The sequence below is a fragment of the Excalfactoria chinensis genome, chromosome 2 (assembly GCF_039878825.1).
Source record: "Excalfactoria chinensis isolate bCotChi1 chromosome 2, bCotChi1.hap2, whole genome shotgun sequence".
Taxonomy (NCBI): Eukaryota; Metazoa; Chordata; class Aves; order Galliformes; family Phasianidae; genus Excalfactoria; species Excalfactoria chinensis.
In genome coordinates this window covers 69,097,653-69,241,831 of record NC_092826.1, presented here as the reverse complement: position 1 = coordinate 69,241,831, position 144,179 = coordinate 69,097,653, and the positions used below count along the sequence as shown (strand labels likewise).

The window sequence follows — 144,179 nt, the reverse complement described above, 5'->3', positions numbered from 1 at the left end:
TTTAATTTACAAGTAAACCTGATGGGCATTTTAAGAACTACTAACTCTCTCTTGTATCAACTTTCAAAATTCTTCTGGGCTTTCTTGCTCTACCTGTATCTTGAGCTTGCGTATAGGAAGGACTTACATCCCTTACCTCCATATTGCCATGCTTTCCCTCTATGTTGTTTCTTTTTTTCCCTTACACACTTTGTATTGTTCAGTTGATTTGCTGAACAGCTAAGTGCTTTGAAGACATGTACATTGCATTGAAGTATGCTTTTCCATCACCTAATTGCACTGGTCACTCCATGTATGGTGCCAACTCTTGGATTATGGCTTGCATTTAAATAAAAATCAATTCAAGACAATAGCTGAAGAACCTCCATTATTTTTAGATGGCTTACTTCATTTTTATGTAGATTTTTCTGAGTTTGAGTATGAATGAAATGTGTGATAATGAAGAAAATGACACCGATTTACTCAAACCTTTCAGAGCAGTGAATAATTACAGCTTAAATAGTGTTTCTCTTCAACTTGGTGTGCATACACACAGGCTTGACCTAAGGATATATGTTCCATATGGAGATAATTTGTGAAACTCCTCGTTGTTTTTTTGCAGGACATTTGGGATTATATTTTAAAAGACACAAGATAAATTAATGCTCCTTGTACAAAAAAAGAAAAAGGGCTAGTTCCTTTATTTGGCAGATTTTCATACCATCCAGAAAAACAGGGGCTGCGCGGCATTTGAGCGTTAGGCCTTTGTTTCGCAGAATCCAATGTGCCTCTAGGACAAGAAGAGAGCCTGTGCAACAGGTTTCTTCGCCCTGGCAGACCTGTTCAGACAAATTAACTTGTTCTGACCAGTTTTGCTCTGTCTGACTGAGGGGAGGCAGAGGGGTGTGGAGTGTCATGACGCTGCCTTTACTGGGTGAATGTTGCTGATTTGTAGCTACTTAATGAATTTTATCTTGCATTTGTGATGCTCCCTCTCCAATTGCTGCAGCTGCAGAGGCCTCCTGCATCGTAAGCCTTGTTTTTGGGGTAGGTGCAGGCACAAATGACTGATGCTTTCATATTCCTCATAAAGAATCAGGTTGGTCTCACTAACACTGGATGTGTATCTGTGGTCTCCTGGCTGTCAGGTGGTGTGGTGCCCATTCATGGCCTTGCCATGAGCACTCATTGCAGAAATGGTACACAGAAGCTGTGGTCTTATGGCAGGCACTCCCTACAGCGTGGCTAATAGTGCCTGGTGTGCAGGAAACAACACCTGGGGCTATGAGTAGCACCGTATGTTTATTTCAAGTATATATGCTACATGGATACATGTCGTGGGATATGTGGATACAGGAGACACGACTCAAAATATTTGTACCTGGAAGCAGGAAATTAGGCTCTGAAGTCTGTTTGTCTGTATATATATATATATACACACACAGATGTCTACATCTTGTTTTTCAAAGACAGAGTACACTGCAGTTCCCTGTGTAGACGTAGATATTCACTCAGAATGTCTGAAAATCAAACCACTTGAAAACGTGGACTAAAAAGACCGCTGGCAGGCACGGCGATCGTTTTGCATGCGGCTTTCATTTAGATTCACATTTCTGTAAATCTTGGTTATTTCTGATCCCACCCAGGGTGAGACTGTGCCACCTGGAAGTGAAGCACAGAACAAACAAGCTCAGCCTCTTGCACGCACAGCTTAGGCAAGACATGGAGGTGTACGGAGAAGCTGACATTTACATGCAGCTGTGGGCAGCACTGCCTCTAGCTTACCTCTCCACCAGCGAGCAGGCAGATTTGTGCTGTCTGTTTCCACCGACGGACTGTGGACCTGCAGCAAACTTACCTTTCAGAGCCTTGTTTGCAAGGTTCCTCTCTGCATGCTCAGTGTGAGGTCTGCCGGCTTCTTGCCCTGTGTGAGGGTGGGTTAACGCTCTCTGAAATGTGGGCTCAGTGATCACAGTGTTCTGGCAGCAGAGCAGCAGGAGGCCTTGCTTGCGTCCACAAAGGTATCTTTGTAGGGCCTGTGGCCGTGGGCGTACAGCAGCTCAGGAATACACAGCTTGTCATTAGTAATTATCCAGGTGTTGTAACCCAAGATCTGCCACAACACCTACAGTCCCAAAAAGCAGCGTGCTTCTGTTGTGCAGCTCATTCTCATCTATTCATTACTACACTGAGTGTCCTTTGCAACAGTCCAGCTAATTAGAGGTTCTACACACACCGCTACGTATAACAGACATACAAAGTTCCCTAAATGTTATTTAGATGCTGGAAGGATATGAAAGAGCAACAGAATAAATGAAAAACAATCAAACATATCCAATGTATTCATGGTTAGACCTGTGGGGAACCGTTTACATTCCCTGTTGTTTAAGGAATCTTTTTTGAATCACAGAGAGACCCATTTAGAGTCTCAGAGCTCTTTACAGGCCACTTCTGAATAGAGAGTGCAGAACAGCCACTGGTACTATTTTCAGTTTTTTCTCTTTTTCAGCAGTTGTTTAAAAGAAGAGATTTATTCATTTATTCAGTTAAATTCACCGGGGCCGGCTGTGCTGGAGAAGGGACTGAAAGCTCCAATTCACTTTAATTTGTCTGTTTGCTTACACTCTGTGCTGGAATGCAGCAGCAAACAGCCAGAAGTTTTTTATCCATGAATGCACTTTTCAAACAAGGACATCTGAAAATAGACATTTAGTTCTGTAACCACGAATGTAAGTTTTTGATTCCAGCAAAAACTGAAGCAATGAACAACACTTAGTTAAGTTCTCTGTGGGACTTGGTGTGGCAGAAAATGGAAATGTAAAGTCCTGTAGCCCATGCCACTGAGTTAGTGGCTCCCCTTTCACACCGGGGATCTACTTAGAGCTTGCTGTTGAGCTAAACTATCAAAATGGGCCTAACACTAAGCAAGTACCAAATCTCACTGAACTTGTGCAGGGCTGGTGCTTAAATGTCATGTTGGTTCAGGACATGAGAGAATGGGTAAGCCAAATAAACAAACAAGAGCAATAAAAGAACAGGTGAGATCAAACACTCAGCGCAAAGATCCAGTAGTTAATACACCTAATGACACTGGCTCTGACTGTAGGCAGGGTTGATGGAAATACTTCCCTGATTCAGCAAGGCAAAACTTTATGCACAAACACAATGCATAAACAAAACCCAGATAAACTCCACAGTCCAGCTCATAGGTCTGGGATACCACCAGTCCTCTCCACATAAAAGTCCCCAAATGGTCCTGGCAACACATTGGGTGTTGTCTGTCTTTGAGAGGCTCAAGGTGCTGTAGCTGCCATACAAAACTTCTCAGCTCTGGCCTGGCCCTAAAATCAAGGCTTTGCTGTGTGGCGGGCCACTTACTGCAGCTCTAGGGCAAAATTGCTCATCCCCAGGTGAGTCAGTTCCTGCAGTGTTCAGAGCATAGCAAACTAGATAAGCCCTATATGGTGGGTGTTCAGGGGGCTCCTTCTGGCCCCAAAAAACAATGATCACAAATTGCCCCAGATGCATACAGAGTTGCATAAGTTCATGGAATAAACATCATAATTGCATGATTCTCCCTCTCTCTCTCCCCCTGCACCCCCCCCCATTCTTTCCCCCGAAATGCACGATATACAAAACAATAACAACTTACACAAGGGATTTAAGAACGTGTAAGAATGTGGCTTTTTTAGTCGGCATATGTCATATGATAGATCTCTGGTTTTATCGATGTGTCTGTCTGTCTCTCTATTTAACCATTTACCTATTGTAATGTTCTAGTTCTGTTTTGTTCCCTTTTTGTGAGCAGAGAAAATGAGTGATATTTGCTATATGCCGTACAAGTATGCAATCATCATATTTGATATATCATTCTCTGAATAATGGCATAAGATACTGTTAAAACCAGTAATTAAGAACTGAAGCATAATTACAAAACAAGATACCTGTTAAAGTAAATGCATGCTGTTGCAATTACATTTTTGTTTCATTTCCATGTTCTCCTTCAGCCTAGGAAGCTTTTCAGAAATTAAAACTTATTTCTATGTAAAGCCACTTCCCCAGTTTTCCTTTCTTTTCCCCCTCAAACTACTTCGCATGACAGATACGATGTGATGCTTGTCTGTCTAATTTAACAGTTCAAAGAAATAAGAGTTTTCTTAGTTGCGCTTAACCGTGCTAATAATATTCTGTTGTCTGTGGAATTACTGTCCCACAGGAATTTTTCTCTGGATGTTCAAGTAAAAGCCTTCTTGTACATATATGAAATCTCTGTAGTTGTATAAGGGCATAATCATTTCCTAAGCATGCAAATTAAATAACCACTTTAGCCTCAGCTAATGTATAGGGAAGATGGGACATAAAGTGCCTTTGTAACCATGCATCCCCCCTGATGTGACAGAATCTCTGTACAGCATTGCTACTAGTAAAAAGAATCTGCTGTGTTTCTCTGCATCCTGGAAGCCAGCAAAGCCAAATGAATGAGCTACATCATTCTGAAAGCCACTCTTTCTCAGACACATCTCCTGTATTTTTGAGCATGTGAATAAACTACAAGGGTTTAACCACTAATTCAAACTTTTTTGAGTAAAATGTGTTGGGTTTTTTTTTTTTCCTTATATTTCCATGGGTATTCACAACAGATATTCTTGTTCCATTACTATTGAGATGACCTTAACATGTCTAAGTCTATGTAGTGAGGGCATTTATTCTGAGCTGTTTTTTTCCCTCAGCACCAGTGAGGGCTTACAGCCCACAGCCACCACTTCTGCTCCCAACTCTGCTCCCAGGATGTGCCAGCCTTCAGTGGAGCCATGTGCTACACTGAATGAATGCATTTTTTCATGCTACAAGCATCCTTGTTCACACTTACGTGGTCCACAGGAGCAAACAGAGAGAACAGTGGAGGCATAGACTTTGGAAACAAGTTCCAGAAAACAACAGCCATCTCAGTATATCTATATTTTTCACTCATTTTTCATATTTTTTCCAAATTCTTGACCAGTTGTAGCACAGTATTTGTTACTGCATTAATATTTTTGTATCATGTAATTATAAGAAGTTCAGGGCTTTATTCTACAGAATCATATAGAATCATAGAATGGCATGGTTGGAAGAGATCTCAAAGATCGTCGAGCTCCAACCCTGTACCATGGGCAGGGCTGCCAGACACCAGCTCTGCTGCCCAGGGCCCCATCCAACTTGGCCTTGGGTGCCTCCAGTGATAGGAGAACACAGCTTTTCTGGGCAGCTGTGCCAGGTCCTCATCAGTTGAGTGCCTCACTCATTTACTGTCTTATCTCTTAACAACTGTGGTAATTTTGCCCTTATATAAAACTAGGTTCCAAACATAAAATGAGTATAGAATCCTAATTCAACAAAACAAAACTATAACCTATAACTCATACATTCAGTAATTAAATCCTCCTATCATTAAAACGCTGTTGTTATCCGCTCAGAAATCGTCTTTTTGTCTTAGTGTCAATTTGAGAGGTCACTATCTGCAAGATGCCCAGTAGTGTAATTTGAAAATGCAACTTTTTCTGAATGCCTGCTTCCAAGCCTATGAAGAATCACAAAAGGATGAGAGCAAGTTACTCAGCCACTCACAGACTGACATACCTCATGATTTGCCACAGGCCAGACTGAGTTAATTACATCTATGGGAAGGTGTACTACTCCTGATATATGAGGGTAGAACACATACATTTATATCATGATTAATACAGGTGCAAAAGCAGCATTTCTTGAAGGCAGAGTGTGACCAAGCAGATGGTATGAATTCCTTCAGAATTAGCTTATTCACCTTCATTTGATGATACTCTGAATTTTAACAGAATAAATTATTGAGGATTGCTATATTGTCATACAGGCATGAAAGATACTTGAAGACAGCAGAAGACAGAAAACATGGCACAGAAAATCACAGTTCTCTCATTTTTATCCAACCTTAGTAATTGAGTGAGAAGTAAGCACAGTAAAATGTCTATTCTTTTGCACAGTGGGATAACACGTTTGGTGGTAAAAAAGGGTAATCAGTTATGTCACTGACATAAATGAATTAAAGAATTCATCATCAAGTGTAAAGATTGTAATTTATGACTACTCGGAATTCTGTAGTGCTGTTAAATAGGTAACAGCAGGTACTGGCAGACAGACAGCATCAGAGGGGGCAAAGAAGATGACTGCAAGTGGGAAGGGAGGTGTGGCTGTCCAGAAGTCTTAAATAAAAGCAGCTTGCCAGGAAAAGTGAAAATGGAGGTGACTTTCATATTTTATGGTCTTTAGTGAAAAGAGCTGAAGTATGGCAGTTCCTTGGTACAGCCAGGAGTATTTTAACTTTGACAAAAATGCTGAAAGATGAAATACTTCATGCAGGTGGGATTCTCCTTTTTTACTGTTGTTTTTAAGAATATATCATACAAGTTGCTTAAGCTACTGTTGTGATACAACAGATAAGGATGTGACTGAGCTCTGAAGATAATACAGCTCCTTTTCTTCAGAAATGTGGAGTTTCCTGGGACATCCCACTTGAGTTCAGGAAGGTCATAATACTGACCACAGCCTCAGAGTGTCTGAAGCAGCCTAAGTTGACAAAAGTCAGTCTCTCAGTGTGAATCACTGGCCTTTAGATGAGTCACTTAAAATATGAGGCTTAAAAAAGCCCACTGGAAAGAAATGTAACTTCCAGGGCCTAGGCCACTGTGTTTTCTAAGTTTTATTTTGCTACTTCTACTACTATCCATTGGTAGCTTAAATTGTCTTGCACATCAGCCTGAGACAAAGTTCATGGTCCAATATTCTTGCTAGGTAAATGTTTCCAAAGAAGTAGTAAGTGCTGATGTGAATGGTACGTGTGGTTTCCTCAGTATTTCACTTGACCGCTTTTCTCTCTGGACTAGAAATACATGTATTTTTCTGTTCCTTTTGAATGTATTTCTTCTCAGTGATCAGTGATCAGAAAATGCAGATTGACTGAAAGAAAATATAACTACAGATATTTCAGACAACTTTCTTTTTCCTTACTTTGTCCTACCCTTAGTCTTCTTCCAAAGAAATCAGTCTACTGCCAGGGCATGTATCTGGAATCAAAGTGACCACTCACTCTGTTTTTGTGGCACCTTATATACTTCAAAACTAGCATTGAAAATAGCCTTTTTTTTTTTTTTTCTTTCATTGTGAAGGAATTTCTTTCTGTTAGTAATTTCCTGCCATGAAAGATTTCATGCAGATAATGGTTTTCAAAGAATGCAATCACTTGCGCAATTTGAGACAATAGCTTAGTACTTTTGTTTCCTGTCTAAGCCAAGGAAAAATAAGGAAAGCTCAACAGAAGCCTAGCAAATTTTGGACCGCTTTGTCCTTCTGCTTCTATGTAACAGAAACAATCAGATATGCTAAAATATAAATCATATGGATACTGTCAAAGTAACATTATTATTTACTGAGCTACTCAATCTATCATGCTGCAGATTTTCATAATTTAAGTAGAAGCTCAGAAGATGTGAGAACACAGGATGAGGCTTTATTAAATGGTAGGATTTGTGAGAATAGTGCTTCTGGTCAGATTAACACACAGAACTACACTACAGGCTTCAGAATAATGCTGTTTTGTTGTATTTTTCTGTATGTTACAAACACGAAAATCAGGTTTGTAATTGTACTGTCAAAGTAAGTATTGCCAGCTTAATAAACATACTATGTAACATTATGAAAACAGCAAAATTTTCATATGTTATACAATGAAATATAACATTAAAAATGATTTTATGTATGAAAGTACAGCAATATTTATAAGTCCAAGGTGGTTTTGAATTCAAAGCCCATGTTACCCTCACTTCAAGATTTTGCTGCCCAGTGAATAATTTTGTCTGTGTACTGAGAGGGCAGATGTATACCTGGTAAATCAAAGAGAATTATGAAATGTGATTGTCCATGGAATTCCAGTTCTGCATCAGTGTTTCATGTGAGTTGATTGTCAATTCTGTAGCCTTCAACAATCCGACCGTATTCAAGAACTTTAGGCAACAAACTGTGACCTGTAAACACCTTGTATAAAATGTTAATATAATTAAACATCTGCAGTTTACACTATGGTTCTGTCCTGTGAACATTAAAGACAGTGCGTTTAATTGAGTGAAGTGTTTTATTGTGATGATAGTCATTTACTAAATTTATGCTGACATCATGAATGTGTATATGTATTCCAGACAAAAAATAGGATTTTAGTTGGTTAAAAATAAGGAACAAACATGATACTACCAAGACTCATTTTGACTTGAAATTCATTACAATCAAATATACTGTCCTACCACTTGGGACAAACCCAAGCCAGGAGAGGGGCTGGGCAGAGAATGGACTGAAAGTAGCCCTGAGAAGGACACTGAGAGTGTTGATTGATGGAAATGAAATTAGTTCTACATGGGACATCAGTGTGCACTTGCAGTCCAGAAAGGCAACCTTACCACAGAATTTCAGGTTTTCTATTTCCTCCCCAGCTGACTTAGTTTTGTATCCCACAAAACATTTTCCACAAAATTCCCTTTCTCACTGGACACATATTGGAGGATCTGCTGTCACTGGACTACCAGCTCTTTCTTTCTCCATCCAGGACTTTCCACTGTTGTCTCTCTGTGTTCACAAAGCTGTGAAAAGAAAGCACAGGAATTTTTTAGTCCCTGTAGCCCTGGAGGAGCCAGAAGGCCAGGTGGGACTGAGCGCATGGCCAGGCAGCAATGCTTTCTGTCTGAGCCCTGAAATCCTGTATCTCAGGGGAGAAGACAGCAGGAAGCTTGTACTGTTTGTTGAGGTACAAAGACACCATAATACAGGAAACAGCTGTGTTTGTCTGACTTTCCAGAGGATGCAGGAGAAATAAGGGAGGAGCCAACAGTAAGTTTGAGTACTGATTTATTAAAGAGTCTAAAAATTCAATTTTATGAGACTGTCCCTGTGAACCTGACCTAATTGTATCCTAGGTTTGTTCTAGTAGCCATCACTAGTGTGTGCCATGATTTTGAACGTAGGTAGGCACGAAGGATGCATTCATGTACAAACACTACTGTATTTGTATTCATACTAGCAATCATTTCCCAAGAATCAGCCCAGCATTTCTATTTGGAAAGGCAGTAGTACATGGTACTTTTTATAGGGGAAAAGCTAATTAGTAATCTCAGTATGTTACAGGATTCAGTGACTATAAATTGAATTTGCAAATAGCATTAGAAGCATTAGAAGAATTTCTACTTTAAAACTCTCTGTTTCCTAAAGTCTCAGTCTTTCAAAGCATTTATCTGTGAGACTGTCCATGCTTCCCAAAGAAAGCTGTGGGGTTAGATCCTTACTCTTTGACTTGACTCTGCTACAGCAAGGGATTCAGCCATCTGTCCAAATTGGCGGCACTAAGTGAAGCTCTCAGAAGGCTCTCTTCTGCTTCCTTCCCTACCAATTGTATAGGCTGGATGTGGACAGCGTAGCTTGGCTGAAGAAACTCTACTACAGCTGCTCTGATCTCCTGAGAGGTTGGGCAGGACACCTGAATCAGGAGACACAGACAAACATATCTTAGCATGGAGGTATTTTCTACCATCATAGGCAGAAAAGAGAAAGTTCACAGGCCAAACCAGCTTGTGTTGCACACAAAAAAATACTGCAGACATTGGTGCAGATTAGACTCTATTAACTTCACAAAGTGCTAATCAAAAATGTGCTCATCCCAATTGTGATTCCCAGTCTGTGAAGGCAAGTGTTAAATTTAAATGCCATAGTCAGAGGTGGAGATGGGAGTAGTAGGAAAGGTTTACAGACAGAACAAATTATACATCAATTTTCATATTAGTATTACATAATTGTATGGAAGTGTCTCTGTTCTCTCTACTCTATGCAGTCTCTCTAGGAAGGGATCTTGAGAAACAGCTTCTCAGTGACTTGAACCTTCCATTCCAAGGCTGTCAGCCTTTCCTCAACTCTTCTGTTGGTCTCTAAATCTTTTGGTGACCAGGGAAGTCACTCTGGCCCCCTTCCCAAAACCTGTTTGGTGGAGGCGATCTGCATGCCTTTCACTGCCATCAGAGGCAGGGCAACATTCCTCTGCTTGCAACCTGCACCCATCTGTCCCCCATCAGCTGGTGGATACTAAAATAAATCGGGAGTGGGCTGATGTAGAAGCAGTGCTACAGAGGGCATGTTCTCCACAGGAAATGTGTAAACAAATATTTGGATGGTCTAAAAATATGAACAAAGAAGCCTCTGTGGCACAACAATGAACTTTGTGGCACATGTTCTACATACTCTTGTTAAATAGCAAAATGAAATTACTAAGGAGTTTTAAACAGTCAAAGCCATAGACTCTTGTGCATAGAGGTAGTGTTGGACTCCTACATCATGTTTTCTTTTTGTCATATAAAAAAAAAACAAACAGGCTTATATCCATAAAATTTTTCAAAAATTCTCTATCTATTCTGATGCTGATAGTATGTCTGGACTTGTGCCCAGCTCTAAACTCCTGAGAATTTCCAACCTTAGCACCAGCACCAGTGCTGCCTCACTGTATTTGGTTGTCAAAAAGTTTGGGAGAAGTGTAGTTTAGAGGCAGTGCTATGATGTTTTTACTCTTCCAGTCTTCATTGTCACCATTTCTCTCAGTTAAAGTGCAGAAGTATCTCATATCCTGTTGCTCCAGGTCTGCCCAAGACTTTCTGATGTTTATTACTCTTTTCCCTTGTGTTGAATCTCTGCCCAGTTATGTGTCATGAGCGGATTTCACTCCCTTATGTCCATATTCCTTCACCCTGGCCAAAGATGTGTATGTGAGGAATGAAGTCACTCCCAGTCATTACTGGTCTCTGTGGCACACAGTTATTCATACTTCTCCTGCTCAAATTCTTATTTTACACTATTGCTCTCTGCCTTTGCTATTCATGCTAACTCTTTTTCTGTGCTTACTAACCCTTATTAATTGTAATGAGGCTGTGACAAGCTCTTTAAAGAGGTTGCATGGGAAAAATGCTGTAAAAGACCAGATAAATTAGAATCACAGTTATTCAGTTTTGTTTTTCAAAAACAGTCTGATTTGTCAAAGATAAGCTCCTTCCTGTTATTTTACATGTATTATCCCCAGTTAAATACTAACTTTCTGTGAGTTCCTTGGCTTTCACACTAACAAGTGTTTTGTCCTCTTCTCTTTGTAGACTCAGTATTCTTCTCTAGTATGATTTTCCTTGGCAGTGAAGGGCTGAATGTTAGAAGTAGGATTAATTTGTTTGGTTGCAGCCATGTAGACATCTATATATTCTCTACTTTGTTCAAATGTCATATATTTAAGGTTTTGTTGTTGTTGCTGTTTTTTCTTTTAGAGGCTTACTTTAGCAGCTGGAAAGCAATCACATACAGACTCTCATATCCTCCCATCACATCAGTTATAGCTACTGTAACAACAAGCATTCCCACTACCAGATAGTTTTCCTAATGAAAAGGTTCTCAACCCCTCAGGAACAACACTAATTAATTTAGAGCTTCCTCTCATTTTTCTCAGCATGAATACTTTTGGGTCAGTTCTACAAGCACTGCTCTGCTGCTCTCATTGCTCTGCCTTATCTCTCTGCTCTGCCTGTTGGGCCTTCCTTTTTAGAGAACCCGTAAGGAGGGATAGAAGAGCACTCCTTCACAGCGCATCTCTATGTTACTCTCAGTGTGGTTCTACTATGTATCAGATTCATGATTCCAACTATGGGGTACTTTCCCATTCTCTTGTTATTCATCTCTCTGTAAGCCCAAACATTCTTCATAAAAACAACATCTGGTCTGCTTCTGAGATGGACTATAACATCAGTGACATTTTCTAGTTACCAATTCTTGACCTTTCAAATCACAATTGCAATTTCTCATTATGTTTTCTTCTTAGACCTCCTGTCTTGATATATCTATTATGTCCATATATATTTTTCCTCGTCTGATAGTAAGCTAATTTTTGCTATATGACAATCATGTCCAAGAGACATGTAAATTACCAGTTTATCTTTACAGAGAAAAGTTCCAGTTGTTTACGTCATCCATTCAAAAAACCATGAATAAATAATAAAAAAATCAGCTTGTTCCTTCTGGTCACTTCTTGGATGCCAATGGACAAAATGTTCTTTCTTTTCTTTACTAAGATTATGATCATAATTGTGGTGGATTTAAGTCTCTGCAGGCCTGCCATTCCTGTGCCTTGATTGATGGAGGAACAAATGAGACTAGGGAACTCCTGGAATGCCCAGAATGGCATGTGGATGGACTCTGCTAGAGTACTTCTTCCTTGATATTGTTTGACAGATTGCCTTTCAGGAACTGTAACGAGGTACAGTTCTACATCAGTCTCATTAATTTGCCCAATAAATTATAATAAAATATAAAGTAATTCCTCATGTAGCCAAATGTGACCATGGATGTGTGAAGATTTTATCATAGTTCTATTCTGTTTGATTAATTTTATTGGCATCAGAGAGATGGATAATTGCTATGTACCTCTTCTATTGAGAACCATTAGTTTTAATTGCTTTCGGATACAATACAAGCCTGTCTTACCTTGAATACTGTGGTCTAGCAACTGCTGTAGATCCACCCTAATCTGGCTAACAGAGGTAGAGTTAACATCACCGTTATCATTAAGATATCACTAGATTCTTTTTTTTTTTTTTTTTTTTTTTTTTTTCCATGGCCACAGTACATGGACAGAAAAGCAACTGTTGTAACTGAACACTTGTACTGTAAAGGAAAGAGTAGATTTTGCACTTGTGGTCATGGTGACAGAGACAGAAAACAAATTAGGATTTAGAGCCTCTTCGATCTAGAATTAGATGTATTCGAGTGTCTGGGACTATCTCTCCCTCTAGTGGTCAGTTTATATAAAAACATGAAAACTACGATTATTCTCATTTAATTCATTTATTTATTTTTATTTTGTTCACGACTTCAGATAGAGGCAAGCAAATTGATTTTTTTATTCCGCTGGATTCAAGTAAAAGGGTAATGAAAAACAGGATAAGATTTGAATGTTGTGAGTATCATAAAAGCTTGATAGATTTAAATGTCAAAGGCATCTTGAGTTTGCTTAGACACACGAGCAAGAGTGTAATGTCTGAACAATCCTTTCATTCAACCCAGAGTTAGTTAAGCAACATCTGGAACGTTGTGGGTTTTTTTTTTTCTATAAATTAAAATTGGAACAAAAAATATTTATATGCTTAAACCTTTTCTGTAGGTAATAGCTGTCAAACATGTGCAACAAACTTCAGTTATAGAAATGTGTGATAGTAATTATCTCAGTGAAATAGAGTTCTGTTTTTGAAAGCATCAACACTGTGCATAGATAAACAGCCTGACATCCATTTACAAGGATGTCAATAGTTCACTGGATGAGAAAAGAGCAGTGGTTGTTGTTTATCTTGATTCTACTGTCCAACTTTGGTTATGGGACTATCTCCTCTAAGACATTCACAAATTAATAAAGTATGGGCTAGAGAAATTCAAACTGAGATGGACAGGAAAATGGTAGAGTTGCCAAGCTCAGCTTGTTGTGGTCAGCAGCACAAAATCCAAGTGAAAAACTGTCAAAAGTGGTATACTCCAGGAGTCACATATAATTTAACCTCTTCATCAATGGTCTAAATGATGAGGCCCTCAGAGAATGTGTGGATGATACAAATCTGGAAGGGACAAGGTGTCTGTGCCATCCTTTAAGGGGCCCTCAACAGGTTGGAGGTAGGGCACAACAGGAATTTCCTAAAGTTCAACAAAAGGATATATGAAATTCTGCACCTGGGGAGAAATAATGTCACACACAATTCAGGGACTGACCAACTCTAAAGCAACTTTGAAGATACGGACTTGTTGTTCTTGGTGGACTATGGGCCAGAAGTGTGCTCTTGAAGTAAAAAAAATCACCAGCTGCATCACAGTCTGCATTAGGAATAACACTGCCTGCAAGTCAAGGGACATGATCCTTCCTTTTGATTCACACATAGTGAGGCTACATCTGGAATATCATGTCCATTTCTTGGCTCCCTAGTGCAAGAGACACATGAACTTATTGGAATAAGAGAAGCAATGCCCACAAAGATGATTAATGGACTGGAGCACCTGTCATATGAGGAGAGGCTAGGAAAGTTGGGACTGCTCAGACTGGTGAAGGGAAGGTTCAGAGGGATCCTATCAGTGTGTATAAACACCTGAAAGGAGAGCCAAAAAATGTACTATGAAGGTGGCAAAGCAGTGTAACAGGTTGCTAAGATATTTTAAATCTCCACCAATAGAGATATTAAAACCTCAACATAGTCCTGGGCAATCTGTTTCTTGTTGACCTGCTTTGAGCTGTGGTTTGGAATAGACAGACTCCATAGGTCCCCTCTGTTTCAGTACTTCTGTGATTCTGCATTACAGTGGAACCTTCGGTACCATTACTGATACTACAGTCTCAATGAAGAGATGATATGTTTGTCCCAAGAGTTACAAAAAATTATAGAGAAAACATTAGTGATAAGGAGGAGTGTGAAATATTGAAATGTTTATAATGAACAAACCAAGGAGAGAGGAAACAAAAAAGGAGTGACGCAGAATGAGCAAAGTATATAGCAACAATTAGTGGCTTAGGGAACACCACAATATTTAGTGCTTTTTTCTTTGGCCTTTATAAATTGCTATAGCTGACATGTCTGTAATAAAAAGATGTACGAATACAGCCAGAATAGCCAAGGATCACATTCAAGAAATATTGTGAAATATTTACATAATTGAGAGCTATTACAAAATATCAACTTCCGTCCAAAACAAACAAACAAATAAGCAAACAAATAAACAAAAACCCTGTCTCACAAAAAGATCACACACGTGCACACTGAAGCAAAGAAACAAAACAATCTGGGAAATGAAATATGCTTTTGACTGAGAACAGTCTCCAAACTGAGATCAGGTATTTATTGATTTTTGAGAACTATCTGTAATGAATGGTAGAATCTCAGGGACTTGAAGAATTGTATGTGAAATCCTTTGGCTATCAAAAAGAATACAGAATCAATCAAAAAAGGAGTAGATACTGTCTGCTTGTGATTTAAAATGCTAAATTTGAACCATTAGCAAGAAGCTGTTCCTTCTTCTCTATGGCTTCTAGGAACATCCTTCACATGTCATGTTTCATACACACTCATACACAACAGAATCAAGGAATTCCAAAGAAATGCTGAAATCATTTGCTCTTGGTGAAATCAATCAGCTTCTTTCCAGGAGAAAACAAATGTAGGGAGCAAACAACATTTTCCATGGGAGAGAAGTGAGAGGACAGCTGTGTGGGGCTTAGCTATCCTCTCAGGGATAACTCACAACAAACACACTAAAAATTACGATTAGGAAGGTGTATTTTTTCTGTCTAGTCACTGAAGAAAAGATGACAAAATGTCTACTCTGAAGGAATAATTGATGTTAGTAACGAACTAATGAAATGGACAAAATGAGATCTGGTTCAGGCTCTCTGGGTGGTTTCTGTAGTCTCTACCTTCCAGATTTATTTTTTTAAGAGCAAGCTGGAAATTCCTGTTAGAGATTGTTAAGGAATGGCTGGGCCAAGACATTGAGTATCTGCAGGTCTGCTGCAGCCCTGTGTGTGCACATTTCCACTGAAAGATGATCAGGAGGCTCCTGACTCCTCAGGTGCATCAAAAGGAGTGGGAGAGATGGCGAAATATCAGCCTCTGGTTTGGGTTTCTTACCAATTTCACAAAGAACCTCAGGTTTGTTTTTTTTTTTTTTTGCTCCTGAATCTATTGTCTGCTTTTCACTCTTAGTTTTCAGCTGTTGTGTGGACATAGAATCCAGGTGAGCAAAAGCTGCTAATGCCTCAGTGTCAGGTTGCACATAATTAGTCTGCTGTTCATGTATATTTAATCTTAGATAGCTTTCTGTACTGTTGTGCATTTCCTGTAGTGTACCACCCTAATTTCTTCCTCCTGTCAAGAAGTTGAAGGGAAGGAGATCTCCTCATCCACCCCTTTGTTTACAAACACGTTTGGTTTATAGACAGGCAATTAACAGATTGCTCTGTGTAACCAGGTGTCAGAGATCTTTATTTTCACTTGCAGGTTATGGGAGAGAAACAGCAGCACAGCCTGGAAGGCCGGGCCACCACACAGCGATGACGGCCTCAAGCCCGCCCACCGCGGAGCTGCGGCCCTCTGGGGTCGACAGGGGGCGGCGGTGGCGGCCGCAGAGCCCCTCGTCATAGCAACGGCGGCAGGCGATGGCGGCGGAGGGGCAGCAGCAGCGGCGGCGACGGCTGGGTACGGTCACCTCACCCTCGGACCGGCGCCTTCCCGGGGTGCAGACCCCAGTGGGGTCGGTCTGCCGCCACGAGGCTCCCGGCTTGGCCACGACGCCGCTGGAGAGCGGCAAGGAGGTGCAGGTGCGGGGCGGGGGAGGAAAACAAACGGGGTCCCGTGGGCGGCCCCGGGGCACAGTGTGTAGAGGAGGTCGTGCTGGTGAGGGACTCATGTCAGCGTCTGAAGCGGAAGATAAAGTTTGCGTCCCGCTAGGACTGTTCACATGGCGTGTATTCTGCTCTCCCGTGCTCGTTCCGTAGAGCTTAGCAGCTACTAGGTACCTGCTTGTGTTTCCCGAGATAGCTGTGGTTTGATAAAAGAAGGTCAGAGGAGGTGACTTCCGTGGTGCCATCTCTCTGAGAAGCTATCTCTGTAATAGAATTCACATACTGTTACAAACCAGACAAAATTATCTCCTGGGCAGCTGTTGGCAATAGTTGGTGATGAGACTTCAGGCATAAGATCTAAGCTGTAGCTCTCACAGGAAGAGGGAAAGGGGATGCTTTAGGGGGCTACTGGGAAAAGAGAATACGATGTGGAGCACCTCTCCTATGGGGAAAGCTTGAGAGAGTTGGTCTTGTTTAGCTTGGAGAACAGAAGGTTCTGGGGAGACCTCACTGATGCCTTCCAGAACTCGAAGTACTTGCATGTAGTTCCCAGTGTTGAGGGACGGTTGGATTCCCTTCGATTCCCGTAATATTACAGCAATACAAATACACCTAACTTAACTTTTAAAGTAATTCCAGGATGAATCCAAACACCAACTGGCTAATGTTTCTGTACAGCTGCAAAAATCACAAGAGAAACTATTAAAAAGTTACACTTTGATCATAGCATTATTCAGCTGAAAATCTGACTGCCTCATTTTCTTTTTGCTTTCATGGATATCTAGCTGTGGGACTATATAGTCATTTTTTATTTTGAATTCAGTGTACAGTCTGATTATATCTAATATTTAATGCCTTCGTGGGCTGGAGATTTTTGTTCAGACGTGTTTCAGCAGTCATACCATAGCATGTCTTTCCTAAGAATAATCCCGTATTCAGCAATGTACACCAAAACTGAATAGGGAAGAAAGCTGCATGATTTGTGACTTTCTAAGGACACTTGCAAAGACACAATGAGAGATGGTTTCAGCTACAGAAAGTGAAAAGAAAAAAATGTGTGCAAAGACAGACCATATCTTTAAATATGCAATGAAAATAAATAATTTTATTTATCTATTTATTTGACTTATCTCTCTGTTTGTGGGAGGTGATTCTATCTCTCTAATCTCATATGACCCCACCTGGAGTACTGTGTCCAGTTCTGGGGCCCACAATGAAAGGACATGGAGCTGCTGGAGTGGGTCCAGAGGAGGACCACAAAGATGATCAGAGGGCTGGAGCACCTCCTGTATAGGGATAGGCTGAGAGAGCTGGAACTCTTCTGCCTGGAGAAGAGAAGGCTCTGGGGGACCTCACAGGAGCGGCCTTCCTGTGCCTGAAGGAGGCCTACAGGAAAGCTGGGGAGAGACTTTTAATAAGAGCACATCGCAACAGGATGAGGGGAAATGGCTTTAAACTGGGAGAGGGTAGATTTAGATTAGATATCAGGAAGAAATTCTGTGCTGTAAGGGTGGTGAGACACTGGAACAGGTTGCCCAGTGAGGTTGTGGATGCCCCATCCCTGGAAGCGTTCAAGGCCAGGCTGGATGGGACTTTGAAAACCTGGTCTAGAGGGAGGTGTCCCTGCCTATAGCAGGGAGTTGGAACTAGCTGATCTTAGATGTCCCTTCCAACCCAAACCATTCTATGATTCTATACTGTGATTCTCTGATTGTTACATGGTCTGCTTTGCCTAATGTGAGCAAACATGTTATATGCTTAGCTAGCATCCAGGTCTCCAGCATAAGATCTTACATGAGTTGCATAGTTGTCAGTAGTAGCAAAAATATCAGACAAATTTTCACTTTTACAAAATGTGTCTGTAAGTATCATATGTGTTTGTTAGGCTTGATGCCACCTTAGACTTAAAAGGGAGAGAAATGATAACACATGATCCGATGTTAAGTCTTGGAGACCCATACTTAGAGCCATGAAGAGTGGCTAACTCTTAGATTGTGAGATGCTTAAGTAGTTATAGAGCAGAGATGCAATTCAAAACACAGCCATACCAGTTCTTCAGCTCTTGGATGTACAGATGATGTGCTGTCTCTCTGTTGCCTTGAAAGTGGAAAAGCAAAAGCAACGTTTCTGTAAGACACAATTGTTCACATTGATATGGCCTGTTGAAAGCCCACTGGAGAGAATGTTATCTCCAAACATGAAGCAGATAGAACAGAAATGCTACTTGGCTTAACACTACATGCTACACAAATAATTAGCAGTTCTTTACAGTAAAAATAGTCTTTTTTTTTTTTTTTTTTTTTTTTTTTTTTTTTTTTCCTTTTCTTGAAGTTAAATACTTTGTTTAAAATACTTATATTCTGCAAATCATGGAAACGAAATGTTTCATGGCTTTCTAGAAAATATACACGAACAGCACTTCTTAGCATCAAATTGTTGACCCCACATGGCATAAATACAAAGCAATCTATGGGAATACAGCACTACAGCTTCTGTTTTACTGATCAAGAAGTTGAAATTTCAGCTCTAGGAAGGATCAGGATATACTTACTATGTTTCTGGTAATGTACTGACTTGTTTGCATATCATAGAGTGAGACAATCAATTCTTACAGAGAAATGATGATAAAAAGCACATCTCGAGATTCCTGCAGAAAGAAAGTATGCTTAGATTGGATTAGGAATGGATACATATTTTCACTGCTATGTAGTGTAGCAATATGTTACTGCGAGGTAGAGGGATGAAGAAGCTAGCATGAACAAATGCCTGTGGAATAGAGATGGAACACGGTTCTAATCTGCATAAATCTGAAGAAGCATGATATAGAGCAAACAAAGCCTGAAGGAAAAGCTTTTAAAGGAACTGAGTACTTGTGAGTTGATAGTATAACTCAAAGACTTTGCAAAATAACCTCAAGCTAAAGGAATTTTTACAATACAACTTTGACTGATGACATTTCCATAGTATTCTAGTTGGAAGCTAGTGAGCATATATATATTAGAAATTTGTTTTGGAAGTCTACAACTCAAATTTGTTAATTTGTGTAATAATGAAATCTGATAGAGTTGTTGGTAACCATCATTGTAATACAGTAATTTTCAACATAATTTTTGTCATCATGGACCAACTAGTATAGTACTTTCTGCTGTGTAGGGTACAGATATGTTCATTCAGAGTTCAAGTGTTTTTCTTATTCTGGAACTCTTTTCACAGTAGTTAAAGTAAACCTTCCTCCAGCAGGAGCCCTCAAGGATTGTAAAGTAGCTGCATACTTTGAGAGCTCAACTGAAAGATTGAGCTGACTGTACTGAAACCAACAAAGGAGCACACAAATTCAGTGTCTGAGTTTCATCACTGTCGTTCCTGCTTAGACTTGTTAGAAGGTCATAATCTTGCATATTAATGTTACATCTATGCCTGTGAATGGAGAACAAGAAGAATGTTCATAACAAATTGGGAATTATCTTCTTAAAATTCCTCATGACTTGGAAGTATCTGTTGTGATGCTTTGAAGTATTGCTGTTGTAGTAGTGAAATTATATTTTTATATAAAAATGTAGAAAGAATGGATGGCTGTACTGCAGAACATGTCATCTGATGCGAGATAATATATCATAAGCACTGCATTTGTAGTGAACTAAGTGGGCAGATTGCACCTTGCCCCATCAAGAGGGATAAGCAAGCTTCTGTAAAGTATCTGTGACAGCTCTGTATCTAACAAAAATGGCCAAAGTCTGGGGACTGGAGGTGCAAATAAGAGCATATGAGATGCTATAAAATGTTCATCTGCATTTGCAGCTTTTTTACAGCTAACTACTGGAGATGAATTTATTGAAAGCACTCTTTTGTTGACCTTGAAATACAAATGAATAGGTGCGTCTTCCCTTTCTGTGGAAGGGAAATGCCTTGCAGAACAATGAAGACAGGAACTGCATCCCCCACATTCACAATATTGTCCATTCCAGAACTCATGACATGACCTCTGTTTTGATTGCTGGCAAGTTTCTTAGAAACATGTCAAAGAAATAGTGTCATAATCTCAGATATTGCTGCCATGTTGCAGAATTTTGGTGTAGAAGCTTCTAGTAGCTGCATAGATATCACATAGTTGGTCAGAATTAGATGCTTTGTTGTTTCAGTATTTTTTTCTTCCTTTAGTAGTTTCAATATTGTTTTTTTTTTTTTTTATTTCCTCCTCTGGTGAGTTTTACCGTGACCCACTGACATGTAAATCAATATGTGAATGGAACCCTGAATGGGTTGAACAGGTTAGCTGATCATGGTTGTAGAGAGGTAGGCCAGAGCACAACTCAGACTTATTATAGAACCACATATTTGGTGGCTGACACACTTTTAGTGTTGCTCTTTGAATCTGCTGTTCTGGTAGTGCTAGTTACCCATCAGTGTGGGCATAACTGCTTATACTAAAATTAGATGTAATTTAGACCTTTTAAAATGAACAAGGAAAGCTCCTTCTTAGAGGTCAACAGGAGTGTTGACAACATTTTTATTCTGCTCTGCAGGCAGCCTCTGCTCTGTCATATGCTTTGAGGATGCAGGGCTCCTGGCATTTTATCAAGTGAATATATTGATTGAAACTGCATGCTTTTCAATGGCTACTAGCTTTTCTTCAGGCTGCTTTTAAAAACTCCCCTCTTGTCCTCTTTTTCAAGGGTCAGATATTTCTAAACATGCTTTTTTCACAGCTGTTCAATTTTAGCTCTGTCTCCAGCTTCCAATGACTCTGGACCTTGTTTCTCTCTCAGTCTTAAATTACATGTTGAGGATTTATCCTTCTCATTAGACAGTGCTACCTGAGGTAGCAAGGATGTTTTAGGGGTGCTTGAAGAACATGATGGCCACAATATCCAAGAATAACTGATAGTAGGAAAGGGCAGAGAGGGTGAGAGATTCTGTAGCTCTAATGGAAAATATATTACTTGCCTGGTTACTTGAACTGAAATCTGTCTGTCCCTCAGAATGCTTTATTTATGAAATATCCCTGCTGTAGTGGCTGCCAATCTGATAGTTTGAATTAGTAATTATTTGGTAGGACCCAAACATCCTATCTATTCCTGTAATAGATTGGATGTTTGTAATAGAAGGGTAATTAATTTATTTTAGGTGTTGATATGCTTCTGTCTATTTAAATATTCAGTATTTTTTACAGCATTTTAAATTGAATTTTATTTTCTTAGCAGTGCAGGAAATAGGCAAACAGAGCCTGGAGAACTAATGTCTCGCATAAAACAAAACAGGGAATTACACTCATTCTTCCTACATGATAGTAAAATTCTGCCTGTTCAGAAGCAAGATGACATTATTTACCTTAGCCATATCTTTTATCTAATCAAACAAGTAGGTTGAAGAGATATTCTGATTCAGTAGAAATAGTATTTTTCAGCAATGATTGATTGAATACGTTGAAGCTTTGGTTTTGTTTAACAAAGCAGCTTTAAAAATCCTTGTCTCAGTTAAAGATATTGAAACCTCAGCTTGTTTGACTTTTAAGGAAGCTCAAGTGCATTAAGAAAGTCTACCTTGAGCTTTGATTGCTTTCATTGCAGTTATATTAAAATAGTACAGCAGAGAGTGATAGGCTTTTCTTTAAGTTCTGCCACTTTTATTTAGTGTGGATAATTATCTGTGATCTATAAGTGATCATGTCCATAAAAGACAACTTTGTATTTCACTTTTCAAATATTACCACAGCTCTGTTTCATGGTCTTTGAAAAACAGCATAAATATAATGTGCACTTAAGGCTCTCAACCACGAGATGGCAGCTAATTACCCATAATGAAAGAAAACTCACTGCTGGAGCTCTGCATTATAACGCCATCAAAAAAATCTTAGCATGGTGAAATGAACTTTCATAATCTAGCAGCTAATACAAGAACTTAATGTTCTGAAAGACATGTAATGGCACATGGAGAACCAAAACAATGACTGCCAACCACCAAAAAAGATTTCTTAGTGTCACATCTTGTGCGACCAACCTGATTATTTTCTATGACAAGATTATTACTGTATGAAGAAAGGGAAGGCAATAGTTATTCTTTGTCCTAACTCTAGCAAGGTGTCTGATTTTTTTTTTTTTTTTTTTTTTGAGAAGAAAAACCCCAATGTTCATTGCTGAAGAAAAACAGTTTCATTAAGCACCCAATTTACAACTGAAAAATAACTGAGACTGAGTTTGCTTGTATAAAAACTATAAATAAAAACGTGATAGTTTAGTAGTCTGTAGGTAATAGCTATTTGAAAACTGCTTGACTGCTGTTGCTATATATTTAAACAGTCACCTGTGACAAGGAAACAAAGATGTCTGTTGACATGAGGATTACTTAAGAAGGCTAAACACAAATCAGATATTGACTTTTGCAAATGGTTATGTTGCCCTTGAGCATGATGAATTGTATTGAGTGGTGTTTATATATAAACAATATCACCTTAACAACACTGAGGTTGGTAGCAGTGGTTTTCAACTGCAGAACCACAGGCAGTATATTCTCTAGTTTCTAAGTTCAGTCTTCAAGTAACTTAAATGCATATTAGGACTGAATTAAGGAGGAAGAAAAAATGATGCAGAGCTAAGCTTAGTAATTGTTAACTTTTTAGGTCTTTACCGTATTTTCTAGTTTTTGGTTTTTCTTTTGGTATTCCTACAGAACAGGAATGAAACAAATGTGAACAAACAGCTGGGGGGAGAGTGCAAACTGATGAATGAAGAATCTTATATCATAGTTTAAGGCTTATATGGAAAATGTTTGTATTAAATAGTAAAATGTTTAGAGCTGGAAGAAAGCAACTTTGGAAGCAGAGCATTGGCAGAGTTATAAAGGTAAGGAAAACAGAACTGTGGATTAAGTCCAGACTAGTAATGATGTAGCTTGAGTAAATGCTTGAACTGGGGTGGAGGGTCTGTTTTAACATATGTTTTAAAATACTATAAGTGAATGGTATTTCATAAAACACTCTAATTACACATTGTTTTTGAAAGCAAAATACAGCATTTGGGATAGGTGTATGTCAGAGGCAGGTGTTCTTTTGTTCATCTAGTCTTGTAAATGGATCAACCAGTCTGATAAGTTAATTGGTAGGATATCAACCAAGGCTTAGTTGCACAATTTGTTTGGAAAGGCAAGTTTGTACTCAGAGGTATTCATACATGATTTGCTCAAAAATACCTGCTGTTTATTTCCTTGGAAACTAAAACAGGTACAGAGAACACAATAACACTCTTTGATAGAGCAAATTCTTAGCTACAAAACACTATTTTTCAACACAGTCACCACAATTAGCTATGCTTTTTCATCAATCATGAACAGGAACCTGTATGCCACACTTGTAAAAATCTGTACCAGGGGAAGTGATCCACTGTTGCTGTTGCTACAATAGAAGACCCTTGTACTTAATCTTGGAAACTGGCTATTTTAACAAATTCTTCTTGTGCTAATAAAATGTTTTAACAAGTGTTGGAAGCTCTGCTTGATATTTGTCATCTAAGAGCCAGTTGAGGAGACTACTTTGATTCTGTAGGGTGCATGTTTTTTGGAGATGAGAAAATGAGTAGTTGTATCCCTGCTGAAAAGTCAGAGTACTCAAAAATTGTAAGAAAATTGTTTGCAGTTCACTTCTTCTACAGTGAAATCCATGAGCAATATAAAGCATCTTAACATGTTGAGGGAGATACAGAGGATTATAATGTTGGTTAAATACATTCCAGATAAGATAGTAGATTGACAATAGAACTCTCGTGTTTTGACTCTTTTACTATTGAACTTGAATTGTTTTAAAAATTTTAACTTGCTACTCATTTGTTGCTTCAGACTGAGGATGTTATGTTTATGGGTTTAAACAAGTATCAAAATGGACTTAAGAATCGTTTATTTATTCTGTTTGAGGAGTAGATGCCTACTGAAATCTGTTTCCTGTGCTGAAGCATTGGTATCTAGCTATTAGAAATTTAAAAGTTTGTATAAAGTAGATTCACCGAATCATTAAGGTTGAAAAAGACTGCTAAAGATCACCTAGTCTAACCATCCACCCCATCCATCACCACTGTACCCACTAACCCATGTACCACAGTGCCACATCTAAACTTTTCTTGAAAAACTCCAGGTTAAAGCAAGTTAGTAATTACAGCTGGACTAATGATCCAGAGGACCTTTTAATTATTTTAACTGCAGAACACAGTCTGTATAATATAGATTTTATTACTTTCTTAGGTAAGGGCAAGGAGATGGAGGAGAGAGAAGACCCTACAAATGAAAAGTGGCTGTGTTGCTGTTCTTTAAATGAAGAACTAATGTTAAGATGTACTATATAAAAACATGGTCAATCCTTCAAGATATCTGAGTGAGAAAGGATTAATCTCTTGGTAATGGAAATCTCACTTCCCCCAGGCAGCTAAACGTTATGAATAGGCTTTGTTGTATGACCTTGATCAGCTGATACTCTTTGGGGTTTGCTTCTACAGGTTACTATGCATACCAACAATTTCTCACTTAAATGTACAAACAGTAGTATATGTGTGTGAGCAGTGAGCACCTTCAAACCTCGCTCTTTCAGCGTTCTCTTAGATTGTGTTCATCTGAAGTATGTAAACTTGCTTATTTGTTAGAGAACACCTTAACTGAGGAAGAGAAAATATTTTTAGAAGTAGTAGATTATCAAGATATGGAAGCATGACAGACTGTGCGTGTTCTTGAGCTGTTTTGCAGAGAACTATCAGGGAAAAATTACCAGAGAAAAATTTAACAGGGAAAAAAAACACATGTAACTGACATTAATTAGGGAGATATCCACCAGAACAATGCAAATGCCTTACAAAAGTGACACATGATGAACGCAAGTGAATGTCTTAGCTTTTTGAGAACTGTAGCTTTTCTATCTTGCTAATTGTCTGTGTTCTCTAGGGATGGTTAATTGATCTTTTAGAGATTTATGATGTACTAACAAATGCTTAGACATCAAATATTGCTCAATTCTATGTGAACTTCTATACACAACAGTTAAAAGGTATGCTATAGGACTTGGGAGACTGCAATTATCGGATTGAATTAGAAAACATTAGCAGAAGTGAAATTAACATTGAGACATGATTGTGTAGTTTGAGAAAGTACTCATGATTTCAGCCTAAATAAACAGCAGCTTGGGGGATAAGTGGAGGCTGTGAGCACACGAAGGGTTTATAGGTATGGGTGGAGTATATGAGAGAAATGATAACCTGTGTAAGATGAATTTTGTTTGCTGCAATGTATCTGGAACTCTGTGCTGAAAACATTGCAGAGTACAAAAATTAATCTGACTGTGTTTTGAGCAAAATAAAAATATTTTTTTGGTAAATTAAAGAGAAACTAATTGGCTTAGTGCTTATATTTTTCTGTGCTCAAGATGCACAGCCAGTTGTGCTAAAGCTGTTGAAATAGTTCTTGTGTGAGCAGATTTGGCCAAGAAATGGTTGCTTTTTCTATTTAATTAGCAGAAAAAATTAATCCCTTCTTTGAGATATAGGCAAGACCTACATCTAAAACATAGCTAAAACAGCATAAAATATGTACACAAACTAATGTACTATGCACTCTTCAGGCATGTCTGTGTAAGAAATGCTATTTGTATATTTGTCTTTAATCTGGAAAAGCATTTCCAGTACATTCAGCATTTATGCAGATACCCTAGCAATTATGAGTTTACCAAATATCTGAAAATTCCTTCAGGAAGTAGCAAAGAAATGTACATAATGGTATAAAGAGTATTATGCAGGTCCTATTAGCTCTACAGAAGCCTGCAGATAAATCACTTGTGCATACTTCTTACACTTATTAGATTTTTGACAGTCACCAAGGAAATAAAGATTGAACTTAATACCAATAATTCTAAATTTCTTTTGAATATGAAATTATATCAAGTCTTGTAATCCAAAAGCACAATAGTAGCAGTAACTACTTCAGTAGGCTATTTTGTCTACAATATAATGAGGTGTCTTAGATATGGGAATTCAATTTAATTAGAAGAGTAGGCGTACTGCTAGAAGTATGGTATAATAGCAATAGTTAAGCACATTTATAAACACTTGAGTACCTTGAGGCTTGTTGCTGGCTCTACTTCTCATTATATTAAGACATAATGCATGAAATCTCAGCTTCCTCCAGCAGCATTTATCTTTGTTAGTAAACACTTATAATATCTTCCACAAGGAACAAAGAGGGTTCACAATCCCATGTTGATTTGGTGGTGCTATGTGAATAGACTGAAAAACCAAAACTAATAGCTTGAAGTGTATTGAAGATGACTGACAGGATAATGGAGCTGTACCTATAAAATACCTTTTTTTAAAAAAAAAATTATTATTATTTTTAATTTTCCCTAGAGAGACTTTCAACAAATGAGAAACAATGTATAAAAGGCTGGTGATATGGATTTTATGATAAATATGATAATAGAACAGAATTTATGTGCCTAAAATTTTCAACCACAAGTAAGGAAGGCTGCAGTAGTGTTCATTTTTAAAATGAATTCCAAGATTTTCATTATGTTTGTCTTCAAAATTGTGATTTTTGAGTAACTCAAAGCACTTTGTGTTTTACAACAGCAAAAGCTGAAGGAGGAAAGGGAGGCTAAACGTGCTCGGCTGGATGACAGGCACGATTACCTACTGGATATTGTTGCCACCTGTGTGAATCTTGACAAAGCAGAAATAGAAGAAGCTATTCTTGATGGTAACCAGGTAACCTGATTAATTTGCTAAATGAAACTCAGAAGGTGCTTTAAAATTGATGCTACCATCAAATACTTAGTGAGATAGTTGTCAGACTTTGTGGTTTCAGAGATGCAGGAGAGTGCTTTCTGTTCTAGTCTACATATTAATGTTGTTTCCACTAGACTGCTACCAGCATTTTTGAGACTATATTGTGAGCTAGTTTAGGAAGTTAAATCAGCTGAAAGCTACTTGACAAAATAGACTGGCTAGTGATCCCATCAAATACATAAGTGTTTGTGCTGTTACTAGATAAGTGTTACGTGCATTGGAGATGTATTTTGTGATTGTACGGGGCGGCTGCCCCCTGTCACGGGCACAGGTAAATCTAGATAACCCGTGACAGTGATTTGAAAATAAATCACTTTTTATTTTAAACTTAAGTTTTAAAATGTAGGTATTCTCATTTCAGTATGGATATATTGGAAAGATCTGGTGGAAGTCTACAAAGATGGTCAGGAACATAAAGCATGTGAAGTACGAGAAAAGCAAGAACAAGTGATTGAAGGGTTGTCAAGCAGTTACCTGGAATTGCTTGAAGAGTAGTTATAGATGGAGCTAAACTGTTCTCAGCAGACGCAGATCATGTAACTAGGGGCAATAGCCACAAGTTGCAGATTAAGCACTAGGAGATCCTTTTTCCAGGAATGTAAAGTGGCATGGTAATAGGTTGCCAAGTAGGTTGTGGAGTTTCTATCCTTGGAGGCTTTTGAGGCTCAGCTTGGACAAGCATTTGGATGAGCAGAGCTATTATTGGCAAAAAGTGAGGTTAGCCTAACAATCTCGCAAGGCCTTATACAACAATTCTGTGATTCTGTATGAGGCAGGACAATGTGCTGTGCTGAACACTGTCAATGCAAGTTAAAGCACAGAACTTGTTTCAACCTTTTAGCATTTTATCTCTGTCTTGGTTTCCTGAAAAATTATATTGCCTGAGAATAATTTTTAGATGAAGAAAATATTTCCAGCTGTTATACTTGGAAAATACTCTTGAGTAAAATGTTATTACACTTTATTTACCAATTTTATTAGTTGTTTTGACCCTTCTGGAGAGCTCAGCCAAAATTTCCTAAACATACAGCAATTAACTTTCTTCCAACTCCTGTGTAGCCTATACATGAGATCCCTGGGCTGCACAACCAATGCATAGTTCAAGGAAGACTGATGACAGCCTGAAGTGGATGGAGAACTGCAAAATTGGCATGATACTTAAAGTACAAATAAATATAGGCTTTCCCTGTTGCTATGGTATGGAATGTATGCTTTCTGTTTTCAGCTAGTTAGCTGAATGATGGCAAGAATAACATGGGGGAAGGACTTCAGTGAGGTGCTGCTGTACTTTGGCAAATGAAGAAATGCCCTCTGTTTGAGAGATGGTGTGCAGCATATGCATAACTGGTTTCAATAAATAGGAACATGGCCTGACTATGTTCAACTACGTTCAGCAAGGAAAAAAAAGAATTGAATGATTCAATTAAGTAGTGTGTGCTGCTACAGGAAAAAGCCTTTTAAGAAGGCAGTAACTAATTCTGGTGCAATGTTAGTACTAGACATTGGTAACATGATATGTATTTATAAGCACTTTTTGTTAAAAATTTGGGCACATAAAATTTTTGTAGTGGATATGCCAGGGATAAATACTTTCACATCATCTCAAACAGATAGAGCGCATTGACAAATTCTTGGACCCAGGAGGTCTGCGACATCTGATGTTCTACTATCAAGATGTGGAGGCAGCTGATACAGGTAAAGCTACATAGGGTTTACTGCAACATGTTATGTTTCTTCTGAGTAGGTTTGCAAACAAAAGAAAATTGCTGATGTTTTTATTAACTGGGGCTTAAAGCAGGTCAAGTTTCGTCACCCAGGAATACCTGTCCTTGCTCATTAAATTAGGACTGATTAATTACTGAAGCTTATTAGTGCACTTCTACATATTGCTACTGTGCAACAGTGAGGTATTGTTTTTTGATATTAAAAGGGCAACTTTCACATAAAGTGAACAGTGACAAGTGCTCTTCTCCCTCCCTCCCAGTCAAATCATCAGCTTATCTTGGAAGCCCTCCCCATTTCTTGGCACATGACCATCTACTCACATGATCATGTCACATGACAAACTGCTTCGGAATGCCCCTGTTTAGGGTCAGAAGGACTCTTCTTTCACTTCTGCTCTCATCCCCTGCCCCTGAACTTCCCATTTTGCCATAGTTCCTGGGGAGGCCTCCTTATCCCTTACCCTGGAAGCATCTTGTGACTCTTGTAACGAGGACATCCTCCCTTTGCCCATGGCTTCTGTCACAGAGCCTCCAGTGCTATTCCCACTGGAACCAGTCAGGGGCCCCATGGGACTTAAGAGCCTCACTTATTTACCCTGGATGTACAAGAAAAACATAACTGTCAACGTGCATGCTTTAAACTTTCTGGCCCACCCATTCAACTGTCCTAGTGTTGGTTTATTGCCAGTCTTTGACATATCTCAAATGTTATCCGGCTGCTGCCTAAATTTCTTTCAGAAACACTGACACATAGGTAGTACCCACTTTACAGGTCCTTGTTGCTGTGGGGCTCATCAGACTGAATTAGGAAGGAGGAGTGTCACTGTAATATTTTGCCTTGATTGGATGTTGTACTTTAATTAAAGATACCAACAACTATTTATAAAAATCCTATTACAGTGATTCACTGAAAAATAAGTGTATGTATGTGCACATGTGAATTTTTCTCTCAGGCAGTGCTGAAAAACTATTAACAAAAAAATTAACGTAAAAACCCAGACAGTTTATGATAAGACCTTGCTACTTCTTGGTGACTCTTTACAAATGTTTCCAACAGCATAAACCTGTGAGCAGCATATTCATGTTTGGGGAAGAAGAAAGGGCAGGAAAGCCCTTTGTAGCTCCCTCATTTATTTTTCCCCGAGAATCTTTCATGGCATGACATTCCTTGTTTCCAGAAATGTTTCTATTTTTTTCTGTCTTAGACTTAGGTCTGCAGTTTCTTAATGAAAGGCTGTTGGTAACAGCTTATTTGAGGTAAACTACATTTGCTGATTTTTATTTATTTATTTATTTTTTTAAGCAATAGAGCATTATCTGCAACTACACAATGGAGAGGGATTGCTATGGGAGAGCACCTTGACCCTGAAATTTTCATTAGAATGAGCAGAAAACAAATAAATGAATAGAAATAAAAGGCTTTTGATATGAAAATGGCAAAATGAGATGAAATAATTCTAATGGTGCTCTGAGGACTCTCGTTGCTGTGTACATCCATTGGGAAGTCATGTGGTGAATCACCAAGGGATCAGGACTCATAGATACACAATTTAGGAAGTTTTTCTTTGAATAAATAATAATTGTTTATAAAATATTTGTTTTATTTCTACAGAGCATTTTAGCTTTCCAGGAATTAACGCTCACTTGACAAAGAAGAGGAAACCTAAAATATTTGTGACAGAGGGGAAGGAAGTTGCTCTTACTGGTATATGTGTTTTCTTCATTAGATCTAGTGCTCTAAAAGCCATCACAGTTGAGAATATCTATCAGGTGAGAGTTAGTAACTACTGTTCTTTGTGCGTAATCTTGTTGAAAATTGTTTTTTATCTTAGCATATAACTTGACAGTCTTTTACATGGTGAAATGAGCAAATTACAGTTGGTCTACATTAAATGCAGAGAAAAAATGGAGGGGAATGGAAGAACTAAGAGTGTGCAGTGGCAGCAACTTTAAGTGTATCATTGTGAAGAAATAATGCTATGACAATTTGTGATCATCCAAGATGACAAAAAATAACTGGTCAACACCTAAGTATCAGGATTTTTAAGCTTCTACACTAAACAAACAAAAATGCTTTTATTTTTATGAATGTATAAACAAGGTATACACAAACAACTTTTTACTGGTGAAATGCTCATTAAATCTATGCCAGTCCAATATGAATAAAGCTGAATCAAGTGCAGTACAAGTTATCCTAGCAGTAGGGAGCACAGATTAAAATGTAGAGGATCCTATACTTGTAGAGGAACTAACCAGAGTGCTAAAATAAGAATGATGAGTTAAATGAGAATTTAATGTTCTGCTAAACTTTATACATGCTTCTAAATGGAAACTTTCAAGTACAACTGCTAAGCCAGCAAGTTTTAACTTTCCCCATCTTTTAGGAAAATCTTTTTATGTTATTTTTACCCGAGTAGGCAAAAACTGTAAGAGCAAAGGCTGGATAAGTTGGCTGTTATCATTGTTGATCTGACTTGGGTTTTTACTCAATCATATACTTTCTAACATTTAAAGATTTTTGCTTTAATAATGCTTCCAAGTTGATAATTGCATCTAAACTCTGCAGCAGAGTTCTTCACAATTAATTATATAGCCCTTAATGATAATAAATAATACCTTAAAACTAGGGAAGACAAATTGAACAGTAAAAAAGATAAGTCTGAAGAAACATCTAATATATGACACTTTAATAGAGTTTGTTTCATGTTAAATTATGTTGCTGAAAAATTCCTGTGCTACCTTCTGATAAAGAGAAAATAGTTGGCAGATTAATGTAGTTTACCTTAGAAATCTTCAGAGTCTTCTTCAGAATGTCTAAAAAACAAATATTTGGTGAACTGTTCTCTCTCCAGCTGGGTACATGTATTCTTCCTAGACCATAACCTTTGGGCAACTGGAAAACAGAAGCAACTGTAGTTTTTAATTCTTTTGGTATCTGTAATATATTTGTTATATATTTCTATATATATGTACATACATATATGTATAGATATATTGTTCAAAAATATAACCTGGATAGCTTTACATGAGGTAGGCTGCAGTCCTCTTGCTCCTCCATGTAGCCTGAACTATATTAACAGAGGACTCATATTTTGGAAGTTTCTTCAGTTTTTATGACAAAATATGACCCTCTGCAAATCTTGCAGGGCATTCTAGGAAGAATTCTTGTTGTTACTGCATGAAATGGTAGCAAACTTACACATACTTGTAATTTTTGAGATGCTTAAGCAGTAGAACTGGGAAAAAAGAACAACAACAAAAAAACCACCAAACAAAAACAAACTCATGCAGACAAAATGTTATTTTTTATTTTAATATTTATTTCATGTCTTTTACAGGAAGTAAATTTTAACATGATGGATGTAGGCCGAGATGGCTTACTAAAAAGTGTTGAGCAGCTGATACTAGAAATCTTCATTCCAGCCTTACAAATTACGGATTATGGCTGGGTTGGACATGGTGAACATCAACAAAATGACAGTATTAAGAAACAGTTCCTCATTTCCCTTCAATCTTTTGTTAATGTGCTCTCAGGAACTCAGCAAAGTCTGCTGGAGAAGGTAATATATTCAAGCAGCAGCTAGGAAACAAGCTAGCCGTGAGATGTCTTGGTCTGGAGTTCTTGAATTTACTGTTTTTGTAATTGCTTTTGTTAAACTGGTGAAAAGAAACAATGTTTCTAAATATTGTTTGTTGTCAATAACTTGATATAGGTGGATCCCTGGCTTTAACATCTGTGGAAGTTTATGGCTTTAACAATTCTGCAGCTGCTTCTGTTTTTTTTTTTTTTTTTTCATTCTGGTGCCAGTTCTTTTGAGATTTTCTGTTCTTTAGTGGCCTTTCTTATATCATGACAATTAACATAAATCAAACAGTTACTTCAACTGTTAAGTCCTTGTGAAGGAAATGACAAGAAAGCACAGCTGCCGGGTTGTTGAGTTGATCAGATTCTGAGTTCAGTTCTAGGCCCAACACAGTTTACTTTAAATTGAAGTGAGAAGGTTAAGTGAGATACCCCAAGAAAGAAAACCAATCACTGTGTAAAGTTCCTGAGTTATTTGTCACAAATATTTCAGCATTTAGGAGTTCCTTAACTTGTGTTGTAGATCAGTCTGAAGAAATGTGAAACTTATGATCTGAAAAGTCTGAAAGGGCCTGCAGATTATCTGATGGTTGCCAACAGCACAGAAGATCTTGAGAGAATAGAAGCCTGCATGAAAGGATGGACCAAACAGATTCAACAGGTAATACACTGGACAGAAGTGAAATATAACTATATATGCATATTAGCAGATGTTGAAGTTAATCCTGTTGGCATATAGCTATCTATCTTTCTATAAAGATAAATGTGATTAATCCCTATGTCATAATTAATTGCCTGTATGTTTTGTGTGCTTTCTTTTCTAACTTACAATATTAGAAAGAGCATCTATTTTTATATGGAAAATTCAGGTTTTTTTGGAGGCTTAGTTCCCCGTTATTGCTAATTGCCTCATCCATGCATTGATGAAACCTCTTCACATGGTTAAAAGTATTGTAAGGTCAGTGTACTTTTTAGAAGTGCCAGTAAAATTAAAAAGTAGATTTCTTTGTGTGTGTATATATATATACACACATATATATATATAAGCGTTAGTTATTTTCTGCTTCTTGAGGGAAAGGAAAGCCTTTTCTACAATGAGACACGAGCAAGCAGAGCATCACCTATATTTAAGCTTATAATAACTTATTAATATAGACTTTTTCCCACATTGTCTTGTCTTCCAAGGGACTTGAATATACATTTCCTCTTATGAGCATGGCTTCATCATTTATGAACAAATTATTGTTAAGAACCACTATTACTTTTATAAACCAATGCCATCTCTCTGGAAACGGGAAAAAGTTGATGCTGGAGAAGTTAAGATTACCACAATGGAAAGATAATATATAATAAATGGGAAATGCTCACTGATGTTGAGGGCTCACAGTAAACTCCACAAAAGAGTGATCTTCAGAGAAAGAGATCCTTCCTCAATGGCAGTCAGCCCTTAAATGGGATCTAGGAGGAGTGGAACCTGGCTTCTGGTAGCACAACTGAATTACCTTCACCTGTGCTCCTGCAGCTGACTCATTGCTTGCCTCAGGTGGTCAATGAGAGGTTTGGGCTGTGATCAGCAGTTTCCCATACAATTCACATTAGCCAAGAAATCGAAGTAGAAAAGAATTTTTTGATTCCTAGTGGATTTAATGGTCAAAATCATACTATGAAATCAGCTATGTAGATTATTGGCAGAAAATTTCTGTAACAGCATTCTTGAGATACTTCAAACTCAAAAAAACTCAAGCCAAAAGAAGGGCAGACAAAATTAAAGGGCTGAGTATATTAGAAGGTGGCTAGGCTAGGTAATTTATCACAGGAGTTAATACTGGGAATTAAATTATGAATTAAATCACGCTATCCATACATATAGCATCTATCTATACATATAAAAGTATTAGTATCAATCACTAATATTATTGTATGATAAAAGATTCTTGCAGAAAATGACCAGTTGAGGAAGGAAGCTGACAACCTTGGACCGCGAGCAGAGCTTGATTACTGGAAAAAAAGATTGTCTAAATTCGCCTACCTTATGGACCAGCTGAAGAGCCCAGATGTGAAAGCAGTGCTTGGAGTACTCATTGCTGCTAAATCCAAGCTGCTGAAGGTTTCTGTTTTGCACTGTGACTGATGTAAAGACTAGAAATGTTCTGTGTAACCGACTTCAATTTGGAAATATATATAATATTGCTGGTGGACAAAATACTGAAGTATCTTTGACTTTTATTTTCCTCTGCCTTCTATGTTCACCAATTGTAATATACAAAGTTCAAATCTAGTTTAATTTCTTGGAAATAACTGGGAACCCCCTTTCTCTGAAGTACAAGATCTGTGCTTTCAAATTAATTTAAAGATTAATGACAAAATAATCTCAAAATTGTATGGTCAAAATAGTATTTCTGAAATATGTTATTTAAAATTATTATTCTTCAAACTTTCTATTCTTAGAATTGGAGAGCACTGGACATTCGTATCACAGATGCAGTAAATGAAGCTAAAGATAATGTGAGCTATCTCTATTCCCTGGAAAAACATTGTGACCCATTGTACAACACTGACCCTGTAAGCAAAACGTTTAAAATCTTTTCATTAATCTCTGGAGACAACTGAAATGAACACAGTTTGTCATTTATAGAATCAGTCTAGAAATTGCATAGATAGCAGTTTATTTATGCATATTCAGTTTGAGGCTGTTCAGATAGGTTAAAGTTGACTAATGAGCTGATTATAAAAGATTTCAGTCTAATGAAGAAACTGGATTCTGTGCTGTGGGATAAAGTAAAATATTTGAAAATTAAAAAGAAAATCAACAAACACAACAAAACACTGTAGAAGATGATGGTTGTGTTTTCCTCTTTGTATTGGTGGACAGGTTATGCTTAGGCTTACACTTTTATATAATGCTTATATACATTATGCAAGCATAATATTGTAAATATAGAGTACAAGATAGGAGGAAGGATTTTCATGATTGTATTAATCACTGTAGTAGGTGGCAAGTGGTTGCTTTTATTAAAGTTAGTTATGTAACTATGTACATCTTGCTAGTCAGAAAAATATGATGGGAAGCCCTGAAGATTCAATGCTATGACTGCCCATCTTTTTTTTTTTCCTAAGTGAAATTACCTCTGAACCGTATTCTTGGGCAACCCTCATGTGACTCATGATGTAGTCTGTTTATTTCCATTCTGGCATGATGATAAAACTATTTTGCATTTTTGATTCCAAGTCCAGTATTAGAGGTTCGCTAAAAAAAGACTGGTGTGCTAAAGATACAGAACAAAGCCGAAGTAGACATGCTTGCTACTGGCACTGAGCAGGGCTTGTTGAATTTTACCTGCTTTGTGCTCACCATTGCAGATTTTGTTATAAAAAGCAGTACTGTGAGAAAATTGTTCAGTCCTTGAGAGACCATGAGGCTTAATGCAATGTTCATTAATTTGGAATAGGCCTTTGTCACTATTATATTTATATTATTATATTATTTATATTATATTTGTCTCATTGACTGGAGTTCTTCCAGCCAGCTGATGACAGAATTATTTTCCCCAAATTGAACTTGTAGAGGTGGTGAGGGTAGGACAGGATTCACTGCAGGAGAGGCCCAGGGAAACAGTCTGACACATTAGGAATACAATGTTTATAACTATCCTGGATTCTCTAAACAGATGTTGAGCTAATGCATAGTAACAGATATATTTTGCTAAGTTCGGATGCTGCGTGATTCTTTGCAGGTGTCCATGGTGGATGCTATTCCAGGGCTTATACATGCAATTAAAATGATTCAGAGTGTCTCCCTGTATTACAATACCTCTGAAAAGATCTCCTCGTTGTTTGTGAAGGTAGGTGCAGACAGTGTGAATGAGAGGGAATACAAAGGGAAAAAGCAATTAAAGAGCTAGTCTGTTGGTCAGCATAATGCTATTTTTTGAATGCAGAGAGATTTGGAAATAATGATATACCTTTGAAGTTAGAACCTAGTTCAGTAGGAATGATTTAGAATTGTAAGAATTCTCATGCTACTTGAAAATCAGGGCTAATCTCAACCCTGACATGGGTAGATTTGAGGAACTTTTTAATGAAAATAATTTTTCCTACAATAAACTATGCTTTGCAAAAGTGCTTATGTTAACATAGCCTTTATACTCCCATGTCCTTTGCACTGCTTGAAGAAAGAACTAGAGTTGGAGGGACAACTTCTTTTATTATCACGGTCTCATGGACCCTTGGTTTATCTTTTCTTTCAGAAGTGCCAAAATCTTACGAAGTTTTAGTCTAAGTGCCATTTCAATGTTATTACAAGGTGTTTGGGTTTAGGATGGGTGTAGCTAACCAATGACACCGTGGAAGTGTAGTAATCTGCAGTCTGGGTACGGCAAGAAAGGCATCTGATCTGTGTTACTGGTGTTTGGTATTGCTAATTTGTGGGTCTTAGGCCAATGGAGAAAGAGGTATGGAAAGACACTGAAAGAAGGGTAAGAAGTGCTTTGTCTTGAAGTGATTTTTCACAAGGTTAAAACTGCTTTTAGGTGACCACTCAGATGATCACAGCATGTAAATCTTATATCACAAACAATGATAGTGCCACTATCTGGGATCAACCTCCGGACAGAGTTATGGAAAAACTACATGCGGCCATTCGGCTTAAACAGGTAGGTAGAAAGGTCAGGAGAAAAACAGAACATAAAGTGAGATTTAAGTGAACATGATTTGCAAGACTATTAATTGCATACAAGGAAGGAATGTTATCATGAAGGAAAATCAAGCAATATCCTTTGACACTGGATTGTTTTTGTTAGAGGTAATGGAAAATTTAGTCCAGTGTCTGATGATCTTCTGGAAACAGGATTTCCATACTTAAACTAACTTAACTATGTGTCTGAGTTTCTTTAGAAAGCCTGTTCTCATCTGTGTGTGATAGAAATGGAAATGGAGAGCCTCATAGAGCTAAATGTATTCTGGAGACAAATGGACAAGCTATATCTTTAGAAAGGATGATGTAACAATAGAAAAAATTGGCTGTTTGCATTGCCTAGACTTGTTAGGAATATAGGCTGCTTTTTTTTTTTTTTTTAAACAATTCCATTTTTTAAAATTTTTTTACCCTTTAGAATTTAGATAATTCTGGTTGGAAGGGTCCTCTGCAGTTTTCTAATCTGATCTCTTACTCAAAGCCAAGGCAGAAGCAAGTGTGAGTTCAAATATGGCTGTCCAGGGCTTTCTTCAGTCCTGCCTTTGGAATTCTCTGAGGCTGGAGACTGCATAGCCTTTCTGGGCAACATCTTCCACTGCTTAACTCTCCTTTGGGTGAATGATTTTCTCCTTAACAACCAGTCAGGACACCTTTTCTGTTACAGTTAGTGCACTGTCTCATGGCCACTGTCTGTATTCCACTCTAAAGAGACTAGCTTTGTCTTTTCAGTAACCTCCATATAGGTATCAGAAGGCACACAATAGGTTTTCTCTGTTATTACCTTTTCATTTCATAATAATAACATGCGTTTACAAGTATAGAATTTTATCCTGATACTTTCTGATGCAACAGGTCTTTCATAGTTATTGCACAAATTAATGTAAATTTATAACTTCTTACCATCAGAACAAACTGTAAAAGTGTGTATTTCTGTAAAGATGTAACAAATTTTTCATCTGCAGCACAAAAATATGTTGAAGGATTAGGTTTTGATAATTAGCAAGTCCAAAAGCTTTCATAAAATCAATATAGGAAAATCTGAGCCCTTTGTGTTAATACCTATCAGTTATGATTATTGATATGTATATGTGATAGAAAATAATGAAGCTCGTATTTTAAGTACTACTCTTGAAAGAACCATTTCCAGCAAGATTGTTGCCTATTTAATTTGACTTTGAGAATAATTTTATTTTAACAAGTTTGGAGTTAAGTTTGTGTCCAGCTAACAAAACAGAATGGAAAATTTAAGTTACAGTGGAACAGCATTTTAGTTTCAGAAGAGTTTTATTCTGAGAAGTAATGTTAGAAATACAGTTACTTAGTAAAAATACTCAGTACACAATCATTAGTTTCAGTCTCTGAAAACTGAAATATGGATTGTCTTGTAGATGGTCAGTAGACCCATGTCCTGTTTTAATAGGAAAAGAATATGACACTGCATAAGGATGGAATATACAAAAAAATCTATGTGCAATTTATTCATTTGATGAAATGTGTGACCCCAAAATCATACTGTTGCAATGATTGTTTAGTGATCAAAATTCTACTTATTATTGAATTAGAGGGGATCGTATCTGTCTGCATAAGTTTTATTCTACCTGATAGCAATATTGTCTGTTCCATGCTTGAAATTCTTCTTTGAACTTCTTTATTTTTAGGAGTATCAAAATTGCTTTCACAACATGAAAAAGAATCTGGAGCAAAATCCAGATGAAAGACAGTTTGATTTTAGTGAGGTGTATATCTTTGGAAAATTTGAAACTTTTAATCGACGCCTGGTGAAGATAATAGATGTTTTCAATACTGTGAAAACCTACTCGGTTCTAAAAGAGTCCAAGATAGAAGGTTTGGAAGAAATGATTGCAAAATACGAGGTACGCAGTAACTTTTGGATATCCTGTCAGTCTGAATTGAAATTGAAATGATAAATAATTATGGAAACCAGCATTTATTAAGAGAAAAAATAATTCTGTAAGCTGTGCTAAAATTACCAGGAAATAGTTAATACTGTAATGTGCGATCACTGGGATATGAAAAAGGGCAGGTGGCCACATGAAGGAACTGTGTTAAAATCAAGATTGATTGAAAAATCAACAAAATAAGAGGAATTTATAAGAAGAGTAATTGATGCCATAGTTTTGTCTTATGGTCAGGCAAAAAAGTGAGATGTGCGACATTTTTCTCTTTAACAGTGTTTTGCTGGCTATGAAACTGTACTGTGACTGCTTCATCTCTGGCCTATTCCTCTTGGGGCACCTGGTCAGTGTCTGTCATGGAGACAAGTTCTGTTGTTTTGGTGGCTTTTCCTGCAGTCAAATTTTCCTTACAGCTTGGAGTGAAATCAAATCCCTGTCCAGTTTCAATGATGCATAACTTAAAACAAATTTTGGTTTCTTGAAATAGTCATTCTTAGCAAAGAGAGAACAACTTGGATTCTCAGACTTACTACATTTCATTAAAGAAATAGCTTTATTCCAGCAAAGCGGATTATTAAATTTATGTAAAATTTATACTCATCTAGGGTACTATCGACAGCTTTGTGTTTCATGGAAGAAACAAAGCCTTAAGTCACAGATTTTTATTTTTATTATTATTATTATTTTTTTAATTTTTTTTGTCAACGGTTTATGGGCTGGTTTGGCCTGGTTTGGTGATTAGTGAGATGGAGGGATTCATGAATCCATGCCTCTGGAAAAAGGAAACGGGACCCCCAGAAAATTAAAAGCAGTGGCAATGATCTGAGGAGAAACAAACCAATTCACTAAGTATGGTATTGGAATGCAAGATAATACACTATAATGCAATGTAATTAGAGCTGAAACTCAGAATTGAAACTTAGAGTTAAAACATTAAGATTGTTTTGCCTCAGTCTTCACTGGTGGTTGGGCTTCTCATGTCTGCCAGGACCATGAGTCTCTAGCTGAGGGTGTGGGGATCTCACTGTAACAGTGGAACAAATCTGAGTCCTCATGAAATTGGATGTGTATAAGTTCATGGGGCTGGATGATATCCATCCTAGGGTTCTGAAAGAGATGGCTGATGTGGTTGCTGAGCTACTCTCCATCTTATTTGAAAAATCATGGCTGTCTTGTGAAGTCCCCAGTTACTGTAAAAAGGGAAACATTACTCCCATTTTTAAGAAAGGGAGAAAGGAAGACCTGGGGAACTACAAGCCAGTGAGCCTCACCTCTGTGCCTGGGAAGATCATGGAGTAGATCCTCCTAGAAGCTTTGTTAAGGCATGTGTGAGATAAAGAAGTCATTCAAGACAGCCAGCATAGCTTCACCAAGGGCAGATCTTGCCTGACCAATCTATTGGCCTTCTATGATGGAGTGACGGCTTTGGTAGATGGGGGAAGGGCGATGGATGTCATCTGCCTGGACTTCTGCAAAACCTTTGACATGGTCCCTCACAACATCCTTCTCTCTAAATTGGAGAGGTGTGGATCTGAAGACTGGACAGCTTGACAGTTTAGGAATTGGTTGGCTGGACACAGCCAAAAGGTTGTGATCAATGGTTCTGTGTCAGGGTGGAGGCCACTCACAAACAATGTCCTTCAGGGGTTGGTTGGGACTGGTGCTCTTCAGCATCTTCATCAGTGACACAGATGATGGCATTGAGTGCACCCTCAGCAAGTTTGCAGATGACACCAAGCTGACTGGTGCAGTCGATACATTGGAAGGAAGGGAAGCCATCCAGAAGGACCTGGGCAGCCTGGAGAAGTGGGCCCATGAAAATCTAATGAAGTTCAATAAAACCAAATGTAGGGTGCTGCACTTGGATCGGTGCTATCCCAGGTATTTATACAGACTGGGAAAGAACTCTGAGAGAGCAGCCCTGTGGAGAAGGACTTTGAGGTCCTGGTGGATGAGAAGTTGGACATGAGCCAGCAGTGTGCAGCCAGCAGGGAGGGGAAGGTGATTGTCCCCCTCTGCTCAGCTCTTGTGAGGTCCCATCTAGAGTACAGTGGCCAGGTCTGGGGCGTTCAGTACAGGAAGGATGTGGAGCTCTTACAGGGGTACAGAGGAGGGTTGCTAAGATGATCAGAGGGCTGGAACACCTCATCTATGAAGAAAGGGAACTAGGCTTGTTTAGCTTGGAGAAGAGAGGGCTCTGGGGAGACCTCATTGCAGCCTTCCAATACTTGAAGGGAGAATATAAACAGGAAGGGGAACAGCTGTTTACGAGGATGGATGGTGATAAGACAAGGTGGAATGGTTTTAAACTGAGACAGGAGAGATTTAGGTTAGATATTAGGAAGAATTTTTTCACTCAGAGGGTGGTGCCGCACTGGAACAGGTTGCCCAAGGAGGTTGTGGATGTCCCATCCCTGGAGGCATTCAAATCCAGGATAGATGTGGCTCTGGGCTGCCTGGTCTGGTGGTTGGCAACCTTGCACATAGCAAGGGAGTTGAAACTGGATGAATCATTGTGGTTCTTTCCAAACCAGGCCATTCTGTGATTCTATGATTCTAATAAATCAAATATAATGAGAGAGTATCTGAATGCTGAAGGCCTTATACTAATGCTGAGGTGATGTGTGCAGTCGGGATGAGCAACAGGGAGGAAAGCTGAAAAAAGGCAAATCTAGTGATCTACAAAAGCTTATATCCCCTCTTTGAATGCAAAGCCCCCTGGGGTATGTAGTTATTCTCTTTGCGACAGGTGTCTGGAACTGGAGCATTAACTCTTTAACTCCCAGTGCACTACATGATGTTATGATGTGGAATAACAATAACCAGAAATCATAAATCCACGACATATTTTTTTACTTCTTTCCTTCCTGAGATACTTCTTTACAGCAAAATAATAAAATTGAACCTCAGTTGGCTTATGGTAAATTGGTAGAAGTCTGCTGTGCTGAACAAGTGTTGAACTTTATAGTTGCTAGTAAACTATTAAAACCTGAACAGTGATTCATCATCAGAAATCTTTAAATGTGTGTACAGCTCATGGGAGATGCTGATTAAGATGTACTTTCATTAGAGTGGACAGCAGCTGTATAATGGAAGGAATAATAAGATCTGGGCTGGTAGCATGCTGCACCTTACTGTGATTTTTAAATAGTCTGTTTTTCTATTAAATCAGTTAAAGACATGGAAAATACTATCATGGAAATAAACTATGTTAATTTTTAAATAAAGCTAATGAATCTCTGCATGAGAAAATGTTTAATGGGTAGCAGTGTGTAACAAATGCCTTTTATGGAATGCAAGTCTGAATATTCTGCCAATTCTAATTGACTTAAAGCAAAAGTAAATTTAAAAAATGAAATTCATATGTCTATTGCACTAAATTGTTTCTTGTAAATATGTCATTTCTGTGTCTTGCTTATATTGCTCATCAAATAATGATAACTAATGACTAAGTTGAAATGTGAGTGTGCACAATTTGTTATGCTAAATATTTTGATGTGTTAAGATTTTCTTGGGACAATTTTATTGTGATAATGTTGATTTCCTGTAAAACTATTTAGAGTATTGTTGGCACCATGAAGAAAAAGGATTACGATTTCTTGGATCAACGGAAGGCTGATTTTGACCAAGACTATGAAGAGTTTTGCAAAGAGATAAATCATCTGCATGTAGGTTTTATCAGTCAAGAAAGAATTAAATTTACTAATAATTTCTGTAAAAAATATATATATAAAAAAATAGTACCTCTGTGTTACCACAAAAAAAAAAAAAAAAAAAAAAGAAATCTCAAGATTTCTATTCTGAAATTGAGAAATAACTTGAATGCCATTTATTATCTGACATTTAAACCATGAAATAGGCAAGGGTATCTTGTTATTCTATTTGAATGTGGTAGTGGGAAGGCTGACATAATAATGCTTCATTTTGTTGGCTGAATGGAAATACACAGTACAAATGGCAATTAACTTTCCCTTTGTTCTGATATCACAAAGTGATAGAAGGAATGTGTAGGGAAAATTTAAATTGAACAGTTAACTGGCTTTGTCTGCCAAAGCGTTAAGCCAGCATTCTTTTAGGGCCCCAGTATGGTGGAATCTTTGACGGTTCAAAAGCCTTTTCAGGTTGCATGGCCACAGAGGGGGAATGGTGTAAGGAATGCCTTGAAAGATGACTGTATTTTGTTTGAAATGGATGGGAAAGTGTGAAAATTCATACTGGGTAACTTTCACACAAACTTTGTCCTAATATAATACATTATAAATCGTGCAAAAACACACCTGGTATATTTGAGGTATGTACCTTATGTCAACTGTAGAATTATTTGCTCTCCTTCAGGATCAGTTAAAGACTTTTATGGACAACACCTTTGAAAATATTCTGAACACTGAAAGAGCACTGTGTATGTTGAAGAAATTTGAAAGGTACTATGTCCTATTTAGTCTGTTGGAATTCTGACAGAAAATGGAAATGGTGATTTGAGTATGGTGAGAAAGCAGGAGATAGAACAAGTATCTCCTTAAATACAAAGAAAAATCAATTTAATCTTCACTCCCTCAACTGCTCAGCTCTGATAAGGGATGTCTACTCAGTTATGTAGATCAATATAAGAACCCATATTTTTATGTATCAGAAAATATAAAATATGAATGGACTTCATCTTTCAAAACTAGCATATGTATGGGAAATTTTTGTTCTGCCTGTTCACATATTTGCCTTAGTTTTCTTCTTGAACAACGAAATGAATCTGTTGCTAGAATGCTTATATAAGGAAATGTTGAAATTTGTCTTGAAAAATTCAGATAATTTCAAAGCAGCCTCAATTTTTTTTTGCAACAATTTATTTATTTATTTATTTATTTATGTATTGCAATATTCTGCTTCATAGAATAGACAGGTAGTGACTGATTGGTTACAGTTTGCACAGAATTTTAATTTGGTGTTTGAAAACAGTGACAAAACAGAAAATGTGTAGACTTATTTGGGAATTTCTATCACCTGGCCTAAATCTCAGTTGCTTGGAGTCAGGTTGTGGCAGTATTTGTTCAAGCTTTAGTGGAAAATCTGCTACTAAATTAATTATTTTCAAAGGAATACAAGGGTTGCTGAGAAAAAGTTCCAACAATGCATTAGAAGAATTTCAAAAAATTTTCAACAGATTTTTCTAATTATTATTTTTCTAATCAGATTACAAATCCCCAATCTTGGCATTAATGAAAAGTATCAGAAAATCCTTCAAAACTATGGATATGACATAGAAGCAGTCTGTAAACTCTACACTAAGCAGAAGCAAGATCCTCCGCTGGCTCGTAATCTACCTCCAATAGCTGGTAAGATCTTGTGGGCACGTCACCTATTCCATAGGATCCAGCAGCCCATGGATTCTTTCCAGCAGCATCCAGCTGTTCTACAAACTCCGGATGGCAAGCGTATAATCCACAACTACAACAAAGTAGCAAGAGTTCTTATGGAGTTTGAGGTGATCTATCACAGGGCATGGATTCAGCAGGTAAAATAGTGATTAGAGTATTTCTTTTAAAAAATATGCTAGGTTTTTGTTGGTGGTAAATCAGTCCAATCTAGCTTTGCAGAGCAGAGTGGATTCTAACTGTGCTAGGCATCACTGAAACACTGGGTAGCAGCAGTTCGAAGAAATCTCTGATTAATAGTCAAGTATGCTGAATTGACCTGAATAATATGAATCTTATGTTTTAAAGTGATAATCCACATGTGCCCTCAGTGTGGGTATGCGTATAAAAAGCATCCCATCTCAACTAATAGAGCATCTCATAGAATTCAGAAGATATTAAGTGCGCAAATGTACCAGTTTGCTTCCTATCAAATATCTGTTAAAGTAGAACACTGTAGTATAATATTCTTCAGAAAACACAGTTTAACTTCTAAATCTCATTTGACCAATTTTGATTTCTTTGTTTTTGTATATAGAACCTCTGACTGCCTTCATATTATTAGGTGGCTTCTTCAGGCACTACTTTCTAGCTTTGAAATTTCTGCAAGTTTCTACTGTTCTATTAACTTGTTTTCCTCCTGCAGTTTCTCTGTTGCCTTGGCAAAAATCACGTTTTAGAAGAATTGGCCTCAGACTCTTAAATCAAAAGAAATGAGTCAAAGTATCCAGATAACTCTTTTGAAGGTTCTGGCTCAGTTATCAATGCAGCTTCTTCTTGTTCTTGGAGCTCAACTCATCTTCTGTAAAATATGAAGAACTCTGAGGCTGATAAATATCACTTTTCTCAAAACTAGTCTTAGACAAGATCTGAGACCAGAAGCTTTTGCTGTCCCTTGTCCAATCTAACACCAGTGCATGGATCTTTCTCCTGAAGTGGTGCCTGCCTATTAAGTAGTCTCTTCTTGAGGCGTTGAAGTGCAGACTGATGTAGACATAAATATCAGAGAGCACAAGGTGGAGCTCATGCTCTGCTCCTGAACAAAAGGAAAACAGAGATGGGCAAGTGTCATGAGCGGAATACAAATGCAACAGGAATAGGGCTGTGGCATACTAATTGTCATCCCTCTATTCAGTAGAAATAGTTAATTCTTTTAGTGGCTTTTTCTTTTTTTTCATTTCCTCCCCAACCCTTTTTTTCTGTTTGTTCCTGAATACCAACCGCTGTGTTTACCCACTTCTTTTAACTGTGTGAGTTTTAAAGCCATAATTTTCATACTATACATAGTGCAACTCGGACATATTGAAAGAATAGAAGGTGTGAAATTTGCTACAGTACTATGACAGTGTAAGATTTATTTGCATTTAACATACCACCGATTTCTGTTAACAGTGTGTAACATCATAGTAATGAGAACTGCCTGACAAAAAAAAAAAAAACCAAAAAAAAAAACAAACAAAAAAACGCAAACATAAATGGGTGAGGAAGAAAATGAAAGTAAGACTAATGAGTTTCTGAAGCCCACAGAAGAGTCCAGTAAATCTGGTGGTGAACATTTTGAGGAAAAAGTCAGTTGCTTTTTAAGGCAGTTGTACAGAGTGACGGACTGTTAGTGAGTAGAGCACAACAACTTTGTTTACAACATTTGATGTTAACTTAAAAATTGTTGTGTAAAATTTCATTGTAACGTATGAAACTGTTGAAGCAAGCATTATTGTCAACCATATTTTAGTCACTGAAAGAGGATGCAAAGTTTTAGGAATTACATAGAGAGGGATGAAGAATATGGAAAAAAAAAACACAATGGGTTCTGAAACTGTTCCTTAATAACAATTTCAAGTGACACATGACATTTGAGAAGTGAATGATGAACTGAAGTTATGTGAGCAAAAGGACAACTGGAAAACAGGAATAGCAGGAAGACATGACTAATGCCAGCCAGATTTTCCATGAGCGATCTTCCTAAGAATCCTAAGATCTTCCTAAGCATTTCATTGTTAGGTTTTTGAATGCATGCAGGTTGCACCAACAAAGTTTTATTTTTGGTTCACCATATCAATCTTGACTGCCAGCAGTACCTGATTTTATTGTCTCTTTGTAGCAAACTGATATTTACCTCCAGATCAAAGTGTTTTGTTGTATCGGCTTGTCTCATCAGGAGTGATGACTTTGTTTCCTGCAGGTTGAAGTAACTAAAACAAGACTTCAGGCAAGTCTCTTGGTAAAATCTCCAGAAACAGGAGAATTATTTGTGAATTTTGATCCTCAAATATTAACATTAATTAGAGAAACAGATTGCATGGCTCACATGTGCCTTGATATCCCACCATTTGCAAGTGATATTCAACAGAAGAAAGGCTGGTATAAGAATATTGTCCACAATTTGCAGGTGGGTTCATTTTAGTTGTTTTATATATATATGGCATATGTTAAAATGGCTTGGCTGTACACATGTGAGAGTGTTAAAATTGAAGATCAATATTAAGACAATATTGGCAAATTGGATTTTTTTTTCCCCTTTACTTCTTATCTTAAGACACTTTTAAAATGAATTTCCAGGCTTTGCATCTTTTGTGAAGTTGCTTCAAAGTTGCATGGGTTTAGGAAAGTACTGCACAATTTGGGAAAGAGGTGAAGATGGGGAGGGAAAGAAATTTACGAGATGCCTCACTTCATTGCTGGCTTTCTAAATGTTTATCAGTTTATCTCTCATCCAACACTGGAGTCAACAGTAGTTGACTCCAAGTTGAACAATACACTTTGTCTTAAGAGGATAGTTTGCAGATGGTATGCTTGTGAAAAGTGCAAAAGATTCAACAGACATCATGTAACAACATAGTTTCTGCATCAGCATTAGACATAGATGTCTGTAGAGGAGATTAAAATAGAGCAGCTACAGCTTCCTCTTCTCTCATTTTATAATTCCTCTGGGTCATTTTGTCTCCCTGTGAACAGATGAAGTTCTAGATGAGTGAAGACAAGGATTCAAAGATAAAGCATGCCTGGAAAAATGTAGCTTCAAAGGGCTACTTGATTCTGAAATTAGATAAAAATATCATGTTACATCATAAAACTATTACAAGGGTATTTTCTTCCAGAAGGTGAAAATAGATCAGTGGGTTAAAGAGGCATTTAAACACCTTGTTGAAGCTCTGTTAATACTGCTCTAATAAAACTGCTGAAAAGTTAACTTGGATGATTTTTTTTTTTCTTGGGATTTTTTTTTTTTTCCCTCTGGGAACATCCATTTAGGGACTAAGATATTTGCAAAAAAATCCCTTTTTATATCAGAAAAGGTGAATTACTCTGTGAATTTATAATTGCACTATTTTGAAAAGCAGCAAACCTTGAACTTTTGCAACAAATAATGGAAAGAAATCTGAATAATTTATTATTTCTCACTAATTTCAGTAATGTGGAATAATTGTCTTAAATCATGATGTATGTGTATGAAGAGGTTTAGAAGAGTGTGTATTAAAATGCTTTAATTCTCTGTTCATTTCAGATGATGCTAGCAGAGTATAAAAGAGTTAAACTAAAAATTCAACACCCTGTTGAACGATTGATGATCCCTTGGTTAGCCAATATAGATGATGCTATCCAGCCTGGTCTGATGTTACTGACCTGGACATCATTGAATATTGAGAAATATATTGATACAATTTTTAGCAAGCTAGGTAAGTCACTTGCTTCTTTCAGTAACTTCTGCTTGTTTGTTTCTGTACAAATGCAAATTTCATTATTAAGCCTACTGCCCTTTGTATGATTTTTGTTTATTTGACGTACACATGAAAGAAATTAAAATATTCACCTGTACCCTTTACTTCATGTAACCTCTGCTTCTAAAAATAATTTTTAGTTTTCTATTCTGTTTTCTGACATCTTTTTGAATTTTTTTTTACTAATGTGAATGAGATAGCAGTAGGGTTTAACCAAGCATAAAGTAGTATGCAGAAGTTCCTGTGTATTCTGACATCAAAGGAAGATATCTCTTTTTTAACACTATCAAGGTTTCAGACTTATGCTAGCCTTTCCTTTTATTTCTACATGTATAGAACAAATTCTCAAGGAATAATATCTTCACTAAGTTGGCGTTGTCACTGCTCAATAGTTTTTCCTATTACGTATTTATTTATTTATTTTTTGTCAGACTTTTTAACACTGATGCATGCACATCTTTTTGGGCAACAGCTTTAGAAAAAAGATGAGCTTTTATTCTATTCATAAGACTACACTGATATGTATTGTTTCTGAAGCTGCTAAATTCTTTTTGCTTAATCTCTATTATTATATCAACATAGCTTCTGTTTTCTAAAATGATGTAAGTCATAGTGGAAATTTTCTTTAGTTGAAATGGCAAATTAAAATGCATTTTGGATGCTAGCCTGACATTATACTCAATTTAATTTTGAATAACACAAGTCATTTTAGTCTGGAAGAGACACCTTTCTGCTATTTCAATTTCAGCATGGAAAGTGAATTGCTATAAAAATGAAAATTCTAGTTATTGGTGTCCTTTAACTGTTATTTTATTTCTTACATTTTTTGAAGGATGGACATTTTATTTGTCAAAAATTTCTGTTGCTATTGGGTTCTCTAAGTGGTAAATTATTCATGCTAGATGAATAGTATTCCTGGAATGCCTCAGTTGAGTTTTAATGTCTTTATTTTTTCCATTTATGTTTGAAATGCATATATTTCAAGTTAATCTTGTATATTTCTATGCTATTGTGCCTATTGTCTCTTAGGATATATACAGGATAGACAAGATGAGCATATATTGTGCAAAAGAGAGTTAGGAGTTCACTGGTGAACCTTGCCATTTAAGTTTAGGTGTTTGAAATAAACTGCTTATGGTGTAAAATTAATATAAAATTAAATATGTTGAGTATGAATTTAATCAGGGCTCTGCAAAACTGTCATTTCAAACTTTTAAGCTTGTTTTAAATCTTCTCTTTGCCTCAAAAGCTGAACTGGAGTTATTGCTTGATAGAGTGAATGACTTGATTGAATTTCGTATTGATGCTGTCCTTCAAGAAATGAGTAGCGTGCCACTCTGTAAATTGCCAGAAGATGAACCACTGAGCTGTGAGGAATTTCTCCAAAAGACTAAGGTAATTAGATAAGATTTTCATAAAGAAATGTTTAATATTTCAAATTAACATATTTTGCTTTTTTTAATTGACATATAATAATTGCGGAATTGGTGGGAAAATGGAGAAAGGACATCTCCATTTTTTTTTTGTTTGTTTGTTTTTTTGTTTGTTTGTTTTTTTTTCACTGGAACATTAAATAGGAACAAAAATACAAAATGCAGTGATGTCTGAGCTGAGGCATTCTTTCCTCAGTTTATTAATGACAAGCCAACTTCTGCATGATACTTCTTTTATGCTTTGATACCATTCAAGTGCTTTTTCTCTGTGATAGTATTTTTTATTTTATTTTTATTTTTGGTCATTGTTGCTTGTTAGTGCCTTTACATAACGGAATTGCCTGTCTGATGCTTGAGAATAGCTCCATAATAAGTGCACTTGGTTTCCTGGGAGAGTAAATACTATGGAAATGACTGTGTACTGAATATCTTTCAAAATCTCAAGCTGTCTTGAGTTTGTATATGCAAAATATGCTCAGAAGTACTGGGGTGAAATTATTATGGGAAGTCACTTCATTTATGACATCAAAATACTTACATGCTCAGGAGGATGAACCGTAAGCCGGCAAGTAGCTAATTGTTAAAGCTGATTTAACTAGTAATAAAATTGAATGTCTTGCTAATATCTGAATTTTCCATTTATTAAAGGTCTGACTAAGCTTAAACAAGTAAGTGGTAAAGAAGGAAAAAAAAAAACAAAAAACAGACAATTGTAGTTCAAACGTTGTACATGGCTGAAAACTGCTTCATCAGTTTTACCCTAAGTATTAAAGAAAGAGAACTGGCATAATACTGCAAAATATTTCTGAATTTTGTTAAATCTCTCTCTCTTTTTTTTTTTTTTTTTTTCCTTTCTTGCTCCAATATAGGAGCAAGAGGGATGTAGGGATATAAGAAGGTAGGGAGGTTCTTTGGTATATGTATACCTGGCATGAGATTAAACAACAATGGTTCAAATTTTGGTCTGACCAGTTTGTTACAAATCTTAATCGAGGAGATGGGGAAGGGGAGGACAGACACTATTATGATGTAGGGTGCTGGGGAAGGGAAGGCAGGCGATAGTAAAGATAGGAAATAGAAACAAGGAGTCTTTGTAGAAAGCAAGAGGGAGATAGTCACCACCATGGATTCAGTGTGGTTTGTAGTTCAGTCATTGATCTTCAGTAGTGGTGCTTGTCAGGCATTGTTGTGCCATTGATGATGATGGTGACCACAGTGACAATTTCCAATGGTAGTACAAACTTATTTATAAGTCCAAAGTGGTTGAGTCAGCTCACTATGGAGTGACAGCTCGAATCCAAAGTAGTTGAGTCATCTCTCCTTGGAGTGGAAACTTCTGGCTCTGGGATCTCAGCAGAAACTCCTTTGTTCCCATCTTCCAGACCTTGCCAGAAGATAAGAGGGAGCAGGGATGCCCATCTGCATCCTGTTTTTCACAGGACACGATGGTATCATTCCCCAGTTTTCCCATACCAAGCTGGAAGTATTTAGCCCCAGGCCAGATCTTCTGCCTGTAAACACTCCTGAGCACTCTCTTCCGGAGGCAAACAGCTCTGAAGGAAGTTGCTTTCAAATGTCCACAAAGTGATGTTGATTGTTACACAGTAGGACCCATCACTTGCCTCCTCCATAAATCAGTGAGTCTTATCACAAGAAATATCTCAGGAAGCAAGCTTTGAGCCAGAAAGCAAAGAAGGGCTCTCATACTAAGTTAATAATTGTTATTCCAATCATAAATATAAATTTGTGTGGATTTTAGCTCCTATCTGAGTATAAAAGGAAAATACAATTGGCTAATATTCCCTGTGGCACAGCTAAGCAATATGAAATAGAAATGATCAAATGAAAGGTTAATTTTTCCCATGTCTACCTTGGAAAAATAAGAAAATGAAGAAGCACATGCTTTTGAGAGCACTTTAACACAGTTATGTGTTGTAAACATTAATTCATAATATTAACTCTGGATTAGTTGTGTGATTTAGGAAAGAAGTCACAGCAATTTTGAAATTCATTTATGATGTCTTATTTGGCACAACAAAGAATTGAAAACTAAATAGAAATAGGAAATAAATGTCAGACCAAAAAAAACTGCATTTTCACAAATGTGAAGCCTTGAAATTTGTTCTAATAAAGGATTCTATGATTGTGAAGTAGAAATAAAAACCAGGAACTGTAAGAACATATGTTTGTTTTGATTTGATAAATAGGAGCTCTGTATGAAAGGTTCCCAGACTTTACATTTTAAAAGCTCACTGGTGGAAGAAGCGGCTAATGAACTGATTAACATGTTACTAGACACAGAGGTACAGGTCAAAAAAGATGAGAAGTCAGTTGTTCCTGCTGGTGAAATAAGGGGGAAAAATGCAGGTAAGTTTCTGCTTATTCTTCTGTGTGGTCGATATTGTTGGGAGTGTTGGAAGGGGGTGGGGGGTGGGAGATGCTGTAGCTCAACTGGCTGAAGTATCCATCAATATCTGATGTCTAAAGACTTCTGCTTGATGGATCATCTAATGATGGATTGTCTATCAATCATCTGTCATCTGCAAAATAGATCAGTGTTATCAGTCTAACTTGCATGTTCAAATACTGATATATTGGGAATAGCTACATACATACCTTGATTGAATGCTGGACTTCCTAGAGAAAGCAAGAAAGATTGTTACTCCAATTTGAACTGAGTACAGAACGTGGTTAGAAATAAAAGATACGTTGAGGTACAGATGACAAATGAGTTATTATTTGCACTTCTGTAAGAATCAGTTACGTTTTACATGCCTGTGGAAATGTTGCTTAATTGTATTTTGAATTCTCTTACATCAATTTACCTAACCAGATTTACGATGTTTTAGTAACAGAGGAGGAAAGAAGATCAAAAAGCCTGACTTCCTCCAACAATTCCACTGAGATATGGGCTGGACTCTCTCCTTCAGCAAAAAAGAAGAGAAAAGATTTAGAAGTATTAGAGGAAGATGCCAATGAACTACTTTCTTACTTTAATGGTTGTAATGTTGATGCCCTTTTGAAACTCACTCGAAGTACTCTGGAGAACATACGGAAGCGCATTCATGCATCTTCCATGATCAGCCTCCCAGGTAGGCATATTGCAGTTCTTTGCCTTCTTATTTAGCCTTTGGAAAGAAATACGTAGATGTAATATTGCAGAACTATATCATAAAAAGAGCCAGATATGTAAGAGAAGGGAAGACACTGGAGTCTCATCTGTCTTGTTAAATCACAGTTGATAACATAGTATTTTTCCCCTGTAAAGACAGGAAAGTGTAATTTTGATAATGTTCCTTTTAGGACAGACCCTACAGTTCCAGAACTGGTTAGTGTATTTGGAGCTGGACTTGATACTGAAGTTTACCTGTTTGACCTTGACTTATTCATAAAACTGTATGAAAAAAAGACAAAAGAGTGTTTTCTCTTTCTCTTACTAATTGTCTTCAGATCTTTCTATAGATTAAGATGAAGTACTCATTTGAAGTATTTTATTGTTACTTACTTATAAGAAACAAAATTAAAGGCATTTGTTTTTGGTCTCTGTGGAATATAAACCAAACAATATAAAGAGTGGAGTTTTCTTGCACAATTTAATATGCTGTCTGTGAGTAAAAGCCAGGTAACAAGATTTTCGGTTGAACTGAGCTTTGCTGTATAGAACAAGTTGACAAGGAGCTTCATGGACAGAAATAAGGTGGCACTTAGTTTTCACTTGTGCTACCATGGTCTTAACCAATACATCTTGTAAACTACTTTGGAATCTTTTTTCTTTAAGAAATTATACTCATTACTCAATGTACTGTAGGAAATGGTTAATGTAATTATAAATCCTAGAAGGAGGTCTTGAAATAAATATGAACAACTTTTTTTGTTGCTGTTGTGTTCTTTCATTTAGAAAATCACAGTGCCTCTAAGAAGAAAACAAGTGCTCATCCTATCATTAAGACCAGCATAAATCTATCTATCCCTAATATTGTCATGAAACCTTCTTTGGATGAGGTACAGCAAACGCTTAATAGAGCCGTAGACAGTATTGTGAAAGTAATGAAAGGAGTTGGGCAGTGGAGTAAGGAGAGAATATCCAAGGTTTGTCTTTAACAACTGTGCTTAACACAAAATTAAAGTTTAAGAACTACTGCAAATAGAAAATGAACTTTTATTTTTTCCACAGAAAGAACTACTAGAGAGAAAATTAGCTGTGTTGCAGTGTGAGAGTGAAGAGAGTGATTCTGAAGATGGAATGAAAGAGACTGGAATGCAAAACATGCATGGTAATGATAAACTCTGGCATCACTCAATTTGAGTTCTAGGTAAATGTGATTTATACATTGTATGTAAAAGGATTTTAGACAGAAAATACATCAAAAGCAAGAGAATAAAGACTTCAGAGATATTAATCCACCTTGGAGAAGGACTAGGATGCAACAGTGCCAGAGCTTTTCCTATGTATAGCAATCAAGCTTGCATGAAGATACTTCCTTTTGGGAATTTGAGTAAGGAGATTCTATTGTAAAATTTGGAGAGTTGTACTGCTTTGGGTTCTACTTGGAGTGTGTGGGAAGCTGTTAGTTTGCTAGCTTTGGCAGCATAGCAGAAATTTTGAGTGAATTTGGAAAATGGTTTAAAAAATTGTGTTAACAGTCTTTTAAGAGAGATAGTTAGTCTTAAATAAAAACTGTTATTGAGTAGAGATGTCTATACATATCTCAGTATTGGTGGAGAGGTTTGCTTGAAGTTCAGAATAGGCTAAAATTGCTAAAAAGAATTAATATGTTTTATGATCAGACTTGAAATTAAGTTATCAAAGATATTCATTTAAGCAACTTTAAGATAGTTTTGTCTTTGGCTTTTTTCCTGTTTGATTTTTTTAGAATCAAACCAAATTAATTCTTCTACTTTGTACTTCAGGTAATTCAAAAAGTATATAGAATGTTTTAAGGTAATGTGCTCTTGTATACCTAAGAAGTAGGTAAGCAATCTTTGAACTGCATGAGGAATTAAATTAGTTTTTCAAAACCAAGATTTTCTCTTGCTTGAGATGCAATATGAAATTCTGAAAACTTTAATCCTGTGGTTATTCCCTAGCTAAAGGATGTTCTGTTTATCATTTCTTTTTCTATTTTCAGGCCTGTTTCAAAATCATCTGCTAGGATTTCATGTTAATTTCTATTTAAAATTATCAATTGTAACCTACCCCACATAACTGAGAAAATAGAGATATATTTATGGGTTCGGTCAATGCTGATATGTCAGTAAATCACTTAACCAGAGTGTTTAAAGAAAAATGAGGGTTTTGGGTGGGAAAGAGAAAGGTTATACTTGACAAATTAGAGAGAAACTTGTTTAAATTTCACAGACAACCTGGAAGAAACAAATTTACCAACAGTGGAGGAGTTTGTGAATGTGTAGTAAATATACCAGCCTCCCAGATTTCTTGTATTTTTGGTTAGAAAGCACAAATAATTTTAAAATGTATGCCTATTGAAAAAGTGGTCTTTATTTTTGTTGGTAGCAATTTGTACTAAATATGCTTTTGTGTTTGACTTTGCCTTTGGAGATAGAGCATCAGATACAGCATCTCTCAGTTTGTCTGAATCAGTGCAGAGCAAGAACTACTTCAAGAGTGTTTCAAATAACAAAGAAATTATTAAATTGGTATCTTTACTCAGCACTGTTATTAATTCTACAAAAAAGGTAAGACAGTAGGGATGTTAACTTAAGTTACTGTCCAAGAGATTAATGTACTAATTTTAATATCATTGGGGAAAAAAGAATAGGCATTTAATGCCCTGGCTAAGCATATCAATGAGAAAGAATAGGATGGTGGATGTCAGGTGTGTTGCTGCAAATTTACAGTTCTGCTTTGAAAATAACATTGGGTAGCGTGTTCTCAGTGTTGAAAGATGTATGAAATTTTGCATATTATGTAAAGTTTAAGCTCGATTGAAAACATATCTACAATTAGTAAAACACCTTGACATAAATCTTAACAATAGTTGAGTGTGCATATTTAATACAGAAATGGTATTAATTGTACAAATGTGTTAAATACAGTTTTATTCATATTGTTGTTAGTGACTGAAGAATCACTTTATTGTAAAATAACCGATTAGACAAACTGAATGTGACTAGCATACAGTGCTAAGCATTATGATTGCTAATGAACCTGCTTTAGCATAAGTTTACCATAAGCCTTCTGTTTTCCTAAGATGAGGCAAACCTGCTCCACTTATGAATGAATACTTAATACACTAAGAAATTATGTGTAATGTGTGATTTGCTGATCTTTTTGTGAACTTCTAATGGATTTCAGGAGGTTCTTACAGCTTTGGAGAGTTTTGATCATTACCACCATATATGGCAGAGGGACAAGGAGGAAACCATCGAAAAATTCATGATGGGAAACCCATTACTCTCTGAATTGGAATCTCAAATTCTACTTGTGAAAGACTTGGAGATGAAAGTCAGTTCTGAGCCTGAATACATCTGTGTGGGAGCTATTGCACTCTACACTGGTAAAGTTCAACTTTCCACTTCTTTATAGAGTAGATTATACTTTCTGATTCCTATAGGGGGGAGAAATGATGTTTAGTTGTGTGTGAGTGAGCTAGGTTAAAGATATAAACCAGAAATGTAGAGTGACTGTTATTGTTTTGGATATAAATGTATGCAAAAATGCACTAACCAGGGTATTGCAAGGATTATCTGATGTTTCTTTTCCTACCTGGACATTTCTGCTCACTTATGGGGTGGATAGTAGAGTTTATTCATTCTTATGCCATTGGCTTCAATGAGTATATATATATTGAGAGGAGTACACTATGCTTATGTTGTTTTTCTCCTTGTCTGGCTGCATGTTATGAGAAAAGATTTCAAATACAGATTTCAAATGAAAAGCCTTCTATTTAACATAGTTAATTAAGTGAAGCATACATATTGTTGCTGATTCCCTTTTTGCTATGGAAACCTAGCATCTTCACTTTTCTCTAGCTCAGTTTTCACATCACATAAGCATTTTATATTGTTAAAACAGAAATAACAGGAACTACAGTGGACTTTAAGAAATACATGCAGCTGATGTTACAGTGAATGACAGATCTGAGAAAGCAAAATGGCTTCTTTATTAGGAGGAAGTATTAAACAAATGTGCTTTGTTATATAGTAAAGCTTGGCTATTGAAACTCGATGGAGTTAGGGTAGGTCAGATATTTAATAGATTGAAAATACCTCCAGGTGGAAGAGCTAAGCATGGAAAAGGATTCTGTGTAAAAAGGAGGAAACACTAGTGAAATTTGGCACGGTGAATGAACATCTAGCTGAAACAGAGTTGAATTTATATCCAGCTAAAATGTTATGTAGTACATGTACTGATGTGGATTTTTTACTTCTCTTTTGATAACAATGAGGAAGAAATCTGAACTGAATGGCAGAGCTTTAGGGAATGGACTGGATTGCTGCAAAATTGGGTAGGAACTCAGCAAGATTTCAAGTTTCCCTACATTTTGGTCACTTGGTTCCACTGATGCTATAGACAAGAATCTTAAAAAAAGTATTCATTTGGTGGATATAATGGTTTATTAAATATCAGCTTCAGCTTCCATAGTCAGACTTTTTGATTCTACCTTGCATTCACCCCTGATTTTTTTAAAGATTATTTTTTGAAAAGTTTTAGACATAGATAAGACTATTAGTGAATTAATCAGTTGTTTTTAGGACAAAAATGTGTATAATGCTATATAAACAAAATGAGAGAAGTGTGGAGTCCAGCTTCCTACTGGAAAGATTATATATTTTGAGAGTGTTATGAGGAAAACAATTCTGAATTGCAGGTAGTCCTACAGATTACTCAAAGGTATCAAAATGATTTCATCTTCTGTTTTCATGGATAGTTAGACTGAAAAAAAAAACAAAAACAACACACACACCAAAAAACAAAAAACGAACAGAACCAGATTGAAAAGAAAACATATTAAAATAAGATTAAGAGTACATCTTAAAAATATCTAAAATATTTAAATAACTATAAATGTTCACTGTTTTCAGCTGATCTGAAGCTAGCACTGAGAGCAGAAATCAAAGACTGGATGAGTGTCTTGGGTTATCATTGCAATAAGAAGTACAGAACAGAGATGGAAACAATTTTCACTTTTATAGAGGAAACTGACAGGAAGTTAAATCGTCGCATTGAAGATCTGGATGACATAAGAACAGTCATGTCTGCATTAAAAGACATTAGAGAACTACAGTTTTCCATAGACTCTCAAGTTGGGCCCATTGAGGTAGTTAACAAGAATGTTTCAAATATGGGTAATATTTCTACACAGCAGTTATTTTCTGGGTTGGTACATAGCAGTGCACATTGAAATATGTGATTTCAGGGGGGTTAATTTTGGGTTGCAGACCTGTTGTGTTACTTCAAACCTTTTGTTACCTTTCACAAGGGGGATAGGGTGGGGGGAGGGGTTAGTGATTAGTGTAGAAACTGATTCAGATAAGAATGAAATGAGAATATGCATAATTAATGCAAGAAAGCTTTTGTTACTTTGTGGAAGATGACTGTGTATGAAAAGCACTGTCAAACAAATTATATGAGAATGAGTGAGAGCAATTACTTTACCAGAAAGCTGTATCATGGGTTAAAATAGAAGTACAAAATTGATACCTTTCAGGAAGTTTGCTTACTAGAACATATTCCTCTGTAAGTGTAGGAGCTTCTGGTCAAGTAGCAGAATGAAAGAGTAGCTGTTTCTCTGTATTTCCCACGTCAGGGTATAGATTTAAGAATACTATAGTTTGGCAAAATGCAGGATTGACTTGGCAGATTGTGCCAGTTGCCATATAAAAGAACAAATTTTCTTTCTAGCAAATAATTTTCTGTACTTAAGTATTTGAAATGTTAGCACTTATATGAGTAAAATTAGAATCTATATCTGTTTTATCCAACCTTCTGACAGGAATCCTATGCTATGTTAAACAAGTATGATCTACTTGTGACCAAGGAAGAGTCAGAGAAGGTGGATACTTTGCACTACACTTGGGAAAAGGTGCTGCTCCGAGCAAATGAAGTGCAGAATGAGCTTATTGCTTTGCAGCCAAAGTTCAGAGGAGAGCTTATTAGCTCTCTGAAGACTTTTACTGAAGACTGTGCACAGTTCTATTCAGATTTTGAACAGGTAAGAGTTTGCGATATTGGGTTAGAGGAGCTTTTGAAGAGCAGTGGAAGCATAGAAAGACTCTGGAGCTGACTAAATAGCAGGATGTTCTTCTACTATCTGAAAACTATGCTTAGACACATGAAGTTCCTAATACATAGCTTGTTACCGTGTGCAAATATAAAGGTTAGAATTTAAGAGAAATTAAATTAGAATGTAAGTAGAGGTTAATACAAATGACTTTAAATCTTATATTCCTTCTCAGCTGAGTACGTATCAAGCCAAACCAGTCTTTTAACTAATACTTATTTATTCTTGAAAAAAGAGGCTACTATTGCCTACCTGTTTCTAGTACTGCCTATCTTTTCCAGTATTGACTACCTTTTCCAGTATTACAAAACTTGTGTATTAAAAGAAAAAAGAATTGCCTTTTTTTTTTTTTTTTTAAATAAAGTGGCTGTTTTGGTAATTTTGTAATCTGTCAGCTGAGTTGTTATCTGGTGTAAGCATGAAGTGCTGCGACAGCAAAAATGTTTGCATTTCAAATCAGCATTGTTGTTTAATTTTTAATTTGATGTTTTCTCTTCCCCTCTAATCTAAACTCACTCACTCTGATTCCATATATATCCTTTTTTTTTTTTTTTTTTTTTTTTTTTTTTTTTTTTTTTTTCCAGAGTGGGCCACTGGTGATTGGTTTAGAGCCTCAGGAAGCCAGTGATAGGCTTACCATGTTTCAGGTACTATTAAGTCTAAGATTTTTCTTATTGCTTAGTGCAAATAATCTAACAACTGAAGGCTCTGAGAATGCATCAGGATAGTGGAACTAATTTTCATAGGGTTACTGATTGGTCAAAACTGTTTTAATTTAATGAAAGCTAAGGTGACATTTTTCCATACATTTTCAAGGAATGCTGATTAAAACTATGTTTTTAGGACCTGAGTAATAAAAACTAGATAGTTTGTAGCTTAGCCTACTCTCAAATTTACTGTATTTGACTATAAGCTGTTCTTGTGTTCATTATTGTGTCTTTTTCACGTCTCCATGCTTGCCTGTTTCTGTTTGTTCTTCTCCTCTTAAAAAAAGCACTGACTGGTTCTCCTGTTCAAATATTTATTTATACTGTGGCTAATTTATGTTCCTGTAATGATGACTTCTAGTTGTTCTCCTTTTTCCACAATGCACCTCTAAGCATAATGACAGATCTTGAATATTGAGTTACTTAAATACGTTTCATTAATCTCTCACTCTTTAGAATCGATTTGATAATCTCTTTCGGAAATATATTACTTACACTGATGGGGAAGATCTTTTTGGCTTGCCTGCTACCCAATATCCTCAGCTACTTGAAATAAAGAAGCAACTGAATCTGTTACAGAAACTCTATAATCTATATAACAATGTCCTTGACACAGTCAGTGGGTACTATGATATCCTTTGGTCAGAATTGGATGTTGGAAAAATTAGCAGTGAACTTCTGGAATTTCAGAGCAGGTGAGAAACTGGTTCTGTGAAAAGATGTGAAAGATGTGTAAAGTATTATTTTATTTTATTTTATTTTATTTTATTTTATTTTATTTTATTTTATTTTATTTTATTTTATTTTATTTTATTTTATTTTATTTTATTTTATTTTTTACTTCTTAATTATAATTATAATAGCTAGCACTATTAATTTAAATAGTGAATATATATCCATTAACAATTTCCTAAGTTAAGGAAGCCAGAATGTACTCTAAATATTGAGAATTATTTGATTATTGCTCCTTAGAGAGCTTTGGGTATGTATTTCTTCTCTTCCTTTGAACATACATTAAAGTTTATGAAGTTTATTTTGTACATAAAGGAAATTTAACTTGTTTCTTTTAAAATTATTGATCATGAGAGATAGAGCTTTACCTGAGATGTCTAAAGTAGACTGAACACTTTTGCTATAAAATTAGAGGAATACAGTTTTTTTCAAGAGAATAGAGCAGTCCTTATCAAGAACCTGACCAAAAGATGAAATCAAGATATGAAGTAATTCAATTTTATTTGATGGTCACTTAGTCCTTCAACAGAACTATGCAGACACATTCCTTAGATCAAGCCTGTAAGTATTCAGTTACTGGTCGGTGAAATAGTTTGGTAATAGATTTAGTCATGTACAAAATCCTCAAAATACTGGGAATCTGAATTTGGAGGATATGTCATCTACTGTTAAAACCATATATGATGGTTAAATGGGAAGTAGGATATCTGAATATACATGAAGAAGCCTGGATTATTTTTATGTAGATGCCATAAGCTTCCTCGTGGTGTAAAGGAGTGGCAGGCCTTCTTTGACCTAAAGAAGACTATTGAAGACTTCTGTGAATGTTGCCCGTTGCTGGAACAAATGTCAAGTAAAGCAATGATGCCTCGGCACTGGAAACGGATAACAGAACTCACGGAACACAACTTTGTTGTAGAAGGTGAAACACTGAGACTGAAGAATATCATGGACGCTCCTCTACTCAGATATAAAGAGGAAATAGAGGTATTTTGAAAGAATAGAAATGAATGCATGAAGGAAAATAGTCTGCTCAAATAGATCTGAGTAGCAGTATTAAGAGGGAAAACTGTCTACAAAGAAAGAGCAGAGAAATAAGCTATCAATAAAGTTTTCTGTGTAAAATAATGACATATATTGTGGTATAAACTCTATAAAACATGTTATCTGGCTCACAATTAATTCATTTGTGTTTTACAATATTAAAGGTATGAAAAATAATCATTGTATCATTACATTGCAACACTAACTTTATCATATTGTGAACTAATACATGGATTATTACTTATAGTGTTTTCGTGTCCTTAGATCTTTCCACTTAGAATCATAGAATGGCTTGAGTTGGAAGGGACCTCTGCATGATAAATAGTTGCTCTTCAGCCTAACCAGGGCCAAAGGAAATAACAGTTAGATTTGGATACCAAAGATGTGAATGGTTTATAACTTGTTCTGACATTCTATTTATTTAAAAGGATATCTGCATAAGTGCTGTGAAGGAGAGAGACATTGAACAGAAGTTAAAACAAGTGATAGCTGAATGGGACAACAAAACATTTATCTTTGCAAACTTTAAAACTCGTGGGGAACTTCTTCTAAGAGGAGACAGCATATCAGAAACAATTGCTACCATGGAGGACAGCTTGATGATTCTTGGTTCTCTCATGAGTAACAGGTAACAAGAAAAACAGAGTCTATGTGTATGTGTGAGTTATAAATACAAACAAGAGGCTTTATTTCACAACGGCAAAGGAAAGTAAACATCCAGATAAAAACTAAAAGCCTTCTTGTCCTTGAGCTGTTCATGGGCTACTTCTCATTGTCTATATTCCTGTATTAAAATGTTCTGAAATGATGTGTTCAGATTTCCTGACTAATTCGTTGGGCAGTTGCCATAGATGCAAGAGTGGTGACAAACATAAAAGGGAGCGCTACCCTTTTGTGGCAGAGGTCCCGCTGGGATTACAGGCACTACTATTCTGCTCTAGTGTAGGCCACCACCTCTTTTTCAAAGACTTTACTGAAGGTACTGAAAATCCCTTATTAAAATGGGCTACAAATTATCTTGTGTGGAATGTCAAAGCCCATTGATAAAATAAGGAACACAGATCCTGATAATCAGATGTTTAAAAGCAAATGTTTGTGTGATAAGGACCCATTGTGAGTTTTGAAGCTTTGAAAGTATTACATAGTCCCTTTGTGAAATCACTTTAGCTTAGAGTGAAATTTAAGATTAGCTCCAGATCAGTTCCTACTGATTCTTAGCTGTGCTGAACACCATGTGGACAAAGCAGCAAACTGGAGCTGATAAGGTTTATGGCTTCTATCTGTGCTGAGTCATGTAGATTTGTGTACTTTAACATGACAACAATAAAAATGACAAGAATATTCCTCCTCCTTATGTTTGAGGGCTGTGCTGGCTTTCAAAAGACTTGTTTCCTTCTTAAATTTAAAAAAAGTTGGTTTTATTTATTTTAGATACAACACGCCCTTCAAGACACAGATTCAAAAATGGGTGCACTATCTTTCCAACACGACAGATATCATTGAGAACTGGATAACTGTGCAGAACTTGTGGATTTATTTAGAAGCTGTTTTTGTTGGTGGTGACATAGCAAAGCAGCTTCCAAAGGTTTTCAGATCTGCCTTTTTTCATTTTGAGTTTCTGTATTTTAAGAATAAAACATAACTATAACGTCATAGTGGATGCAGTAACTTAAGCTTCATTGTCTTAATGGTTAGCAAAATTAGACTTATTAAGACATTAGGTAAACAATTCCAACAGCAGTGTTGCATTAGAAAGAATAATTAAAATGTCCTCAGGTTGATCGTTTTGTTTCTAGATTGTTAAATTATTAACCAATATTTGTGTAAGTGTTGTGCCTAGTATTTGTATTCTTAGGTTAATGTGGTAATATTTGTCACTAGCCCAGTACTACTTGCAGTTTTGCTAGGAATCTTAAACTTTTCTACATTGCTTTTTGAATTTGAATTAATATAGTTTTTAGAAAAAGTCTTCGAATTTGGAACATGCGTTCTCAAGAATAAGACATTTTATGTATTATTGTCTAAGAATGTTTGGAAGAAAAAGTGGATAGCAGGCTTGTCAGTGAAATATAAAATAAGTTCTATTATGCAAGCAGCAAATATATGTTTTTATAAGCTGAAAAATCTGTGGGGCTGGACTCTGGTGATTACTTGTGAGATTACTGGTGCTAATTCTTCCAGAAAGTTTATTTTTCCTTTTTTTTTTTTTTTTTTTTTTTTTTTTTTTTTTTTTTTTCTCTTCCTCCTTTGCTTCCTCTCCCTATATTTAAACAGGAAGCAAAGCGTTTCTCTAACATTGATAAATCCTGGGTAAGGATCATGACTCGAGCTCATGAGACACCTAATGTTGTTCAGTGCTGCATTGGAGATGAAATCATGGGACAGTTACTACCACATTTACTAGAACAGCTTGAAATCTGTCAGAAATCACTCACAGGGTAAGATTTCTACAATACCATTCACAAGGAAATGGTTGTAAATTGTGTAACTTGCTAAAAAGCGGGTACTGTCCCATGGACTTTGTGAAGATTCTGTTTTTATTTCACTGTGATTTCAGTAAGCAAGGTAGCAGGCTCATGCAAGACTTCCAAAGATATTGCTAGTACTGCACTGCTAAGTATTTGATTAGTGACTAAACTGTCACTGTCTTTCTCTAATGGCATCCAAGCTGTTTCTGTCTAGTTTCAATCCAGCAGGCAGTCTAGGTTTGTATAGCCTTCCAGATCCTTCACAGGTCTGAGAGGAATTCAGAGTAAGACAACTAGGCAGCAAGTAACTGACTTAAATAAAAAACACTAGCTTCATAATAATTCATTTTCATTTTAGTAGTGTTTACATTATAGGAAACAACAAAGGTTTCAATGAAATTATTTCTGATACTAAAACTGCAGTCTTAAAGCAGGTGCTTAAAATGGGGGTATGATGAATAAGAATTGTTATTGCTACCAGGAATAAAAAAAAAATGCAGTACTGCACAGTGAGAAGTACCACATTTAAAAAAGAAAGGATGTATAAAATAATCTAATTCATTTTCTGTCTACTCCTTCTCCTCCTAACAAATGTTTTAAAATGTAGGTACCTGGAGAAGAAGCGCCTCCTATTTCCACGATTCTTCTTTGTGTCAGATCCTGCCCTATTAGAAATTCTTGGCCAGGCATCAGATTCTCACACTATACAAGCACATCTGCTGAATGTCTTTGACAACATTAAAACTGTCAAGTTCCATGAAAGGGTATGTATTCCCCAAACCTCAAAGTTGCGTTCTTTCAAATTGTTAAGCAGTGCATGATACCTGTTAAATAGTAAGCTGCTTGGGTCTGTAGAGCTTCCAACAGTTTTACCAAGCTCATCATTTATTTTTGATGCTGCATAGGTTTTCCTCATACAAGACTTGATTACATATCCTCATTTTTTTAAGAGAGGAAAACTCTACATAGTATAGCAAAACAAACTAAAATTTTGCACCAATGCTTAGGTTTCAGTAAAAAGGCTTCTAGGTACTGAATTGTCTTCTGTGGCTTAATATAGTCTAGAATCAGAAGCTCACTTGAGAAGATCTTTTATGAGCATATTTGTATGCTTAGATTGCCTGGAAAAATGTTGTTGGAGGAACAATTTTCTTACACTTTATGAAAAGAATAGATTGCAACACAGATTTTCTTTTACCGGTGTATGTATTTATTTCCTTAGACATTTGCACAAAATTCTTTTGGTTGCCCATGTTCCTTTACTTCCATGTTTCCATTATTATTTTATTAAGTCTGCAACTTTTGTTAGGATACTCACTAGTAATGGGGAAAGGTTTCCTTCACTTCTTACTGAAAAAATGAGTGCCTTCATTGAAATTGAAGAGAAATTTGAGTGTTAGCAATGTTTATCTCCTTGTTCAGACGGCAATGTTTGTTAAAAATCTTTATTCATATTTAGAGCAACAGTTTTATTGCTTTCACATTTTGCTTAATAGATTGGTATAGTTTTGTACCTATTTAAATAAATGTAATGATGTGTGAAAACCAGATGTAATAAAGGTAATAATCTTTTTTTTTTTTTTAATCACAAATAGTTTTTTCTTGCTTTTATTAGATATATGATCGTATATTGTCAGTTAGTTCACGAGAGGGTGAGACTATTGAGCTGAGAAGGCCTGTAATGGCTGAAGGTAACGTGGAAATTTGGCTCAATTCTCTGTTGAAGGAGTCCCAGGTGTCACTGCATCATGTTATTCGCCAGGCAGCTATGCATATCCAGGAAACTAGTTTCCAACTGATCGAATTTCTTTCTGCCTATCCAGCCCAGGTAAAATCATTGTTAAATCAATGAAAAATTGCTCATGTATAGATTTGTGCATTGGTGGGACCTTCTTATCTTTGAAATTAAGATTGAAGCCAGATGCAAAACTGATATTTAAATTAATCAGTGCAATCTTTTGAATTCCAATTTAGATATCTGAAAACAAAAGATTAAAACATACACTGAAGCTCTTGATTAAAAAAAATAAAAATGCTGAGTGCAATAAATTAATGCAATAGAACTAATGCTAATTCTTTTCACATTTTTAAATATTTTAAAATTTTTAAATGAAAACTTCAATTATTCTGATAACCTATTGGTTGTTAATTATATTATGATGTAAATTATATTGAACAGTTGCTTGGTAGGCTGTGTCTCTGAGACTGAACTGTGGGCTTGTGTAGCTGTTTATAAATGGAGTTAGGACACTTAAATGCATGGATTCTGTGACTTCTGGAAGGAAGCATAGAAAAATAATTTTATACAAATAAAACAATTTCTTTAGATTATCTGTGTCTGTGAATATACATTTACGAGGAAAGTGAGAAGATGATGAACTGTACCATTTCATATTTCCTAAGGTTGGGTTGTTGGGAATCCAAATGATTTGGACAAGAGACTCAGAAGAAGCTTTGACTAATGCCAGGTATGATAAAAAAATTATGCGAAAGACAAACCAGTTTTTCCTGGATCTTCTAAATACATTGATAGATATGACAACAAAAGACCTTAATCCAGTTGAACGAATTAAATATGAGACATTAATCACTATTCACGTGCATCAGAGGGACATCTTTGATGGTCTGGTAAGTATTGAAAAATGTACTGGGTTATGAGTTGGTAGCCATGCAAAACAGTGTGAAATGTCAAGTAGACAACATAGCTGTGACATATGAATGACCTGCCTCTTAAGCCAAACAATTTCTGTAGGTACTGTGATGATGTTGTGACTTGGAGTATTACAGAAATGTTGGTGTTTATCCAAACCAGGTCATAGCTTCTCTCTTGGAAATTCAGTGTTGTGGTCCGCCTCAGCAACAGGAGAATTTTATGATACTTTGTGTTGTCCAGTCTAAGTTAGATGCTGCTGTTGTGTGGTCAGTTGGAAAATTCTTTTTCTCAAAAACTGTGTTGGAAGTAATCATCCTTTATGTGGGCTTCATTGTGATTTTGAAGTTGGAAGCTTGAAGTTGGATGAAGCTGCTGTCATCTCTGTTTTAGTTTCAATGCAATATCTATTACTTAGGGATTTATTTATTCACTTCACACTTTCTCATGCTGCCACAGGATACTAAAAATAGGAAAATGAAAGCATTTACTCCTTAACCATTCAAAATCTAGGCTAGCATGCCTTTTCTCTGTAGGAAGCTCTGGACTTGACTGAAATTATGTTGCCTGAGAAAGGGGTTACTGATTTTTTTAAACCTTTTTTTTTTTTTTTTTTTTTTTTTTTTTAAAGGTTTGCATGCATATTAAGAGTCCTACAGACTTCGAGTGGCTGAAACAGTGTAGATTTTATTTTAATGAAGACTCTGATAAAATGATGATTAATATCACTGATGTGGGTTTCACATACCAGAATGAATTCTTGGGCTGTACTGACAGGCTTGTCATCACACCTCTTACAGACAGGTGACAAAGACTGATTTTATTCCTTTATTCTTTGACTCTAAACTTGGGCTTTTATGCGAGCAACTCAGTCATACTTTTTGGATGCAAAATAGATCTCTCCAGAGTTTATCCATCACAGTTGTATTGAAGCCAATAAATTTACATTAATATTTTTGTTTCTGTGTTGTATAGTATGGAATAACTAACAGGTTTATTTCTGCCACAAGCTTATGTGTTTCCCATGCATATGATGCATGAGACAATGATCCTCGTGTGCACAATACTAATAAACCTGAGGATTGGGTACATCCAACAGATACAGTATGCAGATAGAGGACAAGCAAGCTAATGGTAACTGCTAAGGAAGAATGAACAGAAAATCAATTTTATTCAGCTGCAGTAGATCGTAGGTTTTTTACCTAAATGATATGGCAGTAATTGCAAGACTATTAACAGAAAGATCCACTCACCTAACTGATAGCACAAAAAGTGATTTATAAGTAAACAGTAGCAAACTAAGAGATTGGAGAAAGTATTTTTAAAATGATATAGCAAATTCTGGAGCTTCTATCTATATATAATTGATAGAATGTGTTTTATTGCATCACGAGTGTTTTGTTTATGAAAATGGGATGCATTGTATGATCAAATTTTAAAGATGGGTAGCAAAGCAAAAGTAGCTGATTTTCATTATTGTACTACGCAGAATAACATAGTTAAAAGCTGCTTCAGCTAGAGTAACCTAAGAACTAAGCTATCCAAATGGATTATGGAGATTCTCTGTATTTTTTTTCTTCCATTCTTTGTATTTCACTTAACATTTGAGGAGACTAACCATAATATTGCTCACATCAGGGTTTTTCTTCTTATTGATTTAAATAATATTCAGATGTATTTCCTCATCTCCCTCAACAAGGCCTTCCTCATATAACACGTTTGAGTAAGAGCCTCTGGCACTGCACAGAAAACCATGTATTTCAGTCCTTTAGGTTATGATTGCTTGTTGCCTTTTAGATGTTACATTACTCTGGCTCAAGCTTTAGGCATGAATATGGGTGGAGCACCTGTGGGGCCTGCAGGAACTGGAAAAACTGAAACCATCAAAGATATGGGACGGTGCCTTGGTAAATATGTAGTTGTTTTCAACTGTTCAGATCAGATGGATTTCCGAGGACTTGGGAGAATCTTCAAAGGTAAGATGTGGATTATATGAGTTACAAATGCTCAGAGAATAGATTTATTAATCAAGATTAACGTGTAATCAGCAATTGATTTTCTGCCTTATAACAACTGCAAGTAATGAATATCTTGTTAATGTGAAACACCATTGCAACACTCAAGAGATAGAAATGTCTGAAAAGATTAGACAGTTTGTGAAAGGATAAATAAATATCTTTAAAATAATCAAGGAGGACAGCCAGTACAAAAAGAAAAAGCTGTGTACTCGTAGAATGTGTTGGTTTCAGATTTCTTTTTTTTTTCTCCTTACAAATGTCAAAGTTCTTACCAGTTGAAAGAAATGAATGAATAGCAGTATATATGCTTACAACAACCCTTGACAGAGCTTACAGATGGTAGATAGAAACAAGAATATTTTTAGGCACCAGAAGCTGATATCCATCAGAGATTGCAGATGTCGTATCACATGGAGGTCCTTGACTGTTGTTGTGGCCTTGATGATGATGGTTACCCCCTCCTGAGGAAGAATGGAACACTGGCACAGAAAACATTGAAGATATTAATAGAAGAAGCAGAGATCTAATCATATTGTGTCCTAGAAAGGCTTGTAGATTTTTGAAAATTTGTACATTCTTGCTTTAAAAAGAGTTATGCTTCCCCTTTTCCTTTTCCCAAAGTCTCAACAGCATGAATTTTACTGGGTAAATTACACCAAAATAAATAAATAAATAAATAAAAATTACCAACATTGTGACCAAATACTTAATTGCTCTTTTCTTCAAAGGTCTTGCTCAGTCTGGCTCCTGGGGTTGCTTTGATGAATTCAATCGCATTGATTTACCAGTATTATCAGTAGCTGCACAACAAATTGCAATTGTGTTGACATGCAAGAAAGAACATAAGAAAAGCTTTGTTTTTACTGATGGAGATAATGTGGAAATGAACCCTGAATTTGGCATCTTTCTTACTATGGTATGTATTCAATAGGTTTGTAATCACAGAATTGTAGGGGTTGGAAGGGACATCTAGAGACTGAGTCCAAAATATACCAGTGATAATTGTTTGATAATTTTCTAACCTGGTACATTATCTGCACTTGCTAACTCTGATGTCATTCAGCTCTTTGTACTCAATGGGAATTTGAGGAGTAAGTTTTACAACAAAGATGGTTTACTCTGTCTTATTTCACTGACATCAAACATCTGCAGTTAAGAAATAAACTGATTTGCTACAGCAGCCATTCTTATAAAGGCAAGTTATCTGTGTGTCCATAATGCTACATTTGTGTTCCCAAAATATGCATTTTATTACAAATGTAGAAAAATAGTTATAGGGATCTAGGTGGAAATAACCAGTCAAAACAGGTGAAACTTGTAAAACATGTGAAATCTAGATTTGAAGTGTTCAGATATAACTTCTTTCATACCTTGTGGATGTAAGGTGTCTTAACTGTTGTAGGGATACTATGGCCAATCTGCCTGACAATTCATTTTTTACATGCAATTTAAAGCTCAGAAGTTGCTCTCGTTTAATCCAAGTGTGTCCAACGCATAAACCATTGGCTACAAGTGCCCCTGGACAACCAGTAATGAGAACCCACAGGACTGTAAACTTTTGACTTTATTATGTGATTTTTATGTGATATTTTTCATTATCTGATTGCAAATTGCTCAGATGTGAGCTGTGTAGGCAAGAACAGAATGCTGTGGATGGAGGTTACAGTGCAGTGCTGAATCCACCTATCACATCTGCCACACAAACTCAGTCAAACTGAAATGCACATGTACTGCATGTTAAATGTATTTGTGCCCTTTGGCAAGTAAAATACATTGGTTATCAGTAATAATATTTCAATAACACCTACATCTGTGAAGACACGTGTTTTTTGTTGTTAAGAAGATGTAAGTTTTCTTATTTTATTATTAAACTTGGGCTTCTGTCATTTCTTAATATAATTTAGTAAGATAACATCTTCACAGTGGAAGAAACATCCAGAGTACTCCTGCATCTTCAAAAGCTCAGAGGAAGTATAAAATAATTTGCAATATGTTTTTAAATAGTTTTGCAATATGTATTGGATTAGTGTTTCTGCAAATTGGCATCAAATCTGTGAATATCATAAAGTCCAAGGGGTTGAATCATTGCTTATTTCAGGAGTTTCTTAAAAGTATAGAAGCTGGTTATGGAGGCATCCTTTACTTTTCTGAAGGAAGGTGGCTCTGTAAAGGTAAAATGATGAAAAGATTTTGTGATTTGCAAAATGAAATCAAATCATTTATGGAATCAAAAGAAAAATGTGTTCCAGAACATGAAAATAAAAAACTGTCCTGTATACAGCAGAAAATATGCAGCTGAGCTTTCTGTTTTGGTAAACAACAACAACAACAACAAAACAAACAAAAAAACCCCACCAAACCACCACCACCACCAACAACAAAAACCCATATATTTTTTGGTATATTTGCAAATCCAGTTTCAGTTAATGTAAATACATTACCTTCAAATTTTCAAATGAAATGTATAAAGTTGCAATCAGACATTCAACTCAAAGAGAAATCTGATCATGTCTCTTTACCAGACTTTTATAAGATGTCTCTTACCAGAGAGAAATACCCCTCACTTCACAATCATGCCTTATTCATGTCATCACTTTGTGGCAGCACATCCATTTGTGAACAACAGTTTTCAGAGTTGAAGCACAGAAAGATAAACATCAGATCAGAAATCTCTGATGAGCACCTTGAGAATCCACTGGTAATTGCAACCACTTCCATCAAACCACTGATGCATTAGTTTTGCAAAAACAAGGTCAAATATTCCACTAGTTTTATATTTTTTGCCTTCTTAAAAAAAAAAAAATGTAAAATATAAAAACTGAAATACGTTTTGTTACTTCTTTATGTTAACTTTTATATGTTTTATATGCGGACCAGGACAATTACTCTTCTTTCACTGTGACCCAGGTAAGCCATGTTGGACACCCATTGTCTAATCAGATAACACATTCCTTTGTTGTTTCTTCAACTTGTGCAAGGTGCAGTTATCTTCAAAATTTGTTATTTTCTCCAGAATCCAGGATATGCTGGACGGCAAGAACTTCCTGAAAACTTGAAGATCAACTTCCGTTCAGTGGCCATGATGGTTCCTGATCGTCAAATTATAATTCGTGTCAAGTTGGCTAGTTGTGGCTTTATTGCTAACATTGTATTGGCAAGGAAATTCTTTACACTGTACAAGCTTTGTGAAGAACAACTATCAAAGCAGGTGATTTTCATTTGGGGAAAAAATTATCTTTAGGAAAAATTATAAATAGTGACATGAATTATTTGTATTAGTTTGTGTATTTACCTATTAATATGCCTTTACCTCAACCAGAAAATTTTCTCACCTTTACCATTCCAGTTCTTTTTGACATCTCCCTAAAGGGGTGAATGTGTGGAGCTCAGAATGCATTGTGAGTACAGCACAACAGATGTTAGGAGACATTTGTGCTGCATGTATCGCTTCTCATACTTCAAATGATAAACAAAAATTGTTTCATCCCTGTAAACTAGGGGAAATTCTTCCCAAACTCTGCATATCTTCTAGGTGCATTATGATTTTGGCTTGCGGAATATATTGTCAGTGTTACGCACGTTAGGAGCGGCAAAAAGAGCAAATCCTACAGATACTGAATCTACCATAGTTATGCGTGTGCTGAGAGACATGAACCTGTCTAAACTGGTAAGCTCTGAGGACCTGGTAAATTAACTAGCCTGTATTTGAGTCATTTTTTTGGGGGAAACCCAGTTTAAATCTGTTCAGGTGTTCACTGGAATATTGTCCATGGCCTTTCACTCTGATGCTATCTTGGAAATATTGCATTCCCCATATAACTTAGCCTGTTCAGATTTTTTTTTGTAATAAACATATTTCCATTGCTACCTACATAAATAAATACCAAATAGGAGTGTATAAGATCCTCTATGGAAGTTTTGGCTTAATGCTTTCTGCTTCTTGTATTTAATCATTCTTTTAAAATAATGTTATTTGTACTGATGGGTACTATTTCATCTGACTTAAATTCTTAATGAAATCTCTTTTTAATAGTGTTTGATTACTGGAAGCATCATGACCTCATTCTCTTGTGTTCTGCTAGTATGTCTACCACTTAGAGGGTTATCATAGATGGTTCCTTAGATTTTGAAATATTTCTTCAGTCCACAAGGGCAAAGGGTTGTCTTCTAAGATTCTTGGAAAAGTAAAATAAGTTTAAATATTTTTTTTCTTTTGACTTCTACTAGATTGATGAAGATGAACCCTTATTCCTGAGTTTAATTGAAGATCTATTTCCAGATATCCATCTTGATAAAGAAAGCTATCCTGAACTGGAAGCTGCCATTGACAGACAGGTAATAGTTCTCTTAATTTATACTTTTGTGGTGTTACTAGCATGATGACTCGACTAAGAACATTACTGATGTTGAATCTATCCAGCTAGTAATAGTAAACTTTTCTGTACATTTTTACCATTGGCATGTGTTGTGTGAAAAGGCAAAGAAGTTTGGCAGAAAATAAACTTTGTTTTCCAGCTCATCCTCAGATATCAGAGTGGCAGCTTAGATTAGATTCTGAGCAGTGCCCAATTCAGTTCTATAATTCTGATCACATTCAATATGTGAGTTATTGCTGTTAAAGATTCACAGATAATGTACTGCCCAATTGTCCAAATGGGCCGACAACCACACTTAAGGTATTTAGCCACGCCCAATGAGAACTCTCTTGGCTAGAGTACTGAATAGCCCATCTTGGTAAATCACCAGATTATAGATTCTTTTGGATTGGCAATGACAAATACACTGCCTGCAAAACATGTGAGAGATTAACCAAGAACATGAATAATACAGCTGACTGCAATTGTGCTAAATTATCGAATAACTCTCTAGAGACCTCTAGGTTTCCCAGGGAAGCACTTGATGTTGCTGAGCACCCAGTAGAGATCCCTATGAGGGGGAGGAGAGGCTCAGACTGTCAGCTGGTCCCAAAAATGAACCATGTCCTCCTGACTTATCAGTGATGGTATCTTCCCCCCAAATCCTTCTCCCTTAGGCCATTTTTATACTATTTTCTTTGAGGCAGAGCTTGAGTGACACTAGTCAAACATACCTTTGTTTTGCAAAATTGACTAGGAACCTGTTTTTGACAGAAGGGTGGGAAACTGCTGGCTTGGGACTAGCTGAGGGAATTAAGATAACTGATCAGTTCCATTAGTATCATCAAGTCCCCTTTCCTGCAGGATGATCACAGGGTTTGACTATGGGACCTTCACCTTTCTTCAGAACTCCAGGTTATTTTTTCCTTAGAGTTACCATACCAGGCTATCCTGGTGTTTGCTAACAGCTAAGGTCTCAGGTCATGCTGCTTAGGGGACTGTCATGGAATGGATTTCCCAGTGCATTCCACCATGTGAGTTTGCCTTTTCTGACTCAAGAGGTAGATATTTCAATAAGCTACCTCTAGTAAATATTCCTTGGCATGTAATTATTAGTCTTTTTCTAAAGGATGTCACTGAATTATGATTATGACAGCTTGTGTTATCTGTGTGAATCATTTCTGGTGATCAGCTTGAAAAACATTTCTGTGTACACTTGCCTTATGAGAACCTGGATTTAATGGTTGTATGAAGTCTGACAGAACATGAGCTTAAAGAAAGATTTTCTTAAAATGGCATTTCTTCTATTTTGGTTTTCATTAGATCTTTTGGAACACTAATAGGATTAGATTGAGAACATCAGTGGGATAGAAAAGGTTAATGAAGTATGAATACTTACATGATCAGCTGTATTAAATCTTCCTCCAGAATTTGAAGAATTCCTCAGATAATTATGCAACAGTTCAGAAGAGAAATAAAAACTCAAGAAAACAAAACAAAAAAAACCAAAAAACCCCAACTGAATAAATGTTACTCTTTTTTTTTTCTTTTTTTTTTCTTCTTTTTTTTTTTTCTTTTTTTTTTAATATTTGGAACATATTTTAAACACAGAAATTATTTTAAATATAATTGTTATTTTGGTAATTTCAGTTGTATAATATGATCTTGAGTTTTAAGAATTTTTTTTACTTGGCCAAAGACATATGCAGTGGTCTGAAACCTGAAGAAATTGTTCCAATTTTTTCTTACTCGTTTCCAGATAAGTCACTTTCACAAGTAATAGCAATACCATTCAAATGAGATAACTTCTTTAATCTTCTAGCTAGTGAAAAATGGGAAAATGTCACATCTTTTCTCAGAAGGATCATGTGAAGAAGCTTCTCAAAGATCTCTCCGTACACTGATAAATATCTAACAATTTTTTTTTTTTTTTTGGTAGAACTTTGGGTATTGTACATACCTGAAGAAGTTTATAATCAGAAATGTTACCAGTAATAAAAAGAAAAAAAAAAAACCTTTCTGAGAGCTAAGTGAAAGACATTTAATAGCTATGAAAGACATTGCTAGCAAGAGTGTTTCTAAAGTGCCTGTCATTTCTTAAAATAATAGAGTAACCCTAAAAAGATCTAGAAAAAGAAATTAGTTTAACAGAGCTTACTGTACTGAGTACAAATTTGAACACCAAATATCTCTTCTTTTTCCAAATAGCTGTTATATATGCAAACACTTTACAGAGTCTACTATTGATGAAATATTTATAAAATATCAAGATATCCCGTGGACTAAAATAGTGGCGTTTTGTATTTCTGATGCTGTCCATAGGTGGAGGATGCTGGACTTGTTTGTCATCCTCCTTGGAAACTGAAAGTTATCCAACTTTTTGAAACTCAGAGAGTAAGACATGGATTGATGACTTTAGGGCCTAGTGGTTCAGGAAAAACTACTTGTATCCACACTTTGATGAAAGCCATGACAGGTATGTGAGCATTTTTACTGTAAAATGTTATAATGTTTTGTTTCTTTATAGAAAGCTTCAATTATATCACTGAGAGGATAAATTAATAGAAAAATTAATTTCAATGTATTGTGATACTAAATAATATTCTGGTGATACCTTTTAAAAGCACCTCACTGACATTCAAAGTCATGTAACATACAGATCCTGTTTTGCATGCATCAGAATTTTTTATTCTAGAAACACTGAGAAAGAGCAGTACTGTGTGGGTAAGGCAGATGGAACAAGTGGGTTGAAGTGTCTCACAGATTCAGCTGAAATAATGCTGAAAGCTTATCATCATCATAAGTACTTAGCCCTTCTCCTTTCTGAACAGAATTAACAAGACAGCGTCTTCATCTGCAGTATAAAATAGCTGCTACTTCTATTATTTTTTTCCCAGTAACAAACTTTTCCAAATAAGTACACAGTTTCTTATAATGCTGAATACTTATTAAGCTATCTATTTGGATGTAAAGCTTTTGAATTTTTAAGTTCTCTGCCTATTGAATATAAATACCAAAACTAACTGATGATCTGCCTGCCTAGATTGTGGACAGCCACATCGTGAAATGAGAATGAATCCTAAAGCTATAACAGCACCGCAGATGTTTGGTCGTCTTGATGTGGCAACAAATGATTGGACAGATGGAATATTTTCCACTCTCTGGAGAAAAACTTTAAGAGCCAAGAAAGGTATGACAAAAAGTGTGATTGTATTTAAAAACTCTCCATTCTAAATGCTTTATGTGAAAAGCATATACTGTTCTGCAGAATTTGCTGATCCCTTTCTTTGAAATGATAGGCTTTTGCACAAAAGAAAACTTGAAGATTATAGTCTTCTCCCCCAGCAATGAAATGTGACAAAATTTTGGCACTGTCAGCATTTTCACCTGGTCTGAAGCTGCCATAACAGAAGGGTGTGAATCTCCTTTGGTAGTGTCATATCTGGTAGCACAGATCTTAAGATCTTAGTTCATTGCAAATGGCACTGGTAATTCCTTTTAGTCAATCAATTTCTGCCTGACATATATAAAATAATCTTGCTATATTCTTAGCCTGCTATTTTAATTTAAAAAAAAAAGAAAAGAAAAGAAAAAAGGCTCGATAACTTGGTGCTGCATAGATTCTTCTTTCTTTTATCTGAACATTAGCGTGTGACCTTATCATTAGGCCTATACTGTCTGAAGGTGGAAATGAAAAGGAATAAAGATATCTAACATTGTATATTGAGTTTTCCTACAAAGTTAATATTCTTTAAGTATACAGATTCCTTACAATAGGAAAAAAATTGTATTTAATTTTAATAGTTTTGTTTCAAATTTGGAAATGGAGTACCCTTGAGAATGCAGCACAGCATTAACTGTTGATTCTGTTTTCCCCCCCTCAGCATGAAATATTGTTAGCACACTCACGTGACTTTCTCAATAAGATTCACTATTTGCAATACTTTTGTAATGCATCTTTATAAAGTGAACTCCAAAACATCTCATGTCTGTGATGTAGCTATGAAAAACCTATAAATACAAAGGCATTTGGCTCAGAGGTAAGAATGTTACTTAGCCAGAACCATCTTGGTTTGTGCCTAGCAATACAATGCCTAGGCATAGGAAGGAAGGCAGATGAGAGTGGGATGATCACTGACTACAGAGCTATCTGGAAATGCCCAGCAGGACTGGCAGCCTAAGAAGTGGGGAGCTGAAAGCCAAGGGAACTGCCAAGGCAAGAGTGTTTCCAGTACTTAAGTCATGCAGACAGGACCTTATCTCAAGGAAGGATCCTCCTAGGAAACATGGACTGGTGCTGAAATACATTTCCAGTACAAAATGGAAAAAGCTTAAAAAACTTCAGAGGGAGCTGGGTGTCTCACTCCAATTTATAGGAGGGAGGCAAGGTTCTTTTGATATATTATGCCCAGTGTGAGATTAAGAAGCAAACGTTTAAATGTTGTTCCAACCAGTTTATTAGAAATAATAGTCAGCTGGGAAGATGGGGAAGGGAGAGTGGCAACTAATGAAAATTAGGGTGATGGGGACAGGAAAGTGGGCAATAGGAAAGATAGGAGAAGGGCAAGAATTGCGTAAAAGCAGGGATAGTCACCACCTGGATGCAGCAGCATCCTGTTGCACGTTGTTTCATTGGTCCGGGGCAAAATAGGCCCAGGGGAGAGCAGCAGCAGAGTGGCAGGCCACAAGCAGCAGACCAGTGCAGCGCAGAGCAGGTGGTGGAAGGAGCAGCGAGGTCTCACGGAGCAGGGTCTCAAGCAGCAAGCCCAGGAGAGTCTGTTGGCAGCAGTAGGGTGTCCGTAGAGGAATCTGAAGCCAGATACCAATCTTGAAGTTCTTCAGCATGCAGGCATCTTCTTCAGCATGCAGGTGTCATGTAATGAGGCATCTGATGTCAGAAAACCTAACCTCATGGTTTGTCCATGCTCTTTTTATCCTACTTCTTCCCTGCCAACGTGACATTCCTGGGGGCTTGGGTCAGAGTTGTGTGAGTACCCCTGAGATGGCCATCTTCCTTGAGATAAGGCCATGCAAAAGACCACTTCATGGCCATTCATCTGCAGCTTCTCTCTCTCTCATTGCCCATGGCCTTGCCCATCTGTTACCCTCAGACAAAGGATTTCTCAGTCCCTGACCAGGGCTTGCCTGGGTTTGTCCATCTTCAGCAAACTTTGAGGCAATAGTGTAAAAAAGCATGGCCTCTTACACTGGGTCACTTTTGTAAGCACAGGAATAAGAAACAAGAATCTTGATTGACCTCCATCAGAAATGAAAGTAAGCATTGAGAGAGGTGCTTTTCAAGTGTTTCTTTCATTTAATTTCACTAACATGTTGGAAATAGATGAATGTTGGTTTAAAATAAGTCTGTTGTTTCTAACTTTATTTTGCTTACTGTAAGTTGAAATAAACCCAGTTTATTATTGAAGAATGAATCTATAAAACTGTGTTTCAGACTGATGAATTATGCTTATGACATTTCATATGCTGAGCAAAGGATAATTATTATGGTAAGGTGACAAAAATGAAGCACTTAATTGGAAGTGAGTAATGGGAATGGAAACTGTATTTAAAGATGAAATTGTAGCTGTGTTCATGAATTCAGAATTAGTTCAAAGGAGGTTTAGTGACAGAAGAAACTGGTCCTTGAAAGAAACTGAAACTTTTTTCATAGGCATTTTTGTCAATTATTTTGGACTGTAGGTGACCACATCTGGATAGTTCTTGATGGTCCAGTTGATGCTATTTGGATTGAGAACCTTAATTCTGTCCTGGATGACAACAGAACTCTAACACTTGCAAATGGAGATCGTATACCTATGGCACCAAACTGTAAAATAGTCTTTGAACCTCACAATATTGATAATGCTTCTCCGGCAACAGTCTCAAGGAATGGGATGGTATTCATGAGCTCATCAGTTCTCAGCTGGAGTCCTATCCTTGAGGTACAGTAGCAAAGGAATTATATTTGCTTAGGTATAGAAAGTTTTATTTCTAGCATTCAGCACTTACTCTTGTTACTTTAGAATCTAATTTTGTGATTAGACACGAAACAGCTTTTGTGCTGTATCAATTTATATCTGAAAATTTAAAATAGCAAAGTTTGTGGTAGTTTGTACAAAATATGGATTTTTTGTTTTTCAGAACACAGTCAACATACTACACTTTTAAAACCTTGGATATTTCATGTCTCAACAAATTTGTCATTCAAGGTATTTTACACAGTTGAAGAGCAACTCCAGTGTCAAAATACCAACTTTGTTGCAGCTCCTGCTATAATTTCAGAGCAAGGAAAAATAAAGAGCCAGCAGACTGGTTCAGTCCTCAAGAAAATAGAGTTTCTCTTGATTTTTCATAAACCCGACTTCAGTTGGGATTTAGAACCGTAAACAACATCAGTGCAGGATTTACAAATTTTGATTTTTAATTGTGTATTCTTACCTGATAAGTTGTTGGTTTAACATACCTAGAAGCAAATTGTCTAAAAAAAAACAAGCAGTGATTATGCTCTCTCTTTCTGCAGTTTTGTGTCAGATGGTACTGTTAGGAAAACAGAACATGTAGATTTCAGGTTACTTGTAAGTTTTCAGGTTACTTTTATTTTTATTATAACCTAGAGAGGGAGTATCATCTGTTGAGGTCCTGAGGTGCTCTCCAGGGAACAGGAGATGATAGTGAAGTCCCTGGGGAAAGTGTATCTTGGGCATGAGACTGTCTGATGAAGAAGTTGTGGGAAGAGTTGAGAAGACTTGATAATTCAGTAAGGTCCATACCAACCTGTAATACAAACTCTAGCTAAAAACTATGTGAATGAATATAATAGCAAGACAATTACAATCCAGTTCACCTAGTGAAATTCAACCAAAAGCAGAAGAAAGAATCTCTGGATCTTTTGCTTGATTTTTTCCTGTATCAGATTAGTGACACAATTGCACTTGAATCACGTATTCTTCCCTAGTTATCCCTAGTTATTTTAATCTCTTATTTAATACTCTTTTTTTTCTTTTCTTTTTCTTTCTTTCTTTCTTTTTTTTTTTTTTTTTTTTCTTTTTCTTTTTCTATCCCAGTAGAATACATCTAGCATTCTCACCTAAATTTTTTGGGGTGTTTATTTCTTTATTTATAGCAACAAAACAAAAACAAAGACAGAGGAAAGTGTTATTTTGCTAGTAAAATTAAGGCAAGAGCAAAGATTTCTACACAATTTTCCTCCTTATTTCAGAAATGTATTTTCTGAGCTCAAAGATTGGAAACAGCAGGAAATATTCATTTTTTCTGCTTTCCAGTCTTTTATTTTTATTATTTTTATTTTTATTTTTATTTTTATTTTATTTTATTTTTTTTTTTTTAACCAAGACAAAAATGGTTGCATTGTTATAGGAAAAAAAAAAAAGTTTTTGGTAATTTTTCTAAGAATCTGACTGTTCCTGAATTTTTATCAAGGTGAACAAATGCAGTGAACACAAGTACCTTATGCATATTACTGCAACACTGCAGTTTTTGATTTTGTTTAATTTTTAATTTTTTATTTTTTAAATTAATACAGATATTTAGAAAAGTGTAAGTGAAAATTATGCATCTAGGACAGTGGTTCCCGTGAGATTCCAGTTTCTGTACTTACAACACTGCCTAAGGCCTATTGATGTTAGGATTTCACAGCTCTGCCTCCTTGCATTGGTATTCTTTCCCTGTTTATTTGCAGACAATACTCTTAGAATGTTTCAGTTTAAGCTGAGCTGTAGATTAATCTGAAAATACAGCAAAAACAAATAAAAAGGGCTTTATATTCTGCTTTGTCAGACCCGCTTCATGTCATCATTTTGGAGAGGTACAGAAGCTAAATGAAGTTGTGTTAGAGCAAGTATTGAACAAAGGAAGTTTCACTAATTCGATCTTTTATTTTAGTGGCAGCAATGAACAAAGGGAAACATTAAGAACATTAAGCTGTTTTCTTCTTTTTTCTATATTTTTTTTCTTTTTTTTTTCTTTCTCTTTTTTTTTTTTTTTTATTTTCCCTTTTTTAACAAAAGGATTTACTGATTTTTTTATTTTTATTTATTTATTTATTTATTTTTTCCCAATAGAATTAAAAGCAGAATTTTCATAGAATCATAGAATTACCCAGGTTGGAAAAGAACTTGAAGATCATCAAGTCCAACCACAGCCTAACCTAACCATAGTACCCTAACTCTAACCCCCACCAACAGAAATCAACTTTCCCCAAGAGATATCAACTTTCCATGTTTGTAGGAGTTTTGAATTAGTAGAGCTGAATTTATTCTCTTGCACTGAAAATTAAATTTATTTTCTCACCATGCATACAGGGGTTTTTGAAAAGGCGTTCTTTCCAAGAAGCTGAAATACTACGTGGGCTGTACTCTTCATCATTTCCAGACTTATATCGCTTCAGCATTCAGTGTCTGCAAAGCAAGACAGAGATGTTGGAAGCCTTTGTGATTATGCAGAGCATTAATATGATGCAGGGCCTTATCCCACCTAAGGTAAACTAGTGCAGATTATTTTATATTTACTTCATCTAATGTTGAAAATTTTAAGTCATGGAGTTATGTAGAGAGGAGATTTTTTTTGGCATCTTGGAGAATTGATGACTATACAGGTTGTTACGAATATTTGCTCTTTTATTTGAAAGCAATAGTAAGGCTTTGCCGCATCCATCTTTTCTTTGGGATGTTTCTTTTTTTTTTTTTTTTTTTTTTTTTTTTTTTTTTTTGTTGTTGTTGTTGTTGTTGTTGTTTTTTTTTCTTCCATAAAAATGTTACTGGATTATAAACTAGAATTTAAGCAGATCAAACATTGGACATTAAAAGTGATATTTGCTGGATCGTGTTCTCTATTTTGTAGTCCACTAGATAATGACTCAGTCTATTTGTTGATGAAGACTTCATTAAATTTAAACATGACTGAAGGCTTCTAACCTACTGTTTCTAGTGATTATCAAGCAGAATTTTCAGGCTATTGAAAATAAAAAGTTAACTTAATTCTTCAGGAGCAAGGAGTGGAACTGACTGCAAAATACTTGGAAAGGCTGTATATCTTCTCTCTTATGTGGAGCATAGGAGCATTACTAGAACTGGAAGACAGATGCAAAATGGAGCACTGGCTTCGAAACTGTGCAACAATAAAGCTTGATCTTCCCTGTATTCCAGAAGGCAGTGAAGATACCATGTTTGATTATTATGTGGCATCTGATGGTTAGTTACCTACTTGGGTACTTTGGGGTAGAACTTAGAATTTTTTTTTGAAATTTTACTTTTCAATAATTCATTTAGATTTTTTTTTTTTTTTTTTTTTGGTAGGTTACCTTCTCTTGTTTTTTGTTTTACAGTTGCACTTTATGTTGGTGATATTGTATAAAGCTTCTTTTCTATTCCCTTTGGGAAATCATAATGTGGATACATTGCTACAGAAAGCTACATTGGCTGTGTGAATGAATTATCAAGTGAATAAATAGACAAGCTGGAATATCATGTTCTTGTCATGATTTTAGGAAACAGCTGGAACAGTGGATCATGTTGCTTCTCTCAGGGGTCTAAGAGTAGTAAGACTCTTAGATAATTTGTATTTATGGAGTGCGGAGTGAGAATATCATATGTAAGAGGAACTGACAGAGAAGTCAAATTGATAGAAAATAAGTGAAAATGTCTAGTATTTATAAACATTATTTCTTTCCAACTAGGTAATTGGATGCACTGGAATACACGTGTTGAAGAGTATGTATATCCTAGTAGCAGCACACCAGAGTATAGCTCGATTCTTGTGCCAAATGTTGACAATGTGAGAATGGATTTCCTTATTGAAACCATTGCTAAGCAGGGAAAGGTATTTCATCTGCATTTCACATCTAAATACTGCTAATAGTATGCATGATGAAGTTTTTGAATCAGGAGTGAAAAAGGAAATTATTGAAAGAAAGAATGTCATTTTTGCGATATAAAACCATAATAGTGATTCTGGAGCTGTATTCATGTGAATATACTTGAATTCTATTATTCTCACTGCTTTCAGCCTTTTATGGCTTCCCACTACCTGTCCCCCCCCCCCCCCCCCCACCCACCCATCCATCCCTCCTATTACAGAAATAATAGGAATGAAATGTAGCCATGGTGGAGCTGAAGTGGTTCAGGAGAGAACACAGAATAGCAGAGCACCAGGCTCTATAGTTAGGAACTCTGTCCAGGTGGGTCAATGACAGAATTCATAGACATTTCTTTTAATGAACAACACTCCTTCATTACTAAAATGGTGTCAGATAAAGAGGGTATGGTAAATAACACCAGGCTCTAGACAGTGCATCCTTTTTTATTTTTATTTTTCAATCTTCTCCTTTGTTTTTTAAATTGTACTGAGTGACAGGACCATTTGCTGCAAAAGTTTAACAAGTGATGCCTGCAAAGGACTATGAAACACTATTTTGCTTCTACGTGTTCCTTGTTGAGAAGACATGTGGGATTAGTGAGGTTGTGCCAAAATATACCTCTCTTGTGTGTTATCTTACTTCTGTGTTGTCTTTGTCTAGGCTGTTCTACTAATTGGTGAACAAGGAACTGCAAAGACTGTTATTATCAAATGTTTTATGTCAAAATATAACCCTGAAAGCCACATGGCTAAGAGTTTGAATTTTTCTTCTGCAACTACCCCATTAATTTTCCAGGTATAGTAGTCATTCACCTTCCAATAATATGTTACTGGATTCAGAGGTTAATGGATGTATTGAGAATTTGTTGGCAAGATATTTCTGAAAGTGGTCTGTTTAATTGCAAATGAGCACAGAAACAAAAAATTGCCAACTCAAATAGACAAAGCACTTAATTTAAGACTTCTGTAAACCGTGTCTCACTAGTTATTCAGATATTTTTAAGACTATTACATGCTTATTATTTGCTTCACCATACTTAATTTTACATCAGATGTATCGGTTCTCACTAATTGGGTAGAGCTGTCAGCAACTTTCCTTAGATTTCACTAAAACCCATGTGTAAAGTAAGTGCTACCCTCAACAATCTGTCATAAAGTCTGTGCTGTCTGCAATTTGAAGTAAATTACGTTACTCATTAAAAAAGTAACACATGCAGCACAGCCGCTCTAAACAGAACAATGAATACTTAAATCCTGAATTGTACTCCCTGTCCAAATTTCTGCTGAACTACTTAGATTTATTTCAAGATTCATTAACCTACTATCCGCATATATCTAGTAAATATTTTTAATGTTTCTGTTTGCCTAACCTAAGCACTGTCTTTGCTGTAAGCAGAAGTGCTGAGCCGGATGTTTCATCTTGTAAGCTGGCTGCATAGTGACGAGCTGAAAAAAAATGGTGGTGGCAAGCATGCTTCTAAAAAAAAAAATAAAAAAATAAAAATATTTCATTAAGTCAATTCAGTTTACGTGTATGAATACAATTATCACCTTATGATTTTATATGGTATATTGATGTCTAATGGAAAGGTCATAAAGATTCACTTCTGTCAGATCTGACAGATTATTAGTTTAGTCTTTCAATATTAACAGATACTTAATTTGTTATACTTGGTGTTACAGATGCTAGCTAGCACTAGCTAGCAGGTGGTTGAACTGACATGAATGAATATGTATCACAATAAAAAATTCTTAAAGTTCATTAGAAGTGCTATATTTTGCACTATTTGATTTAATAAGTCAAAAAGTAGTGCTAACAGCTTTGTTGGAGCTCACACTGCCCAACTAGTAATTCACAAAATAGAATTTCAGAATTGGAAGCTTTGGCATGACATCTCAAACAGATGAGCATGACTGCCCATATTCTTCCTTTCTCCTCTCCCCTTATTCTCCTTTGCTTTCCCTCTATCTCAAGAGGAATACTTCTCTCTTATACCTCAGGTGTGAATGCAGTGATTGTTTAAGGTCCTTCACAACTAGATGGACTACAAAATTGTTCAGTAGAATACAAATGTAAATGAAGATAATGCATATGCTTTATGATTCTCATTAGCATCACAGAAATTGAAATATCTCTCAGTGCATTTCAGGATTTGTATATGCAAAATTAAGCCTCACGAATTCTCATTTTTTTGTGTTAGTCTCAAACAAGAATGTTAATTTTGTGTTAAAATACCATCTGAAAACCTAGAGGGTTAGCAAACTGACAAGTTTGAAACTGGAAAATAATTTGAGATGGTTTCAAAACTATGAAACTGAGGCACGGTTGTCTAAATTTAATATTTGGAATATTATATACCAACCTAATGGTATAGCATGACATCCCAGATGTTCCAGTTAGATTACTGCAATTTCCTCTAGCACGTGTTGTTTAATTTTTTCTTTGTAAAACTCTGTGTAACAAAAACCTTGCTATATAATTATCTGTAATATGGTTAAATGAGTGACTCATACGAAAAAGTATGGCTCTTTATAAATTTTTTTTCATAATTGTGTTTTAACAGCGCACAATAGAAAGTTATGTGGATAAGCGCATGGGCACAACATATGGTCCGCCTGCAGGCAAAAAGATGACAGTCTTCATTGATGATGTGAATATGCCCATAATAAATGAATGGGGAGATCAGGTTGGTTTTCTAAAAGAGCAAAGAAAATGAGATATTTTCTTCCTTTCTTTGTTACACTATAAAATGGCTTTTCAGTCAGTCAATAGGGAGTAAACTAGATATGTACACTTGATTTTTTTTAATGGGTATTTTTAAAGAATACATTCAGCTTTATATTTTCATAAACTTAATTACAATAAATATACTGACTAATTAAACAGTTAAAATAGAATGGAACGGTTCAGTTGAAAGGGACCTTCAAAGATCACTTAGTCCAACTGCTTGATATCATCAGGACTTTATGAAAGTTAAAGCATATTACTGAGAGCATTATCCAAATGCCTCTTGAGCACTGACAGATACCTGTCTAGGAAGCCTATTTCAGCATTTGACTACCCTCTTGATAAAAAAAAAAAGTTTAGAATGCACAGTCTGAACCTCCTTTCAAGCAGCCCTGTGCCCTCCCCTTTCTGCCATCACTGACCAAGAGCAGAGCCTGGTACCTTCTTCTGCTTCCCCTCCTCAGCAAGATGCAGGGAGCAGTGAGGTCACCTCTCAGCCTTCTCTTTCTCCAGGATGGATAGCGTAATGTCCTCAGCATCTCCTTACAGATCATGCCTTCAGCCTCATTACTAGCTCTGGTGTCCTCCTCTAGACACTTTAAAGGATCTTAACATCCTGTTGGTATTGTAGTGGCCACAACTACACACAATATTAAATACCTTTGTCAAGGCCACACCAACACTAAATACAGTGGGAGAATCATCTCTTCTGGTTGGCTGACTGTGCTGTGGTTAATGCACACCAGAATGTAGCTTGCCTCTTGGCTTCCAGGGCACACTGCTGGCACATGCTGAGCTGCTGTCACCAGCACCTCCTGATCTCTTCCTGCTGAGCTGCTCTCCAGCCACTCATCTCCCATCTGTGCCTGAATCTGGCATTACTCTGACCCAGGTGTAAAACTTGTCATTTTCCATCATTGTAGTTCATGCTGTTGCTAATCACCCAGTGTTCCAATCTGTCTAGATCCCTCTGCAAAGTTTCTGGTTACTCCAGAGAGTTAACAGCACCTCCCAGTTTAATATCATCAGCAAATCTGTTGAGGATGCACTCCAATCCTGCATCCAGATCACTGATAAAAACTGGCCCTAGAATTGAGCCCTGGGGAGGCTCAATTAGGCTGTTAGGTACTTTTTGAAACATGGCTGTATAATTTTAAAACTGTTTTTTAGTGATATTCATTTATTACTCACAAAATCAAAAACTTTCAGTTAGAAAAAAAACCTCTTGGCACAGAAATCATGCTAGCAAATTGACTGTGTAGGTGATAATTAAAATATTGTGACAGATAAGAACTGTCTGCTTTTGAAAAAAAAAAATTGAAGTAATCATTATCTGCATTGACAAGGTACTTCTGAAGTATACTGCATTGGAAACTAAATGTTAGAATTTCTAGAGAAATATACTCCCGTAATATACTCTGTATAAGATAAAGCAGGAGGCTTCATCTGTGTCTGAAGAAAGGAATCTTGTATTGCTCTCTATGGAAATAATCCAGTGCTTGCAGTTTGAAAAACCTTACTTGTGGTGTTACACATGGAAGTTTCATCAAAATGCTTGGTATCAGATGCAGCATGGAAAGATACATGAGGTTGGGCTTGAGGTAAATGGGAACGTTATTTTAAAAGGGAGAAGTATTGGAACTGTTTCCAGTACTGTTGTGTTGGAAATCATGCAGTATTCAAGTAAGGCTTAAATGAGATATGAGGGATTAATTTTAAGACAGGAATTCTCTTCCACTGGGATTATTCCTCATAGATATTATCAGTGAAAAGGACAATCTAAATATGCTTATTTCTAGCAGTGCATTTTTTCTACAGGAACAAACACAAAAGTGGGAGCTTTAGGGAGAAATTAATATTTATATTCTTTATTAGGATATTCAAGTGCAGATGGATGCTTTCTATTCCATTTTCTTGTGTTCTCTTTCATACTGTCTGCTTTTTTACAGGTCACTAATGAGGCAGTTAGGCAGCTTATGGAACAGAACGGACTATATAATCTGGAAAAGCCTGGAGAATTTACTAGCATTGTGGACATTCAGTTTTTGGCTGCCATGATCCATCCTGGAGGAGGTCGCAATGACATTCCACAGAGACTCAAGAGACAGTTTTCTGTGTTCAACTGCACTCTGCCTTCTAATGCTTCTATTGACAAAATTTTTGGTAAAGAAAAATTAGCTTTTTATCCATCCAATTTTTGAAAATATTAGTTGTTTTGTTTTGTTTCATTTAATCCTCTATGTATAAATATTATTATTAACAACAAAGCTTAATCTCTCTCTAATTTGCTTACTAGCACATTTTCCTTCAGTAATCTCTCTGCACCTGCAACTTCATTATCTGTAAATTGTTAGACCTCAGAATCTATGTACGAATGTATGCCAGAGTTAAGAAGAAATGGTATAAAAGCCGCTTCTTATTTTGATGACAGTGCTGTAGAATTGCAAAGGTACTATCGGTGCTAAGAGCAAGGTGCTAGTGACTGTGACCAGGCTTTCTCAAAAAGGCAGGATCACAGTGCACTCAGTGAAGTGATTCACTATACAAACACTTTGTAAGAGCTAAATGTCTGGTGTGTTTGTGGCACAAGATGCTGTAGCACCAAGTAAGTCAAGATTAGAGAAAGGAAGACTGGAAGCCTATTCAACAAGTTAAAATAGATCTGGGGGGTTAAAAAAAAAGAAAGAAAGAAAGAAAAAAGGAACATACATTTGAAAAGATTACAGCGCTTGATGTTGCAGTAATGTGTTTTAGAAAACCTGTCATTTGGCAATTTTCTTCTCCAAAGGTGTAATTGGAGAAGGACACTACTGTACTGAGCGAGGATTTTCAGAAGATATAAAAGAAACAGTAGCCAAGCTAGTGCCGCTGACCCGCAGGCTGTGGCAGGTTACCAAACTGAAAATGCTGCCCACACCTGCCAAGTTCCATTATGTATTCAACCTTCGAGATCTCTCAAGAATTTGGCAAGGAATGCTGAACACTACATCAGAAGTGATTAATGAACCAAAGGTAAGTGCAACACATCAGTGGTTTTGTCATAGTTAGTGCATAATTACGTAGCATGTAATTAGGTGGCATTAAAATTACATTAGAAATAAAATCAGTTTTGATTGAAAAATATTTTTCAGCTTTTTTTGAGGTAACATTTTTGTCCAGATTTTTACAGTGCCACCTGAAATGAGAACTTGATTTCATGACTATAAGCTGAACTTTTTTGACAGAAGAGACTTAGATTCTGTCTGCTTGTACTTACTGACTAAAAGCAGTGGCAAAGAAATTTGTGACAAACAACTCACTTTCATTTTAATTCATTGAAAAGGCATATATCTTGATAAAAAAAAAAAATAGAAAAGAAAGGAAAAGTAATCTGGTCTTCTGAGTAGTAAAAAATGAAATACTGAAACAGCAGTGGTTATGATAATCACAGAAAAAAAAAAGTCTTATATCTGGGCTAAGCAATCACTTAATATTTAGTATAATTCCCTAGTTGTTGAATAAGAAAGCTCCTGCCTTCTACTGCATCTAAAATTGGATTGTTAGAATTTATTTTAATTTCCAAAACTAAAAATAAATAGCCCTAAGGTGATTTTACATGTAAGTGTTGGTCAAGATCTGTATGAATTTATGATTTATGTATCAGTTCTGTGACTTGATTTAATATGCCTCAGGTATAGAAATTATTGTAGGCTCAAATGAGTTCTTCAAGAAGGGCTTGGAGTTTTTTCTACTTCTGCATGGTAGTTGTATAGAATTAAAACCAGTGCTACTAGAATTAGTAACCTATTAGGTTTTCTTTTCTATCCTCTGATCAAATAGAAGGATCTGAAAAGTGTAGTGAATTTGGTAAAATAATAACATAAACACCTACACAATCTTTTTTTTTTTTTTTTTCTCTGGTTTGGATTTGTTACTGGGAGTGACATCTGCATTTCTGTATTTGGTGTGAACTTACCATGCTGAGATGCTATTATTTTTACCCCACTTCCACTTAGACAGTAATCAGTTACAAAAATGGTTTATTGATGTACAAACACTTGTTCCCATGCATAGAGCTTGTCTTAGGGCTACAGAAATAAAATCCTAAATAGTTACATATGCTTTGGTTGGAAATACTAGATAAAGGCTTTTTGTACAGTTAACTGACTATAAAATTAAAATGTTATTGGGTTGAATGAGATGTCTAATATCTGCTGATTAAAACCAAATGTAACACTGTTTCTTGTCCTGTTTTAGTATGAGTTAAAAAAATATTTAAAAAACAAATATTTTCATTGACGTAGTTTTATTGGCAAGCCTCACCTGATTGATATCATGGAGGGTTTTTTGTTTGTTTGTTTGTTTGTTTTTTGTTTAAAGGTACTGATAAAATTGTGGAAGCATGAATGTAAGAGTGTTATTGCTGATCGTTTCACAACCTTGGAAGATGTAAAGTGGTTTGACAGAGCTGTGGCAAAACTCATTGAGGAGGGATTTGAAGGAAAGACAACTTTCCTGAATCCTGAAATTGATGCATTCTTTGTTGACTTCCTAAGGGATGTACCTCAAAGAACTGGTAAGGTGGGCTCTGGTAGTCATTCTAGTGGCATTGTGGAAAGGGATAGGATTTAAAAATACATAAGTAAGGTTATATTTTGAGTGTGGCTGTCTTGTCCAGTGACTTCGAAGATAGATATTACATATATATATAGATATTACATACATTACATATATTACCATTTGTTGGAACATGCTTATTGTATTTTAATTCCACATTTATATCCAGATAATCTGTGTAGAAGGGTCTTGTTTCCATTTCCATCAAGGTGCGTAACACTGGCAAATAACAAATATGAATTTCTTATTCTGAAATGGTGAAAGAAGTGTTGCATGAGTAATTTAAGTTAGATTGCAGTACTAGATAAAACATAGCACTATAGCTAAAACAGAGATCTGATGTATGAATAGTGGCTTTGAGCTTTCCCAGTACTGTTTAGAAAGTACACAATATATTAGTTTGTAATGAATTAGTACTATTTCAAAATCCCTGGAATACTAGTAAAACTTCTTGGATTATCCATCTGGATTATAACAATATTCTTGTTTATTGTTTTTAAATAAAAATTGTGCTGCAGACCCAGCTAGCTAAATAACCCGGGAGTATTTCTCAGTAGATAAAAAAGAACAGAAAAGAGATTTTTGGTAGATTTGGTGAAAGTCATTATTAAACTGTTGGATGATTCAATTATCTGTTCATGTCATTGTATTTATGGGTAGTGGAAGCAATGAAAGGTTGCCGTAACTGGTTAAATGATACTTAAATATCTGCTTGAATAATTAAAGTTGAAAGGAGTGACAAAAGTAGAGTAAAGGATAGGAAATCTCTCAGTTAAAAAATCAAATGCAAGAAGAAATCAGTCTGGTGTGAGAAGGTAGTCAAGTACATTTTTAAATTACATGGAAACTGAGAATATAGAAAAGACTGAAATGTAAGTCAGAATACATACTGAGAGACTGAGGAGTGACTCAGATGTGGAAATTTAAACTAGAAAGCATTACATTAATCTGAAAAATGAATGTGAAAAGAAGCATGTATTTCACAGACTAACTTTTGTTACAAAGTAGAAGGCCTCTGTTTGGAAAGGGTATGTTTTGTTTTCAATATGTTTGGCAGTCTTGAGAGCCTCTTCCTGTTTTAGCTTTATGAGATAAGCATAAAAGTGGTAATTTTGTTTTAATTGTTCCTGTAATGGAATTTAGTATTGCTCATTATGATGAAATATAACAGCCAGAACAGGGTTTCTGAGCTTTTAAATGCATAGAGCTCAGAATGCATCCAACACCAATTTTGAATAATGTTGTGCTCAGGCTAGCGATAAGTTGACAGACATGCCCTGTGTGTGTTTGGTTTTTAATGTATTTGTGCCTGAGAGACCTGAAATGAAGTAATCCAAAAATCAACCTTCAGATCATAGCTGCACAAAAGTTGTTGGAGGTGCTGGAATTCTACCACCCTCAAGCTGTTCAAGCGTGTTAGTTTCGTAAGTTTTGATGTTGCAGTGTAGTAGTTGTAATTCTGAGAGCTAGAGAGGAGTTTAAAACAATGTATTTCCATTGCCGCTTCTGTAAATAATTTAAATGTCTGCCCTGTCTTAGGCCTGGTACTTGATCATGCTGTCTTTTTTCATTAATATTAAAACTGCAGGAACAGGATTAAACTTGCACCATTCTCTTAAATGGTTCAAAAATGTAAAAACAGCGGTATTGGTTAACACCTTGCTGTATTCCTAATTAGTTACTTATCAATATCTGAGTAAGTTGTTTAAATGTCTAATTCAACTTTTAAGAAACTTATTTACATCTGAATTATTCAATATTCAAATATTCAGATGCTGAAAAGCCATCTAGGCATCGTCCTGAGTTCTAAGTGGCCCTAACTGAGCTAGGTTTTTGACCAGATTGCCTCCAAAGTCACTTCCAAACTCAGTCATTCTGTGATCCTATTTGCTGGAACAATTTTGACTAGGGAAAGGCAGGAATTCTTTAGGCATCACTGACATCTATGAGTGGAAATGTGAGACTGCAGCACAATTTCCTATTTTTCTCTGGACTGGACAGTTTTAAAAGTGCTTTGGTTTTCAGATCCCTTGCTGAAGCAAATATATGCCTCTTCACAGTGTGTATACTTTGTGAGTGTAAATGATTCATTTTATTAGTAATTTTCTTTTAACCACTAAAATGTTTTGATTGGCTTAGAATATTTTTCCTTAAAAAGAAAAGATTATTTGCAATTTTTAGCTACAATATTTATTTACCTTTATTCTCTGTTGCTACTGTTGCTTCTAGCATCTACGTTATTTTCAGATTTTCACTATTCACGTTTTGGAGGCAGAGAAAGGACAGTTAATTTTTGCTGGTTTTTAAGAATTAAGTAGCTGAACTTTATTGTTCTGTATAGGAAAGTATAGGCAGCACTGTCACATGTATATCTAATGTGAAATATTATGTATTATAAACCTAGTTTTGAATGCCCAGAGACATTCAGTTATCTTCCCTTTCTTGCCCTACTCAGTCACTTAAACTGCTGAAGTTTCATTGCATGCTTTTTGCTCTAGGTGAAAATTCAGAAGTTGATTTAAGGATTTCCAAAATTTATGAGCCAGTTTACTGCTTTCATCAGCTACGGAATCGTTTAAATATGTTTTTACAAACATATAATGAGAATGTCCGTGGCACTGGAATGGACATGGTTTTCTTTGAGGATGCTATGATTCACTTAGTAAAGGTACAATCTTGATTTAAAATTTATTATTGCAGTTGCTGTTTTGCTCTTGTCCTCAGCACATATGAATTTGATTGTGTTTCAGAATGAATGAAGGTATGCACAAATCAAGGTACATTACTTCTATTATTGAAGTAGCTTATTTTTTGCTATTTTGTCTTTCACCTTCTGACCAAGTATTAAAAACTCAGCTCTTCTTCAGGTGGATTCTTTATTTGTCTTTTATGTCTAGCGAGGTTATGTTCTGAAGTATTCTACCTCATTCTCAACATTTCTTCTTATTAATTCTCCTGAGATCTATTCCTTTCTTTGGAATGAGTGAAATAAAAATCAAGTTAGGGCATAATCAGCTGCTAATAAAGGAGTATGCACAGCAGAGTAGGAATAAATGTACTCCAAACTTCCTTTGTAGATCCCCACTATGCTCACTTCTTTGAAAATTCTTTTGACTATACACTGAACTTTACCATAGTTTTTTAGCACAGCTCCACTTGATAGGATTGTTTACACAGAATAGGCTTCTTACAAAAGAAGAGCAGACTTTTCTTTTTCCTTATTTTTATTTATTTCTTTATTTTAACTGAGAAAAACTACCATTTCTCAGTGACACAGTAGGTTTTTGGTATTTCTTATAAAAATTTAGTAACTGAACATTAGTTAGGAGTCCTGTCAGTTCATAAGGTTGGACTTTTTATATCTTACCTCCAAAACAGATGATGTTCTGCTCACAGATTCTTTAGGTAGATTGTTAAATTATGATTGCACTTTCTGCTTTCTGTTGTTTTTGTTGTTTTTAACCTGTCTTTTCTGTCTTAAAGAATCTCTTCTTTGGTTAGCGAGGTGACAACTACTGACAATATTATCTTAACATTCTCTTGGATAAAATAATTAGATAGCGCTTTTCTGATCCCATATTCTTGAAAGCAATGTTTACAGCTTGCCAGCTATGAGCTCTACACCTTAGTGAGACTTCAGACAGCCTCTAAGAGAAAGATGGATGAACACAGTTAAGGTAATGCCTATTCTGAGCTGACATGGCATCACTTAAATGAGTTAAGGTTGAATAATATCATGACCAGAGAACAAAGCTTCTGAATTTACAGTTTGTGTTCCTCTGCCAGGAAAAGAAGACAATTGAAGTGATCAGTAGTATTCCAAGGGTAGTGTTCAAACCTGTTTTTCTTTCTTGGATTAAATACTATCTATGCTTAGAAGCCTTTGTATTTGATTTTATTTTTTTTTTTTCTTTTAAACATTAACCTATGGAAAAAGAAAAAAAAATGTTGTGCTAAATAAATGACATATATGATTGAACACTGTGGGTAGGTTATGTGCCTATTTTTAATGTGAAAAAAAGTCAGTTACTGGAAATGCAAGTAAATAGGTATCTCAAACTGATTGTTGGTGTGATGGGATTATAAGGGCATCAGAGAGTCATTGAAGAAAGAGAACAGGAACAAGTGCTGTTCATTGTTGCTTATGCAGAGGAAACTGTCTGCTAACTGCACTGTTCCAGAAACTAGGGCAGACTTCTCTGTGCTGCAAATATGTGCCCATTGCAATTGATGGGATGTGGAGCAAGATCCTATCCTAAGCTAATGGCACATTTTCTCAGCATAGGACAATATCTTCTACCTATCTCTTCAGATTTTCTAGTGGTTTTTGACTGTGGACAGTGGAACAGGTTCTGCATGCAATTCACAGCACTGAAATGCGCTTGCTCTGAATTTCAGAGTGTCTGTTTACAGTGCACTGTCAAGAACCAAAGAGAAATGTGGAGTAGTCTGTATACACTAACTTTTTCTTTAAAAAAGAAATAACAGAGTGAGAAAGAGAGGGGGATCTATTTGTGGAGTTTTCCACAGATAACAAATATTTATGCTGATAAGAATCTTGATTATAAAGTCCATATATTTACCTACTGAGGAGTGTGCAGTTCTTCCTGAATTTACTAGCCCTTGTATAACTTATCTATTTGGCTATGAAGAAGAAGGCTAGATTCTTACCAAAGTTGTCCAGGGGTTTTGTATGAGGGAAACTTTAATTTAATTCCCAGTTTTAATAATCTTTCATACTGTGGCAGCCCATCACTGCTGAGGTTTGTTTGTGCTTTTGGGTAGTGTAAAATGCAGTTCTGTTGATAACTGAAAGTTTGTAGTGATGGAGTAGAGTGGTTACCATTGGAAGGTTTACAGAAAATATTTCAAAGTGAAAATTCTCATAGGGTATTTTAATAGGCGTGTAGAATCCTTGAATGTTAATTTAAAATTTTGGTTTGTTCTGCATTTCTAATATAATTTTATTATTGCAGTAGCACTGGATTTTGGGGTGTGTAACTGTTACACATTTTAACAATAAATGACTGTAACCTTATATAGATTTCTCGAGTGATTCGTACTCCTCGTGGAAATGCTCTTTTGGTTGGAGTTGGTGGCTCAGGAAAGCAGAGCTTGACAAGACTAGCATCATTCATAGCTGGCTATGATACATTCCAGATCATGTTAACTCGGTGAGTGTAATCTAAAATTTAAGCAACTAAGTACTTCCTCATTAAAGTTCTCCTATAACTAAAACAGGCTCCCAGTCTCTGCAGTGGGAGAAAGAAGAAGCACAACATAGGGTGAGCACTGTTGCCTCGCATGTGGTTGTCCAACCTTGCACAGTCAGTAGCTGTCTAGATATAAGGAGCCACCAGATATGATGACAAAGGTTAAAGAAAATTGCTTTAAGTTCTTTGAGTTCTTTTTTTTTTTTTTTTTTTTTTTTTTTTTTTTTTTTTTTTTTTTTACTGCTTCATACAAAACAGATTTAGTTATGTCTTTCAGTGGCAACAAAGAAGCCATTTCTTCAGTGTCATTGCATTTGTTATCAATGTATCTAATGAAAATGGCAAGTTGAGCTGTATCTGTAACATCAGTACTTTAATCTATTTCCAAAGCATTGAGTTTGAAAATAGCAGCTTTAATCTTTTGATTTTGTTTTGTTTTGTTTTGTTTTTTGATATTTTTTCTGACTTATACAGTTTACCTAGCTGCAGTCTGGTGAGGCAGATTGTAGAAAAATCTGTTTTTTTTTTTTTTTTTTTTTGTTTTTGTTTTTGTTTTTAAATTATTTTGTTGAAATGACACAGTTTTAGCAGCTCTGCTATTTTGTCTTTATGAAGTGTTCCTTGATATGCATCAGATTTGGCAAAATATTTCTGCATATAATGTCCTCTAAAATTGTAATCTTTGAAAACTGACATGATTTCATTGCAAATTAAGCACAGTGCCATATTATTTGTCAGCACTGCACTGTGCCTTCCCCATGTCCTGCGTCTGGGAGGTGAGAACCACATTGTGAATTGATCTGGGCTGCATGTGGCCCATGGGCTGCGGGCTAGATGTGCCTGGCCTGAAGTGTAAAGTTGTGACAGTCTTTCAGACTGGTTAAATTTGATTGATTTTCAATGATGAGTCTAAGCTTTTATCTTCTTTGGAGCAGTAAATTTTTTCATATGTTTCACTGATTGAGTAATATTGACAGTGTAAAGTTATCATCACATCGTGTCTTTATACAGTACCCTGCACTGTACTGTATGTATTTGTAGGTGGTATCTATCTACAGTGTTCCAAGAAATTATTTCTTCTTTAAGTTTTCTAGTTATTTTTTCTTTACCCAGAAGTCTTTTTTAAAGGGAGTGAACATTAATCCGATTCTTCTTCTGTAGATCATACAACACTTCAAACTTGATGGAAGATCTGAAGCTTCTGTACAGAACTTCAGGATTGCAGGGAAAGGGCATATGTTTTCTGTTTACAGACAATGAGGTCAAAGATGAGTCCTTCTTGGAATACTTGAATAATGTTCTATCATCAGGAGAGGTAGGATACATTCTCACGATCTTTAAAATTGCCTTTTCAATTTTATAATTCTGAAGCAAAATAACTGAATCTATTTTAATGAATGTGCATCATCATACCATTCAGAGAAATTGTCTAAATCAAACCCTCCTAAATGCTGATAAACTGTCCAGGACATAATAACAATGAAAAATAAATAAATAAATAAATTACAACTTAGGGAACATCACTGATGCTTAATAAAACTATATAAGATTAAAATTCTCATTAATTTGATGTTAGTTTTTATATGGTAAATTTGTGTTCAGAATGGGTAGGATGGCTTTTTTTGTTTGCATTTTTATTTTATTTTTATTTTTGTTTTATTTTTCACATGGAAGAACAGATTTTAGTTTTACAACAAGTTAGATTTCAGTGTGTTTAATGGAGTCACTTCAGAAAAAAGGTTCTCATTTTAAAAAGTGGGCTGGGTCCTAAGAACTTCTGTATCTGAAATGAGTGTTCCTGAAAGGCTGTGTATTAAATCAATCATATATTCTCTTTTGGGTCATCTCCTACAATATGAAAAAACCTTCTCTTTTCTCAAAGGTGTCAAACTTATTTGCTCGTGATGAAATAGATGAAATCCTTAGTGACCTCACACCTACCTTCAAGAAGGAACATCCACGTAGACCTCCAACCACTGAGATTCTATATGACTACTTCATGACTCGAGTTCGTCAGAACCTTCACGTGGTTCTTTGCTTTTCACCAGTGGGTGAAAAGTTCCGAAACAGGGCCTTAAAGTTCCCTGCTCTCATTTCTGGATGTACTATAGATTGGTTCAGCCGGTGGCCAAAGGATGCCCTAGTGGCTGGTAGGTGTAGGATTTTTCTTTGCAGATTTAATCCTGAGATTCAGGATCATGAAGTTCTTTTAAATGCTTTGAATGCAAACAAGTCTTGTTTTACCAGAAAAATTTACTTAGTTCAAAAATTAAATATAAATGCTTTCTTCTTGCTGTATTTAAGAGCTGACATGTTTTTGACAGAAGAAAGGCTATGAAGAAGAAAAATTCTCCTTAAAAATGACTTAAAGCATTACTAAAGAAAGCAAAATACCATCAAAGAAAATTGATGACTATGCCTGTAATGAGACATACAGAGGGAGACTGTGGTTACCCAATTTGTGGTAGCTAGGCAGTTGGACAGGTTCATAGAGAAGAAGTAGATGCACATTTGGGAGACCATATGGGGTACCATATCCTTGGCTATATGTTTTTTACAGAGATGTATGTAATAATTTAAGAATCTGCGGGTACAGATTGAGGAAGACCAGGGTTTCAGAAGCTATTTGAGCTTGACATTGTATCTTACTGATGCAACATAAAAGCATTTCCCATGTCGCAGCTGTCAGTAAATTGGTAATTCTTCTTTATGTTCAAAATTAAATTTATAGAGGACAGCGATAAGATGAATCTCAGATTTCCAATAACTTCAGCATAAAGACTTTACTTCCAGAGGAATTCTCTGGAGTTATTACGCGGTGTAATCAGTACTATTGTTTAAATGGAAAAATATTGGATGGAAAGGTGTTAAAAGTGTAGTGCTGTTTAAAGTTTAGGCACATATTGAGTTAAATATACATAAATGGTGGACAGATTAATTTAGCAAATGAAGATTTAAGTTCGGTGAAACACTTCTGCTTGTCATGATATGTAATGTGTATATTGATTGCCTTGTTTATAGACTAAAAGTACTTCCTGAACATTTACTTACATTTATGCTTTTCTTCTTTTTCTAAGTATCTGAACATTTCCTGTCCTCATATGATATGGACTGTACTGCTGAGACAAAGAGAGAAATTGTGCAGTGCATGGGCTCATTCCAGGATGGAGTGGCAGAGAAGTGTTCTGATTACTTTCAAAGATATAGACGTTCTACACATGTGACTCCCAAATCCTATCTGTCTTTTATTCAGGGTTATAAAACTACATATGAAGAAAAACGTGCAGAACTGCAGATATTTGCGAATAGGTATACTGCTCAGTTTATTCCTTTATTTTTGTTGTTTTCTCCCTCAGATAGATAAGTTGTCTGGTACTTATTTCAATGCCTGCCTGGTCTTGTTGCATAGCAAAAGTTTTCTTTGGAGTTTCCTAAAATAGTGTACAGGTGTTACTTGAACAAATATTAGAAATGCTCTTGACGCATAGCTTGAAGACTCAAGGTTAGTGATGCACTGAAGAACATGGTGGAAGGAGATGAATATAAATCATTAACATGTGTTTTCAATGAATAAAGGAAGACATTTGCATGTTATCATACAAATTCTTGAAAAAATTCAGTTTACCTGACAACAATTTCTGTTTTCCTGCTGAACAGTTATATTTTTCTGATATGAACAGGTAAAAAGAACCTTGGAATTTTTGGTTTTGTCATCACATAGTGTAACTTAGATTGTTTAACCTCTGCTTATGGATTTTTAAGTGTTTTTGATAAATTAATTCTTCTTTTCAAACACTTTATCAAACTACAGTCTGTTTGCAGATTTAATGTTCTGTGAGAAATACTCACACAGAATGTGAAATTCTAAGTGTATCCGTTGGCATCACCCTTATGAAAACCTATCTTCTTGATTGTGAAAGACCAGCACAAAAGTCTAAAAATCTTTAAGAAATACTCAGAGTAACTTGTTTCACTTTGGCTTCGAAGTCAAATTGAATTAGTAATCTTCATGGTATCATGAAGACTCATAAAACTGGGAGACATCTGGCCCAGCCTTACACCTTCTGAAGTTAAAATGTACCAGATTATTCCATACTCATCAATTAGTTTCACATCAACTTAATTGCATAGACTGAATGGCTCTAGCATATGTTAGTCTGTATCTGTTATGTATTTTTTTAACCTGTTCCTGTCCTGTTGAGACTTTGCAGTTGCTACATTTGTAATTCTTTCTACCTCTTCTGTTCCGAATGTCTGTTTTCCTAGCTTACAGATAAAATTGTTTGAAGAGCCTGTATATAAGTACTTAGATTTTGATAGAAAAAAAACCAAAACCCACTACTGAAGGCATTTTAATGAAAGAAGTGTTATCCCAGTGCTATTTTCTTGCTAATCTCTCTTGCTTGGTCTTGATTTTGAAGTTTTGATTTCATTAACCTTTTAAATATCCTCTTCAAACAAGAAATAGCAATTTGAGAAATTTCAGGACATAAATGGAACCCATGCATGGGATTTTAATGTGTTAATAAAGGTATTCACTTTGAATTAGAAGTGTGAAACATTTCATATGGGCTTTTTGAGAGAACTGTTTATTTACTTTCTTGATTCTGAAAACAACAGAAGTGTGTGTGGAAGTTTCTGAAGATTTATTTTTTTATTTTTTTATTTGTGTAAGACATCTTTTGGTATTAAATCCATCTGCTTCATTCTAGCAATGAAATGATTTGGAAAGGAGAATGTAAATTACATGAGGAATTATGTTCTCTTCCTATTTTTATTTTTTATTTTTAACTCCAGAGTTAATACTGGGCTGGAAAAGTTGAAAGAGGCCTCTGAGTCAGTGGCTGCTCTAAGCAAAGAGCTGGAGGTAAAAGAAAAGGAACTCCAGATTGCCAATGAAAAAGCTGACATGGTATGTACAGACATTAAAGTATACTGTACTTATTTATTTATTTATTTATTTATTTGTGTGTGTGTGTGTGTGTGTGTGTGTGTGTGTGTGTGTAAAAGGACGTTAGGTTGTGGAAAAGTAGTGACGATAGAAGCTTAAAAAGTGACATCGAAACCCATCTTTTTTTTTAAACATTCTGATTCTGCAAATTGAATTAAACACATCAAATATCACAATGAAAATATAGATTCTTCCAGTGAAGTATTTTCTTAATATGTTGTTTGTGAATTTTCTCTTTAGGTATTAAAGGAAGTTACTGTAAAAGCACAGGCTGCTGAGAAGGTGAAGGCTGAAGTTCAGAAAGTGAAAGACAAAGCCCAAGCTATTGTGGACAGCATCTCAGTTGACAAAGCCATTGCTGAAGAAAAGTTAGAAGCTGCTAAACCTGCTTTGGAAGAGGCAGAAGCAGCCTTACAGGTTGGTACTAAAACCTTGAACTGAGTATAACATTTTCTCCACCTAAGAAGATGTGCTTCTTTATAAACATTTAAGGTTTCAGGTGTTCTGTGCAACTCCTTGATGGGCAGAAGATGTATGCAAATAGATATATTTATCTTGGTGTTTTTTTAGATTTAGTTTTGTTTGTCTTTTCCCACCCAAATGCCAAACCCAAAATGGGCAATCAGTTGTTCAGCAAATGACCAATTTTAGTTTTCAACTGAAACTCTGGTTGATATATGTTGTGCTGCTGGTTGATAATATGCCAGTAACTGAGTGCACAGGTAATGGTGTTAGATTTGCACCCTTGACTGACTTTGCCATATTAAATAAGACACAAGTTTCATACATTATTATGATTTATTTAATTTTCTTAAAGGCTTACTTCTACATCAGTAAGTTGTCCAGAATAATTAAGCAGAAGATTCAATGGTATATATGTATGTGGCCTTCTCACTGGTTCCCTTCCTTCATCGTCATTTAACAATTATCAACAGAATGCATTTTTCTTTCTAGACTGAGTTTCTTGTGAGTAGGTTTACATTAAAATAGAAAAATAAGAAAAAAATTCAGAATATTGCTGTCTTGCTATGATGGAGTCATTTTAAGAATTTAGGTGTTACTATGAGGTGGATGAGCTGCTGTTTCTTAGCAGTTGCTATGAGGTAGTAATCAAATTATAGTTGAAGGGGCTGTACAGATTCATGCCTCTGAGAGATAAAATTATTTTAAATCAAAAAGAATAAGTTTCTTCTTCTGAAGTGCATTAATGCTGTTGGTGACCTTTTTCTTATTTAATAAATAATAAAAGTATTTGCTTTGTCTTTTGTTTTAATTTTGTAGACAATAAAGCCTGCAGATATTGCCACGGTCCGAACACTTGGTCGACCTCCTCACCTTATTATGCGTATCATGGACTGTGTGTTACTGCTTTTCCAACGAAAACTGAACAGTGTAAAAATTGATCAGGAAAAGAGCTGTACCACCCCATCATGGCAAGAATCTTTGAAACTGATGACAGCAGGGAACTTTTTACAGAACCTACAGGTATTTGTGTAACCTGTTTAGTATTATTTTAACCTAAGAAAATAGGGAGAAGTATTTTCTTTTGTGTTCCTAGGAGAATGACTGTGCAAGGGAAATCAGGTACACAAGAGATCTGAAATGTCGAGGGCTTGAATGTATGATATAATGAAATAAAACTCAAATAATGAGTGAGTTATCACTTTTCGTAAGTAAGGAAATGAAATTAACTTCATTAACAAATGGCTCAAAGCTTTCAGCATTTGAACAATTATTACTTACCTGTTTGCTTAGAGCTAATTGGAAAATCTTTTTTTTTCCCCTAACTTTAGAGCATTGTAAGTTGTTTAGTGGCATACAAAAAATCAGTGATTATTAGGATGGATAAAATCAGAAGGGATTTTCAGCTTTATATCACGTCTGTAGAAATGGAATGAGTCTTTGGTGAATAAATCTATGCTGGTTCATGTTTTAAACTACTAATATTAGTACTAATCTACTCTGAGAATTGCTTATATGTTATGCTGTACCACTGAACATGATAACCTGATTTCTGCATTTGGAGGAATGATGTTATCATCTTAAAGTGTATATTTTGGTTAAAACATCCCTACTAGATAGTAGTAATTTTCTACATTTATAATCACACTGAGTTTACTTAATCTGTCTCTGCTCCAATGGGAAATCACAGATGAATGGCCTGACCAACTAAGTATGGTTCGTAGTACTGTGGATGCTATTTGTATGATGTTCATGTTGCATCAACTCATGTGAGAATTTTTATTTATTGAAAGTCTTCAATGCTTTATTGTTTATGCACAGGGAACAGCTATTTTCCATTTTTGATGGTATACTTTTATTATACTTTGTAAATAAGTCTTTGAAGATAGATAATTGAATTGAACATTTGGTGATCAAAATAAATTTCTAGTACAAAGTTGGAAGCTATGGGGATGAAAATAGATAAGGCATTGTTTTAAAAAGATAAACTGTCAAAACAATTTAAATTGAAACACATTGTACCTCGTATCTCGTATAATGAGATAAGGTAATTTACAGGGACGATAGCTGGCTACTTTGTGAAAGGACTATCTCATAGAATGTGTGTCCATTAATCCTCTCTTTTAGAAGATTTTTAGTTATTCAATATTAAGGGAAATGGAATTTCAAACAGAATCTCAGTGATATTTTTTACTTGACTGCTAGTTGTGTAACGTCAACAGATAAGATAAAGATGATCAGAAAGGAAAGCAAACTTCTTCAATATTATAAAAAAAAAAAGAACAGAGTAGAATGTATTTGGCAATCCAGATATGCACGAGACAGACAACTTCATATTAGCTGTTTTTAATTAGCATAGCATTGTTTTGTTTGCTCTAAAATACATATTTGCGTAGTTTACTTGTATTACTTGTATATTACATACTTTTATTTTAGCAATTTCCAAAGGACACAATTAATGAAGAAGTGGTAGAGCTTTTGAGCCCTTATTTTGAAATGGTGGACTACAACATTGAGACAGCTAAGAGAGTATGTGGGAATATTGCTGGGCTTTGCTCATGGACCAAAGCTATGGCTGTATTTTTTTCCGTCAACAAAGAAGTATTACCCTTAAAGGTAACTGTTAATCAGAGTGACATATACACTTTTGCTCCTTCTCCTTCCTACCCGAGTGCAACTGAGGATTTCATCTGCTGGAAACATCAGTTGTCTTATTCCAATTCGTGGATACCTCTATAGGAATTTATTATGTTGAAAATATTAATTCTACAGTGAAATATGCATCAAATGTACTACTTTTTGTAGGCTGTAAAGATCATTACATAGATTATGCAGTTTTATGCCTCTGGGCTCTTTCTGAATTGAAGTAGATATCTAGTATAATTCACAGTTGCAATTGCTTTAAGTAAGTAAGAAAAAACTCAAGATCTAGTTCTTTTCAATTCATAAAGAGACTATACAGAGACTTTATTCATCAGTGTTAGTTAGGGAAAAACAGGCCTGAATAGTCATTGGAAGGTAAGAATGAAAGTCAGGAAGAACATGGTCAGGCATGATTTTGGTATGTAGTAGCTGTAATTGGAGTGACCTAGAGGAAGAATTGTTGCTAGCAGTAGTATCTTTCAGTAGACTAAGTATAAGCTTTTGGTGATGCTGGTCTTTCTAAAGGCCAGTTCAGACCAAGTTTTGTGTCAGATGGGAAGGGGCTGGTTTGTCCTGAAATTATTTTATTGATTTTTCTAATTTACATGAGAGCAACTAATTAACTACAGCTCCCTGCAAGGAGTATTGTAGAAATGAAATAAAATAAAAGGTTTTAATGAATCATGAACTCTTTGTTTATCTTGAAATACAGTGCAGTGAAGCTCTCTTTGACATACATTATAGCAAATGCTTTGAGATGTTATATGTGAGAATGTACTTATTTTATTTATTTGCTTCACAGGCTAACTTAGCAATCCAGGAGAACCGCCTAACCACTGCTATGTTGGATCTGCAGAATGCTCAAGAAGAACTGAGTGCAAAGCAAGAAGAATTAGATATTGTACAGACAGAGTATGAAAAAGCCATGAGAGAAAAACAGGTGAACATATCCTTGTAGAAAAGAGACTGTTACAGATGGCTGCCAACCTTGCTTTGAGAGAAATATTTTCTCTCATAACTCTTCATTATTCCTTGGAAAAAGCATTGATAGACAGTGTAAAAGAGTGGTTGGATACTTCCTCTCTGGATCCCTCTCTCTCTTCCTCCTCCTTCTCTTTCCCACTCCTTCAAAAAGTATTTTATTTGTGCTATTTTGGTGTCCAGTACTATAACATCAAGTTTCATTAATATATGATATCAACGCATAATATATTTGAATTGCTGGGCAGATTTTCCCATAACTAATAGGTAACAGGCTTAATTACCTGTGATTTAATATATGTGCCAACATGAAAATTATGAGAAGAAATACTAAAAGGTTGAACCATATTTATGGCAGGTGTTCGTAGTAGGTTCTGATGATCTTTTTTCCTCTTACTTTCCCTCCAAATCTGTAAAGTGACACTATATATAATTGAAAATAAATTTTTGCACTGTTGTACTGGTTTCATTAGATGTAGAGATTTTTCCATCCTATCAGATACATAGCTGTAAACTGTATTTCTTGGTTCATGGTTTCATACAGGCTTTGCTTGAAGATGCTGATCGTTGCCGGCATAAAATGCAAACAGCTTCAAGTCTAATAAGTGGTCTAGCAGGTGAAAAAGAGAGATGGACGAAACAGAGTAAAGAATTTGCCTTGCAAACCAAGAGGCTAGTGGGTAAGCATTTGTCCATGCTTTGATCTTGGAAGTAAATTAGTTGATTTAATTGTAATGTGTAGTGAAACTAAAAACATTTGAAAACAATTGAATGTTTCCATTGTGGTTCAAGTTTCTCATTGCTAAAATTGAGGCAATCATTAATTTTCCTGTTTAAACACAGCTAGGAGAAGTCTGCAATCAGGCTGAAGTCTATATATAAATAAACCCTACAATATGATGCTCTCTTTATGCTGTGCAGAAGATGTTACTTGCATAAGATGCAGTACATGCTTATGACACCGATATTATAACTTGACTGATGTTTGTAGTCAGTACTCCATAGAGTGATGTGTTAGAAAGTACCAGTAAAATTTGTATAACAGAATATACATGGAGGAAATGAACAATAATATTCTATAGTTAGAAGTCAGCAACTTGAAATGCAGTTAGTAATGTTCATGGAACTTTTATTTCATAGAAGTAATTTTTAATTTTATAAATAAACACTTGGAAATGCAATGGCAATGGAGCTTTTGGAGCCAGTTTTACCTTGCCATATAAAACCAATATAATATGTTGTATTAATATATTCTTCTCTTGATTCCTAGAGTTGCACTGAAAAGGTAATGTAAATATGTTAACTAGTGAAATGTATAATTGCTTTACTACATAATGATCCTGGGGAAAGAAGCTCACTTGTCACCTGCATGGGCCAAAGTACATTCTTCCACTTACTAGCAAAAACATTAAAAACTTGAGAAGGAAGAGTCTCCATCATGAACAGAATTTAAAAATTTAGATTTATTTTTCTTTTTCTTCATTTATTTTCCTTTCTCTTTCCGTTTTCTTTTTGTTTCACTTCCTTTTTTTTAGGTGATGTGCTGTTGGCTACAGCATTTCTATCCTACTCTGGTCCTTTTAATGAAGAGTTCCGCAATCTGCTATTAAATGACTGGCAAAAGGAAATGAAAGCCCGGAAAATTCCCTTTGGTAACAACCTGAACCTCATAGAAATGTTGACTGATGCTCCTACTATTAGTGAATGGAGCCTGCAAGGATTACCAAATGATGACTTATCCATACAGAATGGAATCATTGTCACTAAGGCATCTCGTTATCCTTTATTGATTGATCCACAGGCACAGGGTAAAACTTGGCTTAAGAACAAGGAAGGCAAAAATGAACTTCAGGTAATAGGAATGTTTGTGATTTCATAGCTTCTAGAAACTCTCAGCTGACAAAAAGTGGGAAATCTGAGATTCAAATAATAATTAAAAGCAGTTTTTATGTGAGAAAGGACATCTTGGGATATATTTTGGTAGACTAATGACTTGACTAAATATGAAAGCATATATGTGGAAACTTATTAATACAAGTTGCTCAATTGGTGTAATGGATTCATTTTTATTATGAACTACTGGAAAACAAGCTGGATAGATAATGTCTGATAAGGGCTCAAGCACAGTTCAGAATACTATAAACATGAGAAAAAAAAATAATTAGTGCAAATAAATGTTTTAAAATGAGAATGCAAAGCATAGTATTGTTATCTTTTTGTAATCAGAAACTACTGATAATTTGTGCTCTCAGCATGGATGTCTAATCCATGCAAAATATTCTGCAAATATTGTGAATACAGTGTTACCCCAACATATAGTTTGAGGCAAAATGCACCAAATCAAATGGAAAAGTACAAGGAAGAAAATCCTTGTTTGCTGCAATCAGTTTTTATAAAAAGCTATCTCTAAAAAAGACAGAGGAGTTTGATGGATGATAATGAATTGGATCTGAGGGTAATAGGATATTTCTGTCATTACTATTGATTCTTCTGTCAGTATGAAACTTGAAATGGTTGCCTAGCTAGTCATGTTAAAAAGAAAAAAAACACAAGATTAGACTAACTTTGTAGCTGTAAACAAGCTAATCTGAATGTGCTTTGTATACATGTTGAAAATTAATCACAATTTTACTTAGAATTATTTTTTAAAGGAAAGGCTACTTATTGGCTTATTCAGTATAAAATATTAATTTTCAATGGAAAAGCTCTTATCTTGGAATTGGCTTTGCTGCAGTTAGGCTTGAGGAAATTAACCAAGATAAGGCTGTGGCTAATAGATGGTTCTGTGAATTTCTGGTCTCATTGCACTCGTAGAATATTGAAACTTTATGCACTGAGTGCTGTTTTACTCTTGCAGTTGAAAATTAGCACTTTGCATTCAATGATGTCTTAAAATGCAATACGTTGAAACTAATCATCTCTTGTAGTAACAGTCTTTGCCTTGATTAAGCTATAGGACTGTTCTTGTCAGTAATTTATCTGAATAAAATGACATTAACTTTAAACAGGCAAAATGTTTGGTATCTGGACGAAACTTACCATATAGCTCCATAATTGTATTTTTAGATCACTTCTTTGAATCACAAGTATTTTAGAAATCACTTAGAAGACAGCCTTTCTCTCGGAAGACCTCTCTTGATAGAAGATGTTGGTGAAGAGCTTGACCCAGCATTAGATAATATTTTGGAAAGAAATTTCATTAAATCCGGTTCCACCAATAAGGTAAAAACAAACCAAATGATCAAACAGCTGATAACAGCATCTTCTCTGTCCTCCACAAAATAATACCTGTTAAATATACGCCTCTAAAATGCTAGAAGTCATTTACACTTGATTAACAGCAATGCAAAGTAGAGCTTAAGTTCACATATAATTAATTTAACATATTAACATAATAATAACATTTAACATATACAGTTTCTTAGCTCTTTGTTTATGGTTACTTTTAAGTGAAGAAAGTACCAAGATTTCCATTTGCTTGCTGTTGTGTTCTTAATTTGGGATGTGTTAATCAGAATAGACAGAATATGTTAACCTATCAGTTAAAGTGTTTCATGGATATTCTCAACAAATTCATTGAATTAGACCTGTAATTTTAAGATGTATGTTTCTTCTTTTGAATAGAAAAATACATTTGTTTCTACATGTGGTACCTGAAAGAATGTGTACCGGCCCTTCATGTCTCGAGACTTCTTTTTCATACTTTTCTTAAGGTGAAAGTTGGTGACAGAGAAGTAGATGTGATGAATGGCTTCAGACTATACATTACCACAAAACTACCAAATCCAGGTTACTCTCCTGAAATTAGTGCTCGAACCTCCATCATTGACTTTACTGTGACTATGAAAGGTCTTGAAAATCAACTCTTGGGCAGAGTAATTCTGATAGAGAAACAGGTAAAAGAAATAATTACATCTTTCTCCTGACTTTATGCCTTTACCTGCTATTCACTTTCATTTTAATTATATCCTCTTCCCAGTATGAAGAGTACCTTTCTGTCTGTCTCCGTTGTGATGTTAATATAGCCTACTTAGAATGGTTTAAAAGTGAGCTTGGAAAAAAATAACAGAAGTTTCTATTTATCTTTTTGTTTCAGTGGTACCTTAATCATGTTATTTTTCTCCCTCACTGACATATGACATGATGAGTATGATCTGTGAAAAGGAAAATGATCCTGAATAGAAACTCACATCCTTCCATCTAAACACTGTGGAGCTCAATGAAAATATAAACTGTTGCAAAGGATGCAGTTTACTTCCTTACTTTGAGAAGAAACGGGCTCGCTAATTAGTCTGAAAATGCAGCTATAATAGTCAAGGAAGTCCAAGTTCAGAATGGCAGTACCAATAACCATACCACCAGTGGCCTTGGATGCTGGTTGGTACCTTAAAAATTACTGGACACTTAATCTCTCAGTCTATAAAGTTAACCAGTGTTAGATCAAAAGAGATACTATGCATCTCTAACAATATGAATCTATGACTGTATTTACTAAAATTTTGGCAATGGTTCCAGTTTACTTCCTCTGGAGAGGAATGATTTCCTGTACTTTGGAAGCTATTGAGGTCTTATGGTTGTTTATTTTTTTTTATTTTTATTTGACATAAGATTTTTCTACTTAATGGCATGAATTTCCTTGTTAATATGGAACTGTTACATTTCCTCCCTGATTAGACCATAGAGCTCATAAGAGAAACAATATTTATTCTGTGAAAGCTAGCATTTCATCAGACAGCTTCATTGCTCTATTAGATTCACTTCAACCAGCAACAGATTGTCAGCTCACTATGTAATGGCATTATCACTGTCTGAAACATCCCATGATGTGTATGTTCACAAAAGACTTATGGCCAAACTTTACTTCTGAGTCCTGCAGCACAATATACTCCTCAGAATGACAGTTGTTTTATCAGCAAATTCCTTCAGTTATCACAGTTTCTTTTTGATCACTCAGGCAAATGAACATCAGAAGGCATATGTTTTTTCATCTTTTTCTGCCAATAAAAATAATCACTAAAAATGGATCAGTGAGCCCATTCTAGTGGTCAGTTCTGCAAGCTGAGATCTCTGAAATGAAAATATCTTTATTTTTATAGAGTGTTTAGAAGTCACTGCCTGTACTGTCAGTTGAGTTGCTGGCATTTTGTTTTCCCCACAGTATTTTCATTGTATTAATTTCACAGCCTGAATGCTGAATAATTCCATTATATATTCTACTTGTTCTTCTCTAGCACATTAAAGCAAGCACATGAGAAGGCCAATACAGTTAAACATAAGAACTTTTGACTGAGCTCAGACACAAAAAACAATTACTGTGAAGGTGAAATCAGGGACATTGCCTGTACATGTAGGTATGGAGTTAGGAAAGCCAAAGTTCAGCAGGACCTTAAACTAATGAGTAAGGTGAAAAACAAGAAAAGTCTCTGTAAGTACATTGGCAGCAGAAGAAAGACTTAAAAATTCGGTGCCATTTCTCCATGGGGCAGGGAACCTAATGTGAGAAAGCTGAGGAACTCAGTATGTTTTTTGCCTCAGTTTCTGTAAGTAAGATTTGCCAGCAGGCCTCTTATGTCCCCAAATCTATTAGCAGTCTGGAGGAATCAAGCAGTATTCACAGTAGAAGATAGCTTTAAGGATCTCTTAAACTCACTAGACATAAACAAGTATGTGGGATGAGTTTCTTAGGGTGCTGTAAGATCTGGCTAATGCTGTTGGATTATGGTCTCTATTATCTTTGAAAGGCTGTGACAGTTGGTAGCAATTCTTGGTGACTCCAACCTGTCTGCAAGAAAAGCAAGGAATATCCTAATAACCACGTGCTGGTCAGTGTCACTTCACAGTACCTGGGAAAGTTATGGAAAAAAATCCCCCTAGAAGCTAGCTTATTCTAAGCACATGAGGGGACAGCAAGCAGAAAGGGAGCCACCAGTTACTGAAAGAAGATTATGCCTAACCCAGACCTAGTGAATTCTCCAATGAGAAAACTGACACTGTGGAAGAGGAGAAAGCATTGGAAGTTTTGTTCACCGTGGCTTTAGCACAGTGACCAAAATGAGGAGAGTTTCTATTCTTCAACATGCGTATGTAGATCTGTTTCTTTCTTCCCATTTCCCTGTCTCTGGTGCTGTTCTGCCCTGAGAATAAATGACCTGTAGATGTGCCGTGAGGAAAAGAGGTTTTACAGCACATCATTTGAGGATTCTGCAAATTGTGATTTTCAATTTGTTTGCTGTCTGGCATGCCCATTGGTAGAATCTGTGTGTCATACATTTAAAAGTATATGGATTACCAGGAAGAATACTGATACTGATTCTTCTTTTCCTCCAGAATGTTAAGCCAGCCTGTAAGATGTGAGCTAAGCATAGGAATGTCAATGGGTAGCTGGTTTATCTGTGAAAAGTTAATCTTCATTTCTTAGAACATTTGGCTTTGAGAGACATGATGTATGTCTGAAGGATATGTAATGTACACTGTTTTAATTACATGATTGTTTTATTTGATACATTGGTTTTGGTGGTTATGTAACTTGCAAAAGAAATTTCTTATTTAGCATATTAGAAATAGTTATGACAGATTAGTAGTGGAGTTATAGTATGCAAGAACTATTTGAAACCTTGTAAATTTTTACGATGATAATATATTTCTAGATTTGTGGTGGGGAAAGTCACATAGTTAATGAAAATTCATGCACTTGTGAATAGTTCTGTGCCAGCCATAAAAGCTGTTTGACAGCTTTTGTTACATAATAGTAAGAACTAGCATTCTTTGATGAAGTGACATCAACATCTGAAACCACTTAACACTACATTTCAAATGGCTTCTTTGGTGCAAGTTCCTTCTGTTCAGTAATGTGGCTTATTTTTTCATTCCATATACTACAACTAGAAATATTTGAAGATATGCAGAAAACTTTCACATGTATACTCTTTCTTGTCTGCACAAAGTATTTTAAAAGCTTAATAGATGAATCTTCACTTTAAAATCCAGTATTGCTTCACTTGCTTTATTTTGATCATTTTGTTTCAAACATATTTCTTGGATTCTTCTTGCAAGGAAAACAGCTTTCTTTTCTTTAAATATGTTGAACTCTAAAATATATTTAACCTTTTCAATTGCACTCAGCAAAACACTGAATTTAATTTGGTTTTTCAGCATAATTATTTAATTGAATGCTAACATTCTTTTAATGCTATACTTTAAAAAATTGTTTCTGGTTCATGAAGCCTAAATAATTCTTCTCTTGCTTGTAATTGCTACCTTTTTTTTTAGTTCCATTCAGATGATTAAAAGTGAGTTAATATCGGGATTTTTTTAAATTTTTTTTTTATTTTTTATTTTTTTATTTTTTATCTTTTTGTATTTTACTTCATCTGCTCTTGTCAGAATCACTTGAATTTAATACCACATCTTCTACGTTGTTTGACATTTACATTACTGTATGACAATAATCCCAATAAATCTTTTTACATGGTGGTGATATGTTTCATTGCACCTTTTGCACAGTGACAAGAAAAAGAATGATAATGAGATGAATATTTTATTTAAAAAAGTATATATATATATATGTATATATAATTTACTTTTTAAGATTAAAGAATTTTCTTTCAAAGAACAAAATCCCTCAAATATTTAGGAACGCTAAGCAGAACGTAGGAGTGAGAAGATCATAAATTTAGGAAGCAGAAAAAAAGTATTTAGCAATTCTGTTTAAATGAAAGCAATTGGAATGATGGAGTAAAAAAATGTTTGTAAGCCTTGCGAAGGTCTCAGGCTCATGATGTTTCTGTCATTTTATAAGGTAGCATGCCATATCCTGGTTTTGTACCTGTTTGGAAAAAGTAGCAGCCTAAGTGCAGTGCTTGGATGGACTTTGCAATGTTGGAGTTCACATGGTCGTCAACTTTGAAAACATCTACAAGACCTTTGTAAACAGTGCAGGAGATTTATTCTGTAGACACAGCTAATATCTCTGTCATCTGTCTCATTAATTATTGATAACTGGACAGAGATTCATATTTATCTGTGATAGTCTCATACCCTTCCTTTCACTTTTTTCATCCTTCTTACCTTGTTGTATTGAAATATATATATTGTTTCAGTGGAGTATTTTTCTCTTTGAGGAATTTATATTTAACAAGTTTTTTGTTGTTTTTTTTTTTTTTTTTTTTTTTAATTGTATTTTGAGACAGAAGAACAATATAGAAGACATTACATCTCTAAACAACATTTTTTCTGAATGTTTTAAGCAGCTGTTCTTTTTGCCTTTATGTAAGGCTGCTGATCAACATATATTCAACTTTTACGTATGACTACTGGAAAACAAAGTACATACATGACAGTGCTTGTATTACTAAAAGTAAAAAGCTAAATAAATGTAGCAAAACCCAATATGAAATCTATATTCTTTCTTTTCTTAAATAGTAAAACATTTTACTGAGAGACTGAGACAGAAACCCGGGTGATTCTGTGATTCTGTGTGATTCTGTGAGCCTGATGTTATTCCATTATTCCTTTCTGATGGAGATGTATTTTAGATGTTCTCAAAAGCTTTGATGCTTGATTAGTTGATAAGAATGATCCTTGTTAAAGAGACTATATTTACAATATAGAAATTGAAAAACAGGGCATAAATGAAGACAGCATTAGAATGAGTGAATTCAAAGGCTGTTTTTGAATGCTGTTTGCATCTGTCTTTATTAAAAATAGAAAAATAAGAAAAGTGAGTAATTTTTGGACTTGCAGATCTGTTAGGACATCAGCATTCTCCATTCTATTTGTTGGAATGATCTGTTAATGCGTACCTACATAGCAAGCTGGGAAAGCTGGCAATAGACCTGCTGTCAGAAATACCACTGGAATTCTTTCTGCACATTAGTGCAGTTATTCTAGACATTGACTATTTCCATAGGAGTAGTGCTTTTAAAACAGAGTACCTTATTGTATTTTGCTTTTGATTTCTTTTCTGTTTTCCAATTATTGCCTTGTATTTCAACAGGAATTAGAGAAAGAAAGAACAGATCTTATGGAAGATGTGACTTTAAACAGGAGGAGGATGAAGGAGCTAGAAGATAACTTACTGTTCCGACTTACAAGCACTAAGGGATCACTAGCAGATGATGATAGTTTAATAATTGTACTGAGTAATACTAAAAAGACAGCTGAAGAGGTTACACAGAAACTGCAAAATTCTGCTGAAACAGAGGTACAGATAAATTCAGCTCGTGAAGAATACAGACCTGGTGAGTTCAAGGTTGCCAACTATATCCTGAGCTGCATTGAACGAGGGGTGGCCAGCAGGGAGTAGGAGGTGATTGTCCCCCTCTACTCAGATCTTGTGAGGCCCCATCTGGAGTACTGCATTCAGGCCTGGGCCCCCAGCACAAGAAGAATGTGGAGCTCTTGGAACGGGTACAGAGGAGGGCCACTAAGATGATCAGAGGGCTGGAGCACCTCTCCTATGAAGAAAGGTTGAGGAAACTGGTCTTGTTTAGCTTGGCAGAGAGAAGGCTCTGGGGAGACCTCACTGCGACCTTTCAGTACTTGGAGGGAACATATAAACAGGAGGGGAACAACTGTTTATGTGGGTTCATAGTGATAGGACAAAGGGGAATGGTTTTAAATGGAGACAAGGGAAGTTTATGCTAGACATTAGGAGGAAGTTTTTCACACAGAGGGTGGTGACGCACTGGAACAGGTTGCACAAGGAGGTTGTGGATGCCCCATCCCTGGAGGCATTCAAGGCCAGGCTGGATGTGGCTCTGGGCAGCCTGGTCTAGTGGTTGGCAACCCTGCCCATGGCAGGAGGGTTGAAAATGGATGATCATTGCGGTCCTTTTCAACCCAGGTCATTCTATGATTCTATGCAGGTAGTGATAGAAGAGAAATGACTGGAGCATATGGTTAGAAGAACAATACCTATAGCAAGAGAAATGACAGAATTAAATCAGGATGACCATAATGGGTGGGAAGCGTTTGAGTTTTCCTGTAAGCAAAATGTACTTAGGAAATGGTGAACAAAATAATCAATGTTATACTTCATGTCAGATTTTTATAAAACGGAATTATCTGTTCTTTCCCTGGGCTTCCTGCTGCTCGTTATAGGAAGGTACCTCTCTTTCTAGTCTACTGCAGAAGAAGCTTGGATGTTTTGATTGTTCTGTCTCAACTGTGAAAATATCAACACTTTTTATGGACTGCCAGTGAGAGCAGTCTTTATGGTATTTGATTAACTGTATGGTTGAGTTCAAAACAGCACTATTTTAGGGAGCAGTATAAAAGTAAATGCTTTGTGTCTGTTTTGTTGATATCCTGTCTTGGACCCTCAAGCAATTATAGTCAACACATTTCATCAGTTTTTTGGCTTTTAACTGGCAGGTGAAAACCTGAAACAAGGTGCTCTCTGGAATGTTGTTTTACTTGGATTTTAGGACGTGTAAAATGATACAGTTAATGTAGCAGAAATCATTGTGGTTTTTATAAAATCTTTGTATTTAAAACTGGATGGCTTTTGAAAGTAATTTAAATCAGTGCTGGGTAAGTTAAGTCGATATAATCCATTTAGCTTTTTTATGACTCTTATAAAATTCTGTAAGAGAAATTGGTTTGGATGCTCAAGCAGTACTTGAAACCATCTTATTTTTTATAGTCTAACATTTAACCAAATATCCCAACATCTAGATTTTTTTCTAAATATGCTCATAACTGTAAACTGAGCTTTATATACTGTGCATTAATTACAGAAAAGATTTTCTTTTGTGCATACACAAATGAAGATTAACTTTTTAAATATTATTCTGGCCAGTACAGAATGGAGCTACTCAAAGACCTTCAGATAACGTGTATTTTAAGCTCAATGTTTTTGTTGTAGAGTTTTAAGTTGTCTAATTTTTATTTCTACTCTGAAAACAGACTTGTTTTCTATTCTTCAGTTGCAACTCGAGGTAGCATCTTATACTTTCTTATTACTGAGATGAGCATGGTCAATGTGATGTATCAGACTTCACTTCGGCAGTTTTTGGGGCTTTTTGACAGCTCCCTAGCCAGGTAATTCTGCTAACAGGTATTGTTCATACTTATCCACTCATGGAGGTGGCTATGGTCCAGTAAAGACTTGTAATCTAATTCTAGAAAGAATAGTGTTGCCAGTTCCTTGACAGGAATTTTCAGTTTAGAAGCTGTAGGCCTTTGTTAGTTACCAATGCAACAAATCTTCAGATAATCTTACAGTCTTTAAAGATTAGCTATTAAATTATTAAGAAACATTATACTATATGTTATGTAGAATGACTTCATAGGAACTGGTATATGTTTTTGTTGCTTCTTCAGTCTTAAAGTTGTTACTAAATTGCTGTCTGATATTTCAGAATTTTGAGCTATGCCTTTTTTTCTTCTACATAGCAGTCTCTTTAATAAGGTCTATCCAAACTGACATTCAACTGCAGATCTTTTTTCCAACAGGTCTACCAAAAGCCCTGTAACTAGCAAGAGGATTACTAATATTATCGAACATATGACATATGAAGTGTTCAAATATGCAGCCCGAGGACTCTATGAGGAGCACAAATTTCTTTTCACATTGTTACTTACTTTGAAGATTGATATGCAAAGAAACAGAGTGAAGCATGAAGAATTTTTGACGCTTATTAAAGGTTGAAAGTACAGAACAGTTTTAAGTAGAGTGTATATATTATTGCAGAAAATTTATGAGCTGTGGTTGTGTTACCTAGCCTAGTGCTTCCTTTTTGAATGTGAGAAGTCAGTCAAGCAAAGGAATACGTGCTTATCATTTTGTTCTAGTGACAGACAGTTTCATATGGTAGTTCTAATTTATAGCGACACATAGAATTTTGATAAGTTTAGCTATGAGAATCATGGAAATTTAAAAGGAAAGTTGGTAACTATCATTTCAGCTGATATTTATGTCTGCTGTTCAAATACCACCGTGTATGTGGTTTGACATTGAAAAATAATTATACCAAGCTTTTGCTTTATTTGGTAATTGTGGGCTGCCAAAAGGAAGCAAAAGCAAAGCTAACAGTTTAAAATAATATCTGACTCCGAGCTGAACATGCCACGTTCACAACAAATGGCTTCGCTGCATGTGATCAAGGTACCTGCAGTGAAAAGTGTGGAGTTCCAAGGTTTTCCAAGATGCTCCTAATTTTCTATTATTTATGGATTATAACTGCTAATTTTTCCATGTTGAATCTTCAGAAAATCTTAATTGCTGAAACATACATTTCTCAGATAACATTTATTTTCAGGCACATTGTACAAGGGCATGTGTAAGTAAATCTTAAAGAAAGAAACAAAGATTAAGGTACAAAAAAAATCCAAATTAATGTAAGTTAACCATACTGCAGACTTTATTTCACCAAAGTTGGCTTGACTTACAGATGGATAATTCCTGTAACCACATTTTTATTTGTGTTGCATTCATTTTAGTTTGAGTGGAATTCCAAGGAAGGCAAATATACATACTGAATAAATTATCGCATTTTCTACAGCAAGAAATGTTGAAGAAAAGTATTTGAAACTGAGCTTTTTTTTTTTTTCTTTTTTTCTTTTTTTGTCTGCAAACTCAAGTTTACTCAGAAATTTATTGATGACTATCCTTTATTATAAAGTATATCACCACACTGGGAAGGCAGGAAGTCACGTGAAATTGTTCTGTGGTATCTAGCATATGTTGTCCTATACATCTCTCTGTTTTCTTTTTTTCTTTCAGGTGGTGCTTCCCTGGACCTCAAAGCTTGTCCTCCCAAGCCAGCTAAATGGATCCTGGATATGACTTGGCTGAATTTGGTGGAGCTTAGTAAACTTAGCCAATTTTCAGATATTCTTAACCGAGTAAGCAAAAGTTTTTTAAAATAATCAGTTGTTTGGGAATGATTATTTGATTAGAATTTCTTGCATCCCTGTCTTGCTTTCTTAAGCTATGTTTTATGATATTTGTTCCAATATTTTACTGATTACATGCATTTTGAAGAGCCGAGATGATACTTAGTGTGTAGTAAGGTGAAGTAAGTAAATTGAAAGTATTATTTGTGAATAATACCTTCTGTACTGTGGGGAGTAGATATGTACCTAGTGTTCTCAAAGCTAACAGCCAAGCTATCTACTTTGTGGTTATTTCATTAGAGGAAAGTATTTAGCAGTAGCCCTTCTTTTCAGAATATGAATGCTTAAAAAGGCATTGTTGCACTGTGAAATTTTGTACTGGAAAGCTGAAAGCTTGTCCTCTCTTTTCTTAATTGCCATACTAAATCTGCGAGTAATGCTGATAAACAAATACCGTGTGCAGATTAAGCATCTTTGACCCTCATTAAAGGCTTGCAAACTTGCAATGTTTGTTATATGGCTTGTGTTTAATGACACTTACTCCTTTGTTGGTATAACCACAGATTTCTAGCGCAGAGAAAGAGTGGAAAATCTGGTTTGATAAAGAGAATCCTGAAGAAGAACCAGTTCCTTGTGGCTATGGTCAATCCCTAGATTGCTTCAGACATCTTCTTCTTATCAGATCTTTGTGCCCTGACAGGACCATTGCTCAGGTACATTTGTATGGCCAGCATAGTCTATCCAAGTGTTGTTAGATAATAGTTAAAGGATTCCAATTCAGTACATTTTAATACTTAAAAGGAATTTTTTAATGGACCTTTGCACTGAATTTTCTGAGATTCTTCTCAGACATATAAGCTATGCATTTCTTATAAGTTCTCAAAAGAATTCTGATATATTTTAGTATGGATGTGGGATTTCATCTGGAAGCTGATGTATTTATCCAGTTCTTCTACCTTATCAATTCAGACTGTATTCTTAACTGTTCTTGCTAATTGAACACTGGAACAGGTTGCCCAGTAAGGTTGTGTGTTGAGTGCCCCCTCCCTGGAAGCAGTCAAGGCCAGGCTAAAAGGGGCTTTGAGCAACTTGGTCTAGAGAGAGGTCTCCCTGCCTATAGCAGAAGGTTGGAACTATGTGATCTTAAAGGTCCCTTCCAATCCAAACCATTCTATGATTCTGTGATTCAAAGTATTAAATGGGAGATTACTCTAAGAGGCAAGCAGTGTATTGGGAACGCATTCAAGAAAGACTATCTGAAGCAGTTTGGAAGAGCACTTTACATTCTGTAAAGGAAGAATAGCCTAATGTGGTTTTTTTGCAGTAAATAAATAAGGTATAACAAAGGTGGTCTTTACTTACTTCCTTTTGATTTTTCATCATTATTGCCATTTATTTATAATTTGTTTAAGCATAAACATGGGAAAGACCTAATGACTTTGAGACTCATTTTGTATGTGATTCTTTTCTGTAAAAAGTATCTTCAAATATTAAAAACCTTTCTATTTGGCAAGGTTTGTTCTTTTTTTTTTTTTTTTTTTTTTTTTTTTTTTTTAGTCTGTAATGAATGTGTTATATATAATAAATTATATATGTAACAATGTATGGAGCTATATACAGTAGAATAATTATTTAGTACATTTTAAGTGGTTTTATAAAGCTGTGAGAACATTTTTGAAGACAGTGTGGTATGTTGACATATAAAACAGATTAGTTGCATGTTTTTATTTCTACTATTAAAATGTATATAGTATAACATTGTATATTTTCTACATTTTTTATATAGAGCAAGGCCTACATAGATTTTACAGCATTTATTATTTAGTACATATAGTACTTGTATTTACACTGGGAAGAAAATTATATTAAGTGATTATGTAGTATGGTAAGATTTACCCTTTTCAATACAGGCAAGAAAATACATTGTTGACACTATGGGGGAGAAATATGCAGAAGGAGTCATCTTGGACTTGGAGAAGACATGGGAAGAGTCAGATCCACGTGTTCCTCTCATATGCTTTCTTTCCATGGGCTCTGATCCAACAGACTCCATCATTGCTTTGGGAAAAAGGCTGAAGATGGAGACACGTTATGTTTCCATGGGCCAGGGGCAAGAAATCCATGCTTGTAAACTTCTGCATCAGACAATGGCTCATGTAAGAGACAAATATGACTAATATGTGAATGTTTGTTTTTTTTTTGAAACTTATCAACTAAGTTGTGTAGTTAATGCTGATTTAAGAACCTATATTAATTTGCATAAATACATGTCCTAAGCAACTGAATCTTCTTTTCACATTCATTTAATCGAACATAATAAACTTCTTGATTTTGTACAGATATGATTGTTTCATACAAAATGGAATTTTTGCTGTCAGTTGTTGGTGAGCATATTTGAATTGATCAATTATTTGAATGGCATGAATTTTAAATGTTCTTCATCAGTCAAAACTGGCTGTGGAGAATTCCTTACGTTAATATCTTTCATAAGCGCTCTGAGTACTTATACTCTGTTTTGATTTGATTAAGATACATTGTCTTTGTTCTTAACCTATATATATAAAGATTGATTTTAGTGCTTTTGGTGTGCAAACACTGTTGATAACATATTGATTCTGCTATGTTAAACTAGGGAGGATGGGCACTTTTGCAGAACTGCCACCTTGGACTTGACTTTCTGGATGAGTTGATGGACATTATAATAGAGGCAGAGACTGTCCATGAAAGCTTTCGACTATGGATGACAACTGAAATCCACAAACAGTTCCCCATAAGCCTGCTCCAAATGTGTATTAAGTTTACCAGTGAACCACCACAAGGGCTGAGGGCTGGACTAAAGACAACATACAGTGGTGAGTGTTTAATGTTTAATCTCCTTGTGTATTTTGGCAGAAAGGGAACACATTTTCTTTGCTGACAATTAAGTGCTCTTTACTGCATTTAGTAAAGGTCTTTATTTAAAGAGCCTTTGGAGATAGCAACTCAACATAAATTCAACTATTAGTAAATTGTTTGTTTGTTTTCTGAAGTTTACTCATTTTGTCTGGGCTAATTTATAGTGCTATTTTAATCTGTGCTACCGGTATGAACAGAGTCCAGCATAGAACAATATGTAGGACAGTCATTTTCTCCTGGGTAAGGCAGATAGCCAACTAAATATCTTGAGGACTGATGTTTTAGTGCTTATTTGAAGTACTTTTGAAAATACTATTCCTTCATATAAAACTCATTTACAACCAATAGGTGTCAGCCAGGATTTGCTGGATTTCAGTGACATGGTACAGTGGAAACCGATGCTGTATGCTGTAGCTTTTCTACACTCCACTATTCAAGAAAGACGCAAATTTGGATCTCTGGGCTGGAATATACCCTATGAGTTTAACCAAGCTGATTTCAGTGCCACTGTGCAGTTCATTCAAAACCACTTGGATGGCACAGATTCCAAGAAGGTAATTAGCATTTCTGGGGAAGGTGGATTAATGCCACAAGTATTTTCAATAGCAGAATCTATTACATAGTTTCCAGTAACTGAAACTCAAACACAATTTTAAATTATCATATAACTTCCACCAACATTTGGTATTTCAAATATATATGCTTGTAGCACAGGAGGTTTAAATTAGACTTCTAAATCTGTGCATGTAAAACTTCCAAATTAACTTGCATATTTAAATAAAACAGAAACCAAAAACAACACTCCGAGCCTTCTCCATCTAAAAATTCAGAAGTATAAACCTTGGAAATACAGATCTCCTGTTCAATGCTAGCTATAATAGATAGTTAAAAACTAGCCAGTTTTATACTCTTTTGTCTAAATCAGTTTTGAGAAAAAACTCTGACTCTACTTCTCCAAGCTATCTTGGCAACATAAAGAAGTGGACAGTTGCCTGTATGACAGCATAAAACTTCTTAATTTCCTCACATTTATATGGTCTGTTGTTGTATAGAGAGAGATATGTGGCAGATCACTTTGCAGTTTGCATTTCAAAAGAAGCTGAAAGCATGATGGGAGTGTAGTTGTATCCCTCTTGCTCAGGTGCCACAATTTTGAATTAGTTGTCAAGACATTCTATTTTGAGAAATCTTTGAGGGTGTTCTGCAGGCACAATGTTATAGTAACACAAGTAACACAAAAGTAGTAAGAAAATAATTACCTTCCAAAAGGGACAGAAATGTAGGATTTAGAGTATCAGGTGATCATGCTAAGGGAAATATAAATAAGAGAGAACGGGATTAGCTAAAGTCATTTATTTATTTATTTATTTATTTATTTATTTCTGTCTGATTGTAGGGGATTTCCTGGAGTACCGTTTGTTACATGATAGGTGAGATCCAGTATGGTGGCCGTGTGACAGATGACTATGACAAAAGGCTGATGAACACCTTTGTTAAGGTCTGGTTTAGTGAAAAAATGTTCAGTCAAGAATTCTGCTTCTACAAAGGATATGGCATACCCAAATGTACTGTGGTGGATCAATACCTTCATTACATACAGGTTGGTAAACAGAAGCTGCTTAAGAGAAAGAAAAAGTTTCCCTTAAGTTTCTCACAAGTTCCCAAGTTCCAGAATTTTGTCTTCTGAGTTTATGTATCCTGTCTCTATAGACTCTTTATTGCCTTCTAACTGTCTGCTTATCTGTTAGTGTGAGCGGTATTTATAGTTATTGTCACATCAATGCTCTTTTCTGTGATTTGCTGGATGGATGTACTGGAAAGGATACAGTTATTAAAGAGAGTATAGAATGGAATCCAGACATTGAATACAACCTTACAGAATCAATGTTGAGATATGGCAGAATAAGCTGACTATTAAAATAGTGTATGGAGGTAAAACTGAATTTATTGTTTACTTTAGCATGACTTGAACTGTGACATAACAAATAGCTCAAAGCAAGATATTTGCAGTAAGTCAATTTGAAGAGATCCATTCTCTTAATTGATCTTATAAGACTTTTTGTTTGTTTTTTAGAATATAATTAGTATATAAATCTATCTATTGTTGTGCTCCTTTTATTTTCCACTTTGTAGAGTCTTCCTGCTTATGACACACCAGAAGTATTTGGTTTGCACCCCAATGCTGATATCACTTACGAAAGTAAACTTTCCAAAGATATATTGGACATTATCCTCAGTATTCAGCCAAAGGACAGCTCTGGTGGAGGAGGTGAAACTCGGGAAGCAGTGGTAGCCAGACTAGCTGATGATATGCTGGAAAAGATTCCTGCTGATTATGTACCATTTGAAGTGAGTTATTGAAATTCTGTCAAAGACATTTGCTATATCTTACTTTGTGTGAACTGAAACAAACAAACAAAAAGTAATATTGGTTGTTCTAAAAATGTGTTTATACTCATTCATCTGGACTATACTTTAAAAACCTATTTTATAGTGGCCTGACCAGATATTTCAGATATTTAACATCTGTAACGAAGTCACTAAGTATGGACTGAAGACTTTTTTTAAAAAGCTTTTTCAAAATACTAAACCACTTAGTGATCAAGTTGTCATTTGCACTAGGGAGGGTAGAATGAGTCATTAGTGTTTCAAGTAAGCTTGTTGACATTGTAGTAGAGAACTAAGGTGGTGTTACAAGTATACTTATGCTTCTAGAAGTATTACAACTTTAATATATGTATTACTCTGGGATTCCACTTACAACATGTAGGTAGTTTTAGGTTGTTTTACTATTCAGCAGAAGGGATTGATTTTTTATTTTTTTTTTTTTCCAGAAAGTTTCATTGTTTGAAGCCAAATGTCAGTATCTCAGGACTGATATTTACACCTAATAGCCCATGTAATGATATTTGTAATGGCCACTTGATCCTTCACAGAAACTCTTTTTCTGAAATAGTAACTACCTCTGTTTGTGTGAAAGGTGTGATATTTTAGAAGTGAGAGATTTCCTAAGGGTAGAAAATTTATACTGGTAACAAAATACATAGACACAAATAGGTTATACTCTATCCCCACCCTCAAAACTACAGTTTGGTTGAGTTTTTGAATAATTTGTGTTGTTTCTGGGTCTTTAATTGTTCTAAGTTGTACTTTATAATGCCAGAATTTTAGGATACTGACATTATATTTCTTAACAGATGAAGCTGGTTCAAATAAATGAGACAAAAATGCTTGTAAAACAGATAAGGTTAATGTATTTCCCATATTAGAGGATGCTGAATTTTTGTATTTCAGTTCATTTACAAAAGCATGAAAGAAGAAGTTTTGGTTTTGACACCAGAAAAACTTTTACAACATTTTTGTTATGAAATGCATGTAAGGCACCACCACGTATAATCAGAAAAAAACCAACCAAACAACAACAACAAATCCTCACACCTGTATTTTGTGCAAGGGTGAGCCTTAAAAGATTGCTGAATTCACCTGCTCATTTAGGCAGCAAGATGTTTTACTAATTAGATAAGTCACCTTCCTTGAGGGTGATGAAATTTCCAATTCTTTAACTTCTGAAATTTGACCAAATCATTAATGGATGTTAGCATGAAGATTCAGTATAGGGCTTGGTAGTTTATAAACCCATAAATTGTCTTGCCAAGCTGCAGAGTTATGAGAAGGAGCAAGAAGATCTGTACAATCTGTATCCATACTGCTATATGTTTTGTGTAGCCCATTATTAGTTACATAGTCTCCCTTCACTTAAATGATTGTCATAGTTTTGTGGTGCTGCTGTCAATATTCCACATCATAACATCATGTGCAGTATAGATCATCCATACTCCAGTTCCGTAGAATAGTAGCATCCCAGGAGCTCAGCTCTCGGAGAAGAACTACATATCCCAGAGGATGCCGCGGCCAGAGATAAGTCACGGGAGGAGGACATCTATAATCTCACTCTCAGGCTGGAACTCTCTCTCTCTCTCGGACTCTCAGGGAGTGAGAAGCATTCCTGCCGTGTCGCCTAGACTTCACAGTAGGCCTCTCGGTTTTCGGGGACTCTCTCTCTCTCTGTTTTGTTCGATTTATTAGCCTCAATCATTGTATTCCGATATCATATTTAGTAAAATAAGTTTTCCTCCTTAGATTGCTGCCACTGTTTTATTTTCCCTTCCTTTCCGGGGCCCCGGGAGGGGAGGGAGGGGAGGCCCTACGGGGCGGCTGCCCTGTCACGGATACAGGTAAATCTAGGTAATCCGTGACAGATTATTGGTGGAGAATGCGGGCATAGGTGGGCAAAAGTGGGCAAAAGTGGGCAGGAGCTGCTGTTTTTCTGCTTTTTCCTTTTGGCTTTTACAGAGCTACGAGTTTTTTCTCCTTTAAGGAGCTATCTAAAGTTTACGTTTCTGCGCCTGGGAGCTTGACCTTGAAATTCCAGGCGAACTGTCAACATTCAGGAGTAGCTGTACACTCTGAGCATTGCTATCTTGCTTTCGTAAAGAAAACAAAGAGATTCTCTTGCTCTCTTAGAGCACAGCTAGCTGGCTCTGACTTTCACAGTGTCTGCTAGCCACTACCAGCTATGAATCTACTCTCCATTCCAGCTGCTCTGTTTAAGGGATTGAAAGCAATTATGATTTTCTCAACATATTGGCCATTTGTCCATCCCATGATTTTTTGTTGTGGAATTATGTATATATATAACCTAATAAGGGCACTGATGGAGACACCTGCCTGGTATTTATATGTGATATGGTATAATTTGAATGTTGGCACTTACATCCCAGATGGAATGGTCAATTTTTCAAGCACTTGTTTCCCAGATGGAATAGACAATTTTACAGACACCAAGATTCTCAATCCAGTGTACAGGCTGTACTCTCAGATTGTCACACACTTTTCAATAGCTGAGTTAGTGCTCATACTCCTGGTCATGTTATTAGCATCAATGAATGTATTCCAATACATTCGTTCTATACGGAAGTCTTCTCTAAAACCAGAGAATGCTGACTGGCAGGGAATATGGAAAGGTTTAGGAAAGATCTTAGAAGCATGGGGACCCGCAGTGTCATGGGATTTCACTCTTGAACACCTGAGGGACCCTGAGAAATTAAGTGAGTACTTGGGTCAGAAATCTAAGGAGGTAAACATTATTTGGGGTTTGGCTTACGCATACCGTGCTTTGTATAATACTATTCTGGAGAGAGAGAGTTTCCGATCTGAGATTCAAGCCAAAAAAGGAAAATCCCAAGTCAACTCTGATCAGTCACAGGAGGCACCAGTAATAATGTCAGTTGCCCCTGTGGAAGGCAAGAAATGGAAACGGGTGTCCACACGTCTAGAACGAAGAGAAGGAGAAGCAGAGGAGGCAGCAGAAGAACCAGGCCCCTCGTCTGGATCGGCACCGAAAAAGGCAAAAAGAAAAACCAAGAGGCATGAAGAAGAGACTGATGATGAGGAGGAAATTACTTATCGTCGACCTCTGAAGCTGACTGAAATCCAAGGCTCAAGAAAGGAGTTTACACGGCGTCAAAATGAAGGTGTCCTTGCCTGGTTGCTTCGCTGCTGGGACAGTGGGGCCAACAGCTTGTCCCTAGATGGTAACGAAGCTCGCCAACTAGGAAGTATTGCCCAAGACCCAGGTGTCGACAGAGGAATTAGCAGAAGTTCGGATGGAGATGCCACTCTCTGGGAGCGACTGTTAGCAGCCGTGAGAGAAAGGTACCCCTACAAGGATGCTTTGAAGCCTAAAATTATTAGGTGGGATACCATCCAGAAAGGTATCCAGTACCTGAGGGAAATGGCCATGATGGAAATGTTGTACAACCCTGGTCCAAACGAACGTGATCCTGAGAAAGTGAGGACCGGCCCTGACATGTGGCAGAAACTCACAAGTACAGCACCAGAGAGATACGCACAGTCACTGGTAACAACTTTTGGAGGATACGAGGACCAACAGAGAAGACCCCAAGTTGTTGAACTGATTATCACACTTCAAAACATCGAACAGCAGCTACCCCCACTGCGCGCCGCAGTTTCTGCCATCTCGCGGGTAGAAGACCGACTAGATGAAATGTGCAAGAAACTGTTTCCATCAACGAATCGTAATGATCCCGTGGTAGTATCAGAAACGACTGACGAAGGTCAATTCCTGCATGAGCCACCAGGTTTAGTGAAGGATCTGATCAAAGTATTCCAGTCCTACTCCTGCCCTGTATCATCAAAAGTCTCAGCTATTAGACGCACACGTTTTCCAGTTCGAGCAAGGAACAACAGTACAATTCCACCACGTGTTTCCATGTGGCGCTACCTACGTGACCGCGGAGAAGACATGAGGAAGTGGCACGACCAGCCTACTTCTGTACTACGAGCACGGGTGAGAGAACTACAAAACATCCCAACCACCAGCACCGTTGCTCCAGTCATCACAGGTAACCAATAGAGGGGCCCTGCCCTCAGTCAGGGGAGGGAGAGGGATAATAGAGTTTATTGGACTGTGTGGATTCGATGGCCTGGCACATCAGAACCACAGGAATATAAGGCATTGGTGGATACCGGTGCACAGTGCACTCTAATGCCCTCCAGTCATGAAGGGACAGAATCAATCCATATTTCTGGAGTGACTGGGGGCTCTCAAGAATTGACTGTATTAGAGGCCGAAATAAGCCTCACTGGTAAAGACTGGCAAAAACATCCTATTGTGACTGGCCCAGGGGCTCCATGTATACTGGGTATTGATTACCTCAGAAGGGGGCACTTCAAGGATCCTAAGGGGTATCGTTGGGCCTTTGGAATAGCTGCTGTAGACAACATTAAGCAGCTGTCTGTTTTGCCTGGCCTGTCAAAGGACCCTTCTGTTGTGGGGCTGCTACGAGTAAAAGAACAGCAAGTACCGATTGCTACAAAGACAGTGCACAGGCGGCAGTACCGCACCAACAGGGATTCCTTGCTCCCCATTCATGATTTGATTTGCCAGCTGGAAAATCAGGGAGTGATCAGTAAAACTCACTCACCTTTTAATAGCCCCATATGGCCAGTGCGTAAAGCCAGTGGAGAATGGAGGCTAACAGTAGACTACCGTGGCCTGAATGAGGTAACACCCCCACTGAGTGCTGCTGTGCCGGACATGTTGGAACTCCAGTATGAGCTGGAGTCAAAAGCAGCCAAATGGTATGCCACCATTGACATTGCTAATGCCTTCTTCTCCATTCCTTTGGCTGCAGAATGTAGGCCACAGTTTGCCTTCACCTGGAGGGGCATTCAGTATACCTGGAACCGTTTGCCCCAGGGGTGGAAACACAGCCCAACCATTTGCCATGGGTTGGTCCAAACTGTATTGGAACAGGGTGGTGCTCCTGAGCACCTGCAGTACATTGATGACATTGTTGTGTGGGGTGATACAGCAGAGGAAGTTTTCACAAAAGGAGAGAAGATTATCCAAATCCTGCTACAAGCTGGTTTTGCTATTAAGCAAAGCAAAGTAAAAGGGCCTGCCCAGGAAATTCAGTTTCTAGGTATCAAGTGGCAGGATGGGCGTCGTCACATCCCAACAGATGTGATTGACAAAATCACTGCCATGTCTCCACCAACTAACAAGAAAGAGACACAGTCCTTCCTGGGTGTAGTGGGCTTTTGGAGGATGCACATTCCAAACTACAGCCTCATTGTAAGCCCCCTTTATCATGTAACGCGGAAGAAGAATGAATTTGCATGGGGCCCTGAGCAGCAGCAGGCTTTTGAGCAGATAAAACAAGAGATAGCCCGTGCCGTGGCCTTGGGGCCAGTACGAACGGGACAGGATGTAAAGAACATCCTCTACACTGCTGCTGGAGAGAAAGGTCCCACTTGGAGTTTGTGGCAAAGGGCCTCAGGAGAGACCCGAGGCCGACCCCTGGGATTTTGGAGTCGAGCATATAAGGGGTCTGAAGAGTGCTACACTCCAACTGAGAAAGAGATCTTAGCCGCATATGAGGGGGTTCGGGCTGCTTCCGAAGTAGTTGGTACTGAAACGCAGCTCCTTCTGGCACCTCGGCTACCAGTGCTGAACTGGATGTTCAAAGGACAGGTTCCCTCCACCCATCATGCTACCGATGTCACCTGGAGCAAGTGGATTACGCTGATTACACAACGAGCGCGGATGGGGAACCTCAATCGTCCAGGAATTTTAGAGGTGATCATGGACTGGCCTGAAGGTAAAAAGTTGGGAACATCACCAACAGAAGAGGTGTCACGTGCTAAAGAAGCCCCACCATACAACGAGCTACCAGAAAATGAAAAGAAATATGCCCTGTTCACTGATGGATCATGTCGTATTGTAGGAAAGCATCGCAAATGGAAGGCTGCTGTGTGGAGCCCCACACGACAGGTTGCGGAGGCCACTGAAGGTAAGGGAGAATCAAGTCAGTTTGCAGAGGTCAAAGCTGTCCAGCTGGCCTTAGATGTGGCTGAACGGGAGAAGTGGCCAATGCTTTATCTTTATACTGACTCATGGATGGTGGCAAATGCCTTATGGGGGTGGTTACAGCAGTGGGAACAGAAGAACTGGCAGCGGAGGGGTAAACCTGTTTGGGCTGCTGAACTTTGGAAAGACATTGCTGCCCGAACAAAACGTATGGTTGTAAAGGTGCGTCACGTGGATGCACACGTGCCCAAGAGTCGGGCTACTGAAGAACAACAAAACAACCATCAGGTAGATAAAGCTGCCAGAATTGAGGTGGCTCAAATCGACTTGGACTGGCAAAATAAAGGCGAACTATTTCTGGCTCGATGGGCCCATGAGACCTCAGGCCATCAAGGAAGAGATGCAACATATAAGTGGGCCAGAGACCGAGGGGTGGACTTAACTATGGGCGCTATTGCACAGGTTATTCATGACTGTGAAACATGTGCCATAATTAAACAAGCCAAGAGGATGAAACCTCTCTGGGAGGAAGGGCGATGGCAAAAGTACAAATATGGGGAAGCGTGGCAGGTTGATTATATCACCTTGCCACGATCTCGCAGTGGTAAATGCTATGTGCTCACCATGGTGGAGGCAACTACTGGGTGGCTTGAAACATACGCAGTACCCCATGCTACCGCCCGAAACACCATATTGGGTCTTGAGAAACAAGTCCTGTGGTGGCATGGCACCCCAGAAAGAATTGAATCTGATAATGGGACACATTTCAAAAATTCGCTTATAAATACTTGGGCCAAAGATCATGGCATTGAATGGATTTATCATATTCCCTACCATGCACCAGCTTCTGGTAAAATTGAACGATATAATGGGTTGTTGAAAACTATGTTGAAAGCAATGGGTGGTGGAACATTTAAGCACTGGGAAAAGCATCTAGCAGAAGCCACTTGGTTGGTCAATACTAGAGGATCTGTCAATCGTGATGGTCCTAGCCAATCTAGCCCCCTACACACTATAGAAGGAGATAAGGTCCCTGTTGTACATGTAAGGAACATGTTGGGAAAAGCTGTTTGGGTCCTTCCAGCCTCCGGAAAAGGAAAACCTGTTCGTGGAACTGTTTTTGCCCAGGGACCTGGGTGCACTTGGTGGGTGATGCAGAAGGATGGGGATGTTCAATGTGTACCACAAGGGAATTTGATGCTAGGGGAGTGCAGTTAATAATTCTATGTATCTATGTATATATTTGCATGTGTAGTGTGTTTTAGTTATTATAATTATACATTCAATTATGTTACATTTAAATGTACTATTTAGCTATCATAGTTTTATATACGTGTATATATGTATATATATTAACCATGATGTAATAATGTAGAATAAGGGGTGGAATGTCATAGTTTTGTGGTGCTGCTGTCAATATTCCACATCATAACATCATGTGCAGTATAGATCATCCATACTCCAGTTCCGTAGAATAGTAGCATCCCAGGAGCTCAGCTCTTGGAGAAGAACTACATATCCCAGAGGATGCCGCGGCCAGAGATAAGTCACGGGAGGAGGACATCTATAATCTCACTCTCAGGCTGGAACTCTCTCTCTCTCTCGGACTCTCAGGGAGTGAGAAGCATTCCTGCCGTGTCGCCTAGACTTCACAGTAGGCCTCTCGGTTTTCGGGGACTCTCTCTCTCTCTGTTTTGTTCGATTTATTAGCCTCAATCATTGTATTCCGATATCATATTTAGTAAAATAAGTTTTCCTCCTTAGATTGCTGCCACTGTTTTATTTTCCCTTCCTTTCCGGGGCCCCGGGAGGGGAGGGAGGGGAGGCCCTACGGGGCGGCTGCCCTGTCACGGATACAGGTAAATCTAGGTAATCCGTGACAATGATATAATTATGTTAATGTACTTTATCTGAGCAGATGATTTATCTGGAAATTATCTAGCAGTCTCCCAAAGGTTTGCACTTGCTGAAGTTTCTGAACTATATTCTTCCTAGAAGCCTGAATTTTGTGACTTTCCAAAAGGCCATAGTTACTGAACTAGAAGTCTGAGATCTGCAAAAGATTATAAGCTTCTCAAAATTGAATTGCTCTAATAATGGGTTAAATTTCCTGGTAGCTTTTAGTCTATCTTCAGCTTCTTCTTAGCATCTCCAGATACACAGTACTGAAAGTTAATAAGGCATGTAGCATATGTTGTCATTGTATAAGTAAATTTAGCCTTAGAAAGAGAGCTTTGGGGGAGGACCGGCTCTGATTCCGATTCTGTCTTAAATTAGGGTTAAAATGACAAATTCAAATATAATTTGTAATAATAAAAGTGGATGTGAGATACAAAAGTATTTTATTTATCGATAACTATATACATTCCTTTTTGTTGTTGTTTTGGAATAAATGTGTAGCAATATCTTGAAAAACTGGTATGTATTTTTTTTTTAATTTTTTTATTTTTATTTTTTACCTATCTCACAGATAGAATCATATAGTCAAAGAATGGCTGCAGTTCAAAGAGATATAAAATGTGATTTATTTTCAATCTCAGGAAGCCTAGGGCCCCATCCAATCAGGTCTTGAATACCTCCAGGGATGGGGCATCTGCAGCTTCTATGGGCAATTTGTTTCTGAGCCTTATTACCCACTGAGTTAAAAAATTCCTCCTAATATCTGATCTAAATCTGACTCTTTTAGTTTTAAACCATTCGCCCTTGTCCTATCAATATTAGTTTGTGTAAAAATTGTGCAAAAATTCAGTCTCCCTCCAGTTTATAAATTCTCTTCAAGTACTGTTAGGGTGCTGTCTGGTCTCATTAGAACCTTTTCTTCTCCAGGTAGAACAAGCCCAGCTCCCTCGGCCTTCATAGGGGAGATGCTCCAGCCCTGGAGCCCTCTGATTATCCTTCTGGCCATTCTCTGGGCCCATTCCAACAGCTCTGCATCTTTCTTGTCTTGGGGGCTCCAGGCCTGAACTCCAAGTGGAATCTCAGAAATGCAGAGTAGAAGGCCATATAAATTATAAAATATTTATCTCCATACAGTTGTTATTAAATTGTTAAATTTTCACTTTTGATTAAAAATATATCAGCACTTTATTAGAGTACAAGATTGCCTACCATTGTGATAGTTCCCAGACACTGCTGATAAATAGTGCTGGTATTCTGAGGCAGAGTGGCTGGGGTGATCACTCTTGATTGGTTTGTACAAAGTGAACCTTGGAAATTACCTGTTGGCATTAAAGCTGAAGTTCTTGAAATGAAATATGGTCTAAGTGCTGCTTAAATTACCTTAGCTTATAGAATTATATACAGACTGAGTCATAATTCAAACTAAAACTACAGCCAGTCTCAGCATCATAGATTTTACTTAGAACAAATCCTGTATATCTCTCTTGCAGAGCACTTGAGAAATATACCAAGCTGACCGTTTAACTTCTTTAGTAAAAGTATTATATTTTAAAAATTGTATCGATGCCTGACCTTGACATATATCCACCTTTGGCTTTTATTTCTGTTGAAGGGTCTTTGGTTTACTACTTACAGGTAAAAGAGAAGCTGAAGAACATGGGACCTTTTCAGCCTATGAACATATTTTTGCGACAGGAGATTGAACAAATGCAGAGAGTTATTTCATTAGTAAGAAGCACTCTGACTGATCTAAAACTTGCCATTGATGGGACAGTTGTTATGAGTGAAAATCTGAGGGATGCATTAGACTGCATGTATGATGGGAGGATTCCTGCAAGCTGGAAAAAAGTAAGTGCACATCTTGTTGGCATTTAGAAGGCTAGAGAGAAGAGTATAACATTAAATATGATGATAGATTTTCAAAAATAGCACCCACGTTGATGGAGTACAATGTTGCTATTATTTGAGATTAAGACAGAATAGTAGAGGTTGGAAGGGAGCTCTGGTTATAGTCCAGTCCAATCATACTTTTTTTAATGAGGTTCAACTAGGGAAGATATCATTGGATTCTCCATGAATGAAGTAAATATCTTTGCTATCCACCCTGGATTCTGATGTTCAATCACCCTCACTGGAGAAATTAAAAAAAAAAAAAAAAAGAAAGAAAAAAAAGATAGCAATTTCTTAAATCTAAATGGAATTTTTCCTGTTTTGTATTGTGCCTATTATCCTTTCACTATGAAGAGCCTGAACTCTGTAACCTTCGTTATCCCCTCATGAGCTATAAGCAAGGATAATATCTCCCATGGGAATTCTTTTCTGCACATTATACAGTCACAGCTCTCTCAGCCTTTCTCGTATGATAGATGCTCCAGTCCCTTAGTCATTGTCATGGTCCTTCTGAAGACTCACAAAGTCTTGACCATGTCATTTTGCTTGGTTTGGTGTGGTTGATATGGAAGTGGTATTTACCACAACAAGTTAATATCAATTAAATTGATTTTCATATTCTAGCATTGTGCTAGGCTAGCTGTCCTGGTGGTGCTATTTTCAAACTGAGGTAAAATTAAATATTTCCATAATAATTATACAGTGATACAGAATAAAATAAAATGCTATCTGTCTCAGAGGAAAGAGTGTCTGATGGATAGAAGTGGCACTGGGTTTTATTAAGCTGCATACTGTAATTTTTTTTTTTTACAGACTGAGAAATTCATGCTCACTGGACAACTCAGTTAGGGTTGTTTAATGGACATACATGTGCTCCCCTTAACTTCAGATTGAACTGGGCTTCCTTTGAGTTAGTTAGCTGCTGGGATAACTGAAGAGCTCTTCCACTTCTGTATTTTAGTGTGAATACTTGATTATATTTGAAAACATTAATCAGCCATCCAGCTAATTTTTTTTTAAAGCAATTAAGTTTCTTAATTTAAAAGATTTCATTGTATTAGATTTGTCTTCAGTCCTTGGGTTGAACTCTGACAGCTCTCTTTGATTTAAAGAATGTAATTTGATTGTTCTACTCTTTCACTTACAAATCGGAAATATAAATTGTTTTCAGGGAGAACGAGAGTTGTTAATAGCAACTGATGGAAATAAATGTAGAGAGGTTTGTTATGTTTTGTTTTCATTAACAAAGCGTTTTCATGGTACAAAACAGAGAGCATAACAGATGCTTCACAGCACAAGTGTAATAGGACCACTCAGAGTGAAATAATCACAAATCTTTCCATAGTATAAGCTCAATTTTCCTTACTTTTTTTCCCCCCAGAAAAAACGGAATAGGTTCAGCAGAAATCCTATTAACTTGATGCATTGACTCTGACTTTAGAAAGACACATAGACAGTAATTCTTCCTAGTTCACACAGTTATCTAATTTTGCAAAAATGTCATAAAGTAGACAATTACCACAGGGAGCATTAAGCATATCTTAATGAGATAGTAGCCATGAATCTGAACAGAACAAGAATTTTCTTCATGGTTTCAGTGTGAGGCAACTATCAGACTAAAAGTTAACGTATGAAAAATGAACTTTAAATATGCTTTACTGATATTATGTTGTTTACTACCTTTTGAAGAATTGCTTTCTATTGACATGAATATGATGTTTTAAAACTGCCGAACAAGATTAGGAAATGAACATGTTGTTTGTTATTCTTCAGGCATCTTGGGCTTCCAGTACACTTGGATTTTGGTTTACTGAACTTCTAGAAAGAAACAACCAGTTTTACAGTTGGGTTTTTGAAAGCCGACCAAACTGCTTCTGGATAACAGGGTTTTTTAATCCTCAAGGATTTTTAACTGCAATGAGACAGGTAAACAGTGTTTAAAATCTCACTCTGTGTGTTATTAGACATACTTTTTATTATTTACATATATACTGCTGTGTTGAATGCTGAGTTATGCACATGACTCTATCTTATCAACTGGGAAGACATATGACTGCATACTGCATAACTGTTTAACACTTTCTGAGTGTTATTCCGCCACATGTGCTTTTTCATTATCAACCACTTATAAGTTAATTTATTTTTTCTACTTTGAGGTTGGCCTTATGTGTTTAGATACTGCCTTGCAATATTACTAAGTTAGAGTGGATAATTACTGTCTCATATCTCACTAACTTATTTTCCTCTTTTTTTTTTTTTTTTTTTTAACTTCTGCAATTCAGTAGATGAGTTTTATTTATTTATACTTTACAAGTATGAAGTTTGGAACATTTATTTATGTATGTGTACCTGTGGACTTAGTGATTGTGTTGTTTGCTCAGCACACTTTAGTAAGTGAGCCACTTTTTTCTTTAAAAGAGAACAGTAAGTATCTCTGTTGGTCAGCACTGTTCATAGTTTTATCTGTTTTGGGCAGGAAATAACAAGGGCTAACAAAGGATGGGCTCTGGACAGTGTAGTACTGTGCAATGAGGTCACTAAATGGATGAAGGATGATATCACAGGTCCTCCTGTGGAAGGTGTCTATGTGTATGGACTGTACTTGGAAGGAGCTAGCTGGGACAGAAGAAACATGAGACTGACTGAATCTAAGCCCAAGGTGCTCTTCGAGATGATGCCAGTTATAAGGATATATGCAGAGAATAACAGTAAGTAGTTGTATTATAAAAGACATTAATTTGATAGACCTCATTGTCACCCTTTTATTTCAATGGCAAAAAAAGATTCTTGGGCTTTAGGAATTTCATCAGGCTGTATCCTATTCATGTAAACATACTGAATCTTTTTCAACAAGGGGGACTTATTTCCACAAAAAAACAAGCTATTGGCTTTCTTTGATAATTAAAAGTGGGTACTTCTTGCCCTAATATTTAGATAGATTAATTGTATTAAGAACTAAAACATGTTGCAGGCAAACTGTTCTTTGCCTCATGACAAATGTGCTTGCCTTCAGACTTCCATTGTGATTAAAGGTCTTAATACCTGGTAGAAATTCATAATTTTTACATTAATATATATGCTAGTGATGCTATTAATATACAACTTTGGAGATACTGTTGCTTACTTTCCTCAGAGTATATGGGTATTTTGCGGCACTGAAGTAAGTTAGTCAATTTTCTCACCAATATTTTGAAGTGCTTGTTAAAGATTTGATATGATATTGGATATAGATCAGAAATCTGGATATTTGCAGAATGCAGCTCCTAGATTGAGAAGATGCTTGAATCAAAATTTATATGTACAAACTCTTTAACCTCTGTAGTCTCAATACCTTTTCCATACAATAATAAACAATGTAATGTACAAGTTTTTCATGTATATAAATATATGTGTACACAACATATATATATATATATATATATAGGTATATATAACATTTATCATACATTTAAAGTATTTACAGATAATGTATTATATGTGTACTGTTTATATATAAAATTGCACACTTTTTTTTTTTTTTTTTTCCTGGACTGGGCTATGCTGATTTAACACAAATAAGCAGTGGAGGGATGTGATGGAATATCACACATTTTGGTCTTTGAGGTAGAAAGGGGCTGTAAGAACTGAAAGGAAATTAGGAGGCCAAAGGACAACAAAAAACTTGTTTTGTGGAAATGTATGATTTAGATTGTTTGCTTTTGTGGTATGTGTGTAAAATAGGAAGGGACATTGAAGAGAAACATGCAGTAGGGTTGGAATACCCAATACTGAGTGTAAAATTGGAAATTTCTGTTGAAAAATGTTCCATCTCCAGAAGCAGAGACTGTTAACGCGCTTTTTGCCAGGGTTTTGTGTAGGTAATATTTTATAAGAGACATAATCACTGTGAAAACAGCCAATATACCAAATAATGAACACTGAAATATTAAGCGAGACTAGACTATGTTCTGATTCCTAAGTGAAGAAGTCAATGATTTACATTCAGAAATACTAAATACATTTCAAAACAGATTGTTTACTGTTTTTCCACACACATATATATATATATATATATATATAGAGAGAGAGAGAGAGAGAGACACGATAACAATATATTATTACTACCTAATTTCAATGGGCAGATTGAACTAGTAATTCTGCTAATCAGGCAGGAGTGTCCATTTACATTTCTTGCTATATCCTGTTTCTGGTGGCTAATATTAAATCCCAAATCTCCTAGAATTTCAAGTAGTATGTAGCCTTCATCAGCACTAGCACGGTGGTGAAGAGTGCCAGAATCAAGGTAAAATTTTTTTCTTTGGTGGTGGAGAAATGTGTGTGATTGAACTTTGATTCAGTTTTATATTTCCTTGTGCCCAGTTCACTGAGGTCCTGTTTTTATTACCCAGTTTAATTTTCTTCTACATCTTTTCTGTCATCTCAGCTTCAAAAGATCCATGTCTATATTCGTGTCCAGTCTACAAGAAGGCTGTTCGAACAGATGCGAATTACATTGCAGCTGTGGATCTTAGGACCCTTCAGCCTCCAGAGCACTGGGTACTGCGCGGGGTAGCGCTTCTCTGTGATGTCAAATAGTGTTTAAAAAGGTTTCTGACTATTCTTTTCTGATTTTAAATATCTGCATCAGTTACATATAGGGTGTATCACTTTATAAAAATATACTTACTAAGTTGTAGACTCCATTATGGTAATTTTAGTAAATCATTCTCAGTGAACTTGCTCAACAGGCTTACATAGGCTAATACTTAGAGTGATAATAATTTGTTAAATTGAATCAAGTGCCACTCTGATATCTGTCTTTTAATGATAAATATTTAGACTCCCTATCTCACTACTGTGTGCTTTATTTTACCTTGAATAAAGATTGACTTGAAAATAGTTGCCTTTTGGTGCATAATTATGGTTGTATCAGGGCTTATCTTCAAGCAACTAAAGGCATTATTAATCAATTTATTCTGCTATGGAAAGCTAAGCTGAGTTGACCACTCGTATTAGTAAATATTCTTTATGATGACATTCCATGATTGTCTTGTGGCTGATTATTTATAGTTTGCTTGCTGTCTAAATACAGAAAATAAGACTGGAACAATGTTGCATCTGTTCCACTACTGCTGGAGAACAAATTCATGGTATAACATACAAAAACAAGCATTTGACAGCTGCCAGAATTCCTCATTACCTGGTTCATGGCTTATAAATACTGGAGGGGAGGAAGGTCATTCCATAAGAATGCTAGTACACCAGATCTGAGTCAGCCTTTATCAAGATCATTAGTTGTATGACAGCAATTTTAGCTTTATTTATGTTATAATTATACAATGTATATATATTTTTATATTGTTCTTTTTCCTTTCTTCTGTTTTTATGTGTCTGCTGCAGTCTTTTTGCGTTTCAGCTAGATAGGTCCACATAGGGATCCATCTTCAAAGAGAAATGTTATTACCTCTACTTAGTTTCCAGGAAGTCCTCTACATGTTCATCAATGTTGTAACTCACCATAAACTCATGTCTTTCACCAAGACCTTCCACTCCTTGAAAGATGCACAATGTCCTTGTGCAGGTCATCTACATTAAGAGTTTTCAAGTCATTTTTATTTCAAATGGCACTTCTCAGAGTGTGATTTTTTGGTACCATTTAATTCTCTAAAGAAGATAAGAAATACTGTGTGGAGATGTCAAAACACAAAGTAATTGTCAGTGAATGAACTTCATGCTCATGTTTTTAGTGGTACTTTCTATGTAGTTTATACAGGCAATAGGGAATCTCCCCACATGAATGAGCATTGATTGATACTAGTTATGCTAAAGGCTGATAGATCAGTGAAGCAGTCACTGTTATTTCTATTTTCCGACCTCCATTTCTTATACGGTTTGGGTATAACTTTTTAGGTGCCTGCAAACCAAAAATGATGGAAATGTTTTATGAAGCTCTTTTGAAATGCAGGATCATGTCTGGGTTCTGAGTGCATAACCCTGCTCTCTGAGGGGCTTTGTGGCCTGGGCTTTTATACAGTTTGGTACAAATGCAGATCTGGAAAAAAGTCTCACTGAAGGCTGCCTCTCCTTGCACTGAAAGCTGTTCAAGTGAGGTTCTTGCTCTTGGTCTATACCAAGAACTTAGTTTGCGTACTTGGCCCCCACCAAGGAGCTAAATTGTAGCTACACTGCAGCTGTGCCTGTGCGCATGTCTGTGGCCTTGCCTCTCACCTACTCTATTGGCTTTCTGACTTGACCTTGGATCTGCCTCTTGACAACAGGCTTGCATGGCAATCTCTGACCTATGCGTATACTGGTTGCCTTCAACAGATCAAGTCCTGCCTTGTAAACTCATTTTCTTGTCATGACATCAGATCTATTCTACTGTAATAGACTCCTCATCTATTAGATTCCTTTGGGAAGGAAAGTATCCTGCTGTAAGAAATCATAGAATCACCAAGGTTGGAAAAAGATCTCTAAGATCATCCAGAACAACTATCCATCCACCGCCAATATTTCCATATCAAATCTGTCAGTTTCCTTGCTAATCTGATCAATATTTACTAGGAAAGTAACTAATGAGAAATGATGAAACCTGTTAGCTGTTGTATAAGATTGTGAAAAGAGTGTGTAAAAAGCATGTCTAGAAATGCTTTGTAAAATGTGTTCAAAAATTCTCCCTTTCACAAGTCATCATATGTGAAAATCAATTTATTTTGTATTAGCTTACATAAATCAGTATTGTTTCAATTGAGATGTTTTGCAGAAAATGTGCAGACAATAAAAAATTATTACAGCCAAAACTGAAATGACTTTGTACCTTCAAAGAAAAATGTTTACTTCATTTCACACATAAAATAGGGTGCTTCACATTTCTTCTTGACACTCTGTTGAGGAATAATCAAGCACAGAAATATATACCAATCAGAGTAGACAGAGACATGTTTAGTTTTCATTTTAAATATTTTTAAGATATTCTGGGAAAAGGTGACCCAATAAAGAAACAATTATTGCAAAGAATAAGAAGTCACTTAATGCTTAAGGTATGTTTTCCCATTTCGGTCTTCTAATTCTGTGTAGTTAACCTTAATTAGAAATGAACAACAAAGATGTTCCTTGGATAAAATTAGAAGCCAGTTAAGACTTGCGTCATACATGCAATATAGGAGAAATTTCAGAAGAGAAGGATCTATGACAAAATGCAATAGAAATGAAATCCTTGTGGAAACAAAAACAAACAACAAACAAACAAAAAAGTAGTGTTCTGTGAGCTAGTTGTTTGCTCTGGATATGCAGTTGTTTCTGTTCTCTATAACATACAAATGACCAGATAGAAAATCAGGCCATGGAAATATCATCCAGCCCTTGTGTTTGGTGTTTGCAGTCCAGTACAGCCAGAGGCTGTCTCAAAATAGTACTTTATGAGCAGGGCAGCACACTGCTCTTATTCATGGGACTGAATGAGTTCTTGTAATTAGGAAGAAATAAAAAAGTCTGAGAAAAAGTGGAAGGGATCAGAATCACCACAACATTTTATTGTACCTTCTCTTTACTGAATTAGTTTTGTTTTAGGGAATATCTTCTCTGGATCTATTACCTGTAACCATGGTTGATAGCTGTGGATATGTGGACCTGGATGAAAAACGGAATGTGAGCCAGCAGTGTGCTCTTATAGCTCGAAAAGCAGATGGTGTCCTGGGCTCCATCAGAAGAGAGGTGGCCAGCAGGGACAGGGAGGTGATTGTCCCTCTCTACTCCGACCTTGTGAGGCCCCATCTGGAGTACTGTGTTCAGGTCTGGAGCTCCCAATACAGGAAAGATGTGGAGCTATTGGAGAGGGTCCAAAGGAGTGTTACAAATATGATCAGAGGGCTGTAGCACGTCCCCTGTGAAGACCGGCTGAGTGAGCTGGACTTGTACAGCCTTGAGAAAAGAAGAACCTTGCAGTAACTAAAGGGAGCCTACAAATGGGAGGTGAGTCAACTCTTTGAAAGGGTAGATAACAGCAGGACAGGGGGAAGTGTTTTAAAGTTGAAGGAGGGAAAATTTTGGCTGGACATCAGGGGGAAGTTATTTACTATGAGAGTGGTGAGGTGCTGGCACAGGCTGCCCAGAGATGTTGTGGATGCCACATCCCTGGAGGTGTTCAAGGGCAGGTTGGATGGGGCCCTGGGCAACCAGGTCTGGTATTAAATGTGGAGGTTTGTGGCCCTGCCTGTAGTGGGGGGGTTGGAGCTTCTTGATGATCTCAAGATGATTCTTGAGATCCCTACCAACCTGGGTCATTCTATGATTCTGTGTGATATAACAAGTATGCAGATGGTGGAGATTTTACATGTATAGAGTACTTCAGTTTTTCTCACAAAATATACAGGAAAGTTTCAGTCACATATTGTTTCCAGTGATTGTACCAAACCTTTGAGAACTCTATTACCATTCTAAATTCTCTTGAGGTCTTGATTGGATGGTAGAGTCACTGTGGCGATGGCTATACAGAAAGTGGCAGGATTTCACAGTGTATGTCCCAGAGTGGGGATTTTGGATGCAGTTCTCAAGATATTAAGCCACACTGATTTTGTTTCTTTTTCTAGCACCTGTCCATTGGGAATATGGAAATCAGATATGTTCCATGTATTTTTGGTATTAGTATTAGCAAAAGGCTCTGACAGTGAAAAGCATAGGAACAGCATTAATATCTTTATAATTAGTTCAGGGATATAGTCAATGTTATCACATCTTGTGGGCTTTACAATGCAAGGTGTGGCACTGGGGCAGTCAATAAAAACCATCTTGGTACTTTTTCTCAAAAGTTCTTTGCACGAAGGTAAGATAAGGACTGAGCAGGGATAAAGACAATCGAAATAGATACTGAGTAGAGAGCAGTTTCTGCCATTCAGCTAAACAAGGTTAATGCTCAGGGGTGAAAGCTTTTGAAAAAAAAAGCAGCCCTATTCTTGAACTTAGCTGATAAAATAATTTTGCTTCCCCACTTCTCACTTGCTTTATCCATTTTTATTTTTTCTTCTTTTTTTCAGTGGGAATATTTTATTTCCTTGATTATAGTTTTTAAACTGTAATTATTGTGGTAAAGGGTGCAAGAAGAAGTGACTAATAATTTTGGATGGATTGATTACTGTTAATAGAGAGTTCAGTGAATGAGATATTAAATGGTCCTTTTCTTCAATAACCTTTTGTGGCTCAGGCTGTGCAAGTGATGTATGAAAAATAATAAATGTGTGAAAGAAAATTCTGAATATGGTTCAGTTTGTCTGATGGAGGTGTTCATCTGATTTGATACTTGTCTGTGTTCAATCTCAGGTTTAACCAATATTACTTAATATATATGGTTAAAAGATGTCATTAAGATATTTACATTTAAAAATTTATATTACATTCATACTAACCTGAAGAAGTCTCCTTTAACAACAATTAAAAGTTATTTGTCTTTGTAATAATCCATGGGCATTGTTTTCATGTTTATCATTGGAAGGAAAAAACTATTAAAGAAGAGTATGATTACTACAGGAAAAGTGCTGAGAATTAATTTATCCAGAGCTGTGTCTTATGCATGATAGCAACCAGCCAAAGAGATTCTCTGCAGGTTTCTTTAATTACAAAAAGTAATGTGTGACTGCCCCAAGTAGAAAATGCTTTATTGAATTTAAACCATTCAAATATGAAATAAGTAAAGGAAAAATTGTTTTCCATAACAAATTTCTAAATAGAGGAATATTTTTAATTAAATGAAAAATATATACCCATGTGAAAAATGACTGTTTTTAAACTGGCTTTTGATGATAGTGATTTTATTGACTTGTGCAATGGATTATGAGCTCGAATGTTATCACAGATTAAGGTGAAATATATCATTGTGCCTTGGAGATAGAACCGAAGTGTCTTTGCTTCCTCTTTAGAATGCAGGATCCATTCTGACTGGCTGAAGCACTCTGGCCAATAGTGGGCTGATGAGGAAGGACTTCAGCAGTGAGCATCTTGGTGCTGCTGTAGGTGGATTCAGCTGTGCCTGAAAAGTACACCCACTTCCTCCATGGGCACCTTCCCATGTGTTTTCTTTGCTATGTTGTACTCATATTTGGCCTATGCAGTCCTTTGGATATGTGCTGTTTATGAAAGTGTGAAGGATGTAATGCTGTTTTGGAGATGTATTTTACTTGTCTATGTATCTGAGAGTTCAGGTTCAATTACCCTGACTTGTTATCCATGAAAGTTTGGAGCAGGTGTTTTTAAGCACATGGAAATGTGTGCATCTTGTAATATGTTCTTCACTTGCTTAGGCCTTTTTCTGAAAGCTGAAATGCTCTCTTACTCATCACTGCTGTCCCAGATTGTTAGCATTTTGATTCAGTTCATCAATTTCTACTTAACACAGGAGTGCTCTATTTAAAAATGTTAATTTGTGTGTTTGTGCTGAGCTGCAGGATTCCTTGGCCCTGGGAAATGCTTTGACATCTGACTGGTGCCATCCACCAGGCAATATTGAGCAGCTTCAATGAAGTGGAGAATCTCATGCAAAGTTGCTGTTCTTCCAAGTTAAGCCAAGGGTCAGATGTCATGCTTATATAGTGATAGGATTAGACTGGAATTAACTTTGAAACATTAATAAGCAGTTGCTTATAGTTCGTATTTTACATACACAAAAACAAACAATGAAGGAGCTAATAACCAGAAACTATGGGCAGTGAGATATTCCAGTTAAATACATGAGGCAGAAGAAGACCCAAGTCCCAGTCAGTAGCAAGTCATCCTTGCAAAAGGCATTTAGGCTGCAAGGAGCAGACTTTCACTGTTACTTATTTTCAGCATGCTTCTTTTCTCTTTCTCTTTACCATGCTTCCATATTTTTTCATCTCTTATCAACATCACCAGCATTGCAGTCTTCTGCAATGAGTTGATGCATGACTCAGCACATTGCTGAATCTCAGTTTGGCTGTTTAAGTGCATTTCACTGCAAGGGGAATGCAAAGAGTGGCTGTTCTGTCACCACCTCGTTTTCAGGTGCTCGTGTGCCTGGAGCTGTTGGAGTGGAGGCTCACTAGGTGTCAGCAAAGCAGTCCAGAAAAAAGCTTTTTCCCTGAGAAATAAAAAAGGATGTGGCACTTACAGCTTCGTGCAGGTAGCTGGAAATTTAAAGCATATGAAGTTGTTGCTTTAAGATTAGAGTAACCTAACCTAGAAAACTGGTGGTATGGTGCTTTCCATGCCGTTAGCTTGGTTTTATTTCATAGACAAATGGCTTTCTGTATTCGTCATCAGTGCCTAGGGAAGAGTGTCAAAGTGCTGCATTTACAGCAGCAAATGTGAAAGACTATTGTTAGTAAAGTGATCACTTTCTAAAACATCCCATCTTCTGAGTTCAGAGGTTTATAGTCCACGCTGAATAACTTTATCTTCCACTTCTCTCTGCTATCAAGCTCCAGTGTTTCTTCTACTATGCAGATTTGGGTTCCACTGATTAATAAAAGCTTTTTGTGTTTTCTCTGGCTTTCAGCAAGCTTCTGCCACAGATGATGGCATCTGCCCCTATGCTTGAGGCAACTGTGCATGCCAGCCATTCAGATATTATCTTCCACGAGTACTCTTAATTCTGGCTAACACTGGGCTCAACAGTCGGTTTTTCTCTTATTCCATAACAAAGATCATCTAATAGATCTGCCCCGCTCAGAACCTTCCCTCTCCTTTCCAGCACCTTTTTAACATTTTGGGGGTGCTTGTGAATGCTTGCCATGCCATTCAGTAGAACCAGACAGTTCAGAAAAGACTGTCTATATTCATCACAAAATTAGCTTTACCTGGAATTACCATAGCACCAGCCACAGCTTGCATCTAGAGAACAAGATGCTTGTACTTCATGATATGCAATAACGTGGAACTGATACTATCCACGTGT

At 36.3% G+C, this 144,179-nt stretch overlaps 1 protein-coding gene across 1 annotated transcript; it reads left to right on the top strand.

The window, feature by feature from the left end:
- The first annotated feature begins 23,211 nt into the window (after positions 1 to 23,211).
- DNAH5 (dynein axonemal heavy chain 5) lies at positions 23,212 to 136,876 on the top strand. Its single transcript, XM_072328870.1, has 79 exons — positions 23,212 to 23,268; positions 27,022 to 27,156; positions 28,848 to 28,937; positions 30,576 to 30,731; positions 32,300 to 32,521; positions 33,068 to 33,205; positions 34,475 to 34,651; positions 34,993 to 35,106; positions 36,279 to 36,386; positions 37,074 to 37,196; positions 38,896 to 39,111; positions 42,714 to 42,821; positions 43,489 to 43,574; positions 44,338 to 44,659; positions 46,741 to 46,947; positions 48,064 to 48,235; positions 49,527 to 49,672; positions 51,918 to 52,077; positions 52,560 to 52,802; positions 53,609 to 53,799; positions 53,885 to 53,984; positions 55,283 to 55,407; positions 56,027 to 56,228; positions 57,757 to 57,992; positions 58,668 to 58,886; positions 59,540 to 59,602; positions 60,119 to 60,357; positions 61,141 to 61,381; positions 61,867 to 62,066; positions 62,870 to 63,023; positions 63,713 to 63,876; positions 64,514 to 64,670; positions 65,522 to 65,734; positions 66,310 to 66,534; positions 67,188 to 67,360; positions 68,354 to 68,532; positions 69,303 to 69,490; positions 71,588 to 71,782; positions 72,107 to 72,241; positions 72,802 to 72,909; positions 75,252 to 75,405; positions 75,973 to 76,119; positions 78,630 to 78,871; positions 81,251 to 81,427; positions 81,934 to 82,138; positions 82,624 to 82,766; positions 83,464 to 83,598; positions 85,367 to 85,489; positions 87,480 to 87,693; positions 88,319 to 88,542; positions 89,890 to 90,100; positions 92,637 to 92,794; positions 95,170 to 95,300; positions 96,501 to 96,654; positions 97,222 to 97,489; positions 98,417 to 98,648; positions 100,137 to 100,251; positions 100,531 to 100,707; positions 101,572 to 101,775; positions 103,189 to 103,368; positions 104,198 to 104,335; positions 104,921 to 105,056; positions 105,912 to 106,228; positions 107,443 to 107,598; positions 108,090 to 108,272; positions 113,372 to 113,615; positions 115,305 to 115,419; positions 115,834 to 116,024; positions 117,104 to 117,225; positions 117,780 to 117,929; positions 119,127 to 119,372; positions 119,849 to 120,068; positions 120,460 to 120,665; positions 121,508 to 121,711; positions 122,245 to 122,460; positions 132,041 to 132,253; positions 134,069 to 134,221; positions 134,772 to 135,003; positions 136,719 to 136,876. Exons 1-79 carry the CDS (start codon positions 23,212 to 23,214, stop codon positions 136,868 to 136,870), a joined length of 13,875 nt encoding a protein of 4,624 aa, XP_072184971.1. The 3' UTR covers positions 136,871 to 136,876.
- Positions 136,877 to 144,179: the final 7,303 nt, after the last annotated feature.

Excerpts from the sequence above, each read along its gene's own strand:
- DNAH5 (XM_072328870.1), top strand. The coding sequence starts at position 23,212 with ATGTTTAGAGCTGGAAGAAAGCAACTTTGGAAGCAGAGCATTGGCAGA. Across the intron at positions 33,206-34,474 it reads GGACCAAACAGATTCAACAG|ATTCTTGCAGAAAATGACCA; the intron begins GTAATACACTGG and ends GTATGATAAAAG. Across the intron at positions 76,120-78,629 it reads AACTTTAAGAGCCAAGAAAG|GTGACCACATCTGGATAGTT; the intron begins GTATGACAAAAA and ends TTTGGACTGTAG.